This window comes from Coregonus lavaretus (genome assembly GCF_964263955.1).
Source record: "Coregonus lavaretus genome assembly, chromosome: 25".
NCBI classification, from domain to species: domain Eukaryota; kingdom Metazoa; phylum Chordata; class Actinopteri; order Salmoniformes; family Salmonidae; genus Coregonus; species Coregonus lavaretus.
The window spans coordinates 31,445,510-31,589,688 of NC_140012.1; the positions used below are offsets into that span (position 1 = coordinate 31,445,510).

Below are 144,179 nucleotides of genomic sequence, written 5' to 3' on the forward strand. Positions count from 1 at the left end.
TATCGGTATCGGCCAATAATTCCACCGATAAACGATATTCAATAAATGTCATTATTGTCACAATGTAAGAAATCAACATTTGAAGCATATTTCTTCGACAATTGGTCATTTGGATGGCAATTGATGAGAATTCAGTGTGGAACATTTTGACTTTTTCATTTCCCCGCTGTAAAACAGTATATTGGCAGATATATCGATATCCGTAAGTTTTGTCCCCAAAAAAAATCAGAAACGGTATCAGACCAAAAGAAACATATAGGCCAGGCTCTAATTGTCAAAATTATCATGTTCTTCTAATCTAGCTCAACCATCTCTACTTGTCTTCTAGTAACCCCAGTTACATTGCATTGCGGTTGCCCTGTAGAAATCCGTGTGTAATTGTCTGATCATAACTGTTTTAATGTGCAACGATAACCTTTGAATGGCTGCAGCCAGATACACGTGCCACTGTGGCATTTGAACTAAAGTAACCTCTGGTGTGTTTCTGGCTCCAGCCAAGTGTCCACATTATGTTTTATTTATTGTCCCTCACCTGATTCGGCTCAGATAGCACTCCCATTGGGCAGGGATCATATGGTGGGTGGAGTCAGCCAATAGAAGTTGAGAGACTGGGGTACTGACTCCATGCCAATATTGAGAATGTGAATACTAAAGACTCAAACATGTGCCTTGATAGCTTAGAAACCCAGATAGAGCCATTAGATGGAACCTTGGTTCAGATGTACCCTTGACAGATGGATTTTTACTAGGTCAGAATTCAATTCTGGCCCGGGTCACACTGAGTTTATATGTTTTTACCAGCACTACTGATTGACTCTTTGTAATAAATGTCATACACGTCATGTGTCAAGGTCATCACCTAACTGAATCTGTGTCAGCTGGACCCTGAGCTCAGCATCCATAACAGCTTTCTGTTATACCAGGTTACATTGTTTGACAGTCATCTTGCATGGTATCCTTACAGGGTTTTAACACTATACAATTGTGTGAAAACCATGTAGGATGAACCCAAAACAATGATAACATTGTCCCCTCTGTCTTGTCTAAAGAAACTGGACCAGTACAAGAGGAACGTGTCCAAGTCTTGGAACTGGAGACCTAACTTAATAGACTCATCAGCTCTCTCAGCCAATGAGAACATCAGAACAGAATGTTCTAGAGCTTAGACAGACTTCACCCTCTACTTCAGCCATGGCAGACACCTGTACAGTCATTTAATATACCCAGAGAAATGCTCTGATTACAATATACTATAGAACTTACTATACAATGCATGTTTCATATCAATTGTATTGGAAAAATACATAGATTTTCCTATTCACACACACAGCACAACTGTTGTATTGTAAGTATTTTCATTAGAAACATTTATTTTGAAAAATAAATTTACTTGACATTTTTACAAAAAGAAAGCAAAAATAATGTTAATTCTTTTAATAAGGAGATCCCAACAGATCCCATCATACTGGCATGTCACTTTCTGCAAGCGTAGAAAACACAGATATCCAACAGTATACCTTATTTCTAAAGTAAAAACAGTATATAACTATTCCCTATTTGTGTTTATTACTTTAATTTAGACAGTTTGAAGACAGATGGAAGGGGATGAACTGCATAGAAAGTGGTGGACCAAGGAATGGACCCCCCGCCGTTGGGAAATATACACTCATTGGCCAGTTTATTAGGTATGTCCGTCTAGTACCGGATTGGACACCCCTTTTGCCTCCGGAACAGCCTGAATTCTTCGGGGCATGGAAACGTTGCTCAATTGGTATCAAGGGGCTTAACGTTTGCCAGGAAAACTTTCCCCACACCATTACACTACCATTGACACCAGGCAGGATGGGGCCATGGACTCATGCTGCTTAATCCAAATCCTGACTCTGCCATCAGTATGACGCAACAGGAACCAGGATTCGTCAGACCAGGCAATGTTTTTCCACTCATTGTTCCAGTGTTAGTGATCGCGTGCCCACAGGAGCCGCTTCTTCTTGTTTTTAGCTGATAGGAGTGGAACCTGGTGTGGTCGTTTGCTGCAATAGCGCATCCGTGACAAGGACCGACAAGTTGTGCATTCCGAGATACCGTTCTGCACACCAATGTTGTACTGCGCCGTTATTTGCCTGTTTGTGGCCCACCTGTTAGTTTGCACGATTCTTGCCATTCTCCTTCGACCTCTCATCAATGAGCTGTTTTTGCCCACAGGACTGCCGCTGATTGGATGTTTTTGTTTGTCACACCATTCTCGCTAAACCCTAGACACTGTCATGCGTGAAAAGCCCAGGAAGCCGGCCGTTTCTGAGATATGGAACCAAGCTCAAAGTTACTTAGGTCACTTGTTTTGCCCATTCTAATGTTCAATCGAACAGTAACTGAATGCCTCAATGCCTGTCTGCCTGCTTTATATAGCAAGCCACGGCCACGTGACTCACTTTCTGTAAGAGCAAACCATTTTCGTGAACGGGGTGATGTACCTAATAAACTGGCCACTGAGTGTATGTGGTGTTTATAGTACCACTAGACCAAACTCCAGCAATCCCACACCCCTTTCTGTCTCCATGTTGGTGTCAGTGTCTGTTTCAGTGTTGGACGAGGCGGTCTCTGATCTTGTAGCTGATGACTCCCAGCAGCACCAGGGCAGGCAGGAAGGAGTAGAGCAGGAGGAAGTCCAGGGTGTAGCGGTCCAGGGCTCCTGGGTAACCCTGGTCTATGATGTCATCTCCATCTGTCATCAAACAGGCGCCTGGAAGAGGTATACTGCCTGTACCTGCATAGAACGTAGACAGAAGTAATCAACCCCAGACTCATTGTAACGATTAGGTGATATACAGTATGCATGAGTCTTAACATTGGCTTTTTAGGGCAACCTGATAGGGATGTACTGTACCATACTGTTACAGTGCACTCATCACATAATTTCCTGATTCATTTGGGCACTGGTATCACTAGCTGTGTTAACTGGAGAAATATTTTGTATGAGTCTTACTGCAGGTGAAGTTGAGGCCATGGAACTCCGTGACAATGAGCAGCTCACATCCGTACTTCTGGAAGGTTAGGTAGCTGAGCCACTGGAATACCACAGGCATCTGCTGGTTACTCCTATGGAGGGAGAAGAACAGAACAGGGCCATCAGTTCAATTATGGTCCGTAGTTTACATCTTTGAGAGTGGTTATGGGAGCCAATGAACACACACATAAAACTTCACCAGTACCACTAATTTCCTGAATTAATTGTTCTTCTCCCTCCATAGGAGTGTTTCAGTGAAAGGTAAGTGAGGGAGGCCCCGCTCTTTCGCTTCCCCAGATGTTTACTTAATTTTATTCCGATCTCTTTTGCATTATTGTAGCCTTTTCTGTAGCCTGTCAACTATGTGTCTGTCTATCCCTGTTCTCTCCTCTCTGCACAGGTCATACAAATGCTTCACACCGCGTGGCTGCTACCACTCTAATCTGGTGGTCCCTGCGCGCACGACCCACGTGGAGTTCCAGGTCTCCGGCAGCCTCTGGAACTGCCGTTCTATGGCCAACAAGGCAGAATCTCAGCCTATGCTACTCTCCAGTCCCTCGACTTCTTGGCGCTGACGGAAACATGGATTACCACAGAGAACATTGAAACTCCTACTGCTCTTTCCTCGTCTGATCATGTGTTCTCGCATACCCGAGAGCATCTGGTCAGCGCGGCGGTGGCACAGGAATCCTCATCTCTCCCAAGTGGCCATTCTCTCTTTTCCCCCTGACCCATCTGTCTATCTCCTAATTTGAATTACATGCTGTCACAGTCACTAGCCCATTCAAGCTTAACATCCTTATCATTTATCGCCCTCCAGGTTCCCTTGTAGAGTTCATCAATGAGCTTGACGCCTTGATAAGTTCCTTTCCTGAGGATGGCTCACCCCTCACAGTTCTGGGTGACTGCCTTTGACTCATTTCTCTCTGCCTCCTTTCCACTCCTTTCCTCTTTTGACCTCACCCTCACACCGTCCCCCCCTACTCACAAGGTAGGCAATACGCTTGACCTCATCTTTACTAGATGCTGATCTTCTACTAATCTCACTGCAACTCCCCTCCAAGTCTCCGACCACTACTTTGTATCCTTTTCTCTCTCGCTCTCCTCCAACACTACTCACTCTGCCCCTACTCAGATGGTAATGTGAGTCCCTGCTGAATCCTCCTCCTCCTGCCCCTCCCTCCTCCCTCTCTGTGGATGACTTCGTCAACCATTTTGATCCGATCCTCATTTATTACGTCAAATGACACCGCTGGTCCTGCTCACACTGCCCTACCCTATGCTTTGACTTCTTTCTCCCGATTAAATCTTGCGACTTGTGACGGCCGGCCGCCCAACAACCTGCCCGCTTGACCCTATCCCCTCCTCTCTTCTCCAGACCATTTCCGGAGACCTTCTCCCTTACCTCACCTCGCTCATCAACTCATCCTTGACCGCTGGCTATGTCCCTTTCGTCTTCAAGAGAGCGAGAGTTGCACCCCTCCTCAAAAAACCTACACTCGATCCCTCCGATGTCAACAACTACAGACCAGTATCCCTTCTTTCTTTTCTCTCCAAAACTCTTGAGCGTGCTGTCTCTAGCCAACTCTCCTGCTATCTCTCTCAGAATGACCTTCTTGATCCAAACCAGTCAGGTTTCAAGACTGGTCATTCAACTGAGACTGCTCTTCTCTGTGTCACGGAGGCTCTCCGCACTGCTAAAGCTAACTCTCTCTCCTCTGCTCTTATCCTTCTAGACCTATCTGCTGCCTTTGATACTGTGAACCATCAGATCCTCCTCTCCACCCTCTCCGAGTTGGGCATCTCCGGCGCTGCTCACTCTTGGATTGCGTCCTACCTGACAGGACGCTCCTACCAGGTGGCGTGGCAAGAATCTGTCTCCGCACCACGTGCTCTCACCACTGGTGTCCCCCAGGGCTCAGTTCTAGGCCCTCTCCTATTCTCTCTATACACCGTCACTTGGCTCTGTCATATCCTCACATGGCCTCTCCTATCATTGCTACGCTGACGATACACAACTAATCTTCTCCTTTCCCCCTTCTGATAACCAGGTGGCGAATCGCATCTCTGCATGTCTGGCAGACATATCAGTGTGGATGTCGGATCACCACCTCAAGATGAACCTCGGCAAGACGGAGCTGCTCTTCCTCCCGGGGAAAGACTGCCCGCTCCATGATCTCGCCATCACGGTTGACAACTCCATTGTGTCCTCCTCCCAGAGTGCAAATAACCTTGGCGTGACCCTGGACAACACCCTGCGGTGACCCGATCCTGCAGGTTCATGCTCTACAACATTCACAGAGTACGACCCTACCTTACACAGAAAGCGGCACAGGTCCTAATCCAGGCACTTGTCATCTCCTGTCTGGATTACTGCAACTCGCTGTTGGCTGGGCTCCCTGCCTGTGCCATTAAACCCCTACAACTTATCCAGAACGCTGCAGCCCGTCTGGTGTTCAACCTTCCCAAGTTCTCTCATGTCACCCCACTCCTCCGCACACTCCACTGGCTTCCAGTTGAAGCTTGCATTTACTACAAAACCATGGTGCTTGCCTACGGAGCTGTGAGGGGAACGGCACCTCCTTACCTTCAGGCTCTGATCAGACCCTACACCCAAACGAGGGCACTACGTTCATCCACCTCTGGCCTGCTAGCCCCCCTACCTCTACGGAAGCACAGTTCCCGCTCAGCCCAGTCAAAGCTATTCGCTGCTCTGGCACCCCAATGGTGAAACAAGCTCCCCCACGATGCCAGGACAGCAGAGTCACTGACCACCTTCCGGGGACACTTGAAACCCTACCTCTTTAAGGAATACCTGGAATGGTATAACAGTAATCCTTCTACCTCCCCCACCACCCATTTAAAAAAAAGAAGGGTGGTTGTCCCACTGGCTATCCTAAGTTGAATGCACCAATTTGTAAGTCGCTCTGGATAAGAGCGTCTGCTAAATGACTCAAATGTAAATGTTAAAGGGAATTGTTAAAGGGTATGTAAAATAATAGCATGACAATTAGACAATTCCATATTTCCTAGTAGTGGTCTGACCTGAGGAATCCGGAGCCCACCATGATGCCAGCTACGTTGAGCAGGGCCACTCCCGTGTTGACCATGTTGGGGTCCTGCACCACTCCCATCAGCACCAGGGTCAGCAGCTCACCCACCACATGGGGCACCAGGATCACAGCCGAGAAACACAGGAACCTCCACATCTCTGGGTTCATCCCCAACGTCCTGAGAGAGAGTGAGACACACATGCATGGACACACAGTCAGGTGTGAGGGACTATGAATGCAAATCTACATGTTGAACACACGCACTCACACTTACACACGTGCACATACTTAGACACGTGCACACACACAAGTTATCTTCTTCTATCCTCATGGGGACCTAAAATTAATTTCCATTCAAAATCCTATTTTCCCTAACCCTTACCATAACCCTAACCTTAACCTGTAACTCTAACCACTAACCCCTTACCCTAATTGTAACCCTAAACCTAACACCTAAGCTTAAAATAGCCTTTGTCCTCATGGGGATGTGGGAAATGTCCCCACGAAAATATTTGGCATGGGTCCTCAGATCCTCAAAAAGTTCTACAGCTGCACCATCGAGAGCATCCTGACTGGTTGCATCACTGCCTGGTATGGCAACTGCTAGGCCTCCGACCGCAAGGCACTACAGAGGGTAGTGCGTACAGCCCAGTACATCATTCGGGCCAAGCTTCCTGCCATTCAGGACCTCTATACCAGGCGGTGTCAGAGGAAGGCCCTAAAAATTGTCAAAGTCTCCAGCCACCCTAGTCATAGACTATTCTCTCTGCTACCGCACGGCAAGCGGTACCGGAGCGCCAAGTCTAGGTCTAAAAGGCTTCTTAACAGCTTCTACCCCCAAGCCATAAGACTCCTGAACAGCTAATCATGGCTACCTGGACGCTGCTGCTACTCTCTGTTTATTATCTATGCATAGTCACTTTAACTCTACCCACATGTACATATTACCTAAATTACCTCGACTAACCTGTGCCTCCGCACATTGACTCTGTACCGGTACCCCCTGCATATAGCCTCCCTACTGTTATTTTATTTTACTGCTGCTCTTTAATTATTGTTATTTTTTACTTATCTATTTTTTACTTAACACTTATTTTTCTTAAAACAATGTTAAGGGCTTATAAGTAAGCATTTCACTGTAAAGTCTACACCTGTTGTATTCGGCGCATGTGGCAAATAAAATTGGATTTTATTTTATTTTTCCTTGTTTTACTTTAGGTCCCCACAAGGATAGAAGAACCAACACACACACACAGACACCCACCAGTACAGGAAGGAGGAGAAGATGAGCACGCTGATGATGCTGAAGGGGAGGATGTGGAAGATGTAGGCCAAGAACATTTGCCACTTTTGGTACAGGCCATCCTTACTCTCCTGGTCAGCCATGGCCCTCAGAGCAGGAACTAGAGAGCACAGCATCATTAGGGCAGTAGTGATTATGATATGAACACAACCCCTGCTATTGCATCCAGGTAAATATTCCAAGGATAACTTTAATTGTTTTACCATTATACTTTTACACTGATTGTATTAGTTTCTCTTGTATAATGTAATTTCAGCACAGAGATTTGTGTGCTAAAAGTAGCTTTGCCTATGGGCTACTAAATATCCCTAAGTTCAAGACCAATAAACATTATAAACCCACTGCCGCTATCTACAGCTGTTTGGATGCTTATTGATTCGTGGTTACCCTTAAGTCGCTTGGCCTAGTCCCTTATCTCCTTCCATATCCCTTATCGCTACTCCGTGAGACGGGGTAAAATAGGAGGGTTCATTAAACTGTCCATAGAGATCTGGAGAAAAGTCCCTGGTCAGGGTCCTCTCACCAAATAAGGTCCACGTGATCAGAACATAGGCAGTTCATATTACGCAGGCATGGTTTAACAACATTGGACCATTTTGATATTATTGTAACTCAATATGTTTCCCCACAGATGTACAATAGTAGCCTGTAAATCAGCCTGATCTGACTTGCAGAAACAACAAGCTAACTCACACAGAGCTACAGCGTTCAGCATGCCAGTGTAAGGCGACGCCCCCATAGCTTGGTAGATAATGCCAATCCGGTCCTGTACCGCTCCCTTGGTGATGTCATCGTCCAGCTTCATGACAAAGAAGGCCACAAACAGGCCATAGATGAGGTTCTGGGACAGACGCATCAGGACACCCATCCTGTCTCGAGACAGGTTCCTCACAGTCCTCCTACAGAAAGAGAGAAAGGTTAGACCATTGTCTTTCCGTCAGGTGGCGTCGTTCTAACGCGACACGCGTTGCCAGAAGCCAGATCAGTGCAGACGGCACTGGAGATGATGGAGGTTAGACAGGACTGAGTCAGACAGTAACTCAGAGGTAGCGCCATCACACTACCACATCAGAGGCTACTATACCCTCAGACAATAACCTTATTTTTATTTTCCCTTCACAATCAAAAGCAGCACAGTAGTTTGACCTCTGACCTGAGAAGCACACCCAGTTTGGCCAGGCCGCTGGGTGACTCTTTGTGCTTGAAGGGGATGCTGGTTTTGTCTGTTCGCTGGCAGCTCTGCTCAATCTGTCTCAGCATGCTCTGGTAGATCTCTGAGTCCTGATAGTACGAGGTGATCTCGTGCATGCGGCTGTAGGTGGTGGCCTCTCTCTCACTGCAGCGTGTGTCCACTGACGTCAGATCCACTGTTAGTCAATCCATAGGACAGACCAGGAGGGAGGGTCATTAGAGAGATAAGGGTGGTACATGAATACATTGTGTGAAGTGAATATATTACTGTACCATAGAAATCAAAGGGGTTGCAGTATTCTGGACACTTGTAGCCACATGTGCTGAAAAAGTTCACCATCTCTCCAGGCTGGCCACAGAACACCAGCTCTCCTTTACTCATTATGGCTATTCTACTGAAGACCTGGGGAACACACAGGGCTGGAGTTAGTCTCCATCAATCAACATAACAGAGAGTATAATGCATCAACTGACAAATTGACATAATCACTGAACATAAGGAAATAACACAAAGCAGCTTCATTCTCTTTCCCTCACCGTGAAGAGTTCAGAGCGTGGCTGGTGGATGGTCACTATGACAATGCGGTCCCTTCTGGCCAGCTCAGCCAGTAAAACAACAATCTGATTGGCCGTCATGCTGTCAAGGCCCGTGGTTGGCTCGTCCAGAAGGATGACCTCTGAAACAACATCACATGTCCCAAAGTAACACATCAGGGAATGTTTAACACAGAAAAAAACTTCCACATGAATTGTTTTATCTTTTAAAAACAGAGTTGAACTTTTAAAATGGCACAGTCCCCCTCTAAGGAGCAACTCTTTGAGATAAGTGTGTTCTTTTCTGTTAATTTATCCAATTAGCACAATTAAAAGATTGCCTCTTTAAAAAGGATGAGTGGAATTAACAGATGCATTAATTGTGTGATGATTAATTCATTTCCTGGTTGATTGGCGAGGCAGCAGATGGGAACCCTTCATTAATGTGGCCTAGTGTTTGGGTGGAGAGTGCTCCGTCTAATCCGAATGAGGACTGAGACCCCCTCACCCCCTGTGGGTCCTCAGGCCCTGATAAACTCCACCTGGGACACCTCACAGGATTCACTCAGCTTAATACTGAGTGTGTAATAACCCTGCCTTTCATTACCCCCCCACTCCATCTCTCATCACCTCTCTGTCCATCTCTCTTTGTTTCTAGTCTATTATTAGACACAGGTCTCTTTGTTAGCCACTCGGAAGTGGTTGAACTTTGTGATGATCAACTTTTTCCTTCGCTCAAGGTGACATACTCTTATTCTAACAAGGCACAGTATAATCCATGATATTGAAAATGCGTTTTCTTGGTTTTGTAGAATAGCCTGTATTTTTCTACACATATTTTAGTAATGTATGGTATAGTTATGTGTTTGTTTAAGGGGTATTTACATGCTTGTCTCCTGAAATTCTCCACAGGCAATGACCAAAGACAGCTTCATGTGTACTCACTAGGGTCCTGAAGCAACTGCATGGCAATGGACACCCTCCTCCTCTCTCCCCCAGAGATTCCTGGGAAGACGCGTCCACCGATCACACTGTGGGCCACGTGACCTAGACTCAGCTCCGCCATCACCGCCGACACCTGCAGGCCAAGAAGTCAGGGGTCAACAACTTATCACAGTTGATGCCAGAATCGCTTGAGAAATCAAAGATATCTTCATGTGTATCTATTGTAGGCCAGCCCTGGTCTAGAGGTTATCTATAGTCTGTACGATTCACACCTTCTTGTGGATGACGTCTGCTGAGTGTCGTCTCAGGGCCAACTGGGCTGTGTATGTCAGAGTCTCCTCCACTGTCAGGTAACTCAGCAGGTTGTCACTCTACAGATGGAAGACAGAAAGCCAGGGATAAAGACAGATCGAAGGCAGGGATCAAAATATTAGTAGTCCATGTATTGTGTATGTACTGTAAAGTGAACTCTACGTTTTCTACAATCCCACAGAGATTGTACTGTTACCTACCTCTGCACAGACGTAGGGGACTGTCTGTTACCTAAGTGCTCCATGTTAAAGGTGAGGAGAACTGTGAGAGTTTTGTGTGGATGTATGGCAGCTGTATAATGTTGTCTTTCTCTTTCTGTTTATTGTGTGCCCCATACATGGATTTAACGGGCTGAGCTTTAATGATTGACTGACAGCAGAGCCGTACTGGATTTTGGAACTTTGATGTGCTCATGCAGAATGTGTATGAGCGTGGATGCATGCGTGAGTGAACTCTCCTGCTCCTATTCTTAATTACTGTGCGATTTAATATCACCATCTCATCCAAGGCTTAGGAGGGAAATTTAATGACTGGATTAGTTTATGGCCCCGGTGAGCAGGGCGGATTTTATCTGCAGTAAAAGGAGAGATTATTTCAAAGGACTGGGTTCTAAACTCAGTGATTTAATATAGCTGTGGATACACATGAACATCCCCGAGAAAGATTACTGTATGTAGAAGCTATCTGTAACCCCAGTTAATTCCACCCTGGCTGGCCACCCATCCCCTAATTGAAGTGAGAAGAGTTTATGGAGTGAGTGTCTTTGTGGACTATTTACCCCATGCCACGCATTTCACCCACTCTCTCTCACTTTCTCATGCAGCAGGTCACAGACAAAGCTCAATGTAATGTCAGCCAGCTTGAACACATCCACGTTTATACTGCTAGCAAATATGATAAGCTAAGCACAATATTTATGGCGTTGGGTAAATAGTGGGTGAGAGATTAGACTATGTTACTGTGTGTGTGTATTTACCTGTAGCACATAGGAGAAACAATCCTGATACTGCTCTCTTTTTAGCTTCCTCCCATTGACAGACACATCTCCCAGAAGAGTGCCTGAGTTCCCAATCCTCCCAGAGATAGCATCCAGGAGAGTGGTCTTCCCTGAGCCTGGCACACACAGAAAGCCAAGGGCAGCACAGGATGAGACAAATATGATTGTACAGCAGTAGAATTACAGTATTTTACATAGATTGCATGGAAAGATGAGCATTGCACTATATAATGTACTGTAGGCCTACAGAATGTCAGGTATGATTTGTATATTTATGTTCAACTGTGGTAAATATTTTATGTTACTGATTATGTTAGTAGTCTCGGCACCCAGAAACAAATTACTCTGACAGCCTGGTCTTAGAGCAAAACTTATTATATGTTACTAAAATCTGTGCTACTCCATTTAGTATAATATATGTTACGTTACATTATTTGACACGTTTATTATGCTATACTGAACAAAAATATAAATGCAACATGAAACGTGTTGGTCCCATGTTTCATGAGCTGATATAAAAGATCCCAGTAATTTTCCATATGCACAAAACGCGTATTTCTGAATGGCTGGGCCTGGCTCCCAAGTGGGTGGGTGGGCGGGCCTATGCTCTCCCAGGCCCACCCATGGCTGCGGCCCTGCCCAGTCATGTGAAATCCATAGATTAGGGCCTAATGAATATATTTCAATTGACAGATTTCCTTATATGAACTGTAACTCAGTAAAATCTTTAAGTTTTGCTTGTTGCATTTATATTTTTGTTCAGTATATATTACGTTTGATAAGACAGTAGGTTAAGGAAAAATGAAAGCAGGGTGGTTGCGGGGTGAATGGGTAGGTGTATAACGCGAACGTCTAGTAACCCAAAGGTTGTGTCTTCAAATCTCATCACGGACAACTTTAGCATTTTAGCACGAATTGCAAATCGTAACATATACTATATGTCTTATAATTCGTATTATATTGCACAACCGCTATTGGTATACCAATGTAATGTAACCTAACATATCATACTAAATGGAGTGGCATGGATGTTAGTAACATGTTATACGTTTTGCTCTGAGACCAGGTTGACTGAGTATTTTGTTCTTCATTGCCTGTAAGTTGTACTGGTGTGTTTGTGTTGCTCACCTGAGTTCCCCAGTATGCCCATGATCTGCCCACTGTTCACATGGAAGGAGACGCCATTGAGAATCTGTCTGGTCCGTTTCTTTTTGAAGGCGGCGAGGTCCCACCAATGCCCCACACGCTCACTGACAAGCACGCACGCACACACACACACACACGTGCACACACACACAGTTTCATGAATCTGTATTATGAGTATAATTGGGTCGTTCCACGAAATGTGTCCCTTTTGCGTCCCTTTAAAATGTTAAGTACAAATTGTGCATCAATATTGAATTTTAAAATATCCTTTTAATATAGACCACATGGAAAATTTTAGAAATACGATTTTTATATGAATAAAGGTGATTTATGGTTGATTTAAGATGAAATCATCAACCCTGATACGGTCAACCCTGCTACTTTATTTGGCACTTAATAGGCACTTACTATAGTCATTTGAAATGGGAAAACATGTTTTTTATTAAGTTGAACATGTGCTCTTCATGACAGAATGTAGAAATTAGGTGAAATCGACCCCAAAAATCAAGTTACACCACCCATTTCGTGGAACGACCCAATTCATGTAATGATCTGCACAGTAGATACAAAGATAAGACATGCAGTGCTGCTCTGCTTTAGATGAGCAGATACAATGTTTCCATTTTTACCTTACTGTTACTGTACCAGAATAGTACGTAGAGGTACAAAATCGTGCCGCTTGATGCGACTGTTTACTGGTATAACAATCCATATCTTATGACCTAAATGTAATATTTAAAGGCACAATCCATACGATTTTCTGCTTTTTAACAGTTCATTCACAGTTCCAAACCAAGTGACAGTGATATCACGCATCACATTCATAACACATCTTTCTATCTTGTAAATAGCATTAGCTTACCTGACGCTGTAGGAGACTTGGCTAACACTCAGGCAGCAGGAGGGCTGCGGTTGGTCAGAGGGTCCTGGTCCAGACCTCTTCACCACACTCTTCTCCGACACAAACTTAAAAGATTCCTTAGACCTGCTCTCTGTCCGCTCTGGTGTTACCTCCATAGAGTAGGACCCATTCATCATGGTTTCACAGCTCCACTCATCCAAGCCACAAATATCTGTTATGTCTCTATGTGCGTCTTCTTTCTGTAGTCAGCTCTTTGTAGCCATTCAGCGTTACGTTGTGACAGTGGCGCCGGCACCATAAACACAGGGCTCTTATCAGTGGAACTTTGCTCTTGGGCTGTATTAAGAGAAAGGTAACAATAAGTCACAGGTCTCCCCTGTGCTGTGCAGTCAGTCTTCGTCAGCCTGGGAGAGGAGAGGGAAGACCAGGGAGACATACTGACTCAGAACCAACCAGGCACATGGGGCACTGACCCCTATTTCAGAACTTCCACCACCGCCTACAACTCCACAAGCAATGGATACTGGAGAGACGGACAACAGGCCAGATCCAGAGACGGGGATCATTACCGGTGGCCCCCCACAGATGGTGAGTCAATGACCATCTACAGACCATCTCTGACCTTCGACACGGGTACAGTGACATGGGACAGGACACACAGGGACCGAGAAACAGACTGGGAAAAGATTAGTTCTTAGGTTCATTCACTTGTTTTTTTGCTATATGTTTAGGTTTAGTTTCTATCATTTCTGTCATTGACTCAATGAGCTGTATAAGGCCATAAGCAAACAAGAAAATCCTCATCCAGAAGCGGCGTTCTAGTGGCCGTTGACTTTAATGCAGGAAAACATAAATTAGTTTTACCTAATTTCTACCAGCATGTCATGTGCAACCTGAGCAAAAAAACTCTAGACCACCTTTACTCCACACACAGAGACGCGTACAAAGCTCTCCCTCGCCCTCCATTTTGCAAATCTAACCATAATTCTATCCCCTGATTCCTGCTTACAAGCAAAACAATTAAGCCGGAAGAACCAGTGACTTGCTCAATACTGATGCTAAACTACAGGACTGTTTTACTAGCAGAGACTGGAATATGTTCCGGGATTCATCCGATGGCATTGAGGAGTATACCACCTCAGTCACAGGCTTCATGGGGGCGGCAGGTAGCTTAGTGGTTAAGAGCGTTGTGCCAGTAACCGAAAGGTCGCTGGTTCTAATCCCCGAGCCCACTAGGTGAAAAATCTGTCGATGTGCCCTTGAGCAAGGCACTTAACCCTAATTGCTCCTGTAAGTCGCTCTGGATAAGAGCGTCTGCTAAATGACCTATTATTATTATTATCAATAAGTGCATCGATGACGTTGTCCCCACAGTGACCGTACGTACATTTCCCAATCAGAAGCCATGGAGTACAGGCAACATCCGCACCGAGCTAAAGGCTAGAGCTGCCGATTTCAAGGATCGGGACACTAATCCGGACGCTTATAAGAAATCCCGCTATGCCCTCAGACGAACCACCAAACATGCAAAGCGTCAATACAAGACTAAGATTGAATCCTACTACACCGGCTCTGACGCTCGTTAGATGTGGCAAGGCTTGCAAACTATTATGGACTACAAAGTGAAACGCAGCTGCGAGCTGCCCAGTGACGCGAGCCTACCAGACAGGCTAAATGCCTTTTATGCTTGCTTTGAGGCAAGCAACACTGAAGCATGCATGAGAGCAACAGCTATTCCTGACGCCTGTGTGATCACACTCTCCGTAGCCGATGTGAGTAAGACCTTTAAACAGGACAACATTCACAAGGCTGCAGGGCCAGACGGATTACCAGGATGTGTACTCAGAGCATGCGCGGACCAACTGGCAAATGTCTTTACTGACATTTTCAACCTCTCCCTGACCAAGTCTGTAATACCTACATGTTTCAAGCAGACCACCATAGTCCCTGTGCACAAGTATGCCAAGGTAACCTGCCTACATGACTTCCGCCCCATAGCACTCATGTCTGTAGCCATGAAGTGCTTTGAAAGGCTGGTCATGGCTCACATCAACACCATCATCCTGGAAACCCTAAACCCACTCCAATTCGCATACCGCCCCAACAGATCCACAGATTACTCAATCTCTATTGCACTCCACACTGCCCTTTCCCACCTGGACAAAAGGAACACCTACGTGAGAATGCTGTTCATTGTATACAGCTCAGCGTTCAACACCATAGAGCCCACAAAGCTCATCACTAAGCTAAGGACCCTGGGACTAAACACCTCCCTCTGCAACTGGATCCTGGACTTCCTGACGGACCACCCTCAGGTGGTAAGGGTAGGCAACAACACATCTGCCACACTGATCCTCAAAACGGGGGCCCTTCAGGGGTGCGTGCTTAGTCCTCTCCTGTACTCCCTGTTCACACACGACTGCGTGGCCAGGCACGACTCCAACACCATCATTAAGTTTGCTGACGACACAACAAATCAAAATCAAATCAAATGTTATTTGTCACATGCGCCGAATACAACAGGTGTAGACCTTACAGTGAAATGCTTACTTACAAGCCCTTAACCAACAATGCAGTTTTAAGAAAGAATACAACAAAAAAACACACAAAAATACAATATAAAATAATACAAAATTAAAGTAACAAAAATTAAAGAGCAGCAGTAAAAATAACAATAGCGAGGCTATATACAGGGGGTACCGGTACCGAGTCAATGTGCGGGGGCACCGGTTAGTCGAGGTAATATGTACAGTGGGGAAAAAAAGTATTTAGTCAGCCACCAATTGTGCATGTTCTCCCACTTAAAAAGATGAGAGAGGCCTGTAATTTTCATCATAGGTACACATCAACTATGACAGACAAAATGAGAAAACATTTTCCAGAAAATCACATTGTAGGATTTTTAATGAATTTATTTGCAAATTATGGTGGAAAATAAGTATTTGGTCAATAACAAAAGTTTCTCAATACTTTGTTATATACCCTTTGTTGGCAATGACACAGGTCAAACGTTTTCTGTAAGTCTTCACAAGGTTTTCACACACTGTTGCTGGTATTTTGGCCCATTCCTCCATGCAGATCTCCTCTAGAGCAGTGATGTTTTGGGGCTGTCGCTGGGCAACACGGACTTTCAACTCCCTCCAAAGATTTTCTATGGGGTTGAGATCTGGAGACTGGCTAGGCCACTCCAGGACCTTGAAATGCTTCTTACGAAGCCACTCCTTCGTTGCCCGGGCGGTGTGTTTGGGATCATTGTCATGCTGAAAGACCCAGCCACGTTTCATCTTCAATGCCCTTGCTGATGGAAGGAGGTTTTCACTCAAAATCTCACGATACATGGCCCCATTCATTCTTTCCTTTACACGGATCAGTCGTCCTGGTCCCTTTGCAGAAAAACAGCCCCAAAGCATGATGTTTCCACCCCCATGCTTCACAGTAGGTATGGTGTTCTTTGGATGCAACTCAGCATTCTTTGTCCTCCAAACACGACGAGTTGAGTTTTTACCAAAAAGTTATATTTTGGTTTCATCTGACCATATGACATTCTCCCAATCCTCTTCTGGATCATCCAAATGCACTCTAGCAAACTTCAGACGGGCCTGGACATGTACTGGCTTAAGCAGGGGGACACGTCTGGCACTGCAGGATTTGAGTCCCTGGCGGCGTAGTGTGTTACTGATGGTAGGCTTTGTTACTTTGGTCCCAGCTCTCTGCAGGTCATTCACTAGGTCCCCCGTGTGGTTCTGGGATTTTTGCTCACCGTTCTTCTGATCATTTTGACCCCACGGGGTGAGATCTTGCGTGGAGCCCCAGATCGAGGGAGATTATCATTGGTCTTGTATGTCTTCCATTTCCTAATAATTGCTCCCACAGTTGATTTCTTCAAACCAAGCTGCTTACCTATTGCAGATTCAGTCTTCCCAGCCTGGTGCAGGTCTACAATTTTGTTTCTGGTGTCCTTTGACAGCTCTTTGGTCTTGGCCATAGTGGAGTTTGGAGTGTGACTGTTTGAGGTTGTGGACAGGTGTCTTTTATACTGATAACAAGTTCAAACAGGTGCCATTAATACAGGTAACGAGTGGAGGACAGAGGAGCCTCTTAAAGAAGAAGTTACAGGTCTGTGAGAGCCAGAAATATTGCTTGTTTGTAGGTGACCAAATACTTATTTTCCACCATAATTTGCAAATAAATTCATTAAAAATTCTACAATGTGATTATCTGGACAATTTGTCTGTCATAGTTGACGTGTACCTATGATGAAAATTACAGGCCTCTCTTATATTTTTAAGTGGGAGAACTTGCACAATTGGTGGCTGACTAAATACTTTTTTTCCCCACTGTACATGTAGGTAGAGTTATTAAAGTGACTATGCGTAGATAATAAACAGAGAGTAGCAGCAGCGTAAATGGGGGGTGGGGGGCAATGCAAATAGTCTGGGTAGCCATTTGATTAGATGTTCAGGAGTCTTATGGCTTGGGGGAAGAAGCTGTTTAGAAGCCTCTTGGACCTAGACTTAGTAGTGGAGCAGGCTGAGAGCTTCAAGTTCCTTGGTGTCCACATCACCAACAAACTATCATGGTCCAAGCACACCAAGACAGTCGTGAAGAGGGCACGACAAAACCTATTCCCCCTTAGGAGACTGAAAAGATTTGGCATGGGTCCTCAGATCCTCAAAAGGTTCTACAGCTGCACCATCGAGAGCATCCTGACTGGTTGCATCACTGCCTGGTATGGCAATTGCTCGGCCTCCGACCGCAAAGCGCTACAGAGGGTAGTGCGTACGGCCCAGTACATCACTGGGGCCAAGCTTTCTGCCATCCAGGACATCTATACTAGGCAGTGTCAGAGGAAGGCCCCAAAAATTGTCAAAGACTCCAGCCACCCAAGTCATAGACTGTTCTCTCTGCTACCGCACGGCAAGCGGTACCGCAGCGCCAAGTCTAGGTCCAAAAGGCTCCTTAACAGCTTCTACCCCCAAGCCATAAGACAGCTGAACAATTAATCAAATGGCTACCCGGACTATTTGCATTGAGCCCCACACACTGCTGCTACTCGCTGTTTATTATCACTTTACCCCTACCTAAATGTACATATTACCTCAATTACCTCGACTAACCTGTACCCCCGCACATTGACTCGGTACCGGTACCCCCCTGTATATAGCCTCGTTATTGTTATTTTATTGTGCTACTTTTTTTTACTTTAGTTTATTTAGTAAATATTTTCTTAACTCTTTCTTAAAATGGCATTGTTGTATTCGGCGCATGTGACAAATAACATTTTATTTGAATATTCATGCTACTCTAGAGAGGTGGCAAGCATCTGCCTATCTATCTCTAGGCTTTTTAAAATTACATCATGGTGACATGTAGCTCTGTTTGAGTGGACCCTGGACAGGCTGGAGGTCTCCTACACTGTTTACCAGCTGTATAACCTTTCATCACACACCGCTCAGTTTAGGATCCGTTTATCTGGAATCATACCTAATCACTTTTATACAGGAGTCATCAGAACTGTCCGATAAAGTGGTAATAAAATCCATCGTACGATGCATTGATGGCCAAAAAATGAAGCCCCTAAAGATACACCAGTGTTCTTAGATTTGCTGAGACAAATGTCTGGCAGAATATACTAAGAGAAATACAAGGGTTTATTACCATAGTAAATCAGGTAAATGGATGCCAGTGAAAGTATAGTTACAATATGTGAATGGTCCTCGAATAAGTGAATGGTATGTGTACACAATACAAAACTGAGTAACTTCTTGACCACTTCCTCACTCAGTAACCTATAGTAACCTCTACTCCTTCCTTAGAGAGGAGACACTGAGCTGTTCTCCTCTTCTGAAGAGGACAGTAGCCTGTACTTCACCTACAGTGGAGGTCGCAATGAGATAGAGGTCAGCAACCTGCACTATGAGGTAACAACACCTTTCTCCCACTCTATTCTTTCTCTCGACTCTTCCCAATTTTCCTATGCTCCTTATCACTGACTGTATCAGTCTCATTTTTGCCTGCCTTTTACATTCTGTCAGTATTGTAATAAAGCTCGCTAGACCACCTGAGAGGTGGGGCAAGTACTGGATTGAGTAGAGTAGCTGTGAAGCTGCCACCCCCTTTGTTTGACCGGTATGGTACGTCGTCAGAGGATAAGACACAACAAAACTCAACACAGATATAGCAAACAATTATCTTTATTAAATACACAATTTCATATTTTTCATGAAATGCTAGGCTACCTGCTAAATTCCTGCAGTCTCTGTAACCCAATCAGGATTGCTGCAATGACCCGAATAAGGTGTAAGGCACACAGGCTATTAAGTGCGATAACGTGCTACAAATTGACAATACACACACTAGTGAGATATACGGTTAAGGAGAACTGAACATCCAAGGTTCTACTACTACTTCACTGCAAACCGGGCAGAGCCTAATGAAACGCAGTTGTACAAACACGCAAATTCACAGCACACAGGAGCGTAATAGCCTACAGTCGTGGTCAAAAGTTTTGAGAATGACACAAATACTAATTTTCACAAAGTCTGCTGCCTCAGTTTTGATGATGGCAATTTGCATATACTCCAGAATGTCATGAAGAGTGATCAGATGAATTGCAATTAATTGCAAAGTCCCGCTTTGCCATGAAAATGAACGTAATCCCCAAAAAACGTTTCCACTGCATTTCAGCCCTGCCACAAAAGGACCAGCTGCCATCATGTCAGTGATTCTCTCGTTAACACAGATGAGTGTTGACGAGGACAAGGCTGGAGATCACTCTGTCATGCTGATTGAGTTAGAATAACAGACTGGAAGCTTTAAAAGGAGGGTGGTGCTTGAAATCATTGTTCTTCCTCTGTTAACCATGGTTTCCTGCAAGGAAACACGTGCCGTCATCATTGCTTTACACAAAAAGGGATTCACAGGCAAGGATATTGCTGCTAGTAAGATTGCACCTAAATCAATCATTTATCGGATCATCAAGAACTTCAAGGAGGTTCAATTGTTGTGAAGAAGGCGTCAGGGCGCCCAAGAAAGTCCAGCAAGCGCCAGGACCGTCTCCTAAAGTTGATTCAGCTGCAGGATCGGGGCACCACCAGTGCAGAGCTTGCTCAGGAATGGCAGCAGGCAGGTGTGAGTGCATCTGCACGCACAGTGAGGTGAAGACTTTTGGAGGATGGCCTGGTGTCAAGAAGGGCAGCAAAGAAGCCACTTACCTCCAGGAAAAACATCAGGGACAGACTGATATTCTGCAAAAGGTACAGGGATTGGACTGCTGAGGACTGGGGTAAAGTCATTTTCTCGGATGAATCCCCTTTCCGATTGTTTGGGGCATCCGGAAAACACGCTACCATCAGTCCTGTGTCATGCCAACAGTAAAGCATCCTGAGACCATTCATGTGTGGGGTTGCTTCTCAGCCATGAGAGTGGGCTCACTCACAATTTTGCCTAAGAACCCAGGCATGAATAAAGAATGGCACCAACACATCCTTCGAGAGCAACTTCTCCCAACCATCCAAGAACAGTTTGGTGACGACCAATGCCTTTTCCAGCATGATGGAGCACCTTGCCATAAGGCAAAAGTGATAACTAAGTGGCTTGGGGAACAAAACATTGAAATGTTGGGTCCATGGCCAGGAAACTCCCCAGACATTAATCCCATTGAGAACTTGTGGTCGATCCTCAAGAGGCGGGTGGACAAACAAAACCCCCCAAATTATGACAAACTCCAAGCATTGATTATGCAAAAATGGGCTGCCATCAGTCAGGATGTGGCCCAGAGGTTAATTGACAGCATGCCAGGGCGGATTGCAGAGGTCTTGAAAAAGAAGGGTCAACACTGCCAATATTGACTCTTTGCATAAACTTAATGTAATTGTCAATAAAAGCCTTTGACACTTATGGAATGCTTGTAATTATACTTCAGTATACCATAGTAACATCTGACAAAAATATCTCATAACACTGAAGCAGTGAACTTTGTGAAGACCAATACTTTTGTCATTCTCAAAACTTTTGACCACGACATAGTCATACAGTCCAGAGACCCACATGTGATAATATAGAACCCCCCACTTTCAGCTACATGGTCTGCAATCGCCTTCTGTTCGACCCTCATAACCCACCCTGTATTCTAAAAACTATACATTCTAAAAACATTTAAAAAGACTAGGCCAACGAAAGAGAACATAGACAGAACATTTAAATGTAACACTTAAAAACACTTAGAAATGTGTATTTAATGTTCAAGCATTCTTATTGGTTGGTTCAACTCTGATGACAATAAGGCGTGTTGTGATTGGCCCCGCTTGCAGCTAGGGGGAGATCGTGAACGTCAGGTCTTCCCAGTATGAAAATGTGATGCAAGGGGTAGGTCATGTTCTGAATACTGTTTTATATTTTACAATGTGTACAAGGTTGCTGTACGTTACTGATTCATACATGTGTGGGTATATGGTACCTGTTAGGGATTGAGGGGCTTTCTGGGATGTGCTTTGGCATATGATTGCTGTAGATAAGTGTGTTAGCTAGCATCCACCGACGTAATGGTCACATGAGCCATCTGCTAACACAGTTGCCTTCATGTTACAGATTTTGCCATCGACAGCCATCAATATCGTTAAGCTCTGCACAACTAACGTGCTGTTTCCCATTTAACAACATAAATAAATGATGCTCAACTGGGACCACTGGCTGATGTGATTTATTAAGAGAAAACAACGCAAGGAGAGTACGATATACATCTGTTACACTGGTGTCGTGACTCGTCTTCTTGTCTTCGCCGGACGTCACGTGGAGGGATCCGAGACCCGGCTTCAAGAAGTACTGTGGTTGCTGATGCACGCCAGAGGCCTAGGTTTTGCTTTCTGCACAAGTGGAATTCTCAGGGAGTTCCTGGTGCATGAGTGAGTGGGGGAAATATTAATGTACAGTTTTTTACTTGTATGTGGTGATGCTATGATTATTTAGTGATGTAATTGTGCTGTTATGCTAGTAACCTTCCGAAGCCAATTAACGTGAGGGCAACGCCATTTTCTACCACACGGTGGCGACAACAATTTATTAAGGCGTTTCTTGTTACTTTTCTGTGTTGATTCTTGGTCTTGTTAGACAACTACTACTGAACTTTTATTTTGAGCGCATTATGTTGAAGCTGATTTTATAGAAGTGTTCATATTGATTGTGTAAAAAAAAAAAAAAAGAACGTTTTTGGAGAGGTAGGGGAGTTTTCATGTTTAACCCTTCACCGCCAGTGGGTAGGGGGGGCAACTATTTCTCCAGTTACTTCCACACCTCTGGCCAGGCCAACTGCACAGGCAAGTGTGCGCTTTCCACATGATTTAGAGCTACCTCAACTCGGTGCATTCGAGCCAGTTTCACCTAGTCCTAGGATGGAGGATGTGTCTATGGATTTCCTGGTGGGCATTGTTAAGCAGATAGGTTACTCCATAGGTGAAAATATTGCCTCTTGTTTGGAATCAAAGGCTATGTGAGATGGGGTGTGACAGAAGGTTGATAATGTTGGTGGTTCCAAGGCTGGGGCCAGCTCTAGTCTAAATGTAGTGGTGAAAAATGATGTCAGGGAACCAGTCTGTTTCAGGGGGGATGGTTCAGAGGAATGCACAGTGCATGAGTGGGAGGAGACCATGTTAGTGTACATGCAGAAGAAGGGCTATGGTGGGCAGGAGAGGTCAGATGAAGTTTTGGGTAAGCTGTCAGGGCGGGCACGTGACGTGGTAAGAGTAAGCCTACGCAGTAACTCCGTTGACTTAAGCCAGGGCCCTAGACCAGTTTTTGACATTCTGAAGCATCACTTTAGCGACACAATCAACTCTGACATGCCCCTAGCTGATGTTTATTCTACGTTGCCAATGGAAGGGGAGACTCCATTTGATTACTGGATCAGACTGAACAGGGCCATAGAGGTGGCAGAGGACTGTTTGAAGAGGTAGAACAAGGAGCTAGACAATCCATCAAGTGTTCTGACTGTCATGTTCATCAAGCACTGTCCGAACCCAGAGCTGTCATTGATATTCATGTGCAAACCATTGCATGAGTGGACGGCTGCGGAGGTCCATGGCAGGCTGGAGGAGTACCAGAGGAAGTGCAAGGCTCCACGTCCCTTGCGGCTGGCCCCACTGGTCTCCACACCACGAGTTAGGGCTAGGTGACATTGACATTGAGTCCACTCAGTTGTCGCAACAGTGTAAGGCCAGGCTAGTTCAGCTTATAGCCCGCTACGAGTCTATCTTCTCCCGGCACAAACTAGATTGCGGGAAGGCTACTGGATATGTCCATCGCATCAGACTCAGTGACACTAAGCCTTTTAGGCTACCTTACCGTAGGCTCTCCCCTAACCATTATGACAAGCTCAGGCAGGCCTTGGATGAGATGGAAGAGCGAGAGATAATCAGGAAATCCAGCAGTGAGTATGCCTCCCCGCTCGTGCTGGTCTGGAAGAAGTCTGGTGATCTGAGACTGTGTACACACTTCCGATGGCTCAATGCACGCACCGTAAAGCTGATTTTATAGAAGTGTTCATATTGATTGTGTTAAAAATAAAAAATATTAAGTCCATTTTTTTTATTTTTAACACAATCAATATGAACACTTCTATAAAATCAGCTTCAACATAATGCGCTCAAAATAAAAGTTCAGTAGTAGTTGTCTAACAAGACCAAGAATCAACACAGAAAAGTAACAAGAAACGCCTTAATAAATTGTTGTCGCCACCGTGTGGTAGAAAATGGCGTTGCCCTCACGTTAATTGGCTTCGGAAGGTTACCAGCATAACAGCACAATTACATCACTAAATAATCATAGCATCACCACATACAAGTAAAAAACAGTACATTAATATTTCCCCCACTCACTCATGCTACCAGGAGCTCCCTGAGAATTCCAGTTGTGCAGAAAGCGAAACCTAGGCCTCTGGCGTGCATCAGCAACCACTGTACTTCTTGAGTTTTCTCTTAATAAATCACATCAGCCAGTGGTCCCAGTTGAGCATCATTTATTTATGTTGTTAAATGGGAAACAGCACGTTAGTTGTGCAAAGCTTAACGATATTGATGGCTGTCGATGGCAAAATCTGTAACATGAAGGCAACTGTGTTAGCAGTGGGCTCATGTGACCATTACGTCGGTGTATGCTAGCTAACACACTTATCTACAGCAATCATATGCCAAAGCACATCCCAGAAAGCCCCTCAATCCCTAACAGGTACCATATACCCACACATGTATGAATCAGTAACGTACAGCAACCTTGTACACATTGTAAAATATAAAACAGTATTCAGAACATGACCTACCCCTTGCATCACATTTTCAAACTGGGAAGACCTGAAGTTCACGATCTAGCTGCAAGCGGGGCCAATCACAACACGCCTTATTGTCATCAGAGTTGAACCAACCAATGAGAATGCTTGAACATTAAATACACATTTCTTTAGAGGCAAGTGGAAACATAACCAACCCTGTTACATTTGCATGTCCAAGAACATGCTACAACGCGAAGCGTGGTCTGTTCTCAAAAGCAGGAGAGATGTCTCGCACTCCTACCAACCCCACTACCTTAGCTGGTTCCCCAAATACCCCCTCACTACCTTTCTTCGTCACCGGCTGCCCTACCCAGCAGCGAATGACAACTTCTCCCCGAGTGCAATGCGTTATCAGGACAGATAAACCACACACATGCTCATATGGTGCACTCCAAATGAAAGACAATGGAACAATTTACAAAACTCCTAAATGATGGTTATGAAGTTAACCAAAACGTGTAGGTTGCAGGTTGTGAACTCCGAGAATGAGAACAGTAAATGACTATAATACATGCATTAACAGAAATGTATGTAACCAAATGACGGGGATAAATGGTACATTTACTAGGCCTACTGGTAACATATGTAATAAGGAATTGATAAAACGAATCAATCAAAGGGCAAACAATACACACAATGAAACAATGAATGTGCAAGAATTGGCGGGAGACAGCGGAGCACATTCTGGAGAGCTGAGTACATGCAATCTGGAGAGAGACGACCATATCTTCGCCACACATCCCACCCCTTCTTCTTGTCTCAACATTTTGAATTATATTCACACATGAGATGCTTTTCACTGACAGCCGCAACTCAATAATCAGCTAGGCCTATTGCCACGCGCGAATAGGCATAGGCCTATGCACAGCTATTTTTTAAAAAGAAGCTAATGATCCTAGCTATGTGGCTAAATCAAGCTCTCTGGTAAAGAATTTTAATTATTTTATTTTGACAGGAGTAATTATATAATTTTGGCAAAACATCAATTTACTTTAGGGGAAGCCAGCATCCGAACAGTGCCCTGTGCACCAACCAATTTACCTTTCTAATTCGCAAGTGGCTGAAACCAGAGATCAGTATATAATGACGAGATGCTCATGTCTCCGCCCTAACAATGCGAGTCGTTATCCCAAAGGCGGGAATGCAGGCGACAAGTTTAGGTCTGCATATTATACCCATAGAAACGCATTGGGTTTACTCAGTACCGATTTTGGCGAGAGTGAGCCCTCTCGCTTCGCCGCTTCCTCTTTGCTGAAACTGGCGAGCGAAACAGCGCCCCTTTGTCTCACTATATGTAGCCCATATTTCTGATGCAGTCTGGCCAGAAAAAGTACGACATGCTATACTCCTTCTGTCCAGACAGCATCAGATACAGGGTGGCTTTATCTGTACGGAGACAGAGGGGCGCTGTTTCACTCGCTCGGATGCTTTATCTGAGATTGATGCGTCTTTCTGTCGGCGTGCGTCTTGGTCAAATAAATTATCAATATTTTATTTGGACAGCCAAGGAGGTACGGTAGGGCGGTCCAGGCCCCGCCCTTAATGCCGGCCCTGCTCTGCCTTATATCAGAGTCCCAGGCAGAGACTTGCAACCAGGCACAGTTGTGAGCAATTTAACGGACGCTCTTATCCAGAGCGACTTACAGTAGTTCATGATTTAGTGACGTCCTCCCTTACAAGCTGTCCCACAGCTTCACCACAGTATCAAAAGCCTAATGTGTGTGTGTGCCTGTGTGTGTGTGTGTGCCTGTGTGTGTGTGTGCCTGTGTGTGTGTGTGCCTGTGTGTGTGTGTGTGTGTGTGCCTGTGTGTGTGTGTGCCTGTGTGTGTGTGTGTGTGTGTGCCTGTGTGTGTGTCAGGTGGACACGGCTGCTCAGATCCCGTGGTATGAGAAGCTCTCAGAGTTTAAGATGCCCTGGGAGATGAAGGGAGACAAGCAGACAGCCATAAACAAACTCAACCTGCGAGTCCGCAGTGGCCAGATGCTGGCCATCATCGGCAGCTCAGGTACATACTGAGCTACTAGCATTTTAGGTAAGGGGTTAATTGTTACAAATAGTACAATTTGCCCCCACTACAAATCTGAGTCTTGTGAGAAAATACAACAATAATTATTGTCATCAACTATACCAATCAAAATACCTCTTCTTACTGATACAAATTATATATTATTAGATATATTGTGAATGTTCCACAGGTCAATAATCAAAAAAGAGAGGCGGCAAGAATATTTAGAATTCGGCCTGGAAAGCAAAAAAACATATTTATGGATTTAAGCAAAACTTGTAGATACACTAACCAAGCATTAGCACATTGAATAACAGCTTTCTAAGTGGTTTCTAATGTGAACTATTGTGCACCGTGTTACTTTGTGCCCAGTCTCACCTAGTTACAGTATGTTCCAATATCCAAACTAGCATACCACTTAGAATGCATTCCCAATACATTGCTTTTTTCTAGATGTGGGTGTGCTAGTGTGGATATTCCCCCAAAAGTTATGGTCTGATGAGGACTATGCAAAGATCTGCCCTATAACCTCTTTCATATCCTGTCTGTCCACAGGTTGTGGAAAGACCTCCTTGCTGGACATCATAACGTGTCGTGGTGAGGGTGGCTCCATGACGTCTGGCCAGGTGCTAATCAACGGGCAACCTAGCAACCCCAAGCTGGTGAGGAAGAACATAGCCCACGTCCGCCAGGATGACCGCCTGCTGCCTCACCTTACTGTGAGGGAAACGCTAGCCTTTGTGGCTAAGCTACGGCTACCCACAAACTTCAGCCAGAAACAGAGGGACCAAAGGGTAAGCATTGGTAAAGAACCAGGGTCATGTCACCTGGGAAGTTATAGCAGTGTTCTTCCCAATCCCAGGGACTCAGAGGGTGTGCAGGCTTTTGTTCCAGCCCAGGACTAACAGACCTGATGTTCTGAAGTGCTGGGCCAGAACAAAAGCCTGCACACAATGAGTACCATCAACATTATCCAACAATGTACACTGAACAAAATTTAACGCAACATAGATTGCATGGTAAGAGGAGGCATTGCACTATATAATGTACTGTAGGCCTGCAGAATGTCAGGTATGATTTGTATATTTATGTTCAACTGTGGTAAATCTTTTATGTTACTGAGTATGTTAGTAGTCTCTGCACCCAGAAACAAATGACTCTCACAGCCTGGTCTCAGAGCAAAACGTATTATATGTAGCTAAAATCTGTGCCACTCCATTTAGTATAATATATGTTACGTTACATTATTTGACACGTTTAATATGCTATACTGAACAAAAATATAAACGCAACATGAAACGTGTTGGTCCCATGTTTCATGAGCTGAAATAAAAGATCCCAGTAATTTTCCATATGCACAAAAAGCTTATTTCTCTGAAATGTTGTGCACAAATTTGTTTACATCCCTGTTAGTGAGTATTTCTCCTTTGCCAAGATAATCCATCCACCTGACAGTTGTGGCATATCAAGAAGCTGATTAAACAGCATGATCATTACACAGGTGCACCTTGTGCTGGGTACAATAAAAGGCCACTCTAAAATGTTCTGTTTTATCACATAACACAATGCCACAGATGTCTCAAGTTTTGAGGGAGCGTGCAGTTGGCATGCTGATTGCAGGAATGTCCACCAGAGCTGTTGCCAGATAATTTAATGTTCATTTTTCTACCATAAACCGCGTCCCACATTGTTTTAGAGAATTTGGCAGTATGTCCAACCGGGCTCACAACCTCAGACCACGTGTAACCACGCCAGCCCAGGACCTCCACACCCAGCTTCTTCACCTGCGGGATCGTCTGAGACCAGCCACCCGGACAGCTGATGAAACTGTGGGTTTGCACAACCGAAGAATTTCTACACAAACTGTCAGAAACCGTCTCAGGGAAGCTTATCTGCATTCTCGTCGTCCTCACCAGGGTCTTGACCTGACTGCAGTTCGGCATTGTAACCGACTTCAGTGGGCAAATGCTCACCTTCGATGTCCACTGGCACGCTGGAGAAGTGTTCTCTTTACGGATGAATCCTGGTTTCAACTGTACCGGGCAGATGGCAGACAGAGTGTATGGTGTCATGTGGGCGAGTGGTTTGCTGATGTCAACGTTGTGAACAGAGTGCCTCATGGTGGGGTTATGGTATGGGCAGGCATAAGCTGCGGACAACGAACACAATCGCATTTTATCGATGGCAATTTGAATGCACAGAGATACCGTGGCGAGATCCTGAGGCCCATTGTCCTGCCATTCATCCGCCGCCATCACCTCATGCTTCAGCATGATAATGTACACAATTCCTGGAAGCTGAAAATGCCCCAGTTCTTCGATGGCCTGCATACTCACCAGACATGTCAACAATTTAACATGTTAGTGATGCTCTGGGTTGACTTGTACGACAGCGCTTTCCAGTTCCCGCCAATATCCAGCAACTTCGCACTGCCATTGAAGAGGAGTGGGACAACATTCCACAGGCCACAATGAAACGCCTGATCAACTCTATGTGAAGGAGATGTGTTGTGCTGCATTAGACAAATGGTGGTCACACCAGATACTGACTGGTTTTCTGATCCACGCCTCTACTTTAAAAAAAAAGTTATCTGCGACATATCTGTATTCCCAGTCATGTGAAATCCATAGATTAGGGCCTAATTAATTTATTTCAATTGACTGATTTCCTTATATGAACTGTAACTCAGTAAAATCTTTGAAATTGTTGCATGTTGAGTTTATATTTTTGTTCAGTGTAGAACTCAAGTGAAATCAGATAAACAAGCTCCAAACACTCAAATGGTTATTTGGCTGTTCCCACAGCATAACCTTTTTTGGTTCCAGGTAGAACAATTTTTGGTTTCAGGTAGAACCATTTTTGGTTTCAGGTAGAACCATGTTTGGTTTCAGGTAGAACCAGTATTGGTTTCAGATAGAACCATTTTTCGTTTCAGGTAGAACCCTTTTGGGTTCCATGTAGAACCCACTGTGGAAAGGGTTCTACATGGAACCCAAAAGGGTTCTACCTGGAACCAAAATAGGGTTATTCAAAGGGTTCTCCTATGGGGAGAGCCGACGAACCCTTTTAAATTCTAGAGTGTAGGAATTATGATCATAACACTTCAGCTGTTTGTGATGTGACTGTGGCTGCTCTGCCTGTATAGGTGGATGACGTCATTGCGGAGCTGCGTCTGCGGCAGTGTGCCCACACCCGGGTGGGCAATGACTTGGTGAGAGGGGTGTCTGGAGGAGAGAGGAGGAGGGTCAGCATCGCTGTGCAGCTGCTCTGGAACCCTGGTGAGATCTAGAATGAGGGAGGGCAAGTAATGAAGAATGCACCAATATGACTAATTTTGATATGCGTTGATATAATCCAGATGGAGACGTTTGCTCCCCTCAGTACTGTAATTAACATAGGGACATTTTCCTTTATGCAATGTTACTGTACCTGTACTTTTAACTACTTCAGATTGTTATTGTACCCAGAAACCCTCTATTGAGCATAGTAAAAGGCACTAATCTTATCACATTCTCTGTGTGCAGGTATCCTGATCCTAGACGAGCCCACGTCGGGGCTAGACAGCTTCACGGCCCATAACCTGGTGATCACTCTGTCCCGGTTGGCCCGAGGGAACCGCCTGGTACTGCTGTCCGTCCACCAGCCACGCTCAGACATCTTCCAGCTCTTTGACCTGGTGGTCCTGCTCTCCTCTGGCTCAGCCGTCTACTGTGGGCCTGCTAAAGACATGGTGCCATACTTCACAGCCCTGGGATACCCCTGCCCCCGCTACTGCAACCCCTCCGACTTCTATGGTAGGTTAAGGGAAGGGAAATACTGTATGTTGGGTATTCTGTATCAACGGGGCTGCCGTGGAGATGGTCAAATATGTCAAGTTCCTCAGCGTACACATCTCCAAGGAGCTGAAATGGTCAAACCACACTGACACCATGGTGAAGAAGGCTTGACAGCGACTCTTTAACCTCAGGAGGCTGAAGAAATTCGGCCTGTCCCCGAGGGCTCTCACAGTGTTGTACAGGAGCACCATCAAAAGCATACTGTCGGGATGCATCACAGCCTGGTATGGCAACTCCACCGCTGACCGCAAGGCACAACAGAGGGTGGTATGCTCAGCCGAACGCACCATTGGGTGCACACTGCCTGCCCTCCAGGACACCTACAACACCAGGTGTCACAGGAAGGCTAAGAAGATCATCAAGGCCAAGAACATCATCAAGGACCTCAGCCACCCGAGCCACAGCCTGTTCTCTCTGCTTCCATCACTCAGTATAGGAGCATCATGGAAAACATTAACAGACTGGCCAATAGCTTCTATCCCCAGACCATCAGGCTGCTGAATAGCCATCACTAGTCAGCTACCTGCTCCCCATGTTACTCCCCCTTTGGACGCCCCCACCCAATGGACATTTATCATGCTGAATAGCCACCACTACTCCCTTCTAATCTAGAAAGGGGAAACTGTGAAGTCAGTGGAGTGTATCTGAATGTGTGTGTGTGTATCTCTGATCATGCGTGTGTCTATCCCCTCAGTGGATCTGATCAGTATAGACCGGCGCAGCCCAGAGAAAGAGGCTGAGTGTCTGGAGAGAGCCAGGTTGCTGTCAGCCCAGTTTGTGGAGAAGGTGAGAGGGACAGACGACTTCATGTGGAAGCCAGAGGAGCCAAGCACAACCCTGGAGACCACCACGAGGTGAGTCTCCCTTATGAAACCTTCTGAGACCTTCTCAGAGACCTTTTCAATGTGCTCTTTTTAATGCATTGCATCAAACATCTTCTTTTGCCTTTACATAATTGTAACAACCAAGTGATTCTGTTTGTCTGTCCCCCATACAGCACTCAGTCCGCACCTCAGGAGGAAGTGATCACTATATCCAAACAAAAGGACCGCCTGCCAGGCCGACTACACCAGTTCACCATCCTCATCAGGTAGGATGATGATGCACTTGGGACATTCTGTCTCAGTTTTCGGAGAATCGTCCATTCACATGAATGCATGATTTACGCAAATGGCCGAGTTAAGTGCATACATCTTAAGTTAGGATTCATCCCAGTGATCTGAGAGGATAAAGTGCAGTAATGGTGAAAGTGCCTGTCTTCCTCCTCCCCAGGCGGCAGGTGCACAATGACTTCCGAGACCTGGTCACTCTGCTGGTGCACGGCTTCGAGGCTCTGCTCATGTCTCTGCTGATTGGCTTCCTGTACTTCGGGGCGGGGGAGGAGCGTCTGTCAATCCAGGACACTGTAGCCCTGCTCTACATGATCGGAGCTCTCACCCCATTCGCTGTGGTGCTGGACGTCATAGCAAAGTGTGAGTGGCAGCCACAGTGACCAATCCGAGTGCTCAGTTGAGAGTGATGGATCCATCATGAGCGAATGAGTGTTGTTCCTTGTTTAATTTTGGACATCCGCAGGTCACACAGAGAGAGCCATGTTGTACCATGAACTGGAGGACGGCATGTATAATGTCACATCCTACTTCTTTGCCAAGGTAACAGTTCACACTGCTACCTCTTCACACTGTCAGGGTTCCCCAATAGGCAGCCTGTGGCCAATATTATTAGGCCCCACAAGTTCTCTGAGCAAAATATAATAAAATAAAAATAAAAATATAAATATAGATAGATAATTTTCATTGTTGTAAAATCACCAGGAACTCAGCTCAAAGTGTTTTTAATTTAGGAAATCTGTTCCCAAGTATTTCCACGCCATATGTGATCATATCCCAATATAATCAAGGTTTGAGTCATGATTCGGTTTTTGTCAAATAATATATCTGTTTGGGCTTCTTGTGGTCAATTTGTAGTTTACAAATGATTTATGTTCTGGCCCCCCGACCAATAATCGGCCCGTGGCTGTCCTGGTCCTCCTGTAGCTCAGTTGGTAGAGCATGTTGCTTGCAACGCCAGGATAATGGGTTAGATTCCCGCAACCACCAATATGTAAAAGATGTATGCACTCATGAATGTAGGTCGCTTTGGAAAAAAGCGTCTGCTAAATGCCAAAGAAAGAAAGAAGATGAATTTAGTGGTTCTCAAAATGTTGGTTTACACATGAACCACTAGGGGTCAGTATAGCTCCATGCTTACCTGACCTCAGTGAGGATTTCATACTGTTGTGTAAAAACCCTGCAAAGAGGACACACATTTTTCACAGTGACAAAAGCAATGTAGCCACAGTATTTACATGCTATGTAAACTGTGGTCCAGTGTAAGCAGGTGTTAGTGAGTATATCAGTTAATGTGATGCAGAAACGTAATTGTGTGCGTATGTCTCACCCAGGTCCTGGGGGAGCTTCCGGAGCACTGTGTGTTCACGCTGGTCTACGGCTTACCCATCTACTGGCTGGCTGGCCTGAACCAGGCCCCGGACCGCTTCCTGCTCAACTTCCTGCTGGTGTGGCTCATGGTGTACTGCAGCCGCAGCATGGCTCTGTTTGTGGCTGCAGCCCTGCCCACCCTACAGACATCAGCCTTCATGGGCAATGCTATGTTCACTGTGTTCTACCTCACTGGAGGCTTCGTCATCAGCCTGGAGAACATGTGGCTAGGTGAGGAGGACACAAGTCTCTGCTGTGGTCCTCGTACATTTTCCGCGTTCTAGGCCTTTTATGGCTGAAGATTCAGTGGTGCGACATGCAATACTAGCAATCCCAATCCCTTAGAAACATATGAGAGTTTACATGATCTTGACAATATGGGACCTTTCATCTTGTGTGTAACGTGTCTACTCTGCAACATCTGTGACCTCTGACCTGTGTGTCTCTCCTCAGTGGCGTCCTGGTTCTCCCATGCCTCCTTCATGCGCTGGGGCTTTGAGGGCATGCTACAGGTCCAGTTCAGGGGACTCAAGTACCCCGTCTCCATCGGCAACTTCACCCTCAACATCGATGGCATACATGTGAGTCATTAGATACATAGCTCTCCAGTGTGAGACGACTACACTTCAACCGTGACTGTAGGGACACACATGTACTGTAAATATATAATATTTGCCATTTAGCAGACGCTTTTATCCAAAGCGAATAACAGTCATGTGTACATACACTTATGTATGAGTGGTCCCGGGAATCGAACCCAATATCCTGGAGTTGCAACAACATGCTCTACCACCTGAGCTACAGAGGACCAACCATATAGTATAATGATGATATATCTTACCTTTGTTTCTGTCCAGGTGGTGGAAGCGATGGATATGAACCAGTACCCTCTCTACTCCTGCTACCTGGTTCTCATCGCTGTCATAGTGGGCTTCATGCTGCTCTACTACCTGTCACTCAAATTCATCAAGCAGAAGTCCAGCCAGGACTGGTGAAAGCATGGATACAGAAACCAGTCTCGTCTCATCCTAAACGGACTGTAAAACAAACCAATGCTCTTGTTGCAGTACCACCCTCTGCCGTTCGATGGCAGCAAAGTACTGCATTCTGTGTAAATGAGTTTCAATTAGGGAGTTTTATTTTATTTTATCTTGGCAAATGATTAGAGCGCCACTCAAGCTTTTGCTTGTTCCATTTTCAATCTCTTTTCTTATTTTTGTTTTTACAGCGCTTAATCTTTTTTGTATATGTAAGGTTATTAAGCTTAACAATATGTGTGCCAGTAGAGGGTCTAGTAAAAGCTAGTGAGAGGTTTGGGAAAGTCACACTGAAAAGGGGTTGGCGTTGTAGATTGGGAGATTATGTACATTTTGCAGTGGTGCAAAAGCCTGATAAATGTACAGCGGCCATGTTTTGGATTAAAGGATTAAATCAACTGAAGTACATCCGCTTGAGGTATGTTCACATTGTGCCCCTTACGATTCCATACATGTAATCATATCCCGTCTAATACTGCCATAGAATAAACCTGTCTTCCTTACATACATGTATGCAATTTAGGGGTCAAGAGTTGAGAGATCTGAGGGATATTAAAACTTGGCTTAAGAAAAACGAATATTCTTAATGCAAGTTCAGAGGTCAGTGTCTTAGACTAGTCATAACTGTGTGTAAGCTTTGCACATCTGGATTTGGGGATGTTCTCCCATTCTCCTTGCAGATTTTCTCAAGCTCTGTTAAATTAGATGGGGAGTGGCAGTAAACTGCAATCAAGTCTTTCCACAGATTTTCAATGGGATTCAAGTCTAGGCTTTGGCTGGGCCACTTAATGACTTTCACATTCTGAAGCCATTCCAGCGTTGCTTTGGCTGTATGCTTGGGGTTATTGTCATGTTGGAACGTAAATCTTCGCCCCCCAGTCTGTTGTTTGCACTCTGAAGCAGGTTCTCAAGGATTTGCCTGTATTTGGCTCTATCCTTACCAGTCTCCCAGTCCCTGCCACTGAAAAGCATCTCCATAGCACGATGCTGCCACCACCATGCTATACGGTAGGGATGGTATTTGACGGGTGTTGAGCTGTGCCTGGTTCTCCAGACATTGCGCTTTGCATTCAGGCCAAATAGTAAATGTCTCATCAGACCACAATCTTTTGCCTTATGCTTCAAAATCTTTTGCCTTATGCTCAGTCTTTCACTTGCCTTTTTGCAAACTCCAGGCATGCTGTCATGTCTTTTTCTCAGGAGTGGCTTCCGTCTGGCCACTCTCCCATAAAGCCCAGATTGGTGAAGTGCTGTAGAGTCTTGCCCTTCTGGCAGGTTCTCCCATCTCATCCAAGGAACTCTGTCAGTCTCTACAGCACATCCCCAAGAGTGGTCATTGGGTTCTTGGTCACCTCTTTGACCAAGGTCCTTCTTGCCCGGTTGCTCAGTTTGTTCGGACGGCCAGCTCTAAGCAGAGTCTGGGTAGTTCCATCTATTTTCAATGATGGAGACCACTGTGGAAACTTTCAACACTCTAGAAATTGTTTTATGCCCTATAGTTCCTGCTCTTACATGCACTTTCAAAAATGTGGGACCTTATAAAGACACGTGTTTCTTTCTAAATCATGTCCAAACTATTTAATTGGCCACATGTGGACTTTAATCAAGTTGTAGTGACATCAGTGATGATCAAAGGAAATTGAATGCACCTGAGCTCAATTTGGAGTGTCATAGCAAAGGGGTGTGAATACTTATATAAATTAGATATTTCTATATTTAATTTTCTATATATTAGCAAACATTCCTAAAAACATGTTTTCAGTTTGTAGAGCATGGCGCTTGCAACGCCAGGGTTGTGGGTTCGTTTCCCACGGGGGGCCAGTATGAAAATTGTATGCACTCACTAAGTCGCTCTGGATAAGAGCGTCTGCTAAATGATTAAAATGTAAAAAATGTCATTATGGGGTATTGTGTGTAGATGGGTGAGATAAAAAAAATAATTTATAATATTTTGAATTCAGGCTGTAACAAAAGGTACTGTACATAGATACCTACATGTACACAGTCTCCCTTTGTAAAGTGTCTCCATAAAAATAAAAATAAAGAGTCACAGTCTAGTTCCTAACATTTATTGCATAAATACTTCTGTACATCAATTTTTATCATCATAAATCAACAGGGTGGGCAGAGTTTAACATCCAATAACACAGTAATACTGGAAAGTATTCCACAAGATCTGTTTCCACAGCTTATTTAAAAAAAAAACTACAACAAAACAAAAAGGACAGAATGAAGAAGAGTAGCAATAGTCTTATTCCTCTACTGCGGCGCTCGGCTGCGATCCCTTGGACTTCTCTTTCAGCTTTTCTGCATAAAACTTAAACGTCTCCTGGAAAGCGGGGGTCAAAAAATAAAAGTTAACCGATAGTAATCTAATAATATGGTAATTTAGCAGACGCAGTTCATAGTAACAGATATTCAGTATATGATAGGGAACAACCAAAACCAAAGTCTGTACAATCTACAAATTAACACAGTGTGGGTGTGGACTGTATTAGTGTATTTGTTTGTGTGTGTGTGTGTGTGTGTATCGCAAATCATAGCCAGGGCTCACTCCCCCTTCAACAAGTCCACCGCACCCCTGGGTCTAACTAATAGACTTCTCCATCCAATCACGGGCTCTTGTTTCATCTCCAAATCCTGATTAATACACAAATAAGGGATTTACACTTTTCCTCCCCTCCCTCTAGTCCGCCTAATTAAGTCCTGCTTTCAGGCTGAAAAAAAAGTGGGGCTTTTTTGGGAAGGTGAGTGCTTTCAGGAGATTAACGTTGCTGTAACATTGTATATTCCCCTATTAACCGTGTAATTAAAGTAGATAAATAGCCGTGTTGGCGAGAGGGCCTGACGCGGGCCGCGCCTCAAATCTCCCCTTATCTGCTCTCTCAGGAGACCGCTTTGTACTCCAGCTAGAACAGCAGTCTGAAAACAGGAGGGTGGAAGAGGGTGTAGGGAAGGGGGGCACTACCTGAGATTGGTTTGTTGAAACTTTAAAGGTGATTTGAGAGCTCTGAAGACTGTTCTCAGAAGGATAAGGGGGTGGGGGGGTTATGTTTGACCCCCCCACTCTACTGTGGTAGTTTTGCAACGTGGCTGTACCTTTCCGGCAGATAGTGAATAATGCAGTGAGCCTGTGATGCGAGTTCTCTCTGCATCTCTGTGGGTGAGGGGGTGGGGCTTCAGGGTGACTCTACACCCCCCTAGGGGACATGGCATTGACAGATTCTGCTCTGCAGGGGTGTGTGTGTGTGTGTGTGCAGGGCAATGTAAACAACTCAAGTGGTTGACCTAGTTAGTGAGAACTCCTGGAGTGCAGTGTGAATACTTTGGCTGATTGCCAATTTGCCGGTGTTGTGTTAATGTACCTTAATGTCCTATGATTCAAGTGCTGTACCTGATAACTCCCTACCTCTCTTACCAGCTCATTACAACCTCATAGTGCACAACTCACTGACATCATTCTGTGCCAAACAACCAAAGACTTGCACCAACAAAAAAAAAAAGAATACCACCGCAATCAAAACAGATATAATAATATTAATAATAATAATAATAATATTATTATTAAAAACAGATATCACTGTATAGTCTCCTGAGTGGCGCAGTGGTCTAAGGCACTGCATCGCAGTGCTAACTGTGCCACTAGAGATGGCACAGTTAGCATCCAGGCTCTGTCGCAGCCGGCCGCGACCGGGAGACTCATGGGCGGCGCACAATTGGCCCAGCGTCGTCCAAGCAAAGGGAGGGAATGGGCGGCAGGGATGTAGCTCAGTTGATAGAGCATGGCGTTTGCAACGCCAGGGTTGTGGGTTTGATTCCCACGGGGGGCCAGTATAAAAAAATATGTATTCACTAACTATAAGTCGCTCTGGATAAGCGCGTCTGCTAAATGACTAAAATGTAAATGTAAAAATGTAATACATAGTAATGTGTAGGTTACGACTGCAGGCATAATCCAATGCAAGCCACAAAACCCCAGATAAAAGCACAAACATGTAGAGAATGGAGCAGAGGCCTTCTGAATTGAGGCTCTCGGAGCAGGCAGACTGTTGGCTCTGATTACGCCCAGTGATCCCACCAAGACACACACACCCTGGCAGACATTAGGTCACCAGTGGAAAAGATGCCAACCCCAGTTAGGGCTGGGGTTTGTGCGGCCGGGTATACTGCATGTGTGTGTTTTTGTGAGAGTATATGTAAGAGTGTGATTTGTTGTTCTGTAGCCCAGTAGACAATACAAGACCTCAGCACTAGGACAGTCTTGTGGGTATGACATTGCAGTCAGGTTTGGATCTTCTTTCCAACAACCAAATGATATTCCTAGTTTAACGCTCATGACATAGACACTATTATGGCATTGAGGTGGCAAGCAGAGCACAGTGTGTCTATGTATGTGCACTCACAGGGGGCTCAGTAAAGGGGACGGTCTCTCCTGCGTTCCTGTACAGCACGGCAAGTCTCTTCAGACACAGCTCATCAGCCTCCACTCCCTCCGTCTGCATCTGCTGGTACAGGGTCTTAGCTGACGGCAGGTCGTTGTCCACACCTGGGTTTGTGTGTGTGTGTGGATGCATTTCCAAGAGTGAGAAAGTTGATGCGTGAGGTCAAAAAGTGTTGAAGGAAAGAGAAAAACAGAAAAATGTGTTGACTAAAAGCAGAAGACAAAGAGAAGTGTTAATTGTACCACTTTGTTACCTCTGACCACTTCTTGACCACCAGGAGAACTAGCGCTAATAAAATAGTCATGCTCCCTGTGAGGAACAGAAGGCCTGAAGTAGTTCAGCGTGTCGCGTTTAGCACGCCACACTGGCTGAAGCAGAACCAGTCATTAGTGAACATGTGTTCCTGTTCTCCAAAAACACCTCTCAGGTTCCAGCAGACGCTGTCTGCTCCCTCTTGCCTCATGCATATTTGATCTGCTAGCTAATGACGACTTAGCTACAGGCCAGCAAGCCGAACGACGCACCCTGTTTAAGTTCCCCCACTATAGCTTAGACAGGCCAGGGAGCCGAGCACCGAACTGATGTACCAAAGCTTATTATCCTGTCCTCTTCAAACAATGTGTGGCGTCCTCTACCCAACATCACTAAATTGAGTGTGATTTGACTGCATCGTGCAAAATTACAGTATAATACATAAGTTGACCATTTATATTGAGTATTTCCTATGTATGAGTGCATTATGTCAAATGGTAAATGATCTAGTCAAGGGTTCCCCAACCTACGGCCTGCGATCCGAATTTGGCTCGTGGGTGATTTTATTTGCCCCCTCCCAAAAAATATGTTTAATTTTTTGTTATGTTTTGGGGACATAAAAAACCAAGCGAATTAGCTCCAAGTGATTTACATTTGGGAAACCTGTTCCAAAGTATTCCCACACATAATAGAGAGATTTATGTGATCGTATACAAATGAAAGCAAGGTTTGAAATGATTATGTTTTAGTCAAATATTATCAGTTTGGGCTTCTTGCGGTGACTTTGCAGTCTACAAACTATTTGTAATTATGTTCCAGCCCCCTGACCACCCGCTCAAGAAAAAAAATCGTCCCTCGGCTGAATCTAGTTGACGATCCCTACTCTAGTCTGAGCGTGGCTTTACACAACGTTTTACCATAGCACTTCATCAGGTAGGGATACAATGTCTCCTTCTCTGTGAAGTCTGGGATGAGAGTCATCAGGGTCTTGATCTTGCCCACCTATAACAGATAGACAGAGTTAGATAGATGCCACAAAGTCATAACACTCCTTATATGATAATACTATAGGGAGGCAGGTAACCTAGCGGTTAAGAGTGTTGGGCCTGTAACCGAAAGGTCGCTGGTTAGAATCCCTGAGCAGACTAGGTGAAAAATCTGTCGATGTGCCTTTGAGCAAGGCACTTAATCCTAGTTGCTCCTGTAAGTCACTCTGGATAAGAGCATCTGCTAAATGACTCAAATGTAAAATATAATGATGATGCATTTCTCCAGGCACTTTAAATGAAGGAAAATAATAAATAACCCATTGGTTCAGATATGATCTAGTCTGGTTAGAGGAGCTGGTTGTACCTGGCCTGGTTTCTGGGCCAGCCTGGACATGTAAGAGACCAGAATCTCCTTCTGTTCAGCCACAGCATTACAGCGCTATGGAAAGAGAAGAGAGACAGGTGAGAACAGAGTCATGAATACAACAATGACTAACCAGGCTTCCGTCCAACCTTTTTATGTGAGTAAAGTACATGTTGGATAAAAACAATGTCAGGACAGGAGTGATGGAAAAATATAATTTGTCGGTTAACTTTCCATAGGTGGACAAAACCGAATATGCTAGACAAGATGGGATCTTTTTGTGTCTGTAAAATTAATTATGCGAGAAATGGCAGTAGATATAATTGATATAATAACCATCATATCGAAGTAAACTTCAGGTCATGCGATATGGTGTGTGGTCCTCCCACTACTTGGGAAACCATGCAGTTTATTAGGCTCCATATAAAAACCAAGTTATGATGACCTTCACAGGGTGGTGAAAGTGCACGGTGATAAGCTTGATGCTCCTTTCCAATTAATATCAAGGGTCTTATTCTGGTGACATGATGATCGATGCTTGGCTGCCGTTTGACAAATAAAAATTATCTGGCTCTTATCCATAATCTCATCACGTAGGTAGCCTACCTGCCCTGTGTCTGCAATATGTTGGCTAGAGCACAAGTGCCAAGACCAGTGAGCACATTCGCTATAATGCAACATTTTTAGTGACAAAACCATCAGTAGAGTTGAAAATGCGATGTAAAAAAAAACGTGGATTTTAACCGCAAAAGTTATTTTGATGTGCACTACGCCGTCACGCACAGCCTTTCATCCACAACAAGTACATTTGATGGAAACATCTCTGGTGGGAAAATGCGGGATTTGAGAATATTTGCCAATTAGATGGAAACCTAGCTAACGACCGTGTAGAAACAAATGCAGACATACACACGTGCATACAACCACACAAAGACACAGCAATTCAGGGACATGTAAACAAGTGTACATGTAATGTAGGAGTGCATCTCTGCTTGTGAACAGGTTTCTATTTGAGGTGCCGTGCGTTTTGTGCTCTTAAGTGTTTTTGAATTGCTTTAGCCCTTTCATTATATCTCCCTGCACTCCATACAACGGTCTGCAGTTATAGGTTAATTACACCGTTAATAGGGTGTCAGCCAGATAACTACTGATTTCTTTATAAAATTTTAATGTACAGTGCCTGTTCACTTTAAAGTATAATTATCTACACTTAGCAACATAAAGGGGCTGATTGGAATCTGTACTACGCCGTAGCATTCTAGTGGGTAATTTACTTCACCACCTTTACTTTCTGTCATTAGCCAATTACCAGAGGCAGGAAGTGAGGTTGGGGAAGTAGCTCTCATAACAAGGAGAATGAGAGAAACAACCAGGGTTCAAACCTACGGAAGAATGTATGGAAACAGGCTCTTTATTTGAAAATAAATAAATCACAAAGCATTCAAAGCAGCCATTTTAAATGCAGGGTGATGATTTAGAAATACTTTTTATATAAAACAATTGAGAGATTTGCTTTGGGCTGAAGATGTAACCTTAAAAAATAGGTAAGAAGTAAAGACTATGAAAAGTGTGTGTGTCTCTCCGAGTGCTGCATTAAACCTTGCCGTGCTCCGAGTCTTCTCTGGGTTCAGTGGCAATGAGGTCACATTACAAGCCATTCGTGAACGGCATGTGTTTCTTTCCTTGGGTGGAATTAAAAGCAGAGGCCTCGGAGGCTTTTAACCGCAGCGCAGCGTAGCAGCGTATTAAACAGAGGGCCAGAGTCACTCAGCGGCAGAATGGCTTTAGTACAATCAGGCAATTAGAACAACACTATTCCACTTCACTTACACTCCCCCACTCTCTTCTCTCCAGTCGCTCTCTCTCTCTCTCTCCGCTAGGACCTGTTTTATCCAAAAGCCAGACTGGCCGTGACGCAACCTCCCTGTATCCCTGATCCCGGACGAGCATACTCCCTCACGACTGCTTAAAAGCTCTGGATAAGCTGGGAATGTCAGAATATCTCTACCCCCAACCCCCACCTCCCAGAGTAGGTCTGGGAGGACCCTGCCTCACTGACTTCTGGTCCGATTCACTTCTTAATGATTTCAATCAACACACTTGTCATCTGCCTCGTTAAAAGCTTTTCAGAGTTTAGTTAACAGTTTCTTCTAAAATAGAATCGTTCCCCTGTTACCTTACAATAAACCTTGAAGAGGAGGAGGCAGTAGGCCTGCAGAAATGCCAGCAAAGTTGCTACATATGCTCAAGTAGATGCATATTACACGAAACACAGATTATTTTAATTTGGCTTTAATTTCTTATAAACTTAGATTAGTATCTGTGTTCATTTTCATGTCTCTGTTGGAATCAACCATCTTGTTAATCATTGAGCAGCAGTATAATTACATGTGAATTCAAGGGGAACATGATCTGGAGGAGTGTGGCACCAGACGGTCTCGTTTGACGTTCATGTGGCTCGAGCAACATTTAAATTACATATAACTGAGCAACCGATCCATCTTGCATATTTTCAAAGTAAATTATACTCATCGACCTTTATGTGACGTGAATGTGATCTATATATCCTTTGGGTGGTGGACCATCCTTGATACACACGGGGAAACTGTTGAGCGTGAAAAACCCAGCAGTGTTGCAGTTCTTGACACACTCAAACCGGTGCTCCTGGCACCTACTACCATACCCTGTTCAAAGGCACTTAAATATTTTGTCTTGCCCATTCAATTGTCACAAGGCTTACAAATCCTTCTTTAACCTGTCTCCTCCCATTCATCTACACTGATTGAAGTGGATTTAACAAGTGCCATCAATAAAGCCGGGTGTACACTACACAACTTCCAAATCCTAAAATCACTGAACCTCTCACATTAAACAACCATCTTTCCTGTAGTTTTCTTCGTCTTGCCAAGGTAGTGTTGCTCACACTAAACGATATGGCAGATGGGGGGGGGGGGGGGGGAGTCACACACTACAAGATTCTTCACTTGGTCGTGAGGACTCTCGATACCACACTGTCTCGTGAAAACAATGTGATGTGATAAAATTGAACGTAGCTACAACGAGATTTGGCTCAAAGCATCCGCAAACGTTTTCAGTCAGACATTCACGCTTTCCATAAAGAGTTGAAATATCTAGCCAACATTTTGAATCGAATAACATTGCTTGTGAACGTTTTGACACTTTGGCAAGAACAAACACATACTAGTAGTAGTCCTAGTAGTAGTCCTAGTAGTAGTCCTAGTAGTAGTCCTAGTAGTAGTCCTAGTAGTAGTCCTAGTCATCACTCCTGCTCAAGAGTCTACACATTCTGGGTGATGAAAAACAACTTCATCATCTCACTGGTTTCTTCTCCGGCGAGCTCTCATTGGCCATTGCTGATCATCGTTCTCAAAACTTGTCGTTGCACATCTCACACTACAAGAGCATTGCAGATTTTGTGCCGATAAAATCAAACATGTTTGAAAATATCAGGATGTCTGGGACTGCTCAAAGACGAGATTGGTAGCCCTCAGATTGTGACCCGCTCACATTAAACGAGCATCGGTGACAGTCGCGCGTCCCGAGTAGGCAACGACATGGGGATTTAGTCTCCGATCTCAAAAACTTGTCTGGGACTGCTAAATCGGGCTCAAAATCGTGTTTGCGCACACATGAACACACACACAGACAAACAGCCAGCCACGAGAGCTACACCCACAGACTTAAGGGATCATAGCATTCACCTGGTCAGTCTATGTCATGGAAAGACCAGGTGTTCCTAATGTTTGCGCACACATGATCACACACAGACAAACAGACAGCCAGCCATGAGCGCTACACCCACAGACTAATAGTTGAAACTGGCTGATGTCACTGGGTGAGTGGGATACTTACGGCCAGCATGAACTTGGCGTCCTCTACCATGTTAGCCTCCAGCAGCTGTAGGAAGAGGTCTGACGCAGCTCTGTACGATGAAAAGTGATTGGCCAGCCTCTCTGCCATGGCACTCACTACACAGAGACACAGACAGGGTCACAATCAACATAGATCTCACTCAGCAAGGTTAATGAGAAGATTGATCTTATAGGGTATACAGGTTGGTACGCTGCTTGCGGATGGGCTGTTCCAAGAGTATCAACTACTGCAGTAAATTATATATGAAAGTGGGGACAGTGTTGGACATTAAAGACACATTGTTTTACTGCATTGTGTGTAGGTGGGCGGTTGAGGTTATACGGGTGTCGGTGTTCCTTACATTTATCCAGAGCAGCGCCGTTGTTCTCCTCCAGCACCTTCCTGAAGACGAAGGCCATGCTGGCAGCCGGACCCTGAGGCCCATCACCCTGTGTGTAGACAGCCTCCAAGCCCTCCACTGCAGAGTGCAAGTCTCCACTGAGAGAGCGACAGAGAGAGAGACAGAAAAGATAGGCATTTAGCTAGGTCAAAAACAGAAAGAAACCGACTCCAGTCTCTTCACTGATTCACTGAGACCTCAATGTATCTGCTGGGGGAAGTAGCAGCAACAGAACTTTCTGGGAAAGAAATAACCAGTAAAACACCACAGTGACAGAGATAGAGGTCGATGAGGGCATACAGGGAGGTATGATTAAATATTCTCTAAATATGCGAGTAGCAGAGAACCTCCTCACTCCTCCTCCTCATTTGTCCAAACAGAGAGAAAGAGAAAAACAAAGTGCATCAAACTTTTATCGGCCGCATTAGCATTCTTGCCGCTAACGGTGGCATGGGGGTGTCATCCCCGCCTAGCTCCCAGAGCTGAGAGGCAGGATGATAGGACAGCGGAAGTGAAAAGGCACTCATGCCCGATTGGGCAGCGCTCCCTGCTCTCGCCCGCCTGGGCCTGTCAGGATGAACTCTGACCCCCCCCAACCCTATCGGCCTAAGCTGCTGTGACACGTGTGGGATGGCACGACTTGAGCCGAGCTGACTGGTTAAGAGGGAAGGGTCCAGAAAGCAGCGCCACATTTAGAGATGGACCTCTGTAAATTATTCAGACTCAGTCACAGCGATCACAATGAATTCAGGCCCAGATTAAATCTTAATGTGGGCTGGTGGAGAAGGAGAGGGAGGGAGGTAGAGGGAGGGAAGGAGGGCAGAAAAGGACAGGGAGGGAGGGGGAGGGAGGGATGGATGTGGGAGAAGGAGAGGAAGGGAGGGTGGAGAAGGGTTAAGTGTTATTAGCTTGTTGGGGTGCCAGGTTAGGTTGTTCAGATTTGGTGAGTTTAGCCTATTTGGTTGTGGCAACCTCTTCATAAACATTCCTCTGCGTGAGCACATCAATGTTAACCGGGCCATTGTGTGTGCTGTATTCCCCTAGGGTATTGTTAACCCTCTGGGTCAGGGATCATCAACTGGATTCAGCCGCAGGCCAATTTTTCTTGAGCAGATGGTCGTGTGGCCGGAACATAATAAAAAAACATTTTTAGACTGCAAATTGACAACAAGAAGGCCAAACAGATATCATATTTGACTAAAACAATCATTTCAAACCTTAATTACATTTGGGGACATTGCCCTGCGTAGGGTGCAGTCTTTCGGATGGGACGTTAAAACGGCTGTCCTGACTCTTTAAAAAAAATATTCTCATCAATCTACACACAATACCCCATAATGATAAACAAAAACAGGTTTTTATAAATGTTTGCACATTTATAAAAAATATACAAACTGGAATATTACATTTACATAAGTATTCAGATCCTTTACTCAGTACCTTGTTGAAGCACCTTTGGCAGCGATTACAGCCTCGAGTCTTCTTTGGTATGACACTACAAGCTTGGCACACCTATATTTGGTGGAGTTTCTCCCATTCTGGTAGAGTGGCCAGACGGAAGCCACTCCTCAGTAAAAGGCACATGACAGCCCGCTTGGAGTTTTCCAAAAGGCCCCTAAACACACTCAGACCGTGAGAAACAAGATTCTCTGGTCTGATGAAACCAAGATTGAACTCTTTGGTCTGAATGCCAAGTGTCACGTCTGGAGTAAACCTGGCACCATCCCTACAGTGAAGCATGGTGGTGGCAGCATCATGCTGTGGGGATGTTTTTTAGCGGCAAGGACAGGGAGACTAGTCAGGATCGAGGGAAAGACAAACGGCGCAAAGTACAGAGAGATCCTTGATGAAAACCTGCTCCAGAGCGCTTAGGACCTCAGACTGGGGCGAAGGTTCACCTTCCAACAGGACAACGACCCTAAGCACACAGCCAAGACAACGCAGGAGTGGCTTCGGGACAAGTCTCTGGATGTCCTTGAGTGGCCCAGCCAGAGCCCGGACTTGAACCCGATTGAACATCTCTGGAGAGACCTGAAAATAGCTGTGCAGCGACACTCCCCATACAACCTGACAGAGCTTGAGAGGATCTGCAGAGAAGAATGGGAGAAACTCCCCAAATACAGGTGTGCCAAGCTTGTAGCGTCATACCGAAGAAGACTCGAGGCTGTAATCGCTGCCAAAGGTGCTTCAACAAAGTACTGAGTAAAGGGTCTGAATACTTATGTAAATGTGATATCAGTTTTTTGTTTTTTATGAATTTGCTAAAATGTCTAAAAACCTGTTTTTGCTTTGTCATTATGGAGTATTGTGTGTAGATTGATGAGGGGAAAAAAACGATGTAATAAATTTTAGAATAATGCTGTAACGTAACAAAATGTGGAAAAAGTCAAGGGGTCTGAATACTTTCCGAATGCACTAAGCGCTTGGAGTACCTCAGTAGGTAGAAAAGTGCTATATAAATCCAATCAATTATTATTTGTATACGATCACATCTCTCTATTATGCATGGGAATACTTTGGAACACACTTCCAAAATTAAAATCATTTGGAGCTGATTTCCTGGTGTTTTTATAGTCTTTTATGTACAACAATAGAAAAAATTGCTCAGAAAACTTGGGGGCCAAATAAATTGGGTGCAAAATTCGGCCCACGGGCCACCAGTTGGGGAACCCTGCTGTATATTGGAGGCCAGGGTATTTTTAACCCTGCAACCAAGTGTTAACAGAGAGAATAAAGAAACAGGTTTACTGCAATGCTACTGAAGCCCATGAAAACGGCATGACAATACCCCTTCATAAAGCTGGGAGCGATTGAGTGCTAAGTAGGTGAGTTAGATGAACCTTACTTTTTGATGTGTGCCAGGGCAGTGTTGTTGACAAAGACCATGCTGGAGAGGTTGAGGGGTGTGCCCAACCCCTTCATCAGAACCTCCACTTCCTGGATGCCCTGGACATCCCCATGGCTCCCGAGGGATTGCACCAATCGTGTGACGGACAGTTTTGAGGGCACCTGGTCTCCCTGCAGCATGGACTTGAGCGTGGACAGGCCATCTAGGGGTGAGAGGAAGGCAACAGAATGTGTGCAACAAAGAAACTCAGTGTGTGTGTGTTTGTGTGTGTGTGTGTGACGCAAAAACCCACCTTTGGCTAGCCCTCTCTTGACCTGTGTGATGATGAGGAGGCTGTTAGCTATGTCATTCAGCTTGAACCCTGGAACACGGCCTAAGGCACTGAGGAACAGAGAGACAGAAGAACAGACATCAGTCAACAATCTTCAACCTTACAGCAGAGGTGAACGACCCTCCACTCCACTGAAATGGGCATAGAGAGAAGTGGAAAATCAGACTGAAACAGAGGGACAGAGTGAAAGTGAGTCCAATTGCCAAATCAAGTCTGGCTATAGAAGTATTACAAAATGTAATGTAAAACATGGAACAGGGTGTTCAGACTTCTCCCTCTGAGGTGTCCTCTCCAGCTGTGTCTCTCCTCTGGGGCTGGGCAGGGAGAGAACAGTTGCTGCAGTGCAGAGACCCTAGGTAATGTCCCTTTCCCTCCATCCCTTCGTCGATCCCCTTGTCCTTTCAGACCTATTTTTTTTCATTTGAGAGCCACTAATACCTCAATCAATCTCTCTTTTATTATTACAGTCTCCGACCGGATTAATCTGGCTGCTCAATTGAGCGTTGGCCTCATGCTCCTTATCGCCGTGCCGACCGGCCGCCAGCCCTCCGCTCACTCGGGACAGATTGCTGCAGAAACCTCGGGGTCAGAGTGATTCTTATCAATCCCAAGGAAAGAAAATCCCTCCTGTCCCTGCCCTCTGGCCACCCCATCCATCTCTTTTCACCCTCTCTCTGGGGTCTCCCTCCTCTACCCAACTTCTGCTCTGACCCCCTCCCTAATTTATCTCCATCCCAATCCCCTTAATCTCTGCTAAGCGCCCAACTGCTCAGTTATGATGCAGCCCCTCCTCCTTCTCCTCTCTCCAACCCAGCCTTGGGCCCCATCTGGCTCCAGCCGTGTCTAAGTCATCCACACGCAAGAGACTAGGCTTTATACACACACTAGGGGAATTATTACTGTACTGGCGTCTTGATCATCTTCCCACATGATTAAACCAACCCCCCTCCCTCCCTTCTCTGATAAATCCAAGGTCTCTCACAGGACCAAAAAACCTGGGTTAACTCATACCCTATAGTGGCCTGACGTAGGGGTACCTAAAGTTCTGGAGAAGGGGGACAGGTGGGGATGAGATGTGATGTGTGTAATGTGGAAGGTATGCGTTGAGTCCTTGTGGTAATTATGCTAACTGTTCATAAACACACAGACAGACACACATAGGGAAGTTCAACAGCCACCCCAGGGCAGTGAGCGAGGGAAGAGGAGGAGGAGAGGATTACACAAAGACTCTCCTGCTCCAAGGGGACAGATCATGTGTTATGAGCGATGAGAACCTAATTCCACTCTCGTTTTTTAAAAGGATAACTCCTGCTACTAAGATCCCAGGACAACCCCCCCCCCCCAAAAAAACACACACGATACATGACTAAATCAGCAGAAGATTGTCATTTTTTGCGCAGTCATCCACTTCCCAGAAAACCTAATTAATCTGTGGCGATACGAAGGGGCTCAAGCGCTAACGAGGCTTAGCAGAACACTGCTGTTCACATCCAGCAGGGTTAAGGGTCAATTCACAATCACTTTGTAATCTCAAACCTAATTCAAGAACCCTGGCTGCCATGTATACTGTAGGCTTAACCTGTGACAAACCAGACTTTGGCTCTGAGTGTGGAAGTAGCCCACTGTAAAAGTGTGTGGAGTCACGGTTGGTTTCTTTGTCAGATCGACTGGCAGATAGAGAGGGGGAGTGAGGGAGAGGACACAGGACGGACTGACTGACGGACACGCACACAGGACAGACAGACTCACATCTCTTTGACCACCATGGCGTCCTCCATACTACCTTCGGCCAGCAGAGCCCGGATCAGACTGTCGTAGGGGGCCGGGCCCAGGGTCACACCCTTCCTATCAACATCCTTCAGCATACCATAGGCCTCTGGACAGACCGACAGAGGAAGAGAGAAAGAGAAATGGAGCAGGAGAGAGGGATTGATATCAGAGATCACCATCCCATGTCTCAGTTGTCATGGGACTGTCTGTAGAATAGATTACCCTGTATTAGGAGAAGCTCAGGAAATCCCCAATATTACCAATGGAGGTCTGGTAGCAATATCAACTCCCCAGGGCTGCGTACCTTTAGCCTTGCCCTTCTTGCAGAGGGTGAGAAGTCTGAACTGGTAGTCAGCAGGGCTGTTCTCTGCAGTAGCAGCTTGGGTGCTGGCTGACTTGGTGGCTTTGCCCTTTGACCCTACAGGCTTGGTATCTGCCTGTGCCTCTGTGTCTGCAGCCTGCTCATACCACACCTATGGAAAGGTAGAATACAACACACTGAATTACAACTATCAAAACAGCCACTAACATATGGGTCAATATTCACACGATACAAAAACACAATGGTCCCTATGATACACAAACGATAGCAACGCAAGAGCAGACATATCCATGCTTATCCCATAGAAAAAGTGTGTGTGTGTGTGTGTGCAAGTGAACGTGTGTGTTTCATAATTCTACAATGAAGTATAGAAACAGTCGCAAATTGCATATCACAACCCATTCATAACATATCTGGGGGATTGGTGCATGTCTGTGTCGAGTTCAATGTAAAACAGATTTTAGTACTTCCACAGTACTTCCATTCATTTCACTATTTTTCATTGTCATGGGAATTCTGAATCATGAAAACACAAAATCAACCAAAGGAAAGTCGGCAGAATGTTTGAATTTAGAATGCTTGGTTGTTAAGAGCCACAGCATTGATTTGCAACTCAGTTTTGGTTTCAACAACCCCAAGACTAGACGACTTGCTTCTGCCATCTAAGATTTTCAATTTTCTAAAATGAACTTCTACACCCAGCGATTTCATCAGTCCGGACCATGGATGGCACTGGCACATCAATATCTCCTTGCAAGACCATCAAATATCATCGACAATGGTAAGAATGAAATAGTGTATTCTCACTAGGATTTGGTTCACTTCCCTTTTATGTGTATTTCTCAACATTCCATGTTTAGAATGCATTAAGGTACATCTAGAACTGGTTGAACATGTGGCTTTAGGTTGGGTCCTCCTGGGTTTCTCAGAGATCTGGGATTGTGAGCGGTACTGGAAGTCCCGGTCCCTAAACATGGCCAGCTTCTGCTACCACAACCAACAACTGCCTAAGCAGGAGAAACGCAGACTGTTCCACAAACACATGGAAATGAAGCGCAAGGTGGAGTTTCACAGGAGAGTGAGGAGGGAGGTTTATGAGCAGCGTATGAGCTCAGGCAACCAGTGGCTTTATACTGATGGAGAGAGAGAAACTGGAAGCCATTTTGAGTTGGCTGCAGAGAAGGGCTTCTTGTGAATCTCTGATGTATTTAGTGGAAGTAGTACTAAGATAAGATAGGATTGGTAGGTATAATACTTATGGTCCATTTAAAATTTCACCTTAGCTCTGCCACTGTATATAGTCATGAACCTATAAAAGTTTATGCCATTATGGGGGGGGGGGGGGGGGGGTTCTACTAAGCTAACATATGGAATTGTTTTAAGATGGTCATACCATGGATCATTTATCTATTTGATTTAGAATTTTAGGACCCCTTTAGGTATCCCGAAAAAATATTTAAATTATTTTATATAATATTGAATTTGGCCTTTACTACTATCTCCCATAGAAACGTATTGAATAACACATTCAGAAATGGCAAAAAGACAGTCCAAAAGTAAATAATTAGGAATAAGGTTTTGATGTATCTGTCCTATATCTAAAGATATAAGAAAGGTCAGGAAATATGTTTTTTTTGTTTTACACATATTTAACCCCTTATTTTTGTAGGGACAGAACTACTTCCATTAATTTGTATGGGTTAACTTCAGATGAGTCCCGTGACACTTGTGGGGGTTGTAGAGCAAAATGGAGAACACTATCGTGAGTCTCCCCTTTCCACAGTGGGGTTAGTTTGTCGCCCACACGGTTCGGATGCTACAGACAGAAGCTGGCATATCAGCGTTACGACTTGTGGGGGTCGTATAGCAAAACGGAGAACACCGTGTTCGTGGTAGTCCTCATCTTTCCATATTAGTTTGTAGGCCAAACCGTTCGGACGCTACACACGTTTTCATGAGAAGACCGATTTTCGGGATGTCTCAGTCTGACAAACACCGCTGTAGCTCGGCAACCTTCCACCGCAGATGCAGAAGGCAGACAAAGGCGGATGTGGTGGATTGAGACGCAGCCCATGCAAATATCTCTAGCTTAAACTGACGGATTTTGATAGTGATTTTTTTTTATTATGTTACTTAGGATTGACGCACGGGTCAATAGACTGAAGGATGAAGTATATTAACAACATTACGTTGTATCATAACCATCAAAAATCTCCTCACCACAAGCTAGAACAAGTGCATTTTCATTTCACTGGTAGAATCAGGAAGTATCGACTTCCCGTGTATTTGTCTGCTCATAGTGTACCACAAGGTCCGGCATATAGCGAATGCACGCTGCACGATGGGGCCAGAGCAGGAAACACCACCCTACACCGAGCTGTAGTCTTTCAGAGGCTGGAAAAAAACTTGTAACTTTGTATTTCTAGCAATGAATCTTCCGATAGGAACATCGCTGAAAGAAGTCCAAAGGCTCTATCGAACAAAGACAACCACAACTAAATGCACACATATGTAGTGTGTGATCGGTATAACAGAGGCTTCGCGAAATGCCACAAAGCAGGACTACATTCATTTACAGATCTCGTCCACCCCGTCAATACACTGGATGTGGCAAAACCCAGCCCCGCCTTCTTTGTGGCCAATTATGTGTAAAACATCTCACTGTCCTAGAAGTGCCTCGGACAACATAAAAACAAACACAGAGTCTTAATGTGACATTTCACAGAATGGTTTACCAAGAAAAACGTCCAAAAGGACTAATTTGAGGTAAAAAGGAATTGGAGCACTCTACAAAAAAAGTCAGAGATTGATTTCTTATTGCTCACTTTAATCCATTGTACAGGATGTGAACAGGTGAAGGACGTTTCAACGTCAAGCTGACATCTTCCTCAAAGTGACCTGACCATCGCACATATAGTAGCTTTAGTTATAGCCTAGTGTCCATTGAGACCCAATGTAAACTAATTATGATATGTTTCAAGGTAAATGGCAAATTATAGCACAAAATAATAACTTAAATAGTGTGTCTCAATCAATAGGCCATGTCAAAATATACATAGGTGATATTTGGGTGTCTGTGAATCCGGAGACAGAGACTCCTTAAACCTGGAGTCTGTGGGAACAACAGAAAGGACTTACTTAAAAATCAAGGCAACAACATTATAGAAACGAGGACAGTGAAAAATCATAATTTAGCCCCTTTGGTTCCACAGTGTCTAAGGAGCACTGCCAGAATGCCTCTCTGTTTTAGTTTACGTTCAATATCACCTCCTCTTGGTGAAATTTGGACGTGTTCTATGGCTACAAAGAGCAGGGAGGAAGGTGAGCCATGGTTGGCTTCGATGCAGTGGCGTGCGCCATAGCATAGTCGTTTTTTTTCTTTCTAATAGCAGCCTTATGTTCTGCGATGCCAAGTTTCAATGCTCGTTTAGTTTGACCAATATAAACAGCAGCACAGATGCATTAAGCATGTATATGACATTTGTGGTGCTACAATTAATGAAGCTTTGGATTTTGTATTCTTTACCTTTTCTCCGGGTGGTCAAAAATGTTAGTATTGGTCGAATTGTCACAATGTACACAGTGGCCACACTTGTAATTGCCATTGGGCGGGCCTGGGAGCCAAATGTCACGCTTCTTGGGTAGCTGCATGCTGTGCGTAACGGAATTGGCTAGATTGCGCGCAAGGCGAAAACAAATGCGACAGGGCAATGTTGTGAACTCTCGTAGATTTGGATAACTATTGAGGATGTTCCAGTGTTTCAATACAATGGATTTGACGCGGCCGGCACATAGCCTGTACTCCGTGGAAAAACACAAACGTGGGGGTGTTTTGTCCTGGTTTCTATTCGTGCCAGCGAGTAGGCTTTGACGTTCAGTCTCTCTAGCATGGGTATAGGCCTATTCAATGACACTCTAATCATACCCGCGTTGCAGGAACCTGTTGCGCATATCATGCGAAATTTCCCGTTAAGTATAAGAATTGCGATGCGTCTTTTTTGAGTGAGATGTGTGTGTGTTTAGTAGACTGGGTAGGGCCCCTCGATCTTCAGTCACCCGTTCAGCGACCGGGGGAGGGGGTTAAGCTATGCTGGCCAGGGGTAAATTAGGCTAGGCATCCAGGCCAGGGAGGCTAAAAGGGGGTGTGGGGGTTGACAACTCCAGGGCGCCTCAGGTCACAAGGGTCATCGCCAAGGGCTAATGCCATCACTTTGAGTCTCATCTCGCTCCAGGCCTCCCCAACAAGCAAACAAACATGGACACAACTGGAAGGAAGCTGGAAAATTATGTATTCCAATGGAGAAATAATGTATTTTGAATCAACAGAGGAAACCGGTGCAGTCAGGCGGACAGAATGCTGGGTAATTTGGTCACATCTTTCCAGTAGCCTCTGCCAGAGTCCTCTAGCGACTTGTGCTAAAGTCCACTAAGCAGCAGACATGGTGGTATTTAGCAGTGGCTGAATTAGTTGGGCATTAGGGGCTAGTATTAATTCCTGTCCCAATGTCAGATTTTCCCAACGATCATCCCAAATTCCAATTTCCCCTAGATGTAGCTAAAATACAAGGATTTGCAGTTTCAGACTGACTGTGGCCAGATGTGCGGAGAATCAGACTAGTTCAGGGATTTCAACCAACCAGGAGTCAACCAGGACAGAGGGGGCACCATGGCAAGCCAATGATAATGACGGCTATAACACACTGAGGTACTAAAAGGTAGCGTCCTGCCCGCTATTCTCTGTGCAACAAACGGAACATTATCAGAGGATGAGCTTTAATGAAGCAAACACTGATTTGTGGAATTACTGATTTGATAGAATAAAAATATAAGGAGAGCTGTGCTTACTAGCGGTGGCAGAGCGGTAGGTGATTTCAGAAGGCTTTTTACCTCAGGCACCTCGAAGGGCACCTCCTGTCCATTACTCTTGAGGATGTCGGCCAGCATGCGCAGAGTCCTCTCTCTTGGTATCACGTTCTCCTCCTGCATCTTGGTCCAGGTGGCCTCCGCCTTGCGCCAGTCGTTTGTGTCCTCTGAAGGTGTGAAAGAGCATGATCATATGTACACACACACCAGGTCCGTCTTGAAAAATGTTATTCTCAACGAGACTACCTGGATAAATAAAGGTTACATTTTTTTTTACAAATTACACGCACAAACGTGTATACACGCACACACAAAGATTCCTTGTTGACACATCCTGCTTAATGCTGAGAGAGCAATCAAGGCAGAAAAGGCCTAATCTGCTAAATATTCTTCAGTCAGACACTTAACTCTGGGCTGATTTGATTTGATTTGTATTCGAGCAGGCTTTATCTGACCCAGGCTGAATTGGGCAAACAGTTCCAAAAATCTTCCAATCACGAGATGTAATCTAATCATTCACTATCTGTGGACACTGGGATTCTGACCCCATTCTCTCGCACACAAAATGGCCCCGGGGTTACACCACTGATCACGCCACATTGCTGCCAGGGATTTGGGGGGCAAAGGTTAAAAGGTCATATGAGAAGAGGAGATGGAGGTAAGTAGTAGTGGCTTTAGGGATAGTTGACAGGGGCTTAATATAACCAGTCAGGGGTAAAGTGAGGTTCATCAATTTCCCCTGTTGGAGAATGTGGATTAACAATATCTGTCATCTAGTCAGTCCATCCATATAGGAAAGATCATAGAATTATGAATTAGAATCAGGGTTGGGCTCAATTTGAATTGAAGGCAGTCAATTCAGGAAGTGATTAGAATTTTTTATCCAAACATTTAAAAACTTTTGACAAATATCAGATCCTTTTCAGTTCATTGAGAAGTCATTAAAAATAGATGCCCTTTTTCAATAATTTAATTGGAATTTCAGTTTACTTCCTGAATTGACTGCCTTCGATTAGAATTGAGCCCAACCCAGATTAGAATACTAATAGAATAGTAACTTAATAGGATCTCTACGGGGAAGACAGACAGTCAGAAGAGTACGGTTGGAGGCTGAGGGGGACTTACTGCAGAGCCGCAGCATGTAGTGATACATCTCATCTCGATCACATTCAAACAGCTTGGCTGTCATCTCCACCATGCTCTCCAAAGACTCCATCTACACAGGGACACAATACTTTAGACATGTGGTGTGTGCGCGTGCGTGCTTGTGTGCGTGTTGTCTCCCTCTCACCTGGTTGCCGTTAATGCATTTCTCAGCATACCACTGAAGGCGTCCTGGTCTAGCCCTTAAACCTGGAGTCTGTGGGAACAACAGAAAGGACTTACTTAAACAAATACAGAGTGGTTTATGTTGAATCAACTAGTGCCTGATAAACCTTTCTGTACAGAGTACATCAAAAATGCAACAAGCTGAAACATACTGGAACCTCCATCTCATACGATTGAGTATTTGGTTTAATACACATTAAACCCATAAATTCCTGTAATTTCCCAGAACTGAATATCTCAACTCAAGTATTTAATATCCAACAGGATCAGAATGAGCAGAAACAGAATCCCATGGAAAAGACAGAAGATGAAGGGTGTATATGGATAATACCAGAGACATATAATAATGGTTCTGGATAATACTATAGTTTGATGCCCTTTGGACACGCACACTGGGAGGGTGGCATAAGCACACTATTTCTGGAGTGATACGTGTTCATATGGGCTAGGGAGGGGTGGGGTGGAAGGGGTTAGAGATGGGATAACAGTGATCAGGATTTCATCAGTGCTCCAGTCAATCAGAATGAGATAGTCCCTCGGTTCTTCTACTCTGCCCTGACATGTTAATCTGTCTATGACCAAGATCTCTCAATCCCCCTGTCTGACGGGCCCTGTGCTGCAGGACCACATCATACCACGGCTACTTGATCAAAAAAAGACCACGCATTATGGTCTTATACAACCAGCCAAAGGACAAATTACAATTTGTTCTGTTCTCCGCCGCCGCGTCTAATCTGCTTAGTAAATAAGGCAGAGTGCAAGTGGTACATTTGTTTTCTACTCCGAACAGGAAATCCCCCCCCCAGCCCCGCTAGCTACCCCCTCCAGCCAGGGATCTAAGCCCCCTGAGGGCAAATCTTCCTGGGCATAAAATCCATGGTGATAAGTCCCTCTTCCTCCTGCTCCTGCTTCACACACACACTCACTCTCTACTTTTCACTTCCAGCACATATCCCAATCCCCAAAAGGACATCTAGGTCAGATTATTAAGACAATCTCCTGCCTGCTGCTTTGTGGCTTATGAAACTCAGCCCCTTTGAATACGCTGTCTGGACTAGAGTGCCACAACAAGCTCACATCACACACACAGCAAAGACAATGCAGTAGTGACTGTTGCACAAACTCACATAGCCTTTCTATACCTATCCTCACGTAAAGTCATACCACCCTCTCACAAATTACGCTCAACAATCTCAATTCCTTGTATTTGACACTTATAATTAATACTCCCCACTTATACACCTTATCCGACACACACACACACCCCTAATGGTACCCACCCCTTAACAAAACCACCTAACCTTAACCATAACCAAAAAGTGGCACCCATTTCTATTGTATTTCATTTAATTATCTGCAATTAATCACCTCGCAATTATACAAAACAGAGTCAGCGGCTAGCCCCTCTGTTCTGACACTTGAATCTCCACTCTGAAGAGGAAAGGTCTCTGTGATAGATCTCTGTCATCCATCTGACCTCCCAGATATCACTCATTTTAATTAGTGGGCAGAGTTAGGGGGCAGAGTTCACATGGAGAGGATATCTGGCTGGGGGAACGAGAGCCTTTTCTGTTTCTGACCCACCGGTCCTACATGAGGAGACCACTTCGCTGCTATTTATAGACAGACCAGGTAGAGAGTTCTCTTCTACATTTAGCCTCAATACAAAGCTCTGCTCAACATGGAGACATTAACCATCCCACAGTACACAACTACATGTAGTGAGTCACAAGTTGACAATATACCAGACAGAGGACCCCCTTCAGGCCTAAATCCAACTGCCCACATTTGAAAAAGATTATCACAAACATCCAAAACCAGCAGAACGTCAATAGGACTGAAGAAGGGCATTTCAGGTCAAAACAAAAACCCAAAAGAAGAGATTGAAGTTGAAATGTATAATACTAAATATTTTGTGTTGGTCTGGTATCATCTGAAGCTTGTCCAAACCTCCCCCTCTAAGATGACATGGGACAGGGACTGTGCGTGCCATTCTTACAGGGGTATTAGTACACAATAATAGCATGTCAATATTTAAGAGGGTTTGGTAATCATAGTTCATTTCCTAATTCCTCCTTATAGAAACGCAGAGGGGACAAGCAGCTTTTGGCTAGCCCTGTCCCAGGGCCAGGAGACCAGGATACATAGATGATCTGGTAAAGTTGAGAGAGTGAGTGAGAGAGTGAGGAGCGAGAGAGAGAGAGTGAGTGAGATAGTGAGGAGCGAGAGAGAGAGAGTGAGTGAGATAGTGAGGAGAGCGCGAGAGAGTGGAGCGAGAGCGAGCGAGAGAGCGAGCGAGCCACGCAGATCCAGCAGACAGCATTATTCTCATCCTGAGGAATCAGGATATTAAAAGGCGTTCAGGGCCAAATAACTAAATCGCCTGCTCCCCTCCCTATCAAGTGACCGTCCCTCTGCTGTAGATCCATCCTCAGACATCATTTTCATCTTATCCCCCCAGGACCAAAGCCTCCTCATCTGATGAGTTTTTAATAACCAGGAAGAGGCTTAGGATCTGAGGATCGGCCCTGCCTGCCAGCCAGACTGCTGCAGCCCAGAACAACAATAACAAGCACTACAACTATCTAACTTGAATAAGGATTGTATGAGGGCACAGATCTGGAAATGGTAAGGGTGTAATCCTAAACAAGATGGATTGTGTCTTTGGTCAAATTAATTTCTGCATTAAGACATATGGTTATAGCATCTGCATTCCAGCTTCGGCCCCACATATAACACACAGACACACACCTCATGACAAAACAAAAATACAAACAGACACACACCTCATGACACTAATCCGCACTAACTGGTATCCATCCAGTCATGCAAGTGGACAGAGTAGACAGGGGAATTGAGCTGGGAGATTAGAATGGTTGGATAATTAAACATCTGAATGGTTTTGTCTGAATAATGTTCAGTGAGGAAGAATACACTCCTGAGCTGCACATGTTTGAAGTGTGTGTCGGGGGAACGGCCTGAAAGCAGAGACGGCAGACGGACTGATACGAACAAAAGACACAGAAAACGAATCAAGCGCCTCAGAAACAGAACTTGTACGGAGCTCTTCTTCCCTAGGTACCTTCAACTAATAGAAGCTCCTCTCCACTCCAGCCGCAAAACACATCTTCAACGTGCAGCTCTGCTGAACCCCCCCCGAATGATGTTCCCCCTTAACCCTACCCCCTTAAACCTAACCAGAAACCACCTCACACAACAACCCAATCAGCATCCCTCTCCTGAAACTATGTTCGCTGGCCATCTCAGAATGGCTATATCATATTAATCTGGTTCCTGAGACATTAAACATCTCCCCAGAGTTGAAGGCATTAACCTACCAGATAACACCACAGCTACATACAGCAATGTGTTCAGGAATGTGCCTGTCTTCTCTAGCCAGTTAATATGCAAATACAAACGCAGTCAATCCTTCAATCAGAACTGTAGCTTAACCCCTGACCTGTGAGCTCCCAGGAAATTCACAGAGATAGGATTGGCTCCAATCTCTTAATAGAAACAGATAATAAGTGACTGCTTTTCATATAAACCATTGGCCACATCCAGCACGGAACACGCTCAAACACACTCCTCTGCCTCCACCACTCTCCCATCCCACCCTCCCGGCTGGCCTATTGTGTTGGTGGGAAATGGCATTAGTTCAGATTTAGACCCAATTTAATTTAAAAAGAGGGAACTTATTACTGCCATCTAATTAAGTATTTTTTAAATAGCTGTGTGCTGTGTGCAAACACAATGGTGGTGGTGTGGCGGCGGCGTGGCGGTCCCACCTCAATGATTTTGCGGGCCTCCCGGTGGCGGCTGGTCTGCATGAAGGCGAAAAAGAGGTCGTACAGCATTGTCATCTCACCTCGCTCCTGGCTCACAAAGTCCATCGCTGTGGGAAGAGGAGAGGGAGAGAGCGAGGAGAGAGCAGGGGAGAGAGAGGTGTGAGGCTAAACAAAAAACACACACACACGGGCCGAAGGACAGACCAGCACACACACACACACACACACACACACACCGCATTCTTCCAGTCCCTTTAGAATGGCTATAAGCTGCTTGGCTTTCAGAGCTGAAACTTCTCAAAGAGCTGCTCTCAGCAGTCTGCTCTCAATCCAATCTCCCTCTATCAGGCACTGGCCAGGTGGAAATGTGGGGGCTCATCTGCATACACACACCAGCACGCACACACAGTCTATCCATAGAGACTATCAAAACGAATACCAATGCAAACCTCACACTCTTTAACAATCTGTACATTTGAAAAGGGACAAACCCACAGAATCCTGTTTCCATCCATTCATAAGTTTGCTGAGGGATAGAAATGAAGTTAATGTTTGATAACTGACACCCTATGTGGTTGCCAGGCAGGGTAAGAGGACAGAGCAGCCTAGGAGAGTGTGTTTAAGGGGAGCCCTGTCTGACCCTGGGCAGGGGCAGTGCCACTCACAGGGTGAGAGAGGAGGGCATAAGGCCAGGGGGTGTAGAGTAGTGCTCAAAGGGGGGGGGGGGGGGGGGGTCCTCACCCCCCTGGCACTCAAACCCACTCACCTACAGCACACAAAGGACTTAACCCCTTCACCACCCTTTTGTCAAGAGGAGGAGCCATTCAAATCATGATCGCCAGCATCCTCCACAGTGACCTGGGGCCTGTTGTCAATAGTGAGCTCTTAGAACAGACACTACACACAGTGACTAAGGGCTGGCCAGGTAAAGTGTACATGTTACATCATTCAACTCTCTCACACACCATCTACTCTAATTGTTGCACTCCACTACATGGTCATGAATGTGAGGGAGGAGGGATGGATGAAGGGATGGAGACAGCCCAGTACATCACTGGGGACGAGCTCCCTGCCATCCAGGACCTCTATATCAGAGGAAGGCCTGAAAAATTGGCAAAGACTCCAGCCATCCAAGCCATTGAATGTTCACTCTGCTACCGTCTGGCAAACGGTACCAGAGCATTGACTGTCGGACCACAGGCTCCGAGACAGGTTCTACCCCCAAGCCATAAGACTGCTATTTAGCCAGACTGCTAAATAGTCAATTAATGGTACCCAAACTATCTGCACTGACCTAGACTTTCACTAGACTATATGTACACATTCACTAGACATACACACATACATATACACACACACAGTACTAGTCAAAAGTTTGGACACACCTACTCATTCAAGGGTTTTTCTTTATTTTTACTATTTCCTACATTGTAGAATAATAGTGAAGACAACAAAACTATGAAATAACACATATGGAATCATGTAGTAACCAAAACAGTGTTAAACAAATCAAAATATATTTTATATTTGAGTTTCTTCAAAGTAGACACCCTTTGCCTTGATGACAGCTTTGCACACTCTTGGCATTCTCTCAACCACCTTCATGAGGAAGTCACCTGGAATGCATTTAAATTAACAGGTGTGCCTTGTTAAAAGTTAATTTGAGGAATTTCTTTCCTTCTTACATTTTAGTCATTTAGCAGACGCTCTTATCCAGAGCGACTTACATGAGCAATTAGGGTTAAGTGCCTTGCTCAAGGGCACATCGACAGATTTCTCACCTAGTCCGCTCAGGGATTAGAACCAGCAACCTTTCGGTTACTGGCACAACGCTCTTAACCACTAAGCTACCTGCCGCCCCTTAATGCGTTTGAGCCAATCAGTTGTGTTGTGACAAAGTAGGGGAGGTATACAGAAGATAGCCCTATTTGGTAAAAGACCAAGGTCATATTATGTCAAGAACAGCTCAGCTAAGCAAAGAGAAACAACAGTCCATCATTACTTTAAGACATGAAAGTCAGTCAATACTGAACATTTCAAGAACTTTGAAAGTTTCTTCAAGTGCAGTCGCAAAAACCAAGCGCAATGATGAAACCGGCTCTCATGAGGACTGGCACAGGAAAGGAAGACCCAGAGTTACCTCTGCATCAGAGGCTAAGTTCACTAGAGTTACCAGCCTCAGAAATTGCAGCCCAAATAAATGCTTCACAGAGTTCAAGTAACAGACACATCTCAACATCAACTATTCAGAGGAGACTGCGTGAATCAGGCCTTCATGGTCGAATTGCTGCAAAGAAACCACTACTAAAGGACACCAATAATAAGAAGAGACTTGCTTGGGCCAAGAAACACGAGCAATGGATATTAGACTGGTGGAAATCTGTCCTTTGGTCTGAGTCCAAATTGGTGATTTTTGGTTCCAACCGCCGTGGCTTTGTGAGATGCAGTGTAGGTGAACGGATGATCTCAGCATGTGTAGTTCCCACCGTGAAGCATGGAGGTGGTGGTGTGATGGTGCTTTGCTGGTGACACTGTCTGATTTATTTAGAATTCAAGGCACACTTAACCAGCATGGCTACCACAGCATTCTGCAGCGATACGCCATCCCATCTGGTTTGGGCTTAGTGGGACTATCATTTGTTTTTCAACAGGACAATGACCCAACACACCTCCAGGCTGTGTAAGGGCTATTTGACTAAGAAGGAGAGTGATGGAGTGTTGCATCAGATGACCTGGCCTCCACAATCACCGACCTCTAACCAATTGAGATGGTTTGGTATTTTATTAGGATCCCCATTAGCTGTTGCAAAAGCAGCAGCTACTCTTCCTGGGGTCCACACAAAACATAACATTATACAGAACATTAATACAGCTCAAGGACAGAACTAAAAAAAAAAAAATTAAAGGCACACGTAGCCTACATATCAATACATACACAAACTATCTAGGTCAAATAGGGGAGAGGCGTTGTGCCGTGAGATGTTGCTTTATCTGTTTTTTGAAACCAGGTTTGCTGTTTATTTGAGCAATATGAGATGGAACGGAGTTCCATGCAAGAACGGAGTTCCATGCAATAATGGCTCTATATAATACTGTACGCTTTCTTGAATTTGTTCTGGATTTGGAGACTGTGAAAAGACCCCTGTTGGCATGTCCGGTGGGGTAAGTGTGTGTCAGAGCTGTGTCAGAGCTGTGTGTAAGTTGACTATGCAAACAATGTGATTTTCAACACAATGTTTCTTATAAAAAGAAGAAGTGATGCAGTTAGTCTCTCCTCAACTCTTAGCCAAGAGAGACTGGCATGCATAGTATTTATATCAGCCCTCTGATTACAATGAAGAGCAAGACGTGCAGCTCTGTTCTGGGCCATCTGCAGCTTAACTATGTCTTTCATTGCAGCACTGGACCACACGACTGGACAATAATCAAGATTAGACAAAACTAGAACCTGCAGAACCTGCTTTTTGGAGTGTGGTGTCAAAAAAGCAGAGCATCTCTTTATTACGGACAGACCTCTCCCCATCTTTACAACCATTGAATCTATATGTTTTGACCGTGATAGATTGTAAACTAAGGTAACGCCAAGTAATTTATCCTCCTCAACTTGTTCAACAGCCACACCATTCATTACCAGATTCAGCTGAGGTCTAGAACTTAGGGAATGATTAGTACCAAATACAATGCTCTTAGTTTTAGAGATGTTCAGGACCAGTTTATTAGTGGCCACCCATTCCAAAACAGACTGCAACTCTTTGTAATTAGCTGTGGTTACTGATGCGTATATGGTTGAATCATCAGCATACATGGACACATGCTTTGTTTAATGCCAGTGGCAAGTCATTGGTAAAAATAGAGAAGAGTAGAGGGCCTAGAGAGCTGCCCTGTGGTACACCACACTTTACATGTTAAACATTAGAGAAGCTTCCATTAAAGAAAACCCTTTGAGTTCTATTAGATAGATAGCTCTGAATCCACGATACGGCAGAGTTTGAAAAGCCATAACACATACGTTTATGGTCAATAATATCAAAGGCTGCAATGAAATCTAACAATACAGCTCCCACAATCTTCTTATTATCAATTTATTTCAAACAATCATCAGTCATTTGTGTCAGTGCAGTACATGTTGAGTGCCCTTCCCTATAAGCAGTCTGAAAGTCTGTTGTTAATTTGTTTACAGAGAAATAGCATCGTATTTCGTCAAACATAATTTTTTCCAACAGTTTGCTAAGAGCTGGCAGCAAGCTTATAGGTCTGCTGTTAGAACCAGTAAAGGCCACTTTACCATTCTTGGGTAGCGGAATTACTTTGGCTTCCCTCCAGGCCTGAGGACAAAGACTTTCCTCTAGGCTCAGATTAAAGATATGACATATAGGAGTGGCTATAGAGTCAGCTACCATCCTCAGTAGCTTTCCAAAGTAGCTTTCCAATGCCAGGAGGTTTGTCATTATTGATCGACAACAATAATTTTTCCACCTCTCCCACACTAACTTTACAAAATTAAAACTTGCAATGCTTTTCTTTCATTATTTGTTTTTTTATGCATGAATACGATGGCTCACTGTTCATTGTTGGCATTTCCTGCCTAAGTTTGCCCACTTTGCAAATGAAAAAATCATTAAAATAATTGGCAACATCAAATGGTTGTGTGTTGAATTTGTCTTTCTGCCCATAATTGCATTTAAAATACTCCAAAGTTTTTTTCCATCATTCTTTATATCATTGATCTTGGCTTCATAATACAGTTTCTTCTTCTTTTTGTTGAGTTTAGTCACATCATTTCTCAATCTGCAGTAAGTCAACCAGTCAGATGTGTAGCCAGACTTATTAGCCACTCCTTTTGCCCCATCTCTTTCAACCATACAGTTGTTCAATTCCTCATCAAGCCATGGAACCTTAACAGTTAGTTTCCTAACAGGTGCATGTTTATCAATAATTGGAAGAAGCAATTTCATAAATTCATCAAGTGCAGCGTCTGGATGCTCCTTATTAATCACATCAGACCAACAAATATTTTTTACATCATCCACAGAAATATTTTGTATGATCTCTTATGCACCACTTTAGGCCCAGCTGTTGGAACTTTGGCTTTCCTGGATTTAGCCAATATATTATGATCACTGCATCAAATGGGTACGGATACAGCTTTAGAACAAAGTTCTACAGTATTAGTAGAAATGTGATCGATACATGTGGATGATCTTGTTCCTGTAGTGCTTGTAAACACCCTGGTAGGTTGATTAATAACCTGAACCAGATTACAGGCACTGGTTACAGTGAGAAGCTTCCTCTTGAGCGGACAGCTTGATGAAAACCAGTCAATATTCAGGTCCCCAAGAAAGTAGACCTCTGTTTACATCACATACAGTCGTGGTCAAAAGTTGAGAATGACACAAGTATTGGTCTTCACAAAGTTTGCAGCTTCAGTGTTTTTAGATATTTTTGTCAGATGTTACTATGGTATACTGAAGTATAATTACAAGCATTCCATAAGTGTCAAAGGCTTTTATTGACAATGACATTAAGCTTATGCAAAGAGTCAATATTTGCAATGTTGACCATTCTTTTTCAAAACCTCTGCAATCCGCCCTGGCATGCTGTCAATTAACTTCTGGGCCACATCCTGACTGATGGCAGCCCATTCTTGCATAATCAATGCTTGGAGTTTGTCAGAATTTGTGGGTTTTTGTTTGTCTACCCCGCCTCTTGAGGATTGACTACAAGTTCTCAATGGGATTAAGGTATGGGGAGTTTCCTGGCCATGGACCCAAAAGTTCGATGTTTTGTTCCCCGAGCCACTTAGTTATCACTTTTGCCTTATGGCAAGGTTCTCCATCATGCTGGAAAAGGCATTGTTCGTCACCAAACTGTTCTTGGATGGTTGGGAGAAGTTGCTCTCGGAGGATGTGTTGGTACCATTCTTTATTCATGGCTGTGTTCTTAGGCAGTGAGCCCACTCCCTTGGCTGAGAAGCAACCCCACACATGAATGGTCTCAGGATGCTTTACTGTTGGCATGACACAGGACTGATGGTAGCGCTCACCTTGTCTTCTCCGGACAAGGTGTTTTCCGGATGCCCCAAACAATCGGAAAGGGGATTCATCAGAGAAAATGACTTTACCCCAGTCCTCAGCAGTCCAATCCCTGTACCTTTTGCAGAATATCAGTCTGTCCCTGATGTTTTTCCTGGAGAGAAGTGGCTTCCTCGCTGCCCTTCTTGACACCAGGCCATCCTCCAAAAGTCTTCGCCTCACTGTGCGTGCAGATGCACTCACACCTGCCTGCTGCCATTCCTGAGCAAGCTCTGCACTGGTGGTGCCCCAATCCTGCAGCTGAATCAACTTTAGGAGACGGTCCTGGCGCTTGCTGGACTTTCTTGGGCCCCTGAAGCCTTCTTCACAACAATTGAACCTCTCTCCTTTAAGTTCTTGACGATCCGATAAATGGTTGATTTAGGTGCAATCTTACTAGCAGCAATATCCTTGCCTGTGAAGCCCTTTTTGTGCAAAGGAATGATGACGACATGTGTTTCCTTGCAGGTAACCATGGTTAACAGAGGAAGAACAATGATTTCAAGCACCACCCTCCTTTTAAAGCTTCCAGTCTGTTATTCTAACTCAATCAGCATGACAGAGTGATCTCCAGCCTTGTCCTCGTCAACACTGTCACCTGTGTTAACGAGAGAATCACTGACATGTCAGCTGGTCCTTTTGTGGCAGGGCTGAAATGCAGTGGAAATGTTTTTTGGGGATTAAGTTCATTTTCATGGCAAAGAGGGACTTTGCAATTAATTGCAATTCATCTGATCACTCTTCATAACATTCTGGAGTATATGCAAATTGCCATCATAAAAACTGAGGCAGCAGACTTTGTGAAAATAAAAATGTGTGTCATTCTCAAAACTTTTGACCACGACTGTACACTATCAAGCATTTCACACATACTATTTAGATACTGACTGTTCGCACTTGGTGGCCTATAGCAACACCCCAAAAGAAAAGGCTTTAGATGTGGCAAGTGAACCTGCAACCACAACACTTAAATAACACTTGACATAAGACCTTCTCTAAGAATTACAGGGATAAGGCTCTGAATATATACAGCAACGCCTCCCCCATAAGCGTTTCTGTTTCTTCTATAGATGTTATATTCTTGTATTGCTACTGCTGTATCATCAAATGAATTATCTAAGTGAGTCTCAGAAATGGCTAATATATGAATGTTATCTGATGTTATATGATGTTAGCAAGTTATTGATTTCATTAACCTTATTTCTAAGGCTACATATATTAATGTGCGCTATTTTCAGCCCTTTCCTGGGTAGCTTATCAGAGATAGACATAATACTGAAAAGAGCAAACAAAGCAAGAGAAAAAAATATACATTCAGCAGTCCATTAATCAATTGGTGTGTGTGCGCTGCGGGGTTGAAGCTACGAAGCCATAGGCTTGGCTCTCTCATCCCTTCCAGGAGGGAGGGTGGACAATGAGCCTGTCATAGCGGATGTAAGCAATGTCCCCACACGCTCTGGCAGCTTTCATGGCTGGGATAAGTTCTTTCCTCTTCTGGCGCACAACTTCAGGAGTCCTTGTTGAGAAAAATATACATTCCTCTCAAGTTCTTGGCTCTTTCCAGAACAGCTACCTTGTCCTTGAACCTCAGGAACTTGACCACTTTCGGCCTGGGCCTTTCACCTGGGCCGGTGGTGGGTTTTCCAGTCCTGTGGGCGCGCTCCACCTCAATCTTCCTGTGGTCCATCTCCAATTTCTCCGAGATAATTTCCCTCACTTTGTCCTCAGACTCCGTCCAGGTCTCATGTGGAGATTCTGCAATTCCGTCCACAACCATGTTGTTACGCCTTGATTATCCCTCGAGAGTCTGATTTATCCGTAATTGTTATCATGGATTCACACACAGAACTGATGTCCTCTCAATGATTTACAGATTGCTGTAATCTTGCCGTTCTCCTGTTTCAACTCATCGAGCTAACCCTGGGAGAACTGCAAACTGTTCTTTAGTGTCCTGGACCTCTCTGGTCAGGTCGTCCATTCTTTTATTAGTCGAATCCACCAGTATTTGGACAAAGCACTTGAAGCTATTTTCTTGTTGTTGTAACCACTGCTTGTAGAACTCTTTTTGATAGTTTAAAAGATCCTTCACGTGTGATAGACACACCACTGTCCTTGACAACGGTACTCCCGCCGGCTTTGGTCTTTGTCATGGTAGAAGCTAGCAACGTAGGTTACGCTGTTACTCCTCGCAGTTCCAGACAGGGCAGGTCATAGGGAAGATTGAAAACAACGAACAGCAGGGATCTAGACAGCCACAAACCTGGGACAATCCGCGGTCCCAGCCACAATGGCTAACCACATCGCGGGCTGTGTTCAAGCCCTCAAGAAAACCGCGCTAGCTTAATATGCTGCTAGCTAACAGCTAGGCTAGCTGCAACGCCAAATAAGCTCTTCAGACCCGTCCTTGGTCGGCAGGATCACTGGACAGAGACTAGCAATCCCAGCAACTGATGCCAACTGTGTCGCAGGATCCAAACTAAAAAGTTAGCTAGCTACTAAGAACTTCCCAATACACTTTCAAAACAACAAACTTTTGGGATGAGTTCGACCTCTGAGTGAAGGAAAAGAAGCCAACAAGTGCTCAGCATATGTGAGAACTCCTTCAAGACTGTTGGAAAAGCATTCCAGGTGAAGCTGGTTGAGAGAATGCCAAGAGTGTGCAAAGCTGTCATCAAGGCAAAGGGTGGCTACTTTGAAGAATCTAACATATACAATATCTTTTTTTTTGGTTTCTACATGATTCCATATGTGTTATTCCATAGTTGATGTCTTCACTATTATTCTACAAGGTAGAAAATAGTAAAAATAAAGAAAAACCCTTGAATGAATAGGTGTCCAAACTTTTGACTGGTACTGTATATACACATACAGTTGAAGACAGAAGTTTACATACACTTAGGTTGGAGTCATTTAAACTAGTTTTTCAACCATTCCACAAATTTCTTGTTAACAAACTATAGTTTTGGCAAGTCGGTTAGGACATCTACTTTGTGCATGACACAAGTAATTTGTCCAACAGTTGTTTACAGACAGATTATTTCACTTATAATTCACTGTATCACAATTCCAGTGGGTCAGAAGTTTACATACACTAAGTTGACTGTGCCTTTAAACAGCTTGGAAAATTCCAGAAAATAATGTAATGGCTTTAGAAGCTTCTGATAGGCTAATTGACATCATTTGAGTCAATTTGAGGTGTACCTGTGGATGTATTTCAAGGCCTACCTTCAAACTCAGTGCCTCTTTGCTTGACATCATGGGAAAATCAAAAGAAATCAGCCAAGACCTCAGAAAAAAAATTGTAGACCTCCACAAGTCTGGTTCATTCTTGGGAGCAATTTCCAAACGCCTGAAGGTACCACATTCATCTGTACAAACAATAGTACGCAAGTATAAACACCATGAGACCACGCAGCTGTCATACCGCTCAGGAAGGAGACGCATTCTGTCTCCTAGAGATTAACATATCTTGGTGCGAAAAGTGCAAATCAATCCCAGAACAACAGCAAAGGACCTGAAGATGCTGGAGGGAACAGGTACAAAAGTATCTATATCCACAGTAAAACGAGTCCTATATCGACATAACCTGAGAGGCCGCTCAGCAAGGAAGAAGCCACTTCTCAAAAACCGCCAAAAAAAAAGCCAGACTACGGTTTGAAACTGCACATGGGGACAAAGATCTTACTTTTTGGAGAAATGTCCTCTAGTTTGATGAAACAAATATAGAACTGTTTGGCCATAATGACCATCGTTATGTTTGGAGGAAAAAGGGGGACGCTTGCAAGCCGAAGAACACCATCCCAACCGTGAAGCACAGGCTGTAGGGGTGCTTTGCTGCAGGAGGGACTGGTGCACTTCACAAAATAGATGGCATCATGAGGAAGGAAAATTGTGGATATATTGAAGCAACATCTCAAGAGATCAGTCAGGAAGTTAAAGCTTGGTCGCAAATGGGTCTTCCAAATGGACAATGACCCCAAGCATACTTCCAAAGTTGTGGCAAAATGGCTTAAGGACAACAAAGTCAAGGTATTGGAGTGGCCATTGCAAAGCCCTGACCTCAATCCTATAGAAAATGTGTGGGCAGAACTGAAAAAGCGTGTGCTAGCAAGGAGGCCTACAAACCTGACACAGTTACACCAGCTCTGTCAGGAGGAATGGGCCAAAATGTACCCAACTTATTGTGGGAAGCTTGTGGAAGGCTACCCGAAACGTTTGACCCAAGTTAAACAATTTAAAGGCAATGCTACCAAATACTAATTGAGTGTATGTAAACTTCTGACCCACTGCGAATGTGATGAAATAAATAAAGCTGAAATTATTCTGACATTTCACATTCTTAAAATAAAGTGGTGATCCTAACTGACCTAAGACAGGGAATTTTTACTAGGATTAAATGTCAGGAATTGTGAAAAACTGAGTTTAAATGTATTTGGCTAAGGTGTATGTAAACTTCCGACTTCAACTGTACATGCACACACGCTACACTGTCACTCCCACACAAAACCCTCACACATTCACATCACACACACACAACAAACAAACACACACGCTCACTCACACACTTTTACACTCATCATATGCTGCTGTTACTCTGTTCTTTATTTTACTCGTATTATTATTTATCCTAATGCCTAGTCACTTTATCCTGCCTTCATCTACATATTTACCTCTAATACCTCATACCCCTGCACATTGATCTGGTACTCTCCGCATATATCTCCATTCTTGTGTATTTTATTCCTTGTGTTAGTTACTATTACATTTTTTATTATTATTTTTAAACTGCCTCGTTGGGAAAGGTTCGTAAGCAAGCATTTCACTGTAAAGTCTACACAAGTTGTGTATGTGATGAATAAAATGTGATTTGATTTGTGGTGGTGGTGGCGTTCACCTTTCTGTAGGAGCTCTGTGTCTCCCTTCTCCACCAGGCCACAGATGACGTCGTGGATACGTGGGAGTTGGCCATACTGCTTCTGACACTCCATAGCTGCGTCCAGCGCCCCACCAAGGTCCTTACTGGTGAGACACACACAGACACAGTGAGAGAAAGAGAGCATTAATTTACAATCAAATCTATATGGCTGAGAGAAAACAAGACTATTCCAGGCCTATGACCTCCGTCACAAACGACTGACGATGGTGCCCTTTTCAGCCCTGACAGGTCAACCAGGAGATGAGGCAATTGGCCACGTTCCTTTGACAACTCTCTCTGGTAGAACAAATGAATAAAAATATAGGGCTTTTCCAGGGTGAATGGATGAATAGACGGGAAACAACCTCTTTTGTGATCTTTAGCCTTCTCTCCTGTGTTCCAACGCTGTCAGCATCCCTCACCCCCCTCACCTCACCCCCAGCTGCGCAATTTAGAGGAATATGGCAACAAAATTAGAGCGCTCCCCGTGCCATCTCCACCCTCCTCCCGCTCCTCCCCCTGAACAAAGAGCCTGGGAGTTGGGCTGACAGAGGGCTGATGGAGAAATAAAGACAGAAAAACACCACTCCAATCCCTTCTATTGTGACTGCGCTGCCATCAATCTGTTGATTGGGTAATTACCATGCCAATCACACAGAGGTCACAGCAGATAGGGCACCGTTGGGAGGGGGTCAGGTGTGGTGGTACAGCGAGCCAGAGAGAGAGGGGGGAGGGAAGGAGTAACAGGTATAATTTCTGTAGTGTTTTCTACTCTTGTAGATTATACAGCCACCGGACAAGGAAATGTGCCTCCCTCCCAAAAAAAGTCTGACCTTGGTATGGGCAGAATCGAGAGGAGAGGGGGGGCGGATACGGACAAAACACAGGATGTGATTGAGCTTAGAACACAAACTGGGCTCTCAGGCAATCGGTTTTAATTGAAATGAAGAGCGACAACATTATTCATCAAGCAGGAGTCAAGAGGCAATTCAACCACTCGCTTCCTGATTGAACAGCCACTCTCCAGAGAATGAGAGCAGCAGAGAGAGAGGGAGAGAGAAGAGGTGTAATTTATTCAAAAAAAGTCAGGGACAAACTTTTGCTGGACAGGAATATAGTGACCTGTGGTCTACCTGCCAGGCGTATGTATATGTGTGTGTATAAACCCTTTAAACTGGAGTTAAGTTCCAGCCATACATGCACTCAGTCAGTGTTCCCTCGTTCCAAAGGTATTCTGTGAAATTCTACAGAATCATTTAATTCCAAGACGGTCGATCATAGATATTTACACCCCCCTCCCACCATTCGACGACACCTCCATTCCGCCCACCCAAATACCCCAAACCCCTTCTTACAGGAAAAAACGTCTTTAGAAACTCCCGACAGTTCTGGCAAAAGCGACCAGCATCGCAATTACAGCGCCCTCTCCTCCCATCTCCCAACCAAAAAGAGAATTAACCATGTTGAAGGCTTCATAATTTCCCTAGGTACAATTTAGCTGTCACTTGCGCTCCGATTTACTCAAACACGTTCCCCCGTTAATGTCACAAACTTTGCATGTCAAGCACTTTCCAGCCAATTAAGTCCTGAAAAAAGATGGTGGTGGCGGCGAGTGCTTTACGCACAGAACCTGAAGGATTAGACAAGAAAGCTCATTTCTTTCCATCCTTTCATTATTTCTTTGCACCCCTCTCCTTCCTCCCCCTCTTTTGTTACACAGAGATTGGCATTCCCGTTATCACACCACTGTCCCCTGGAAGGGAGGGAGGGCCGCGCAGCAGAGGGTGTGTGTGTGTGTAGGGGAGCGAGTGTGTGTGTGGTGTTTGATCGTGACACCTCTAGCCTGCTGTTATGAGTGTCAAGGTGCCATTAAGACACAGCTGCTAAGCCATAACATACAGTATATTCTGTACACACAGTGACAGACATATTGATTAATCTGTGGTCAAGTCCAAGTTAATGGCTAGTCTGTGTCTCTGTTCCCTATTTCTGCTGTACAGCTGCACTTACATACTCCACTCCCAATTTGTCCCTCACCCCCTCACACACACACACTAGGAGTGAATCCAGTTCTCCATCTCAAGCCGCAGCCGTCTGACAGCTCTCCTGTCTGATCTCCAACTCTAATAACCCCCCCACCCCCTCTCCCCTCCAAGACTCGTCTCTCCCACCTCCCATTGTTAGGCTCATTAGCATTGCAGGGGTGCTAATCAGGGATATGGATCCAGTAAGGCAGTTAGCTAGCGGTTAGCGTCTCTGAGAGAGAGAGACAGTGTGTTGGAGCGGTGCTCGGCGCTACGCGGCGGCTAACTGGCTAGGCTGACGGGCTGTCAGCTTTAATCTGGGGGAGAAGTGTTCATTAAGTCATTACTGCTGACACTGTGATGAGACAGCGTCGCCAGAATGACACGTAGCGCTTTGTCCTCCGCCGCCCTGACTGACGGCACGAACAGAGAGATGGGAAAGAGGAGGGGATGAGATGGAGAGCGAAAAGGAGGGATGAATAGTGGAGGAGATGGGAAGGGATAAATATGGAGAAGAAAGGGGAAAGATGGAGATGAAAAGAGATAGATGTAGAAAAGATAAAGGGAGGAGACGTGAAGAGAACGGGAAACCTTCTTCTGGGTATGAAAAAAACGAGACAAGGACTAAAATCCTTAACTTTCAACTCTAAACTTTGTGCCAAGATGAGGTCTAGGCTATACTATGCCACAGAGAGGTTCTTTAGAGGTCTATAAATCCCTCTATAAAGCATTCCTCGCCCTAACTCCCAAACCCCAGTGTATTGGGGTGTATTGTATTGTGAGCCCAGTGAACCTGTCGTTCAGTGCTGAAAGTGGCTCTGCTCTGTGCAGGGAGAAGAGAGATCCCTTGTTTTCACTGCTGCTAATGAACCTGGGGGAAATTACCAAGCTAATCTCAGAGCAGGCAGCAATTAAGGCATGAACCTCCACAGTGTGTTTGTGTTGAACACTGACTGACAGCAAACAAACAGCCCCAGGGGGGCGCCTGCACCACGCTGCTGTGTGTGTGTGTGTGTGTCAAACGTCCATGTGTGTGAAGGTACACCCTTGGTACACCCTCTCCCAGAGCATGTTAGGGGAAAAGGGTGTGTGTGTGTGTATTGAGGTGGGGGCGAAGGGGGGTTGCTTCGAACAGCGCGCCGCATGGCTGTGGCAAATCCAGCAATTAGTGCTCTGTACATAATTAACATGCAAATGAGTTGATCTACTTAAAAGCTGTTCTCACAAATAGACCTGAACAGGGACTGAGGGGTGGGGCCATGGGGCCTCGGAACCCAGAAACACAGCTTTTTCCCCAGACTGATTTGCATATTGCATTTTTAGCGAGAAGGCATCGATACCCATCTCAGAGAAGCGGAGCGTGAGTCAGAGTTATGTAAATAGGGGTGAGGAGGGGGAGGATACGGTGGTTAGGGGTACAGCAGCTGGCCGATCCCCACCTCTGTTAGAAAGACAAACACACACAGCCCAGACCCAGATCCAAACCATCTCTCTGACTGAACCAGTTACCCAGAATGCTCCTTCAAGCATGATCAGGACTCTGGCTCACATGATCCACCACAGCCAATGAGGAACAACAAAGCAGAGTGAGACACAGGAAGTCCTTTTCCCAGAGGAAGTGTTCAGGTACCCTGTTGGATGACATCATCTGGGCTCTGTTCCATTCCACCACTTAGAATGAAGCATTACTGTTGGGAATGCATTCTAGTGGTATGCTAGTCAGACCTGGGTTCAAATACTATTTAAAATACCTTAATTACTTTCAAATACATTTCAAAGTAAATATTGAGATATACTCAAATACAAATAAATACTCCCATGCATTTGAACCCAGGTGCTAGTATTTAAAATACCGTAAAACTTAGAATAAACAGTCCCAAATAGCCGCCTGTCCCTGTTAATAGCCGGGCAACGGCACACATTTCAGCAAATAAAAGTCTGTTTCAAATAAAAGCCGTGTCTAAATGAATTGTTTACGAGGTTTAATGTTTGATTTGATACATTCAATAATTCAGTAATGACTCGAAAAAATGATGGCAATGATCCATTTTTATCGGCAGTAAGAAACTACTACCCATTGGCTGCTAACAGTGGAGAGCTGCTAGCTAACTGACAAGCACACAAACAGTTATTTTTTTAATAGAGGCATACTAAGACAAAATAAATGTGACAGTGTGTAAATAACAGTGCATGAAATGAAGAAATTGATTAAAATGCTGGAAGTGAAAGCTTGAATCAAACAATTAACTATGCAAATGTGCAAAAGCTGTGTGCATTATGGAAATAGACACCTGGCTCAAATCGAAGCCTGTCTCTAATAACCGCCTGTTGTATTCAGTGATTTAAGCAAATAAACGCCTGGGCTATTCATTGAAGTTTTAAGGTAGTAGGTTATTTATAGAAGTTATCTGAAAATGGTCACATTATTTGAAAATACAAAAATACACATGTATTTGAACCCAGGTCTGATGCTAGTACATAGTCTGGACACTGGAGCCTATCCCATGAGTCCTATAGAGTACCTGACAGCTGTTAGGATTGGAGGAGGGAATAATACTCACGTCTCCAGGTGGGCTGAGACCAGGGGAGAGCAGAGGTTGGCGGTGGGCTTGGCCAGGCCCAGGGTGAAGATGGTGTCTTGGAGCCTGCGGACAGCCGCCACATCCCCCTTCATGGCCACAGCGTTGAGGACGTGGAAGAGCAGGGTCACTGTGGTGTCCCTCACAGCCACCTCCTTCTCCTTCATTTCCTTCAGCATGTCCACCGCCTCTGATGGGGGGGGGATAGATGGAGGGGGAGAAGAGAGAGGGAGAAGAGAGAAGGAGGGGGGAGAAGAGAGAGGGAGGGAGGGGGGAGAGAGATGGAGGGAGGGGGGAGAGAGATGGAGGGAGGAGAGAAGAGAGAGAGGCGGGGAGAGAGAAAGTCAACATGGGAACTGGCCAAAGGCATGCTGATAAAACGATAAGCGAATGCCAACAAGTGTCAGCTAGTCTTACGGTCAGCTACTTCTGCCTTAACTGCCTTGTCCTAGAGAGACTTAGGGGGCCAGGATCTACAATGGGGTGGTTCAAATAAGTAGTCAGAGCCCAATCTCACTTGATGGGGAGACTCCAAATGAAAGAGAGGGAGAGAATGAAAGCGAGAGGGGGAGAGAGAGAGAGGGAAGAAGGAGAGAGAATGAAAGCGAGAGGGGGAGAGAGAGAGGGAAGAAGGAGAGAGAATGAAAGCGAGAGGGGGAGAGAGAGAGAGGGAAGAAGCAGAGAGAATGAAAGCGAGAGAGAGAGAGATGGGAAGGCGATAAAAGGCCCCTTAGATAATTTCATGTGGGGAAAACAAACCGCTATTAAAACAGCATTTTACACCCAGCAGGAATGCAAATCGGTCCGTATAATGCCAATTTCCTGCTAATTGCTACTTGCATTTCTAAACGAGACTACAATTACCGGGCCGTTTTTTCCCGTCCCTGTGCCGAAAGCGCTGGGCCTAAATTATAGGTGTGCGTCGAGTGCCCGGCGTGCCCTGGCCCGGGGTCCTACAGAGGCCCGGCACTCAGCGGCCACCGTAATAATGGAGGCTTTTCAGCAGGCCGGGCTCCCATCTGGCTGACCGGGCCGTGCGGAGTGAGGATGCTCTCCTCTTCTCGTCTCTCTCCCCCGGCAGCAGTCAGCTGCTCTGTGGCAGGGCAAGATAATTAAGATGTGTTTACACTGTGTTTAGAGGCGTGCTAATGTGCTGATACCGATAGGGTCTGTTTGCACCGGTGATACTAATCATCACAGCCTGGTCAGGGAGAAAAAGAAAACATCTAGCTCGCCAGTACCCACCCCATGTAGACACACACACACAAACAAACATTCATTGGCTTTGGCCCTCAACTGCCACGCATATGTGAGATCTGGCCTAATTTGGCCTCAAACCCCAATTGCTCCTCACAGTGTGAGTGCTGTGGCTAGCAGACGCAACAAAAGCCACAGAATAGAAAGGACCCTGTGTTGAACACTCCAGGTGTGTGCATTTGGATCAAACCATCCCTCCAGTTCTGGCAGTCTAGTTCTCTGGCTAGCTATTATACCTCTTCAACCAGAGTGTTCTCTTAGGGCTGAACACTCCAGTGACACGACAGCGCACACACACGTACGAGGCACACTGGTGCGCGCTTTGGCATCCAAATTCCAGTCTGCCTCTCAATCTCTCCGTCCCCACTCATTTTCACGCGTTGTTATGCAAATGAGGCACCGTCTGTGACTGTCACAGATTTAATGAAGCAAAAAGGGAAATTGGAAAGGGGAAGAGGGGTGGGGGTTGAGGGGCGAGGGTTCATGTGGGTCACACTGGGTTTCTAAGAGGCAGCTTTTGTTTTGTGTCTGGGGCTCATTCTGTTCTCTCCCCGGGGTGTCATGATAGGGATGGGGTGGATATGGATCTGAACAGGGCCCAGTTGGGTCATGTCCCTCTAGAGGGGACCCTACATGTACCTGTGGACATCCCCTTCACTGGGTCTCTGAATAGATTTTTCTAGGGATGATATAGCAGGCAGCACCAGTGCTAAGCTACAGGACTGTTTTGCTAGCACAGACTGGAATATGTTCCGGGATTCTTCCGATGGCATTGAGGAGTATACCACATCAGTCACTGGCTTAATCAATAAATGCATCGATGACGTCGTCCCCAAAGTGACTGTACGTACAGTTGAAGTCGGAATTTTACATACACTTAGGTTGGAGTCATTAAAACTTGTTTTTCAACCACTCCACAAATTGCTTGTTAACAAACTATAGTTTTGGCAAGTTGGTTAGGACATCTACTTTGTGCATGACACAAGTAATTTTTCCAACAATTGTTTACAGACAGATTATTTCACTTATAATTCACTGTATCACAAATCCAGTGGGTCAGAAGTTTACACACACTAAGTTGACTGTGCCTTTAAACAGCTTGGAAAATTCCAGAAAATGATGGCAGGGCATTAGAAGCTTCTGATAGGCTAATTGACATCATTTGAGTGAATTGGAGGTGTACCTGTGGATGTATTTCAAGGCCTACCTACAAACTCAGTGCCTCTTTGCTTGACATCATGGGAAAATCAAAAGAAATCAGCCAAGACCTCAAAAAAGAAATTGTAGACCTCCACAAGTCTGGTTCATTCTTGGGAGCAATTTCCAAACGCCTGAAGGTACCACGTTCATCTGTACAAACAATAGTATGCAAGTATAAACACCATGGGACCACGCAGCCGTCATACCGCTCAGGAAGGAGACGCGTTCTGTCTCCTAGAGATGAACGTACTTTGGTGCGAAAAGTGCAAATCAATCCCAGAACAACAGCAAAGGACCTTGTGAAGATGCTGGAGGAAACAGGTACAAAAGTATCTATATCCACAGTAAAACGAGTCCTATATCGACATAACCTGAAAGGCAGCTCAGCAAGGAAGAAGCCACTGCTCCAAATCCGCCATAAAAAAGCCAGACTACGGTTTGCAACTGCTCATGGGGACAAAGATCGTACTTTTTTGAGAAATGTCCTCTGGTCTGATGAAACAAAAATAGAACTGTTTGGCCATAATGACCATCGTTATGTTTGGAGGAAAAGGGGAGTAGCTTGCAAGCCGAAGAACACCATCCCAACCGTGAAGCACGGGGGTGGCAGCATCAAGCTGTGGTGGTGCTTTGCTGCAGGAGGGACTGGTGCACTTCACAAAATAGATGGTATCATGAGGAAGGAAAATTATGTGGATATATTGAAGCAACATCTCAAGACATCAGTCAGGAAGTTAAAGCTTGGTCGCAAATGGGTCTTCTAAATGGACAATGACCCCAAGCATATTTCCAAAGTTGTGACAAAATGGCTTAAGGACAACAAAGTCCTTAAAACTGAGTTTAAATGTATTTGGCTAAGGTGTATGTAAACTTCCGACTTCAACTGTACATACTCCAACCAGAAGCCATGGATTACAGGCAACATCCGCACTGAGCTAAAGGGTAGAGCTGCCGCTTTCAAGGAGCGGGACTCTAACCCGGACGCTTATAAGAAATCCCACTATGCCCTCAGGCGAACCATCAAATAGGCAAAGCGTCAATACAGGACTAAGATCGAATCGTACTACACCGGCTCCGACGCTTGTCGGATGTGGCAGGGCTTGCAAACTATTACAGACTACAAAGGGAAGCACAGCCGCGAGCTGCCCAGTGACACGAGCCTACCAGACGAGCTAAATTACTTCTACGCTCGCTTCGAGACAAGTAACACTGAAACATGCATTAGAGCATCAGCTGTTCCGGACGACTGTGTGATCACGCTCTCCGTGCCGATGTGAGTAAGACCTTTAAACAGGTCAACATTCACAAGGCCGCAGAGCCAGACGGATTACCAGAATGTGTACTACAAGCATGCGCTAACCAACTGGCAAGTGTCTTCACTGACATTTTCAACCTCTCCCTGTCTGAGTCTGTAATACCAACATGTTTCAAGCAGACCACCATAGTCCCTGTGCCCAAGAACACTAAGGTAACCTGCCTAAATGACTACCGACCCGTAGCACTCACGTCTGTAGCCATAAAGTGCTTTGGAAGGCTGGTCATGGCTCACATCAACACCATTATCCCAGAAACACTAGACTCACTCCAATTTGCATACCACCAACAGATCCACAGATGATGCAATCTCTATTGCGCTCCACACTGCCCTTTCACATCTGGACAAAAGGAACACCTATGTGAGAATGCTATTCATTGACTACAGCTCAGCGTTCAACACCATAGTGCCCTCAAAGCTCATCACTAAGCTAAGGACCCTGGGACTAAACACCTCCCTCTGCAACTGGATCCTGGACTTCCTGACGGGCCGCCCACAGGTGGGTAAGGGTAGTTAACAACACATCCGCCACGCTGATCAACACAGGGGCCCCTCAGGGGTGCGTGCACAGTCCCCTCCTGTACTCCCTGGTCACTCATGACTGCATGGCCAGGCACGACTCCAACACCATCATTAAGTTTGCTGATGACACAACAGTGGTAGGCCTGATCACCGACAACGATGAGACAGCCTATAGGGAGGAGGTCAGAGACCTGGCCGTGTGGTGCCAGGACAACAACCGCTCCCTCAACGTGATCAAGACAAAGGAGATGATTGTGGACTACAGAAAAAAGAAGAGGACTGAGCACGCCCCCATTCTCATCGACGGGGCTGTAGTGGAACAGGTTGAGCGCTTCAAGTTCCTTGGTGTCCACAACACCAACAAACTAACATGGTCCAAGCACACCAAGACAGTGGTGAAGAGGGCACGGCAAAACCTAAGGAGACTGAAAAGATTTGGCATGGGTCCTCAGATCCTCAAAAGGTTCTACAGCTGCACCATCGAGAGCATCCTGACTGGTTGCATCACTGCCTGGTATGGCAACTGCTCGGCCTCCGACCGCAAGGCACTACAGATGGTAGTGCGTACGGCCCAGTACATCACTGGGGCCAAGCTTCCTGCCATTCAGGACCTCTATACCAGGCGGTGTATCGGAGCGCCAAGTCTAGATCCAAGAGGCTTCTAAACAGGTAGAAAGAGGAGAAAGGGAAGCGCTACTAAGGTACACATTAGTAAATGTTGGTAGACAGAAGGTGCTCTTTGGTCAAAGGGGTGAATTGGTCATCAAAAAGAAAGGAAGACCAAGGCACTCTTCATATAATTAATTAAAATGCCTATATTAGTATGGCATGTTCAATAGATTTTTAAAAAATCAGACGCGTTTCGGCTGCATGGCCTTCGTCAGGGAGGCTTCTAAACAGCTTCTACCCCCAAGCCATAAGACTCCTGATCATCTAATCAAATGGCTACCCAGACTATTTGCATCCCCCCCCCCCCCCCCCATTTTACGCTGCTGCTACTCTGTTAATTATTTATGCATAGTCACTTTAATAACTACACCTACATGTACATATTACCTCAATTACCTCAACTAACCTGTACCTCCGCACATTGACTCGGTACCGGTACCCACTGTATATAGCCTCCCTATTGTTATTTTTACTGCTGCTCTTAAATTATTTCTTACTTTTATTTCGTATTATTTTATATTTTTTTGTGTGTTTTTTTTGGTATTCTTTCTTAAAACTGCATTGTTGGTTTAGGGCTTGTAAGTAAGCATTTCACTGTAAAGGTCTACACCTGTTGTATTCGGCGCATGTGACAAATAAAATGTGATTTGATACTGTGGAGAGGAATCAGAGCCTTGACTAATGACAAAGAAAGCCTAGGATGCTGTCCCCCAGAAATTTTCGGTTTGCTGCCTGTAGGCTAGGGCCTCATTGTGATTGAATGGTATTGGATGAAAACCTGCAGACAACTGACTTAGAAAACATGGAAAACCAGCAGCTGTGTGGTTCTATGAAAACGATTGATAAATCAAGTACCAAGTATCAAGGGGTAGGACACCAGCAAACACTGCAGCCCTTGAGAACTGGACTAGGAGGGTAGAGTTGAAATCCTTAGCTGTAGGTGTGAACTCACTGGGCCAGGGATAGAGGAAATCTGACCTTAGGATCAAATCCAAGTTAACGAGAGTGGGGGGGTTAGGGGGGAAAAGTTACCCACTCACTGACTACCCATGACTGTCCATCAGCACGTTACACACACCAGCGGAGAGTCGTACTGGGGGAAGGAACATGTTAGCTAGCCTATGAGGGAATGAGCGCGCATCAGAAGAGAGACAGCTCATCCCTTCTCTCCTTCCTGACGGCACCACTAATCACCACGACCAGTGGCTCGGCGCTAACGTGACCAAATGGAGGCTAGGCGGCCAAGCAGACGGAGTGGTATGTATATCAGCCAAGCCAGCCAGCCAGGGATCTGAAACTCATCCAGCCACACACTGCCACGGCCAGGTAAACAAATATCACACAGGCCATTAATCCCTCTAATTTCCCTGCCTTGCGTTCCACTAGGCCCCTGCACACCCAAGGCTGTGTTTACCGGAGGACCGCACAGAGGCTTTAGCTATCGCTATGCAGGGGGGGTGGAGGGACGAAGGGAAAGGTGGAGAGGTGAAGGTGGAGGTAAAGGAAGGAAGGAAAACAACAAAGCCATTAAAAGCGGGGCGCCAGTGAGCGGTCCTGCCACAAGTCATGATCTTCAGCACGGACCTGGCTGTCTGTAGCGCGGCCCGATAGGCCAGGGCAACGAGGTGTGCTAATGTGGATGACAAGCCGCACTCACTGGGGCTAATGGCCAGCTAACCCCCCCCCCCCCCCTCCCCCCTTCACAGCACCTCTGCTTGAATTCACATGCAAATTTGTGTGTGTGAAATGTTCAAGCACTTTCCCGGACATGATATGCCATTAGTATCAGGACGGATTTCTGTAATTCTGTTAAAGTAGCGCGAGTCCTGTAATTTTCTCTCTCCCTCTCTGTGACGGGGGAGAGACGAGGCGAACAGAAAGGGGGGGGGGGGGGGGGGGGGGGGGTGAGAGTGACACGCATCTTGAAGGAAAGAGCGAGAGAGGTAGCGTGAGAGAGACGGGGCACACATTTACGCTGTCACTGTGTGCACAAAGCAAAGAAGAAACACTTTTATTGTAATTGGGTCTTACATGGGCAGGCAGAAACCCACCGTGGCATTCAGATAATGGCTGGTTAATGTGGGCGTCCTGAGAGAGAGAAAGAGGCGGCTCCTGCCTGCTCCTCGCCACATGCATACAGCATGCTCTCTGAGAAACTCATTACTCCTTCAGCAGACATTTAACTGTATCAAACACTTCCTTCACTCAGGAGTTGAACTTTGCTGTGTCTTTCATACGGCTTATGGATATAGGTATTTTGCAAAGAAAGATATATAGGTTTAACCAAACCACACATTTAAATCGCTAAAATGTGACAGAGTCTATTGTTAACCTGCTGAGCTAAAGCCTAGGCATTAGCTCGGGGAGCTAACGCAAGTCTTCAGGTCTCAAGCAAGGTGACTTTTCAGGCAAGGTTTCTCAGCAGTCTGGACAAGGAACCCTGAAAGCCTATCTTTAACAGAAAGCAACTTCCCTCGACTATGTTGCCCTGGCGGTGGCTATTGCCCACTCACCTTCCAGTCTGCCCTGCTTGGTCAGGACCTTGACCAGAGCCACGTACTTGCTGGAATCCAGAGACACAGAGGAATCCTTACGGCTCCTAGACAGGGGTGTGGGGAGAGGGAGAGAGGGAAAGATACTTTTAAAAAAATCTGTATGTGAAAGATCTCGAACGTGGCCGATGAAGTTCATGTCACAATTGCAACTCCCATCTCCCTACAATTTAGATTCCTCTACCCCCCACCTTCTCAATCCCCCCTCCTCCACCTCCTCTTTGATGAAGCGGTGCATGGCAAAGAAGACAGATTGGAGCTGAAGGTGAGTGCAGCACTGAGGCCTTTCTGTTTCTGAGGCGTGACAGACGCAGGGTGTGGGGCGAGGAGATGAGAGACGGGGGTACGTACGCACCGGATTCAGTGCATTAACGTCTCTCCTAATCCAGCTCATGTTCAACTTTAATGCTTGGCTGGACCGAGTATAGGGGAATGTGTGTTTGTGTGTTTCCCAATCCACTTACAGCTCTCTTTTCAAGTTCAGCGCCTCTTCCACATTGTCATTGCGACAGCAGAGGTGGATGAGGGCAGCATAGCCCCCGGCAACCATGTCTGCCTCATGTTGGCTCTTCAGCTCCAGAGCCCTGTCCAGTTTCTGTCAGACAGAGAAGAGGTCTTTAAAAATCAACCTTCATCTAGATCGCTTAATCATAAGGCTGAACTCATAGCTCACAGCTGCAGAGCCACAATAGTCCACCGGCCCATTAGGACATATTAACAACCCTAATTTAATTGTCTTACTGTCGAGCAGCAGACTATCACTCTGCAACTGAACCAGGTTTTAAGCTTAACAAACATTACCCAAAAGAAAGAGGGCATGTGTGCTGAGACTGTACCTCCTCAGCACACAGAGTGAGGATGAGTTGTTTCAGGGTAGCTCCTACTGGTTTACTGTCAGCCTTCAGCTCAGCTAGCCTGTTCTCCAGCGCCGACACCTTGCCATCCAGACTCTGAAAGGTAAGCAGGAAAACGTTACATGCACTCTCCCTAAAATGACCATCACCTACATCTCTAAAACCCAATGAATACACTCACAATGACTCTGTTGTCTGAGAAGTTCAGAGGTTCTTTGCTGTCCACCAGGGCGATAACATCCTAAAAGAAACCAAAAGAACCATGTAAGAAAGAAACCAAAGCGACACCATTAAAAATACCTTCACATACAGTAGCTGTGAACTGGTCTTCTAGGTGGTCAGTGATTTAGGCTTTAGATACCTTGATGAGCTCAGGCACGTGATAAGAGTCTAGCAGGTTCCTGATCCCTCTGTAGATGTTCCCTGGGATGACGATACCCTGCAGGTCAAACACGGGAGACCAGGATTAAAATAACATCTCTTTCACCTGGGGTTGTCCATTTTAGGAGGGGGCAGATTGCTAATCTGAAATTTAGGACATGGGTATTCTGAATCTCATTATCCGCATAGACACAACTCTTAATCTGAGATCAACGTGTGTAAGCCTGTCAGAAGGGTTGTATTTATGAATGGGATAAGTCAAATATCTGTGTGCGTGTCTGTGTGTACCATGCTCTTCAGCTGGTTGAAGTACTGCCTGAGCTTGTCCTCCTGAGCCTGCACCTCTGCCTCAGACATGCCGTCAATCAGGTTATAGAGAAAGTAGGACACAGCCTCTGTAGAGATGGGAAGAGAGGAGGGATGTTACACGTGCACACACACACACACACGGATACAAGGACATAGAATGTGGTCCCAGGATAATGGCTGTGTGTGTGTGTGCCAGTGTGTGTAGAGCTGACGGTACTCTGAGTGAAGTGAACAGTAATGCGTGTCGGGCGGGTGGCAGTGGATGACAGCCTCGCACTCTGGGGCGGCCGTGCGGAGGAGACAACGGGAAGTGACACGGATAACTGTCTCCATCTCTCCCACCAGCACTGCAGCCCGGTCAGAACACACACACTGACACAGAGAGACACAGCCACGCCACACACACTGACCGAAAGATACACATTCCTGACACAAACTACACTGAGACGCTGGCTGTTTGTTCAGCGCTGTGTCAGCAGCCTAGGTCCATTTTCCCTGACAAACAGGCTGTCCCTCTGGCCAGGTCTCACACATACACCCTATATCTAGGGCAGGACATGAACATGCAAACACAGTGTTCATAACGCAGAGTGAGCGCGTCAGCAGACTCCTGCCACTGAGACTGCAGATATATACACAGTAAACGCAGAGACAGACACCGATAAAGTGCCTTCAGAAAGTATTCACACCCCTTGACTCCCCCCATTTTGTTGTGTTACAGCCTGAATTAAAATGGATATAATTGAGATGTTGTGCCACTGATCTACACACAATAACCCAAAAGTGGAATTTTGTTATAGAATTAATAAAAAATTAAAAGCTGAAATGTCTTGAGTCAATAACTATTCAACCCTTTCGTTATGGCAAGCCTAAATAGATTCAGGAGTAAACATTTGCTTAACAAGTCCCATAATAAATTGCATGTACTCACTGTGTGCAATAATAGTGGTTAACATGATTTTTTTATGAGTACTCAATCTCTGTACCCCACACATACAATTATCTGTACGGTCCCTCAGTCGAGCAGTGAATTTCAAGCACAGATTCAACCACAACGACCAGGGAGGTTTTCCAATGTCTCGCAAAGAAGGGCACCTAAAAGCAGACACTCAATATCCCTTTGAGCATGGTGAAGTTATTAATTACGCTTTGGATGGTGCATCAATACACCCAGTCACTACAAAGATACAGGTGTCCTTCCTAACTCAGTTGCCGGAGAGGTAGGAAACCACTCAGGGATTTCACCATGAGGCCAAAGGTGATTTTAAAACAGTTAGAGTTTAATGGCTGTGAGAGGAGGACAGGATGGATCAACAACATTGTAATTACTCCACAATACTAACCTAAAATGACAGTGAAAAGAAGGAAGTCTGTACAGAATAAAAAAATATTCAAAAACATGGCGCAGTGGTCTAAGGCACTGCATCGCAGTGCTAGCTGTGCCACTAGAGATCCTGGTTCGAATCCAGGCTCTGTCGTAGCCGGCCACGACCGGGAAACCCATGGGGCGGCGCACAATTGGCCCAGCGTCGTCTAGGGTAGGGGAGGGAATGGCCGGCAGGGGATGTAGCTCAGTTTGTAGAGCATGGAGTTTGCAACGCCAGGGTTGTGGGTTCGATTCCCACGGGGGGTATGAAAAAAATTAATAAAGTGATGTATGCACTAACTGTAAGTCGCTCTGGATAAGAGCGTCTGCTAAATGACTTAAATGTAAATGTAATCCTGTTTGCAATAAGGCACTAAAGTAATACTGCAAAAAAAAAAAAAAAGCATAGCATTATGTTTGGGACAAATCCAACACAACATCACTGAGTACTGCACTTCATATGTTCAAGCATGGTGGTGGCTGCATCATGTTATGGATATTCCCGTCATTGGTCAGGACTAGTTTTTTGGGGGGGGTAAAAATAAATGGAATAGAGATATGCACAGGCAAAATCCTAGAGGAAAACCTGGTTCAGTCTGCTTTCCAACAGACACTGGGAGACAAATTCACCTTTCAGCAGGACAACAAACAAAAACTCAAGGCCAAATCTACACTGGAGTTATTTACCAAGAGGACATTGAATGGTCCTGAGTGGCCTAGTTACAGTTGACTTAAATAGGGCTGAAAATCTATGGCAAGACTTGAAAATAGCTGTCAAAGCAATGATCAACAACCAACTTGACAGAGCTTGAAGAGTTTAAAAAAGAATAAATGGGCAAATATTGTACAATCCAGGTGTGCAAAGCTCTTAGAGACGTACCCAAAAAGATTCACAGCTGTAAATCGCTGCCAAAAGGTGATTCCAACATTTATTAACTCGGGGGGTTGAATATCTAATCAAGATTTTAGTGTATTATTTTTCATTCATCTTTAAAAAATGGAAAACATTTTCTTCCACTTTGACTGAGAATTTTGTGTAGATCGTTGAAAAACAATTCAATCCCAATTTGTAACAACAAAATGTGGAAAAAAGTCAAGGGGTGAATACTTTCTGAAGGCACTGTACATACAGACAGACATACATACAGTTGAAGTCGGAAGTTTACATACACTTAGGTTGGAGTCATTAAAACTCGTTTTTCAACCACTCCACAAATTTCTTGTTAACAAACTATAGTTTTGGCAAGTCGTTTAGGACATCTACTTTGTGCATGACACAAGTCATTTTTCCAACAATTTACAGACAGATTATTTCACTTATAATTCACTGTATCACAATTCCACTGGGTCAGAAGTTTACATGTACTAAATTGACTGTGCCTTTAAACAGCTTGGAAAATTCCAGAAAATGATGTCATGGCTTTAGAAGCTTCTGATAGGCTAATTGACATCATTTGAGTCAATTTGAGGTGTACCTGTGGATGTATTTCAAGGCCTACCTTCAAACTCAGTGCCTCTTTGCTTGACATCATGGGAAAATCAAAAGAAATCAGCCAAGACATCAAAAAAACATTGTAGACCTCCACTAGTCTGGTTTATCCTTGGGAGCAATTTCCAAACGTCTGAAGGTACCACGTTCATCTGTACAAACAATAGTATGCAAGTATAAACACCATGGGACCACACAGCTGTCATACCGCTCAGGAAGGAGACGCGTTCTGTCTCCTAGAGATTAACGTACTTTGGTGCGAAAAGTGCAAATCAAACCCAGAATAACAGCAAAGGACCTTGTGAAGATGCTGGAGGAAACCGGTACAAAAGTATCTATATCCACAGTAAAACGAGTCCTATATCGACATAACCTGAAAGGCCACTCAGCAAGGAAGAAGCCACTGCTCCAAAACCGCCATAAAAAAGCCAGACTACGGTTTGCAACTGCACATGGGGACAAAGATCGTACTTTTTTGAGAAATGTCCTCTGGTCTGTTGAAACAAAAATAGAACTGTTTGGCCATAATGACCATCGTTATGTTTGGAGGATAAAGTGGGACAATTGCAAGACGAAGAACACCATCCCAACCGTGAAGCACGGGGGTGGCAGCATCATGCTGTGGGGGTGCTTTGCTGCAGGAGGGACTGGTGCACTTCACAAAATAGATGGCATCATGAGGAAGGAAAATTATGTGGATATATTTAAGCTCAAGACATCAGTCAGGAAGTTAAAGCTTGGTCGCAAATGGGTCTTCCAAATGGACAATGACCCCAAGCATACTTCCAAAGTTGTGGCAAAATGGCTTAAGGACAACCAAGTCAAGGTATTGGAGTGGCCATCACAAAACCTGACCTCAATCCTATAGAAGATTTGTGGGCAGAAATGAAAAAGTAGGAAGCCTACAAACCTGACTCAGTTACACCAGCTCTGTCAGGCGGAATGGGCCAAAATTCACCCAACTTATTGTGGGAAGCTTGTGGAAGACTACCCGAAACGTTTGACCCAAGTTAAACAATTTAAAGGCAATGCTACCAAATACTAATTGAGTGTATGTAAACTTCTGACCCACTGGGAATGTGATGAAATAAATAAAAGATTAAAATATATAATTCTCACTACAATTATTCTGACAGTATGAAAATGTATGCGCTCACTACTGGATAAGAGTGTATGCTAAATGACTAAAATTTAACAAAAATAAAATAGATAGCGTTGTTATGGTCAGATTTTCATCCATTCACAAATGATCTTACCAGCAGATCCTGTAGCTCCCTGAGAGAAACGCTCATCTTTGTACAGCAGCTCAGTGATCTGAAAACAAGCATAACCTTAGACATGCATCTCATACACATACACACCTACATACAAATTGCAGGGTCAAGCATCACACCTGAATAGTGAAAACTCATGCCCCAGAATTATATAGCAGTCATATTGTTGCCTTTTAAATGCCTGTATCACTGTATCAGTGCAATGCAATCAAGAGGGGAAGGGTTAGAAAAACTATTTGCAGAAATAAATATAATCTATAAAAGTGGTAAGTCTATATGTCATATCGAAATTACAATCAAGCTTTTACATGTCATACATTTCTATCTGCAACATTCTGAACCTTCCACCCTCTTCAATAAACCCCTGCCAGTTTCTCCACATGCGATTATGAACAGAGCTGAAACCAAGCAGCGCTGTGCATCGTCTTACTTTAGACATGCTCTCCACATCATCAGACCTGTAGGGGGTAGCAGAGGACAAGACATCAGGATACAGACATACAGACAGGAATCAGTACACAGAATCAGGATACTTAGGCTGAATTCACACAGGCAGCCCAATTCTGATATTTTTTTCACTAATTATCTAAAAAAAGATCTGATGTGATTGGTTGAAAGACCAGTGTAAACGCAGCCACATACATACTCACAGGAAATCAGCACAGAGACATAAAGCAAGCTTCTATGAGAACAATATTACAGTAGATTACTGACATACGAGTCCCTATGAACACGACACAACCGGACACAATTCTATTAATGTCACACGGCAAAACGCCAGTAAAACGCAGGGATGATAAGAACCTGGGCATTCTGATGGAGCAAATGATACATTCTGAATGGTCTAACTGATACCATGATCCCCGAAAATGATGCACCAGGGAAATATATACACAGGACAGAGAAGAGGACTGCCACTTTGCCTTGACAAATCATCTGAGGATGAGAGGAAATTGACTTAAGGGAAGAAAACAGGCATCCTACACATTATCCTACACACACTGAATAGTCACTCGAAAACCATGTCAGACACACACACACACAAAACCATTCCTAAATTATGATGACACGGCCGTCGTGCGTATGTGGCGTTGTCAGCTGGTTTGAGAGGCACAGAGACAAGATGAGAGGAGGGTGGAGGGAGCGGGGGGGTCTTTAATGATTAAATTATCCCCTGACCTTGCTCTGACAGGAGCAGGTTGCGGAGTGTAGTGACATGGTTCTGACACAGCCCCCCCTCCCCAGTGACACACCCCTCTTCTTTGGCGTCAACCCCAATTATGGGCGTGACAGGCTGCCTGGCAACGACAGCACCGCACGGCTCACAGATGAGTCTATAGCAGACAACCATGCTACCAGGAACATCGTCCAGAGAGAAAAGAGTACAGATGTAGTCTAAATCATTCACGACATACATCTAGAAACGTATCAATCTTACTCCTGAGAAGAAGGTGATTATGTTTCTGACATCTGCAATATCAGCCCAAAAACCACAGGAAAGTCTCTCTTCAACTAGGCCGCAATCTCTCCATTTCACTTTAATTATTATTTCATAACCATAACTAATGACTGTGTGTGTGTATATTGGTGTGAGGGGAGGACAGGACAGAAGCGACACAAACACCAGTAAGTATGCCAGGACCTCTGGGCTCCCTGGGAGGGTCAAGACAGTTGAGGGCGGGAGGGAGAAAGAGAGGGAGGAGTGGGTGTAAATATTTACATCATTGCCCTCCTGCCTGTAGCCAGCCTACAGACCTCAGGCTGGGTAGGGTGAGGGCAGAGCCTTAGGGGCGGGGCTCAGAGTAGACTCATTAACATATCTCCCAGGGTGCTCCTGGGCCAGGGCTGCAGGTCAGGACCACTGACTGACTGTGTCCATAAGCATGAGGCAGTCAGGGCCCGGAACTGGGTGGCCCGCTGCAGGGAGAACACCGCAGTCTCTAACTCACTCCCTCACTCACTCACTGACAGGGGAGGGGGACACAAGTAACATATGTAGTTATTCACAAGTCATAAACCCCATGTTGCCAGGGGCTTTCATAAGCCTGTTTAGAAACATGGGCGAGAAGGCAAACACATTTGCACATACACACTTGTAAAGAGAAACAGAGCACTCTTACTCTAAAAACAGTTACGACGTAAGACAACTCACCTTCTGAAGCCCTGGATGAGACTTCCTCTGAAGGTACTCAGGTCCAGGGCAGGGAAGGAAGGAGCAGACACTGGAGAGGGAGAGAGAAACAGACACATTCTGAGGAGAACACTAAGGATGTTTGGTTTCCCAAAGCCTTCATAGATATAAGTGGCATGTCAATGTGGTGTGAAAGACCAAGAAGACTCAAGACAAATATCCAAGCAACCAGAAGGACAAAAAAAGAGATGGTGTGTGACAGATTAAGAGAACGAGAGAAAACGGGTAGAGGGGCTAAAACGAGATGAGCGAACGAGCATCCATTATTAAACACCCCTCCATCTCACCCCCCCAATCGCTCTTCACCTCCACCAGTTTAGGCGAGTCGCTCCCTCGATCCCCCGCTCCTCCTAACATATTCACACACACTAATCACTTAAAAGCCCTGATGAGCGGGGAGTGTGTGGGGAGCAGAGAGACAGCGAAAGAGAGCAAGAGAAGAGGGGGCGAGAGACAGCGCTCTGATGGGGGCAATAAGACTCCAGGAGAAACAGAAGCCAGATGCTGATGACGAGTCGGTCCTCCCTCAAAAAGCTAACCCTGGGCCCAGAGAGTTACGCTAGGTAGGTAGTTCACATAGACATCAGAGGCACTATGAGTGACTTGGAATGGGGCCATCATGAATGTATGTTGGTGTACATAAGTGAACAAAGAAGGTGCATTAGACATGATTATCGGCATAATTACCTGTAATAGATGTGTTTTTTGACATGTTGAATGACCAGAGGAAGCCATTAAGATAGAGTTGAAATACAGGTAGATACTCACTGGTAACCAACAGTCCTGCCAGGTTCCCACTGCTAGCCTCAGAGCGCACCTCAGAGGACAAGAAACCCTCAGACTCCAAGGAGCAGCCCATCTCCTACGACAAATACACACCATTCACATGAACACATGGCAACACAACACAAAAAAAAAATATTTATAAAATGCAACCGTGCACACGCTTCACACACCTGCTCATACAGACGCCAAGATAACCAAGACTATCAGAAACTAGCAACGCACGCACACATCTCGTGCGTTGGGGGGGTTGGGTTAGCGCTTCAGGCGCTGGTGCCACTTCATGTGGATGTGGAGGCCACCCACCCTACACACACACACACACACGGTACCTTGAATGCGTCCCGGGCAGCATCTACGTTTGGGAAAGCAGGCAGGACGTAGATGGACATTGTCTCTACATCAGCTGGTACATCCACTTCCTGCATGCCCTTCAACACCTCCATGATACCTGGAGGAACATCAACACTCAGATGGGGATACCCAGCCCTGCTACAGCACAGTACAACAGTGGACATCGGGGTTGGGGTCAAACCCATTTCCAATTCCAGTCAATTCAGGAAGCACACTGAAATTCCAAAACCAATTCCAATTCTCTTCAATGCTTTTGAGTGAGGAAAATGTGGAATTGGGGTTACTTTCTGAGTTGAAATGGAATTGACCCAACCCTGCAGCAACCAGAGGTTGAGGGGACGGGCCTAGGGTGGACTCCAAACCCATTACCACTACTCTGCTCTCCTCTCCAGCAGAACCCTTGGCCCCTGCCCCAGGCACACCCTCCCCGGGAGCGGCCACATGAATATGGAACAGGCACATTGCTGCCTAGGCCTGGATGGACATATGAGATGGGCCAAGAGTGGAATGAACCAGTGTGACTGTGTGTGCGTTTCTCAGGGTTAGAAATACCTATCTATGTGTTCATGCATGTTTCCATGCAGACTTCAGCAAGAGGGCAGGCTAAGTGTTTCGGTGCTGTATGTGAGAGCACATACACCCTGGCTCCATCTCTCTCGTTCTCTGTGTGTGTGTTTGTGGTGTTTACACTCCACTCAGGCCCACACAGCGCTCTGTATCTCAGTCCTCTAGGGAGGGTCTCTGTTCACCTGGTAATACCCTCCACTGCCCCAACACACCTGAATAAAAGATAAGGATCTGCTTTTATCCACCATTAAAACCTAACTTAGGAGCTCCAGCCGGGGGTGGAGGTAGAGAAGGAGAGGGGTAGCATTAACCAGGTAGGGCACCTGGACCACTCAGGCCACTCCATCATTCTATATATTCCCTTCATTCATCCCCCTCTCTCACAGCTCACTACCCTCTCTGCTTTCAAGAAAAAGTAAAAAGCCGATCTGATGCTTTCTTCTCAATGGAGCCCGGGAGTCCTCTCATCCTTTCTTCATTTTTTTTTATGAAAGGAGAAGAGCACCTGTTTTCCTGTTTAATAATCCATGATCCATTTCTGGGAAACCAGACTGATAGAAAACATGTCAATGGAGCTGGTAAATGTATACTGTACAAAAATATAAACGCAACATGTAAAGTGTTGGTCCCATGTTTCATGAGCTAAAATAAAAAGAGCCAGAAATGTCCCTATGCGCAAAAAGCTTATTTCTCTCAAATGATTTGCACAAATTTGTTTACATCCCTGTTAGTATTTATCTTTTGCCAAGATCCACCTGACAGGTGTTGCATTCCAAGAAGCTAATTAAACTGTAATGATCATTACACAGGTGCACCTTGTGCTGGGGACAATAAAAGGCCACTCTAAAATGTGCAGTTTTGTCACACAGCACAATGCCACAGATGTCTCAAGTTGAGGGAGCGCGCAATTGGCATACTGACTACAGGAATATCTACCAGAGCTTCTGCCAGAGAATTGAATGTTAATTTCTCTACCATAAACCAACGTCATTTTAAAGAATTTGGCAGTACGTCCAACAGGCCTCACAACCGCAGACCACATGTAACCAAGCCAGCCCAGGACCTCCACATCCGGCTTCCTCACCTTCGGGATCATCTGAGACCAGAAACCCGGACAGCTGATGAAACTGAAGAGTATTTCTGTCTGTAATAAAGCCCTTTTGTAGGGAAAAACGCATTCTGATTGGCTGGGCCTGGCTCCCCAGTAGGCGGGCCAGTCATGCAAAATCCATAGATTAGGGCCCAATTAATGTATTTAAATTGACTGATTTCCTTATATGAACTGTAACTCAGTAAAATCATTGTTGCGTTTATATTTTTGTTCAGTATATACTGTATGTGACCTGGTTCTCACATGGGCTTCTAGAATCAGCACTTTTCACTGATTCACGCCGTGCAAGTGTGCGAGGGAGTGAGAAGCTTTTAAAAGCAGCAGGGTAGGCGCTGATTCAGTGGTTATTCGGTGAACTAACGCCAAACATCGGGGTTACAAACAGGCTTCATATACTCACTGCATAGAGTATTCATATCCTTTTGATATTTAGGTAAAAGGTGTTAAGACTCTTAAGAGGGGTTAGCTAACATTTCTTTTGAGCTTTTTCAAGTGCACTTCATCTCACAATTGAGGCAGAATTCACACTGTGGGAATATCTAGCCCTCTAATATTGCACAGGTGAGACCTGAGACTGGCTGGAGCACAGCAGAGGAACTTCATTGTGACTGACTAGACTGACTCCTTGGGAATGAAGGCTTAATCCTCACCTTAGACGTTCTGGTATATGCCCAGGCCAGACTATAACTACATGTCCACTGAGGCAGAGGCGACACGATGAGATACCATCTGACAAGAGACAGACAAAGAGACTCAAAGGGAAAATGAAAGAGAACAGAGAATAGCAAGGAGAGATGAGAGGACCAGAGTGAAGTGAACTGGTTGCTATTTCCTACACTCCTCTGTCCTTGAAATGAGTACATGTACCTTCTGTGCCTCGCTCTCCCCCTCCCTCCCTCGGTCTCTCTCTCGGTTTTTGTCTCTAGGAGTACAGGTGGCTATGACGATGTCAGATGGAATCACTTCTTGTTCCATTAATTACCACACACTGACACTCACAGGGTGGACTGAGGGACGGCGGGAGAGGAAGTGGTGAGAGCTGCTTTAGAGGGAGAGGAGGGAGCATGTGTTGAAGAGGTCGAGGGAGTTGGTTGGGGGGGGGGGGGGGAATAGACTGGATGCCTCGTGGCATGGGGGCTTTAATCTGCGCCTCCCAAAACATAAAAGCCTCTTCGTAAAGCAGAGGCGAACGGAGGCAGCCCGCTGTACCACTTTCTCGCTTTCCCTCTCGCCGTTGTCACAAGCGATAAGCTCCCTGCTCAGGGATGACAAGCCGGCCGTGGCTCACGGCTGGTGGGAACAAAAGCAGAGCATATGCTTCCTCTAACTCGCCTACCCAAATCCACACCTCATCAAAATGCTAAGTTTTTCTGCCCCGCTCCTGCCCGCCAGTGACACCTGTGGACAGAAAGTGACATGGCGCTTAATATTTCATGCCGGTGCAGTGGTGCGCGTAATCCAAAGTGAATTCCCTCAGAGCGCTCGCATTTACATGAAATCAAGTCACTCTGCATCCGTCACATCACCTCCACCATGCTGCCCCCCGAACGCTTTTACACACACACACACGGACGGACACACACACACGCCCCTCCTGCAGCCATAGAGAGGCTGCATCATTCATGAGGGTTAAGGCTAACAACGCAGGGACAACCAGTGTGCAAAAGAAAGATACGTTTTTGTTTCCGCTAAGCGGTCTGACAACTAAATCTATGTCCGGTATGTTCAAGCCAGGGTGGAGTCTGCTAGCACACTGCTCTGAACCTTCTGAAGCAGCCCATCTCACCTATAACTAAGACTCCAAGGACATAAAGACAAGGATGTATCACTTCTCAAAGGCAGAACATTGTCCAAACATGGTCATTATGACATGAATTTGAACTCGCCTTGGACCATTTCAGTCTAGCCGTTTATCTTTCTGAAATACAGTAGCAACACAATTCATCGTTTTCTATATTAGTATATGAAAACACTCCCAATCACTGTTGGAAGGCTGATCTTCTCCTAAACGTTAGTTTGACCCTTAGCTGAACCCCAGTCTCCCATGACGCCCTGTAGTTTCCTCAGGGCTGAGACTGGACTATAGGAGACCAGAGGCCTCCACAGCCACTGTAGCAGAATGACCTGTGATCCCTCAGCCCCACAGCCCTCAGGAGTAGGTAGGGGGTGGGGGATTAAACCCCTCAGTCTATCCTCCCCCAATCCCCCCCCCCCAAAAGGGGGACTCCATCCTTTCCCCCTCAGGGCAGGGTAGAGGTCACATCAGACTCCTCCTCATATGAGAGAGAAGGGCATCGCTTAGATAAACCTGCCATTGTGCTAATTCACTGAGAGACGATGAAAAGGAGTGAGGTACTGCAAAAGATGGAACGCAGCCGAGCAACAAAAGAGGAAGAACGGAAAGTACAGTTTGACAGTCAGTCAACCAAAACAACGTCCAGTCCTGGGCCTGTTTTAGTCTTGGAGGAGAATAAGAACGTAGTTATCCTTCGACCTTCCTTGACCTTTAATAAGATCTATTCCAGAGAGGTCCCCTGAGAGAGAAAGAGGGGGGGGTTATCATTATCCGTTCTGCCTAGAGTGCCCGCTCTTCATCTCAGGCTCAGATCCGACCTCTTTCCCCCCCTTGCCCCCAAACCAGTGAAATCCTTCCAGGGTGGAACACTCTGGCCCATAAATATTTGACAGGCCCTGCTCTTCTAAAAGCTTCTTACGAAGGAGCGGTCTGGAGAAGTCATAACCTGGCCAGGCCTGAGTATACTGTGGGCTCCGAGAGCCTCTCTCTATCCAGAGTACTACATAAAGTCTAAATCTCTACAGCAGACAGACACACAGCAGCACGGGCCCTCAGGGCATCACGTTAGGCTCTCACATACATATGCCTTTCTACCACAGTGACTTTAAACCAATACCTCAACATGCACACATTTTAGAACAACTATTTCAAGCATCACAGCATCTAGTTCGAGGAGCGCCTTTCTCATAAAATATATTTGTGGTATTGGAGAGAGAGAGAGAGAGAGAGAGAGCGAGAAGTCTGTGGGTGTATATCATGTGAGTGACCTCTCAGACAGTGACATCAGACAGGTCCCGTCATGCCCTGTGGTGGGTTAGGGATCAGAACCGGCACCCACCAGGAAATGGCATGGAGGCGTCGCCATCCACAAGGCTGTGACGGACAGCTCCCTCACTCATTCTGAACCCTGTCACTCTCTGTGTTATCCCCGTGAAGAGCGGAGAGTGACACAGGGACACCCTGGCAAGTGAAGCTACGATGGGAGGTCAACTTGGATCTTCAATCTACTACAATGGCCAGTCCAGAGGGTGGTACTGGTTCATATCTGAATCTCCAACAACAACGCATGAATGGGCTAAACAAATGAAGTTAGAGGGTGCTATCGAGAGGACACTGGAGCTGAAACGACCCATTCAATCCCTATTTATCAGTATTTTAAAATCAAATGGTTTTGTGTTTCTGGGTTTTAATCATGTTTCCATACCTGTTGTGTTCTGGTCCTTGGCATGTTGTGTGAGGAGGGGCCAGAAGTAGTGGGGTCTGATGGGTTGTCCCTGTTCCTTCATCATCTTCATCAACTCCACCGCAGTAGCTGGAGAAAAGATTAGAGAGATGGTGAAAAACTCCCTCTGGTGTGTAGCCTCCTACTCCTCCTCTCTGTCGTCCCTGTGCATTTCTCAGGAGGATGTAGCGTACCAGTCTTCTTGGCCTCCAGGCAGCAGTACAGGGTGAACTGCAGGGGTGTAGCGTGGTAGCTGGAGTCCTGCAGCTCCTTGCAGTAGCGGGCTACCTTCTCCACTGGCTAAAAACAGAGACAGATGGACATTTATGAGCAGCTCATTTGTAGAATCAGGTGTGGTAGATAAGGGTTGGAACTAAAGTGTGCAGAAGGGTATCTCTCCAGGAGGCGAGCTTGGGCAATCCTGGTCTAGAACCAGTGTTTCCCCCATGAATGTTTTCAGCAGCAGTGGCATAGTTATCGGGGGGAGGGGGACGCGGTAGTGGCCAATGGCGCGGTTTTAGAGGCCCCTCTTGACCGCAGCGACAATTTTGCTGTTAAAGCTCATTTCCTGCAATTCTACACATTTTGCCATGGGGCAGAGAGGAAATATGTAGTTTCAAAGCTAATCAAAGCTAATTATGCCTTGTTGTTATGCAATCTGAGTGACTCAAACATTATAACAAAGGCCCCATGCCATGACATTTTTTAAATTCTCCCTGACTGTCTAGTTTTTATTTTGGTAATTGTTAGTTCTCAAAGATGATCTTATTAAAAAATATATTGATCCATTATCTTTTCTACATAATTTATCTGGTTTTAATTGTTTACGTTTACACTGAAAACGTTTTCCCATCCGGAAAATTATTTTCTAATAATTTGTTTTAAAACATTGCAGTGGAAATACTGACAACCCTGAAAGCCTTACCTTGTCCATGTTGACACAGTGTCGCAGAAAGAAGTTTCCCAGGTTGGGGGAGTCTCCGCTCTGGGTCTCTTGCTGCAGGGTGGGAAAGGTCTTCAGCACAGTGAAGGCTGTGTCCTCCTGGCCCTGGGTGATCAGGCTCAGACACAGGTTCATAGCATCTACGGGGGGGGGGAGATGTGTTCTCATCCAATTGACATTCAATTCATCAATATCATCATCTTCGTTATCTCAACAACGCATAACCAGAACGTTCAGGGGTAGTTGTAGTCCCTGCACCGTCTAAGTACAGGACCCCGCAACAATAAAGTCAAGTGTTTACCTTCACTTGCATGGCAAGTTCCTGAAAATCACTGTAAAAGTGCTTAGCCCACCCAGTCCTCTGGAGCTGATCATACCTGGTACATATCCTCTCTCGTGTCTCATACGCTCCACTATCTCTGGTACGTGCTGCTGATGGCCTGCCTTGGACAGGCTGAATACCACCTGCATCAGGTCTCTGTCCATCAGACTGGTGTCTGTGTTCTCCACAGCCTCCAGAGTCTGGGGACGGGACACACGGGAGGGTCAGTTCACACAAACACACACCAGGGTTTCTGTTGACCGGCAACATTTTAGATTTACCGGAACCATATGCATTGGGTGCATAACCTGATTAGGGCATCCACCCACGGTGCTCAGAATGACAGAAATCACATTTTGAATATGGTAATTCATATTAACAGAACATGCAAGTCGAGGATGCAACGATGTGCGGTCCTTCTTACCAAATTCTGATGTGCACTTTGAACATGATAGACTGTCCACATTTACTTTTCCTCAGCCAACAAGACGAATAATGAACAGCAAGATCACTAGCCTATGTCAATCTACTATAGGAGAAAAGTTTAGGCTAATTATTCTATTGGTCAGCTTGTCGAGAAAGAAATAGCCTATTCCAAACAGATTCTGGGACAGTTTTGGGATGGTATATCCCAAATGCATACAACCAGTAGGCCTAGGCAACAAAAACAATTGTTTTTACTTAAAAAGCAATGAGTCTGACGCAACAGATCGAAACATTTCGCTTAAAATGTTGATAAACTTATTTATTCACATTATAATATAATAATAATATAATATGCCATTTAGCAGACGCTTTTATCCAAAGCGACTTACAGTCATGCGTGCATACATTTTTTGTGTATGGGTGGTCCCGGGGATCGAACCCACTACCTTGGCGTTACAAGCGCCGTGCTCTACCAGCTGAGCTACAGAGGACACATAAGTGCAGCAGTGCGCATAAGGCAGCAGACTACGCGCAAAAGTTAATTCAATAATGCAATTAACGGAAAAACACTTGTCAAAAGGGCACTGCACATGCGAGCGGTTTCATGTGACAGATGAAATTATCCATTAGAAATTTAGAAAGAGAGGCACTCTAATAGGTTACTTTGAAGCAAGATATGCCTCATAATATATATTCAAACGTTCAGGTTTCAAACAATTAAGTATATACGTTTTCAAAATGCATAGCCTACTGCCTACAGCTCACTGCAAAGTGGTCTGTGACACGCTGATGAAGCCTGCCTTCCATTGCCGTTTGATGCCGCGTTCAAAACAACTGGGAACTCGGAAATCTCCGACTTCCGACTTCAGTGTGTTCAAGACAAGTGGGGGGGAAAAAACGAGCTCCGACTGGGAAAAACCTTTTTGAACGGTCATCCAACTCGGAATTCCAACTCGAGAACTCAGGCCTCTTTCTAGAGGTCCGACTTTCCAACCTGAAGATCACTGATGTCATGATTTGACCTTGTATTTTTCAGAGTTCCCAGTTGTCTTGAAAGCACCACAAGATGCTGCAGCAGCAGCTCTTGCGCTGTCAGACAGATTTTCCACTCAAAGGCTCTGTATCTGTATGCTGTAGGCTGTAGGCGTGTGATAGATAAGATAGTGCATTCGGAAAGTATTCAGACCCCTTGATTTTATCCACGTTACGTTACAGCCTTATTCTAAAATGGATTAAATCATTTTTTCCCCCTTCAATCAAAACACAATACCCCATAATGACAAAGCAAAAAGAGGTTTCGAAATTTTTGCAAATATCACATTAACATAAGTATTCAGACCCTTTACTCAGTACTTTGTTGAAGCACCTTACAGCCTCGAGTCTTCTTGGGTATATGACGCTACAAGCTTGTGGAGTTTCTCCCATTCTTCTCTGCAGATCCTCTCAAGCTCTGTCAGGTTGGACGGGGAGCGTTGCTGCACAGCTATGGATCAGATTTTCATCAAGGATCTCTCTGTACTTTGCTACGTACATCTTTCCCTCGATCCTGACTAGTCTCCCAGTCCCTACCACTGAAAAACATCCCCACAGCATGATGCTGCCACCACCATGCTTCACTGTAGGGGTGGTGCCAGGTTTCCTCCAAAGGCCAATGAGTTCAATCTTGGTTTCATCAGACCAGAGAATCTTGTTTCTCATGGTCTGAGAGTTCTTTAGGTGCCTCCAAGCGGGCTGTCATGTGCCTTTTACTGAGGAGTGGCTTCCGTCTGGCCACTCTCCCATAAAGGCTTGATTGGTGGAGTGCTGCAGAGATGGTTGTACTTCGGGAAGGTTCTCCCATCTCCACAGAGGAACTCTGGAGCTCTGTCAGAGTGACCATGGGGTTCTTGGTCACCTCCCTGACCAAGACCCTTCTCCACCGATTGCTCAGTTTGGCCGGGCGGCCAGCTCTAGGAAGAGTCTTGGTGGTTCCAAACTTCTTCCATTTAAGAATGACGGAAGCCACTGTGCTCCTGGGGACCTTCAATGCTTCAGACATTTTTTGGTACCCTTCCCCAGATCTGTGCCTCGACACGATCCTGTCTCGGAACTCTACGTACAATTCCTTCGACCTAATGGCTTGGTTTCTGCTCTGACATGCTCTGTCAACTGTGGGACCTTATAAAGAGAGGTGTGTACCTTTCAAAATCATGTTGAATCAATTGAATTTACCACAGGTGGACTCCAATCATGTTGTAGAAACATCTCAAGGATGATCAATGGAAACAGGATGCACCTGAGCTCAATTTCGAGTCTGAATACTTATGTAAATATAGTATATGCTATTTATTTTTAATACATTTGCAAAAAAATCTAAAAACCTGGTTTTGCTTTGTCATAATGGGGTATTGTGTGTAGATTGATGAGACATTTTTTTATTTTATCCATTTTAGAACAAAGCTGTAACGTAACAAAATGTGGAAAAAGTCAAATGGTCTTAATACTTTCCGAATGCACAGTACATAACGAAAATACTCTACACGCGCCAATTTAATTCCACTAAATTATGTAAATCAACCTATAGACCGATAAGCATGACCAGTCAAATCTATTTCCATCGACTGGTATTTCCATCAATGAATAGGCTAAAAAGCATTATTTCGCAATGCAATTTTTTCTTCTTCTCCCGGATAATTTGCAGGCTGCAATTTTCTTTATTGGATAAAAAAAAATATATATGTTTACAAAACGTCGGCTATTAACGGCTAACGGAAACCCTGACGTACACACTACAAGGTGTCATAGTGAATTTACGTACTAGATTGTGTCCACTCACACAAACCCAATGGTCCACTCACCTGTTTGATCTTGTTCATATCTCCTTTCTCTGCATAGGCGTTGAGCAGTGCCACATATGTGTCTGGTCCCGGCTCGATGCCCGCTCCCTTCATGACTGGAATGATGCTCTCTGAACTTTCCATGTCACTGTATGGGCACGAGAGACTCACAACTCAACACAATAAGACCAAAACACATTAAGAATTAGGCAGTAGGGCCACATTTCTACTTATCATTGACATGCATTATAAATACATAACCTACAACACAAACGAGGATTCAAATGTGACACTCACCCTGCACGCGCATGACCTGTCACTAAGGAATTGAAAACAGCCTCTGTGATTGGCAGGTCCTTGCTCTTCATGAAACCCAGGATTGTACTGAAAGGGAGTGTGACAAGGACACAAACAGTCATTCACTTCACATTGCGCCGATATCAAGTCTCTGTCTTAATAAACTGGTAAAAGTCTGTCTTACCTGGCACCCTCAATGTCCCCATCATGGCAGTAGGCTGCAATCAGTCTCTGGAAGGTCACCTAAACAGAGGAGAGCTGTCATCTCAAGCTTTCATCTATATCGAAGACCTTCATTTTATCATGACGTAAGTGCTCAATTACAATATACAAAGACAGAAATTTAAAAAAGAAAAGAAACAAAGTTCCAGTTCTTAATTTTTTTCTGTAAAAGTCTTCAACATCAAAGAATATAAAGATAATAGATAAGAGGCAGTGAGTCTACTCACTCTGTTGGGCTGCACGCCGGCTGCCTCCATCTTGGCCAGGAACTCTGTGGGGGAGAACTTGAACTCGTTCTGCAGGTATACCTTGAGCAGTGCGTTGTAATGACTGGCATCGTATGAGGCACCTTGACAGTAAAAAGGAACATTTACTAATTACCAATATGACCACAAACCAGTAAGCAAATTATTATAGTTATCTCATGCTAATCAATTCCATTGAGAAAATGCCCTCTTTTGCTCCCTACTGCACTTAGTTTCAGTTGGACCTCCATCCACATTGTCCTCTGACCCTCCTACATCCACTGACAATCTCTTCCCAGTGCCCTGTCCCACTAATGCCCTCTGGGTTTGGGTTCTATGCCCACGGCCTCATACCCAGCTCCTGTAGCTTGTCCCAGATGCGGTGTGCCAGCTCAGTGCGTTCCACCAGGGGCATCTCAGGCAGTAGAGAGCCACAGCTCCGCAGGAGGAGCAGGGCCTGATTCCCACTGGGATAGCCTTGAGACAGAGAGAAAAAACATAGAAGTACAGGCCATGGGTTAGTTGGAGGGGAAGCATGTCTAGACGTAGAAAAAAATACGAAACAAAAAAGGAGTGAGGTGCTAGTCTTTGAGGTTCTTAAATTAAGGAGAGGTGGTCAAGATGCTTAACTATTTACCTGTTCGGCAGATGTCGTGGAAGATGCGCAGCAGCAGGGTCTTGGTGACGCGTCCTGTCCTCCTCACTGAACTGTCAAGCTTTGCCAGGGCCCAGTCAAACTGCTGGGCCTGCTTAGAGCGCACACCCAAACTGGAGTCATCCGTGGGTAGCCCCCTCTGCTCTGTGACGATGGCGTAGTGACGTACCCCTGCATAGGGCCACACACACCTTGCAGAGGGATGACAGGGGCAATGGGTTATATATGGTTTACGGCAAAGATCAAGATTTGGTTCTCCCATTAGAGGCCACAATGATGACCTTGACCTGAGCACCCCTGCTTCCTTGCCTGATCCGAAAGGCACACAACACCCTATACAGGACTGTGGCACATGTGAAGGCCTAAGTGTAGTTAGCAAATCCTTCCAACCTTGCCAATAACTTAATCGATCCCCTCCCGAGTTAGCTAATATTTTATTTTAATGGGAGCAGAAGATGGCGTCATGCCCTCAGATCATAGCCAGCAGTTCTCTGTATATTCATTTGTGCAGAATCAGGGTTACTTGTTTAAATACAATTAGTTAATAGTCATCCCATAGAACAGATAGCTAGCTAACGTTACATTATTGTGTTATAATTAGCTGTGAATTGAACGTCATTAGGACTTATGCAAGGAGGCCATCTTTTTAATACATGCTAGTTTGTTGATTAAATAATACAGGCTAATACCAGTATAATATATATATACACATCAATACATACGCTCTCATGATAACGGGTCATATTAATGTTTAGGTGCATAACTATGACTGTCATTGAGGCTCAATGACAACCGTAGGATGCCAATCCAGCATGGACCGGCTAGCCAGCATCACGCTACCTGTGTACACTGTAGGGGCCTGGGACGATTTGTCTTGAACAGACTCCGGAGCCTTTACCACCGATCGCACCACTGTACAGTCGACTGAGCGGCGGTCCATTTCTGCTCGTCCCTGTTGTTTGAAGAAAGCCCGAAGGCGAACATTTCAGAAGCCGTACTGATCTCAAAAGTGCAGCCATGTTTAACCTAAAGAGCGAGGAATGGAAGAGCATCCGCACCACGTGATGGGGTCAAAGGATAATGGTCGAGAACAAGAGAGCAGTAGAGGGGTGTTTTGATTATTGTCGAGTTATATCATTCCCCCATTTTTAACCAATCTGAGAAGTGTTATCATTTTTACATGATACACATATTTCAATGTATATATTATGACCATTATTTGTCCATTCTATATCTTACATTGCATTGTCTGGATTTATTGTACGGCTACACCCCCAACGAAACAGTTATTATATTGATCCACCCCCGTTTCATTACATGAGGACAAGTATGAAGCGTTTTAGTGTAGTCATGCATGTATACTGAACAAAAATATAAATGCAACAACAATTTAAAATATTTTACTGAGTTACAGTTAATATAAGTTAATTAGTCAATTGAATTTAAATTCATTAGGCCCTAATCTATGGATTTCGCATGATTGGGAATACAGATATCTGTTAGTCACAGATAGTAATTTTTTTAAGTAGGTGCATGGATCATTAAACCAGTCAGTCTCTGGTGTGACCACCATTTTGTCTCATGCAGCAAGACACATCTTCGCACAGAGTTGATCAGGCTGTTGATTGTGGCCTGTGGAATGTTGTCCCACTCCTCTTCAATGGCTGTGAGAAGTTGCTGGATATTGACGGGAACTGGAACACACTGTCGTACACGTCGATCCAGAGCATTCCAAACATGCTCAATGGGTGACATGTCTGATGAGTATGCAGGCCATGGAAGAACTGGGACAATTTCAGCTTCCAGGAATTGTGTACAGATCCTTACAACATGGGGCTGTGCATTATCATGCTGAAACATGAGGTAATGGCGGCGGATGAATGGCACGACAATGGGCCTCAGGATCTCGTCACGGTATCTCTGTGCATTCAAATTGCCATTGATAAAATGCAATTGTGTTTATTGTCCGTAGCTTATGCCTGCCTATACCATAACCCCACCGCCACCTTGGGGCACTCTGTTCACAACGTTGACATCAGCAAACCGCTCGCCCACACGACACCATAAACGTGACCTGCGGTTGTGAGGCCGGTTAGACGTACTACCAAATTCTCTAAAACGACATTGGAGGCAGCTTATGGTAGAGAAATGAAAATTATATTTTCTGGCAACAGCTCTGGAGGACATTCCTGCAGTCAGCATGCCAATTGCACGCTCCCTCAAAACTTGAGAGATCTGTGGCATTGTGTTGTGTGACAAAACTGCACATTTTAGAGTGGCCTTTTTTTGTCCCCAGCACAAGGTACACCTGTGTAATGATCATGCTGTTTAATCAGCTTCTTGATATGCCACACCTATCAGGTGGATGGATTATCTTGGCAAAGGAGAAATGCTCACTAACTGGGATATTAACAAATTTGTGCACAAAATTGGAGAGAAATAAGCTTTTTGTGCATATGGAAAATGTATTTTATTTTATTTCAGCTCATGAAACATGGGACCAACACTTTACATGTTGCGTTTATATTTTTGTTTAGTGTACTTTGCGTGCTGTGCTGTGCTTCACACAGATCATCATCATAGTGAACGAAGGGAGTGTTAACTCAAGTTAACGCCAACTTTAATGGAAGAAACTCGCAAATGACTGACAGCAATAAATTATAGCTTCCTTTGAATTAAATGTGATGGCGCAATTACATGTCATTTAAGTTTAAACACCAATATAATGTGAATGCTTTCACATATGAGCCTATTAACAGAGTTTGATTGCACAACTGTTGTACGGGGTTGCAGATGTAATTTCACTGTACCCTGTAATTACATCTCCAACCTCATACATGTGACTGTTAAACTCTAATCTAATCTGTTGTCATCATTTGTATTTATTGGGATACCCAATTAGCTGATGCCAAGGCAGTGGCTACTCTTCCTGGGGTACAAACAGGAAACAACAACAACAACAAAAATACATAATATACATAAATATACTGTACATAGCACTACATTTACATTTCAATTCAGCCATTGCTCCCATCCAGAGTGACCCACAGCTAGTGTATTCATCTTAAAATAGACAGGCAAGACAACCACATATCACAGTCGTATCCCAACCACGTATCACATACATAATACAGTACATAATACCATGCAAAATACAATACAATATGCATAATGTGTCTCTTCACAGCCCCTGTCAAGCCGTAAGGTGTTCTTTTATCTTTTTTTAAAAAATTAGTTTTTAATGCTAGTTTGAGTTAACTGCCCAATCAAAAACAATGTATATTTTAATATATAATAATAATAATAATAATAATATGCCATTTAGCAGACGCTTTTATCCAAAGCGACTTACAGTCATGCGTGCATACATTTTTTGTGTATGGGTGGTCCCGGGGATCGAACCCACTACCTTGGCGTTACAAGCGCCGTGCTCTACCAGCTGAGTATACAAGTATACTGTATTACACAGTCTTTAAGTATACTATATGTTCGCTATCATTAAACTTAAACACACTCATTTAAACTGTACTTCAATTTCAAACGCTTTAATTGTAATTTAGTAGATTCATTCAAAATACACTTGGAGTGTCACGGATTCAGCCGAGGCTGCCCCTCCTCCTTGCTCGGGCAGGCTTCGGCGTTCGTCGTCACCGGAGTACTAGCTGCTACCGATCCATGTATCTATGTTCGACTTGTTTTGTCTTCATTGGTCACACCTGTTTCCCATCATGTAGATATGTCTTCCCTATTTAACACTCTGTCTCACACTGTGTGTTGTGCGTGTTTGTTCATGTTTTTGTTGTTAGTGTGCGGGTTTATTCCCTCCCTGCGTGGAGGTTTTGTTCATATTTTTACCTACGAGTAAAGTACGTTTTTTGATTAGCTCTGTGTCCTGCGCCTGACTTCGCCTACCGCATTACACTGACGCCTTGACATGGAGTTGTTTTTAAATTGAAGCATTGCTTGTTTTATGAAACTGGTTGTGAGTGATCAAGTACAATATAAGTATACAGTGCCTTGCAAAAGTATTCATACCCCTTGGATTTCTTCACATTTTATTTTGGAATTTAAATTGATTTAATTGTCATTTGTTGTCAACAATGAACTCAAAATATTCTGTAATGTCAAAGTGGAATAAAAAAATAAGATTAATAAAAATTAGATAACTAAAATATAGTCATTGCATAAGTATTTAGCCTGTTTAGGCAAGCCTAAATTAGTTCAGGAGTAAAATGTGGCTTAACAAATCACATAATATTTTACATGGACTCTGTGTGAAATAATAGGGGTTGACATTATTTTTTTATGACTAACCCTTTCTCTGTCCCCCATACATACAACATACTGAATGGGTCCCTCAGTCAAATATTGAATTTCAAGCACAGATTCAACTACAAAGACCAGGGAGCCTTTCGAAAGCCTCATAAAAGGGCAGTGATTGGTAACAATATCAAATCAGACATTGATTATCTCTTTAAGCATGTTAAGTTAATAATTATGCTGTGGATTATGTATTAAACCATCAAGATATATCAAAGATACAGTCGTCCTTCTGAACTGAGCTGCAGGACAGGAATGAAACTGCTCAGGGTAGTTACCATGAGGCCATTGGTGATTGTAAAACAGTTACAGAGTTCAATGGGTGTGATGGAAAAAAACTGAGGCTGGATCAACAACATTTTAGTGACTGCACAATAATGATTTAAATGACAGAGTGAAAATAATCATACTAATATACAGAATAAAAATATTCCAAAAGATACAGTGAGGGAAAAAAGTATGCCCACTGACAAAGAAATGATCAGTCTATCATTTTAATGGTAGGTTTATTTGAACAGTGAGAGACAGAATAACAAATAAAAAAATCCAGAAAAAATAAAATAAAAAAATGTTATAAATTGATTTGCATTTTAATGAGGGAAATAAGTATTTGACCCCCTCTCAATCAGAAAGATTTCTGCCTCCCAGGTGTCTTTTATACAGGTAACGAGCTGAGATTAGGAGCACACTCTTAAAGGGAGTGCTCCTAATCTCAGCTTGTTACCTGTATAAAAGACACCTGTCCACAGAAGCAATCAATCAGATTCCAAACTCTCCACCATGGCCAAGACCAAAGAGCTCTCCAAGGATGTCAGGGACAAGATTGTAGACCTACACAAGGCTGGAATGGGCTACAAGACCATCGCCAAGCAGCTTGGTGAGAAGGTGACAACAGTTGGTGCGATTATTCGCAAATGGAAGAAACACAAAATAACTGTCAATCTCCCTCGGCCTGGGGCTCCATGTAAGATCTCACCTCGTGGAGTTGCAATGATCATGAGAACGGTGAGGAATCAGCCCAGAACTACATGGGAGGATCTTGTCAATGATACCATAGTCAGCTGGGACCATAGTCACCAAGAAAACAATTGGTAACAAACTACGCCGTGAAGGACTGAAATCCTGCAGCGCCCGCAAGGTCCCCCTGCTCAAGAAAGCACACATACATGCCCGTCTGAAGTTTGCCAATGAACATCTGAATGATTCAGAGGAGAACTGGGTGAAAGTGTTGTGGTCAGATGAGACCAAAATGGAGCTCTTTGGCATCAACTCAACTCGCCGTGTATGGAGGAGGAGGAATGCTGCCTATGACCCCAAGAACACCATCCCCACTGTCAAACATGGAGGTGGAAACATTATGCTTTGGGGGTGTTTTTCTGCTAAGGGGACAGGACAACTTCACCGCATCAAAGGGACGATGGACGGGGCCATGTACCGTCAAATCTTGGGTGAGAACCTCCTTCCCTCAGCCAGGGCATTGAAAATGGGTTGTGGATGGGTATTCCAGCATGACAATGACCCAAAACACACGGCCAAGGCAACAAAGGAGTGGCTCAAGAAGAAGCACATTAAGGTCCTGGAGTGGCCTAGCCAGTCTCCAGACCTTAATCCCATAGAAAATCTGTGGAGGGAGCTGAAGGTTCGAGTTGCCAAACGTCAGCCTCGAAACCGTAATGACTTGGAGAAGATCTGCAAAGAGGAGTGGGACAAAATCCCTCCTGAGATGTGTACAACCCTGGTGGCCAACTACAAGAAACGTCTGACCTCTGTGATTGCCGACAAGGGTTTTGCCACCAAGTACTAAGTCATGTTTTGCAGAGGGGTCAAATACTTATTTCCCTCATTAAAATGCAAATCAATTTATAACATTTTTGACATGCGTTTTTCTGGATGTTTTAGTTGTTATTCTGTCTCTCACTGTTCAAATAAACCTACCAGTAAAATTATAGACTGATCATTTCTTTGTCAGTGGGCAAACGTAAAAAATCAGCAGGGGATCAAATACTTTTTTCCCTCACTGTATGTCATGCAATAAAATGCAAATTAATTACTTAAAAATCATACAATGTGATTTTCTGGATTTTTGTTTTAGATTCCGTCTCTCACAGTTGAAGTGTACCTATGATAAAAATTACAGACCTCTACATGCTTTGTAAGTAGGAAAACCTGCAAAATCGGCAGTGTATCAAATACTTGTTCTCCCCACTGTATTTCCCTCATTAAAATGCAAATCAATTTATAACATTTTTGACATGCGTTTTGCTGGATTTTTTTGTTGTTATTCTGTCTCTCACTGTTCAAATAAACCTACCATTAAAATTATAGACTGATAATTTCTTTGTCAGTGGGCAAACGTACAAAATCAGCAGGGGATCAAATACTTTTTTCCCTCACTGTACATATTGTATGCAACAAAGCAGTAAAGTAATACAGCAAAAAAAAAATGTTTTGGCCTAAATGAAAAGCCTTATGTTTGGGGCAAATCCCACACAACACATCACTGAGTAACTGCCGCCTTATTTTCAAGCATGGTGGTGGCTGCATCATGTTATGGATATGCTTGACATCGGCAAATACTAGGGAGTTTTTCCGGATAAAAAGAAACAGGGTGGAGCTAAGCAAAGGCAAAATCCTAGAGGAAAACCTGCTTCAGTCTGCTTTACAACAGAGACTGGGAGAGGAATTCACCTTTTAGCAGGACAATAACCTACAACACAAGGCCAAATCTACACTGGAGTTGCTTACCAAGAAGACAGTGAATGTTCCTGAGTGGCCAAGTTACAGTTTTGACTTAAATCTGCTTGAAAATCAATGGCAAGATTTGAAAATTGCTGTGTAGCCATGAGCACCAGCATCTTAACAGAGCTTGAAGAATTATGTAAAGAATAAAGGGCTAATATTGCACAATCCAGGTGTGTAACGCTCTTCGAGACTTACCCAAGAAGACTCACTGCTGTAATCGCTGCCAACAGTGTTTCTAACATGTATTGACTCAGGGAGCTGAATACTTATGCAACTACTATATTGTAGTTATTTAATTTCTATCAATCTTTTCAAAAAATAGAAATCTTCCACTTTGACAGATAATTTTATTTAGATTGTTGACAAAAAATTACAATAAAATCCATTTTAATCTCACTTTGTAACAACAAAATGTGAATAAATCCAAGGGGTATGAATACTTTTGCAAGGCACTGTAGTTTCAGTGCCAACAATGAGTACTTTCTGAATTCCTGTTCAGAAGAGTGCAGAGAAAGTTGACAATGATAACGATTCTTTATTGCACAGCTGAGGAACATGCTTCCTGAGAGTATACCTTTTCAAATCTCAAGAAAATATACTTTAGTATACTTTCAAAAAAGTATATTTACCTTAAATGTCCACAAACTATATTTAATGTATACTTTCAAAAACACGTGCACAAACATTTGCATATTCCCCATCATCCTTTTCTGCAGCTGAGGTTTTGATGTATAATATATTGATCCTCATATTTAGCTTATTCAAATGTTATGATGTTTAATTTTCAAACTGAATAATGTTGTACTTTTAATTACAAATTACATATTACACATTTTATTGAAATGTTAATTTATTACTGTAATGTGAACAACTGAAGTGTGAAATGCCAATGGTGCACAGTTCTCAAAAGTCTTGTAAATTGCTGCTACAACTGCTTTGTAAATAGCATGTTAACATTGGCTGAGAAGATGCCTTGGTCAATCAAGGTAACCTTTACATGGCTAATTACAATAGCTAATGTATTTAATGAGCAGAAGTGTATTTGTAAATGTATACTTGACTAATAAAAAGCATGAGCTTGCATACACACACAGAAAATTATTTAGTGTAGAGGTGCTGACTAACGGCGATTAACGGCAAAATCACAGTTAATGCCGAAACGTTGGTGTTTTACCCAATAAATTTCTCTTTGTTTTTATAGCTAAAAGTATACTTGAAACACATTATAAATACACTTTTTTTGTAAAGAAAATACAGGAATTCTAATTCAAATACCATTTTAGTATACAGTATTTCTAATTCATGAGAAATATACATAAAATGTACTTAAGGTGTATTCAAAGTATATTTGTTTTGCTCTTTATTTAATATACAGTACCAGTCAAAAGTTTGGACACACCTACTCAAATGAAATCAAATTGTATTTGTCACATGCGCAATACAACAGGTGTAGACCTTACAGTGAAACGCTTACAAGCCCTTAACCAACAATGCAGTTTTAAGAAAAATACGTTTTAAGTAAAAAATATATAAAAAAAATTAATATATATATAATAATAATAATTAAAGAGCAGCAGTAAAATAACAGTAGCGAGGCTATATACAGGGGGTCAATGTGCGTTTTTTTCTTTATTTTTATTATTTTCTACATTTCTTTATTTGTACTATTTTCTACATTGTAGAATAATAGTGAAGACATCCTAAATTGAATGCACTGGATAAGAGTGTCTGCTAAATGACTTAAATGTAAATGTAAATCAAAACTATGAAACACATATGGAATCATGTAGTAACCAAAAAGGTGTTAAACAAATCGAAATAGATGTTATATTTTAGATTCTTCAAAGTAGCCACCCTTTGCCTTGATGACAGCTTTGAACACTCTTGGCATTCTCTCAACCAGCTTCATGAGGTAGTCACCTGGAATGCATTTCAATTAACAGGTGTGCCTTTTTTAAAAGTTAATTTGTGGAATTTCTTTCCTTCTTAATGCGTTTGAGCCAATCAGTTTAGTCTCTTCAACTTCCTCAATAGCCACATTATTCAATAATAGATCCAGATGAGGTTTAGAGTTGAGCGAGTGATTTGTTCCAAAAATGATGCTTTTCGTTTTTGAGATATTTAGCACCAGCCTATTGCTAGTTTCCCATTCTAAAACTGACTGGAGCTCTATGTTAAGGGTGTCAGTTATTTATTTTACTGCTACACACAGGCTTTATTCAAGGTCAGTGGAAGGTCATTAGTAAACACAGAAAACATGGTCCAAGCCGGCTGCCCTGCGGGACACCACACTCAACTGAATTTGCATCAGAGAGGCTTCCATTAAACCCTCTGTGTTCTGTTTGAAAGGGAACTGTACATCCATGAGGATGTTAATCCATAAGACCTAATATCAAAGGGTTTTGTTATGAATGAGCCATCAGCCTCAATGAAGGATGCAGCTGAGTTAGCTTTTCTGCCTAGAATTTCATTTAAGGTACTCCAGAGCTTTTTACTATAATTCTTTATATCATTTTATCTTTGTTCCATAGTATAGTTTCTTCTTCTTCTTTTTGTTTAGTTTAGATCCATGATTTCTCAATTTACTGTATGTTTGCCAATCTACTGTGTTGACAGACTTATTTGTCATTCCCTTAGCTGCATCCCTCTCAGACATACAGTTTTTCAATTCATCATCTATCCATGGGGATTTGGAAGTTTTAACAGTCAGTTTCTTTATGGGCGCATCGCATGCCTGTCAGTAACAGGAAGAAGCAATTTCATAAATGCTTCAAGTGCAGCGTCAGGATGTTCCTCATTACAGACATCAGACCAACAAATATTTGTCTTATTTTCAACATAGGAATCATTTTTATTTTAATTTTTTTCCTGTGAAGCACATTGCGTTGCATTCCATTTTGAAAATGTGCTGTATAAATAGAGCTTGATTTGATTTGATTTTTAAACCTCTTGTATGATCGCTTATACACTATTTTAGGTCCAGTCTTTGGAACTTTAATTTTCCTAGACATGGCTATTACATTATGATCACTACATCCGATGGGTGTGGATACTGCTTTAGAGCAGATTTCTGCAGCATTAGTAAAGATGTGGTCAATACAAGTGGATGATTTAGTTCCTGTTCTGTTTGTAAGTACCCTGGTAGGTTGACTGATAACCTGAACCATGTTGCAGGCACTGGTTACAGTTTGAAGCTTTTTCTTGAGTGGATAGCTTGATGAATATAACCTATTGTCGCATTTCCAGGGAAATCCAGGTGGGGACGCTCTTGCCCCATAGAATTGGGTGAGGTGAGTGACAAGACAGAGGCCCTGCAGACCAAACTACAAGGTAAGCAGATAACAATGACAAGTTACAATTCCTAAATTACAATTGTGAACAAAAATGATTGTTCCTCGTGTAAAAATAGCCTAAAATAATCATATTTATTAAAGTAATAAATGTTGAAAATCTTGCTCTTCAACCCCCCCCTAGTTTTATTTATGTTATTTAACCTTTATATAGCCAGGGAGTCATGTGGAAACCACAGTCTCTTTTGCAGATGAGCCCTGCATGAACATATCAATAAACAATAATTACACTATACATATCTAAACAAAATGAATTTGCAATGACTAGTTTGAAAAAACATGTCACTGAGCTGGTGAATAAGTTGAAGTTCAAGGTTGGTTTATTTTACAGAAACAAAGCATGTCTGACTTTTGTTAATAGGAAGGAAATTGTCCAGGCCACTTTTAGGTCTATTTTAGATTCTGGGGATATTATCTATATGCATGCAGCAGCATCTACACTTAAACCAGTAGATGCTGTTTTCCATTGTGCCCTTAGGTTTATTACTGGTGATGGTTATAGAACTCACCATTGTGTTTTGTATCAAAAAGTGGGTTGGGCCTCTTTGTATGTAAGGAGAGAGCAGCATTCTCTTATGCTTATTTACAAAGCACTCATGCAGAAACTTCCTATGTATCTATCATCATTAATTAAATGTAGACTTACAAATGACCAAACCCAGTCACAGGCTTGGATAACACTGGAGGCCCTTTCGGTCTCCATTACACTGAACAAAAATATAAACGCAACATGTAAAGTGTTGGTCCCATGTTTCATGAGCTGAAATTAAAGAGGCCAGAAATTTTCATATGCACAAAAAGCTTATTTCTCTAAAATGTTGTGCACACATTTGTTTACATCCCTGTTAGTGAGCATTTCTCATTTGCCAAGATAATCCATCCACCTGACAAGTGTGACATATGAAGAAGCTGATTAAAGAGCATGATCATTACACAGGTGCACCTTGTGCTCGGGACAAGAAAAGGCCACTCTAAAATATGCAGTTTTGTCACACAACACAATGCACAGATGTCTCATGTTGTGAGGGAGCGTGCTGTTGGCATGCTGACTGCAGGAATGTCCAGCAGAGCTGTTGCCATAGAATGCAATTTTAACTTCTCTACCATAAGCCACCTCCAACATCAGTTGGCAGTATGTCCAACCGGCCTCACAACCGCAGACCACGTGTATGGCGTTGTGTGGGCGAGTGGTTTGCTGATGTCAACGTTGAAAACAGTGTGCCCCATGGTGGCGGTGGGGTTATGGTATGGGCAGGCAAAAGCTACGGACAATGAACACAATTGCATTTTATCAATGCCTAGAGACACCGTGATGAGATCCTGAGGCCCACTGTCATGCCATTCATCTGCCGCCATCACCTCATGTTTCGGCATGAGATCACCTCATGTTTCTGAATGATAATGCACGGCCCCATGTCGCAACTATCTGTACACAATTCCTGGAAGCTGAAAATGTCCCAGTTCTTCCATGGCATGCATACTCACCAGACATGTCACCCATTGAGCATGTTTGGGATGCTCTGGATCGACGTGTACAACGTGTTCCAGTTCCCACCAATATCCAGCAACTTCGCACAGCCATTGAAGAGGAGTGGGACAACATTCCCACAGACCACAATCAACTTTATGCGAAGGAGATGTGTCGTGCTGCATGAGGCAAATGGTGGTCACACCAAATACTGACTGGTTTTCTGATCCACGCCCATACTTATTTTTTAAGGTATCTGTAACCAACAGATGCATATCTGTATTCCCAGTCTTGTGAAATCCATAGATTAGGGCCTAATGAATTTATTTCAACTGACTGATTTCCTTATATGAACTGTAACTCAGTAAAATATTTTTGTTCAGTATAGTTGGATAAAGCTGTTTTTAGTTTTTTTGCACCCTTTATGTGGAAGATCTCACATAGATCTCTGAAATGAGATGTTCTGGTCCCCCTTGGTCAATTCAGAGAAATTATCAGAGACCTCTATGTTTAGAAATGTGTCTGTTTTTCTTAACATGTTTTGTAATTTTGTATATTGTATATATGTTTGATGTATTTATGCAGGGCTCATCTGAAAAAGAGACCCTAGTCTCAGTATGACTTCCCTGTCAAAATAAAGGTTTAACAATACACATCAATTACACAATACATGAAAAGCAAAAGACTATCATATGAAACAAACACATTCATTAGTAAAAAGGTATCTGCCTGAATTGCCCTAAAGGCACCAACTCCACCATTTTTAAAGGGTTTTGGAGATCGTTCCACATGAGAGGCGCAAAAAAAACTAAAAGCAGATTTACCTAACTCGGTGGACATTAAAGGGATCTCCAGGATTAGCCATCCCTGAGTCAGGGTCTGGTAACTTATACGTCTGAAGGTTAACAATGAGGTAAGGTATGGCGAAAGTTTATGCAAGAGGCCTTTATAGACAAAAAGAGCGCAATGCATCGATCTACGAGACTTCAAAGAGGGCCCGCCTACTTTCTGATACAAAATGCCATGAAATGTACTGAACCTATCGCCCGAAATAAAGCGCAATGCGCTTTGATAAACTGCGTCCAATGGCTTCAATACAGCTGCATTCATATAGACGATATCAACGCATCACCTGGGGCACACTGCCTGCCCTCCAGGACACCTACAGCACCCAATGTCACAGGAAGGCCAAAAAGATCATCAAGGACATTAACCACCCATGCCACGGCCTGTTCACCCCGCTATCATCCAGAAGGCGAGGTCAGTAGAGGTGCAACAAAGCTGGGACCGAGAGAATGAAAAACTGCTTCTATCTCAAGGCCATCAGACTGTTAAATAGCCATCACTAGCCGGCCTCCACCCAGTACCCTGCCCTGAACTTAGTCACTAGCCAGCTACCAACCCTGCACCTTAGAGGCTGCTGCCTTATGTGCATAGACATGGAATCACTGGTCACTTTAATAATGTTTACATACTGTTTTACTCATTTCACATGTGCATACTGTATTCTACTGTATTCTAGCCAATGCTACTCCAACATTGCTCGTCCTAATATTTATATATTTCTTAATTCCATCCTTTTACTTTGAGATTGGTGTGTATTGTTGTGAATTGTTAAATACTAACGCACAGTTGGAGCTAGGAACACCAGCATTTTGCTACACCTGCAATAACATCTGCTAAATATGTGTATGTGACCAATAAAATTTGATTTGATCACCGTAGTCAATAACCAGAATCAATGTTGACTGAATTATTTGTTTTCTGCTATTTAACGAAAGACATGACCTGTTCCTATAGAAGAAGCATATTTGAATTCTTAATTTCTTAACTAACTCATCAACATGCTTTTGAAAGATAGCTTTTCGTCAATCCAGATCACAGGAGGTTGGTGGCACCTTAATTGGAGAGGACGGGCTCATGGTAATGGCTGGAGAGGAATGAGTGGAATGGTATCAAATACAGTGGGGGAAAAAAGTATTTAGTCAGCCACCAATTGTGCAAGTTCTCCCACTTAAAAAGATGAGAGAGGCCTGTAATTTTCATCATAGGTACACGTCAACTATGACAGACAAAATGAGAAAAAAAAATCATGAAAATCACATTGTAGGATTTTTAATTAATTGATTTGCAAATTATGGTGGAAAATAAGTATTTGGTCAATAACAAAAGTTTCTCAATACTTTGTTATATACCCTTTGTTGGCAATGACACAGGTCAAACGTTTTCTGTAAGTCTTCACAAGGTTTTCACACACTGTTGCTGGTATTTTGGCCCATTCCTCCATGCAGATCTCCTCTAGAGCAGTGATGTTTTGGGGCTGTCGCTGGGCAACACAGACTTTCAACTCCCTCCAAAGATTTTCTATGGGGTTGAGATCTGGAGACTGGCTAGGCCACTCCAGGACCTTGAAATGCTTCTTACGAAGCCACTCCTTCGTTGCCCGGGCGGTGTGTTTGGGATCATTGTCATGCTGAAAGACCCAGCCACATTTCATCTTCAATACCCTTGCTGATAGAAGGAGGTTTTCACTCAAAATCTCACAATACATGGCCCCATTCATTCTTTCCTTTACACGGATCAGTCGTCCTGGTCCCTTTGCAGAAAAACAGCCCCAAAGCATGATGTTTCCACCCCCATGCTTCACAGTAGGTATGGTGTTCTTTGGATGCAACTCAGCATTCTTTGTCCTCCAAACACGACGAGTTGAGTTTTTACCAAAAAGTTCTATTTTGGTTTCATCTGACCATATGACATTCTCCCAATCCTCTTCTGGATAATCCAAATGTACTCTAGCAAACTTCAGATGGGCCTGGACATGTACTGGCTTAAGCAGGGGGACACGTCTGGCACTGCAGGATTTGAGTCCCTGGCGGCGTAGTGTGTTACTGATGGTAGGCTTTGTTACTTTGGTCCCAGCTCTCTGCAGGTCATTCACTAGGTCCCCCCGTGTGGTTCTGGGATTTTTTCTCACCGTTCTTGTGATCATTTTGACCCCACGGGGTGAGATCTTGCGTGGAGCCCCAGATCGAGGGAGATTATCAGTGGTCTTGTATGTCTTCCATTTCCTAATAATTGCTCCCACAGTTGATTTCTTCAAACCAAGCTGCTTACCTATTGCAGATTCAGTCTTCCCAGCCTGGTGCAGGTCTACAATTTTGTTTCTGGTGTCCTTTGACAGCTCTTTGGTCTTGGCCATAGTGGAGTTTGGAGTGTGACTGTTTGAGGTTGTGGACAGGTGTCTTTTATACTGATAACAAGTTCAAACAGGTGCCATTAATACAGGTAACAAGTGGAGGACAGAGGAGCCTCTTAAAGAAGAAGTTACAGGTCTGTGAGAGCCAGAAATCTTGCTTGTTTGTAGGTGACCAAATACTTATTTTCCACCATAATTTGCAAATAAATTCATAAAAAATGTGATTTTCTGGAAAAAAAATTCTCAATTTGTCTGTCATAGTTGACGTGTACCTATGATGAAAATTACAGGCCTCTCTCATCTTTTTAAGTGGGAGAACTTGCACAATTGGTGGCTGACTAAATACTTTTTTTCCCCACTGTACATCAAACACATGGTTTCCATGGTTTCCATGTGTTTGATGCCATTCCATTCCTTATTATGAGCCGTCCTCCCCTCAGCAGCCTCCTGTGATCCAGATATTTGTAAGCGGGGACACGGTCAATGAGGCTAAGCATTGGAGCCCTCTACATAGAAAATATGTGTCAACAGCATAGAGCATTCTCAAGTCAGACTGTCATTACCAATACGATTTACCACAATACCCCCTCAGTGGTAAATGCTCAACCTGTCAGACGAGTGCCGCAAGCTGCTGCTGTTTGTTTTTAAAGAGGCGTGTTTACCATGGGGATGTGGGGAGAGGCTGATTGGCTCCTACTAGGGGTCAAGTTGGGTAAAGGTCACCCAGGTGGGGTGTTGGCAGGCATGGGCCGACGCCCAGTGGGTTGCTGTGGAGCATCAGAGCCGGTGGAGGTCCGGTGAGGTTGACGTGTGCCATGCCTTCCCCGGCTCACCAGGGTGACATTTGCCCCCGTAGTCACAGCCCCCATCTCCCCCACCCCATGCTGTATGGCACGCCACCTCGCGTGGTGTTACCCAACTGACAGGTGACAGTAAACAGGCCCTGCCTGCCAGGCACGTCCACCCCTGCTGGAGCTGTCCTCTGCCTGTCTGAGCCACTGCCCATCTAGACCCGCCTGTCTGCCCACCCAGAGAGGGCCAGGGGGAAGAGGGGGAGGGCGCTTTGGCAAGGCATGGTGAGGTAGCTCAACCTGATGGCACAAATACCAACCAACACACTACACATCCTTAGTCACCATGCCTTATCTTGAGAGAGATGAAACCAGAGTCACACCATGGCCAGTTCTAGTAGCAGAGGGAAATTTAACTCTTTCGAATGATGAATGTGTTTCCTAATGGCCCAGTGAGTGTATGTGATGCTGGTGTGTGCCATGTGGGGACATGAGCACATTAGAAACATTTGAGCTGCCTGTATTTCCCCTCCAGCAACTAGAGCACATCTTTCCCCCAGGATAAGTGCAGCTCTTATTCTTCAGTTTGTTTATGCTCACTGTATTATGCCGTATTCCCTGTGTATCCCCTATCAGTGCTGGGCTGTGAGATAACAGAGAACAGCCTCAAACATACACCACTGGCTTCCTTGTCTCTCCTATATCACACCGCCTCACTCTTTTATAATTTAGCCAAAGAAAATACTCCTCCTGATCATGCATTAAAGATACACTGGTTTCTAACTGGTGAGAGAGAACAGCTTGTGCAAGGGAGCTTTTTTCTCTCTCGTCTCTTGAAACTGTCTTCCTGTCTGATTGCAGTAAGCATGATAGGCAGCTACCACAGACAGGTGGATGGAAAGATTTAGGCAGAACCTTGATAAATGATGGTATTAATGTTGGTTCACCAGTAAGGTGCTACAGATGTAGGATCTTAATTTGATCACCCTGTTGCAGGATAACTTTCCTGCAATGCAGGAAATGTAAAACTTGTAGTGTATTTGAGGTTTAAAAAGGCTTCTGAAGATTGTAATTTCCACTTTAACATTTCAGACTTGATTTTCCCTTACACAAATATATCCATGAATTATAATCCACATAATAATTCAAATTTCCTGTTGCTGAAGTATTGTTTTCCTGCTGTAGCAAACTGGCTCAAATTAAGATCATACATCTGTAACTGTGGGACTGAAGTAGTAGCTTCCCAATTCTGTCCTGTAGGAGTATGTCTCTCTATTTACTTGTATTTTTACTGGCCTGCTTAAGAATTGATTGCTGCCACCACCAGCCCCTGCCCTTCTCCTGCTTCAGCACGATGAGTGAGCGTGTGTGATGGCTCCGAAGTGAACATGCCAGGCAGGCTACAGGGTCCAAAGGGCCATGTGAGCTAAAAGTATAATGCAGAGAGGGAGAGGAAGGATATCTCAAGGTCACTGAATAATGAAGGAGGGAGGGTGCACCACCGAGCAAAGCCCCCACTCCACTCTCCTCCTTCTCTCTCTCTTTTTTAGCTGAATGAATGCATTTGTGTAAGTGATCTATAATTCATCACTATTATCCATTATTTACTGATTATTTTCCCTTCTTTACTAAAAGATTTTTGCCCTTAGTCTTACTTTCCCCCGCCGTCCCCTAATTGATAACCTGGGCCAGTCGATTCATATAAACAAACCCCTTTCCCTCATGCCCAGGACTGTAGGTTTTCCCATCTGTGTAGTGCAGCGTGAACTGTGCTAAAACACAGGTAGATGGAGCACTACCCTCTAAGTGACCTAAAGTATGTGTTGACAGGCTCTCCTGTCTAGGTGAGGTCCCAGCACTCTGGTGCTTGTCGTTTATATAGAGAAGGATTCAGCGCTCCTGTTTCTGTCCTGTGCTAACGCCAGCACTTTCCTGCCTGATGGCAGCAGGTGTCTTAGAGTATCCAGCCACCATCACACAATCCCCTCAAGACCAAACCTTGACACCACTATATCACATGACTCAATGCCACCCCCGCACCCCCCCCCCGCACCCCCCCCCCCCCCCACCCCCAAGAGAGGGGGAGTGAGATATGGAGAGAGGGAAGGAAGGAGGGAGAGAGAGAGAGACATGGAGCCCACACAGAGATAGAAAGAGAGAAGTGTGTCTCCCTAAGGAGTGGTTGCTGTCCATCTGTATCAGGAAGTGTGAATGTGAAGGCAGCAGGAGAACTTTCCCCAGTGAGGACAGTTGTTATCCTCTAACCCCAGTGAGCTCAAGTGTCAGATATGTGAAGGTCACAGGTTGAGCTGGTGGCAAATCAGACAGTGTGTGTGTGTGCATGTGTGTGCGTGCATGAGCACATTTATGTGTCCTATGAGACATTATTTGGAGTACAGTCAGTATTCTAGTCTCTCTATGGTGATTGTGGAAATACAGATCGTAAAAAGTGCTGTGGGTGTGATGTCTTTGTGACGAGCATCAGGGCTGCAGGTTTAAGGCTAGGCATTTGTACAGTAACTCCCCCTTAGCCCAAGGCCCAGCCAAGCCATACTGATGGACCATGCTCCTAAGAGAAAGAGAGAAAGACAGAAATAAACTTTTCAATTCCTCTATTATATAAATATACGGTATATTGTACATTGAGACAGGCACATCTATCTCACTGTCTCTCCTGTTTCCCTCTGGCACATGCAATCTTTTCCTCTCTCAAGTACATTTTCTTTACACACACATTCTAAAGCATATACAATGTCTCTTTCTCTTTATATTCAGCCTGTGGATTTCTCCTTTCTTTCTCTCTCATCTCCCTCTGTGTGCTCCTATGTGAGGAGTGACTCACATCTCTGTCTCGGTGGAGTGGAGGTGGAGATGACCATCCTCCACTGATCCCAAAACACAGTGACATTCAGCCACATGCAAGGATCATTAGCGCCATCATTATATCAATATTAGCACAGTGGAGCAGTTCACGCTCCAACACCTAGCACCCTCACCGCGTGGCATCCGCGCTGTCTATGTCTCCAATCATCAGGGTCCTCAGAGAGACTGCACTCCTCTCTCGCCTTGCGGAGTGTGATGGATGGATGGCAGAGGGGAGATATGTTTTACCCACACCATAGCCATGCCAGCCCTGTGCCATCTTGGGGATCGCGTGACAGATAATCCTAGGTCCCTCTCCTTATTAACTCAGCAGAAGAGGTGGTTAAGTCGGCCTTGAGTGAGGGAGAGGGAATCGAGGGGGGCTGGAGGGGGCAGTGTATACCCATTCTAATGATGCCCCAGGGCCCAGGCCTGGCTATAATCACTTGAGGATTAAATATGCCTCCTTGGTCAGTGGCTCTCACTCGTCTCTCTCCCAGTGCTATAACCATCTCACTTCTGATATGCTGTGAGGCAGTCCAGCATTAAGAACTTCCTGCACACACACTTCCACGCGATATCGCCTTAGTCTCTCTCTGTGTGTGCAGCTGTTGTGAACAAAGACAGTTCATGGTTGTTACACTAATGGAGAAGTGAGTTGTAATGGTGTTAAGCACGTGTCAAACTCATTCCACGGAGGGCCGAGTGTCTGAGGGTTTTCGCTCCACCCTTGTACTTGATTGATGAATTAAGGTTGCCAATTAGTAAAGAAAAGGAAAAACTAAAAACTGCAGACACTCGGCCCTCCGTGGAATGAGTTTCACACCCCTGGTGTTAAGGATTAACAAAAATTCAGGAGAGAAGACCAAATCAAATCAAATTCAAAAACAGGTGCAGACATTACAGTGAAATGCTTACAGTGAGGGAAAAAAGTATTTGATCCCCTGCTGATTTTGTACGTTTGCCCACTGACAAAGAAATTATCAGTCTATAATTTTAATGGTAGGTTTATTTGAACAGTGAGAGACAGAATAACAACAAAAAATCCAGAAAAACGTATTTTAAAAATGTTATAAATTGATTTGCATTTTAATTAGGGAAATAAGTATTTGACCCCCTCTCAATCAGAAAGATTTCTGGCTCCCAGGTGCCTTTTATACAGGTAACGAGCTGAGATTAGGAGCACACTCTTAAAGGGAGTGCTCCTAATCTCAGTTTGTTACCTGTATAAAAGACACATGTCCACAGAACCAATCAATCAGTCAGATTCCAAACTCTCCACCATGGCCAAATCCAAAGAGCTCTCCAAGGATGTCAGGGACAAGATTGTAGACCTACACAAGGCTGGAATGGGCTACAAGACCATCGCCAAGCAGCTTGGTGAGAAGGTGACAACAGTTGGTGCGATTATTCGCAAATGGAAGAAACACAAAAGCACTGTCAATCTCCCTCGGCCTGGGGTTCCATGCAAGATCTCACCTCGTGGAGTTGCAATGATCATGAGAACGGTGAGGAATCAGCCCATTCAAGATCCCGGGAGGATCTTGTCATTGATTTCAAGGCAGCTGGGACCATAGTCACCAAGAAAACAATTGGTAACACACTACACCGTGAAGGACTGAAATCCTGCAGCGCCCGCAAGGTCCCCCTGCTCAAGAAAGCATATATACATGCCCGTCTGAAGTTTGCCAATGAACATCTGAATGATTCAGAGGAGAAGTGGGTGAAAGTGTTGTGGTCAGATGAGACCAAAATTGAGCTTTTTGGCGTCAACTCAACTCGCCGTGTTTGGAGGAGGAGGAATGCTGCCTATGACCCCAAGAACACCATCCCCACCGTCAAACATGGAGGTGGAAACATTATGCTTTGGGGGTGTTTTTCTGCTAAGGGGACAGGACAACTTCACCGCATCAAAGGGACGATGGACAGGGCCATGTACCGTCAAATCTTGGGTGAGAACCTCCTTCCCTCAGCCAGGGCATTGAAAATGGGTCGTGGATGGGTATTCCAGCATGACAATGACCCAAAACACACGGCCAAGGCAACATAGGAGTGGCTCAAGAAGAAGCACATTAAGGTCCTGGAGTGGCCTAGCCAGTCTCCAGACCTTAATCCCATAGAAAATCTGTGGAGGGAGCTGAAGGTTTGAGTTGCCAAACGTCAGCCTCGAAACCTTAATGACTTGGAGAAGATCTGCAAAGAGGAGTGGGACAAAATCCCTCCTGAGATGTGTGCAAACCTGGTGGCCAACTACAAGAAACGTCTGACCTCTGTGATTGCCAACAAGGGTTTTGCTACTAAGTCATGTTTTGCAGAGGGGTCAAATACTTATTTCCCTCATTAAAATGCAAATCAATTTATAACATTTCTGACATGAGTTTTTCTGGATTTTTTTGTTGTTATTCTGTCTCTCACTGTTCAAATAAACCTACCATTAAAATGATAGACTGATCATTTCTTTGTCAGTGGGCAAACGTACAAAATCAGCAGGGGATCAAAAACTTTTTTCCCTCACTGTACTTACAGCCCTTAACCAACAGTGCATTTATTTTTAATAAAAAAGTAGAATAAAACAACAAAAAAAGTGTTAAGAAAAAAAGAGCAGAAGTAAAATAAAATAACAGTAGGGAGGGTATATATACAGGGGGGTACCGGTGCAGAGTCAAGTGCGGGGGCACCGGCTAGTTGAGGTAGTTGAAGTAATATGTACATGTGGTAGAATTAAAGTGGCTATGCATAAATAATTAACAGAGTAGCAGCAGCGTAAAAAGATGGGGTGGGGGGCAGTGCAAATAGTCCGGGTAGCCATGATTAGCTGTTCAGGAGTCATGGCTTGGGGGTAGAAGCTGTTGAGAAGTTTTTTGGACCTAGACTTGTCACTCCGGTCCCGCTTGCCGTGCGGTAGCAGAGAGAACAGTCTATGACTAGGGTGGCTGGAGTCTTTGACAATTTTGAGGGCCTTCCTCTGACACCGTCTGGTATAGAGGTCCTGGATGGCAGGAAGCTTGGCCCAAGTGATGTACTGGGCCGTACGCACTACCCTCTGTAGTGCCTTGCGGTCGGAGGCCAAGCAGTTGCCATACCAGGCGGTGATGCAACCAGTCAGGATGCTCTCGATGGTGCAGCTGTATATCTGAGGACCCATGCCAAATCTTTTCAGTCTCCTGAGGGGGAATAGGCATTGTCGTGCCCTCTTCACGACTGTCTTGGTGTGTTTGGACCATGATAGTTCGTTGGTGATTGGGACGCCAAGGAACTTGAAGCTCTCAACCTGTTCCACTACAGCCCCGTCGATGAGAATGGGGGCGTGCTCAGTCCTCTTTTTTTTCCTGTAGTCCACAATCATCTCCTTTGTCTTGGTCACGTTGAGGGAGAGGTTGTTATCCTGGCACCACACGGCCAGGTCTCTGACCTCCTCCCTATAGGCTGTCTCATCGTTGTCGGTGATCAGGCCTACCACTGTTGTGTCGTCGGCAAACTTAATGATGGTGTTGGAGTCGTGCCTGGCCATGCAGTCATGGGTGAACAGGGAGTACAGGAGGGGACTGAGCACGCACCCCTGAGGGGCCCCCGTGTTGAGGATCAGTGTGGCAGATGTGTTGTTACCTACTCTTACCACCTGGGGGCGGCCCGTCAGGAAGTCCAGGATCCAGTTGCAGAGGAAGGTGTTTAGTCCCAGGATCCTTAGCTTAGTGATGAGCTTTGAGGGCACTATGGTGTTGAATGCTGAGCTGTAGTCAATGAATAGCATTCTCACGTAGGTGTTCCTCTTGTCCAGGTGGGAAAGGGCAGTGTGGAGTGCAATAGAGATTGCATCATCTGTGGATCTGTTGGGGTGGTATGCAAATTGGAGTGGGTCTAGGGTTTCTGGGATAATGGTGTTGATGTGAGCCATGACCAGCCTTTCAAAGCACTTCATGGCTACAGACGGCAGTGCTACGGGTCGGTAGTCATTTAGGCAGGTTATCTTAGAGTCCTTGGGCACGGGGACTATGGTGGTCTGCTTGAAACATGTTGGTATTACAGACTCAGTCAGGGACATGTTGAAAATGTCAGTGAAGACACTTGCCAGTTGGTCAGCACATGCTCTGAGTACACGTCCTGGTAATCCGTTTGGCCCTGCGGCCTTGTGAATGTTGACCTGATTAACAAAAATTCAGGAGAGAAGACCAGACTTTAATGTAACACTTAACTAGTTGCCTTGAACGCAGCTCCCTAGCAACTCAACAAGCACCAGCTGCTAACCATTGCCAATCAGCCCCCACTACTGTTTACAACGCTTAACTAGTTTCCTTGAACGTAGCTCCTCAAACAAACTACAGCTGCTACTTACTGCTAATCAGCCTACACACCTGTTCTCACTCTCCTTAAATCACCACTACCACCCTATTTAAACCTGACCAAACAGTCATTCCTCCTCTCTGTTTTGTGTCGGATGCAAGACACTGTGTGTGACAAGTCTCGATTTATCAAAAGCGCTACTCAAAGTTGACATAGTTTACAATGGATCTCGCAGCCTTGGATTCCGAGCTGTGTTTCAGACCAAGTTGCGCACTCTCCATTATCAGGGATACACCACCTCTAACCAGACTGCTGTGGTCCATTGTCTCAGTACTCATTAAACTTGCTTGCCGTGGAGCCTGTCTTGCCAACGCCGACGACATCTCTACCTTCAAGGTGCTGCCCCTCCATCCCGACACCTAGCATCTCTTCGGAGTATTCTGGGAGGGGCGGTACTACTTCTCTGTCCGCCTGACTTTTGCATGCAAGAACAGCCCTTGACTATTCAACACCTTAGCCGAGGCCCTCTGTTGGATCTTGCTAAATGTTAACAAGCTTCTTTATGTTCTCCACCTCTTCAACAATTTCTGTACTATTGTTTATTTTGGTGTTTTTGGGATTGAGTTTACATCCATCTGCTACAGTATCTACAACCCTTCTAGTCATCCCAGCGTGTCAGACATCACCATCCTCGACAAAGATACCATCAAACACAGCAAATCCGATCAGTTTTGCAGAACCACACCAGTCTACCTGTTCCGGCTACAATGTACCCTCAGCCCTTACGAACCACTCACCTACTTCCTGCAGCTTAGGCTATCTCAACATGCCTCTCCATCCGATCCACTATTCATCACCAATTTTTGTTCCATCACTTCTCGCCAATGGTTCCATTCCCATCTGAGACGAATACTATCCCTATCCTGCTGACCAATTCTCCGGACACTCCTTCCACCTTGGAACCGCCTCCATGGCATCCCGACACTGCATCCCAGACCACACCGTACAGCTCCTCGGCCGCTGGCCCTCAAGCCTATCATTCCTACATCCGCTCTGACAACATCAGGACAGCCCATAACATGCTTATCTCTCAGAACCTGCATTAACTCTCTGCCTCATTCACGGACACCCATCTACCTCACACACCGTATCCTACCCAACCAGCCAAAAGAGGATTGGATCCTCCTTCATGGGAGTTTCTTTCCTTGCCACCGTTGCTTCTGCTTTCTCTCCTGGGGTCTAAGGTTGGTTCACTCCATGGGCATCTCATCCGTATGCCTGTGCTACCTCAACTATATCGCCAAGCATTCAGCACCTGCAGTCCAGAACAGCTCACTTCCTCTCCAGGATCTGACTAACTTGGCGTTCTTTTTTGGGGGATTGCCTTCACCACAGCAGCCTAACTACCAAGGCCTGACAGTGCTGTCTACCTGAGACGCCAAACCCTACAGCATGCCAAACTCATTCCACAGAGGGCCGAGTGTCTGCAGATTTTTGCTCCTCCCTTGTACTTGATTGATGAATTAAGGTCACTATTTACACTGAACAAAAATGTTAACGCAACATTCAACCATTTCAAAGATTTTACTGAGTTACAGTTCCTATAAGGACATCAGTCAATTGAAATAAATTAATTAGGCCCAATCTATGGATTTCACATGACTGGAAATATATATGCATCTGGTCATAGATGCCTTTAAAAAAGAAAGGTAGGGGCGTGGATCAGAAAACCAGTCAGTATCTGGTGTGACCACCATTTGCCTCATGCAGTGTGACCCTCCTTCGCAGAGAGTTGATCAGGCTGTTGATTGTGGAATGGCTGTGCAAAGTTTTTGTATTGTATTTACTTTGGATCCCCATTAGCTGCTGCTAAGGCAGCAGCTACTCTTTCTGGGGTCCAGCAAAATTACGGCAGTTATACAATTTTATACAGTTATTACAATACATTCACAACAGATTTCACAACACATTTAGTGTGTGCCCTCAGGCCCCTACTCTACTAAAACATATCTACAACCAAAATTCATGTGTATAGTGCGTATGTTATCATGTGCCTGTACCTATGTTTGTGTTGCTTCACAGTCCCCGGTGTATTTTTATCTGTATTTTTAAAAAATCTAATTTTACTGCTTGCATGAGTTACTTCATGTGGAATACAGTTCCTTGTAGTCATGGCTCTATGTAGTACTGTGTGCCTTCCATAGTCTGTTCTGGACTGTGAAGAGACCTCTGGTGGCATGTCTTGTGGGGTATGCATGGGTGTCCGAGCTGTGTGCCAGTAGTTCAAACAGACAGCTCTGTGTATTTAACACAGGGGTGTCATACGTCCGGCCCGCGGGCCGGATCAGGCCCGCAAACGGGTTTAATCCGGCCCGCGAGATGATTTTGTAAAGTATAAAAATGCGCTGCAACTTTTCAATAAAATAAACTGCTGTTCCAATTGCGTCCACTGGATGGCGCAATAGCAATTGTGTTAAGCAAGCAAACTGTTTATACCGGGGAAGAGCAAGTAGGTCAAGCAAGTGCAGCCAGTCCGGATGAGCTACTTTGTTTTGCCCGCGATATTTATTACGGCTTCTACTTTTAACATTATGTGCTTTGGCACCCTCATTGCCCCAATATGTCTCTGTCAAAAAAGAGAAAAGTGGACGCAAAGTGCAGAGTGTTCCAAGAAAAATGGTCATCCTCCTATTTATTCACGGAATTGAATGGGAAAGCTGTATGTTTGGTGTGTTCACAGCATGTTGCAGTGCTGAAAGAATATAACCTTCGTCGCCACTATGTGAGTCTTCATGCCGACAAATATGACAACTTTCAAGGACAGCGGAGAAGAGAGAAGGTGAATGAACTGTTGGCGGGTCTGAAGAAACAGCAGAGACATCCGTGACGCTGCAGTGAAAGCTAGCTACCTCATTGCTAATGAAATCGCAGTGGCTTCAAAACCATTTAGTGAGGGTGAATTTGTAAAAACATGCATGATGAAGGCAGCGGAGATTGTGTGCCCTGAAAAGCGCCAGGCTTTTGCAAAATATCAGCCTGACAAGAAACACAGTTGCAGACAGGATTTCCGATCTTTCAGTGGATTTGGACAGCCAGTTGAAGCAAAAAGTAAAGTCATTTATTGTGTTTTCGGTTGCAATTGATGAAAGCACGGACATTACAGATGTTGCACAACTGGCCATTTCCATCTGCGGAGTTGATGACACATTGACCGTCACCGAGGAGTTTGTGGAGTTGGTGCCGATGACAGATAAAACGACAACAGCTGATATTTTCACCGCACTCGTCGGCGCGCTGGACAGGGTCGGAGTGGACTGGTCCCGCGCTGTCAGCCTGGCTACAGATGGTGCGCCCTCAATGATTGGGAAGAAAGCAGGCGTTGTGACAACGTTCAGAGAGAAAGTGCAATCTGCAAATGGAGGACGTGATTTTTTGACTTTTCACTGTATTTTGCACCAGGAGGCTTTGTGTTGCAAGTCATTAAAAATGGATAACGTCATGAAGGTGGTCATCCAAACTGTTAATTTCATCCTATCCAGAAGCCTGAATCACCGTCAGTTTGACAGTCTTCTCAGAGAGAAAGACCACATCTATGGCCTGCCATACCACACTGAGGTAAGATGGTTAAGCCGAGGTGCTGTGCTGAGGCGTTTCTTTAATTTACGAGAAGAAATTGAACAGTTCATGGAAGAAAAGGGCAAACCAGTGTTAGAATTTCATTCCGCAGAATGGATGCAGGACCTTGCATTTAAGGTGGATGTTACAGAGCACCTGAATAACTTGAACAAACAGCTGCAAGGGCGCAACAAAGTTGTCACACAGTATTATGACAGCATACGTTCTTTCAAGTTGAAGCTGTCATTGTAGGAGACGCAACCCCCGGTGGTGATGCAGCTCACTTCCCCTGTCTGAAAAATGTGTGCGCGACCCAACATGTGGCAGACATGAAGCGGTTCAAAGATAAAATAACGGGACTGTTACGGGAGTGTTTTGGTGAACTGGAGAAAGACTTCAAAGTTTTTTGCTCGCCATTCACCGTGAATCCCTCTGATCTGCCCATCAGCATCCAACTTGAAATAATAGACTTGCAGTGTGACTCGGATTTGAAGGGCAAATTTGCCGCAGCTGGCTTGGACACATTTTATCAGAATCTCTTGCCAGGTTACCCCAACTTGACAGCCCTCGCTGCAAAACTGTTGTGCATGTTTGGAACCACATATCTTTGTGAGCAAGTTTTCTCTGTAATGAGGATAAATAAAACAAAGCTGCGCTCAAGGCTCACGCACAAGCACTTGAATCACATCCTGAAGTTGGCTGCCACTCAGGATGTGACGCCTGATATTGATGCGCTGGTGAAAGCTAAAAGATGCCAGGTATCAGGAGTCAAATAAACTATGCAACCCCACTTAAAGTGCTGCATGAGACACCCTGATATAGTTCTGTGATCTGTGATATACTTATGTGAATCACTGAGGCATTGTGTGTTTGTGAGTTCTTTATCCTCAAAATTTTCTAATAACTTGAGGTGTTTTATGATTAATAGTGATGTTGTGCTTTTGGACACACTGTCCTCAGGCTCCAGCTTTATGTTTACAGTGGGGAAAAAAGTATTTAGTCAGCCACCAATTGTGCAAGTTCTCCCACTTAAAAAGATGAGAGAGGCCTGTAATTTTCATCATAGGTACACATCAACTATGACAGACAAATTGAGGAAAAAAAAATCCAGAAAATCACATTGTAGGATTTTTAATTTATTTATTTGCAAATTATGGTGGAAAATAAGTATTTGGTCACCTACAAACAAGCAAGATTTCTGGCTCTCACAGACCTGTAACTTCTTCTTTAAGAGGCTCCTCTGTCCTCCACTCGTTACCTGTATTAATGGCACCTGTTTGAACTTATCAGTATAAAAGACACCTGTCCACAACCTCAAACAGTCACACTCCAAACTCCACTATGGCCAAGACCAAAGAGCTGTCAAAGGACACCAGAAACAAAATTGTAGACCTGCACCAGGCTGGGAAGACTGAATCTGCAAAAGGTAAGCAGCTTGGTTTGAAGAAATCAACTGTGGGAGCAATTATTAGGAAATGGAAGACATACAAGACCACTGATAATCTCCCTCGATCTGGGGCTCCACGCAAGATCTCACCCCGTGGGGTCAAAATGATCACAAGAACGGTGAGCAAAAATCCCAGAACCACACGGGGGGACCTAGGAAATGACCTGCAGAGAGCTGGGACCAAAGTAACAAAGCCTACCATCAGTAACACACTACGCCGCCAGGGACTCAAATCCTGCAGTGCCAGACGTGTTCCCCTGCTTAAGCCAGTACATGTCCAGGCCCATCTGAAGTTTGCTAGAGTGCATTTGGATGATCCAGAAGAGGATTGGGAGAATGTCATATGGTCAGATGAAACCAAAATATAACTTTTTGGTAAAAACTCAACTCGTCGTGTTTGGAGGACAAAGAATGCTGAGTTGCATCCAAAGAACACCATACCTACTGTGAAGCATGGGGGTGGAAACATCATGCTTAGGGGCTGTTTTTCTGCAAAGGGACCAGGACGACTGATCTGTGTAAAGGAAAGAATGAATGGGGCCATGTATCGTGAGATTTTGAGTGAAAACATCCTTCCATCAGCAAGGGCATTGAAGATGAAACGTGGCTGGGTCTTTCAGCATGACAATGATCCCAAACACACCGCCCGGGCAACGAAGGAGTGGCTTCGTAAGAAGCATTTCAAGGTCCTGGAGTGGCCTAGCCATTCTCCAGATCTCAACTCCATAGAAAATCTTTGGAGGGAGTTGAAAGTCCATGTTGCCCAGCGACAGCCCCAAAACGTCACTGCTCTAGAGGAGATCTGCATGGAGGAATGGGCCGAAATACCAGCAACAGTGTGTGAAAACCTTGTGAAGACTTATAGAAAACGTTTGACCTGTGTCATTGCCAACAAAGGGTATATAACAAAGTATTGAGAAACTTTTGTTATTGACCAAATACTTATTTTCCACCATCATTTGCAAATAAATTCATAAAAAATCCTACAATGTGATTTTCTGTTTTATGTTTTCTCATTTTGTCTGTCATAGTTGACGTGTACCTATGATGAAAATTACAGGCCTCTCTCATCTTTTGAAGTGGGAGAACTTGCACAATTGGTGGCTGACTAAATACTTTTTTCCCCCACTGTATATGTTTTTATGTTGATGTGCTAATATTTTTAATTGATTTTATTTTATTTGTATATTTAACCTATTCTTGACTCTGTGGTTCTTGCACTTGTTTGGGGAACAGGATTTCATTCTTTTTATCTACATTTCTGCCTGAGAAATGACACCCTGATATAGTTCTGTGATCTGTGAAACAGTTCTGTGAATCACTGAAGCATTGTGTGTTTGTGTGTTCTTTTTCTTTAGAATTTTCAAATAAACTTGAGGTGTTTTATGATTAATAGTGATGTTGTGCTTGTACTATTTTGGACACACTGTCCTCAGGCTCCAGCTTTATGTTTTATGTTGATCGTATTAAAACAAAGAAAACAATCTGAAGTTGTTGTTTTTAAGTTATATATACCATGATTTTACGGGTCCGGCCCACTTGGGAATAGATTTTCCTCCATGTGGCCCCTGAGGTAAAATGACTTTGACACCCCTGATTTAACATGTCAATACCTCTCACAAATACAAGTAGTGATGAAGTCAATCTCTCCTCCACTTTGTTAGCTTTCTGTGTACATCCAAAGGCCAGCCGTGCTGCCCTGTTCTGAGCCAATTGCAATATTCATAAGTCCCTCTTTGTGGCACCTGACCACAGGACTGATCAGTAGTCCAGGTGCGGCAAAACTAGGGCCTGTAGGACCTGCCTTGTTGATAGTGCTGTGAAAGCAGAGAAGCGCTTTATTAGGGACAGACTTCTCCCCATCTTAGCTACTGTTGTATCAATATGTTTTGACAATGACAGTTTACAATCCAGGGTTAGTCCAAGCAGTTTAGTCAACTCAACTTGCTCAATTTCCACATTATTCATTACAAGATTAAGTTGAGGTTTAGGGTTTAATTAATGATTTGTCCCAAATACAATGCTTTTTGTTTTTGAAATATTTAGGACTAACTTATTCCTTGGTAACAGCAGTGGCGATTTTAGCATGTAAATCTTGGTGGGGCAAAAATACAAAAATGTGGGATGCATGCCAGCAAAGCCACTACACAACACAACATTAAACAATACATTAATTGCACTATAACGGTGCCAAACGGTGCCCACAAACTGTTAGGGCCTACATAAAGCTGTCCCAACAGCAGAGTCCCAACAGCAGTCCCACACCTTACCACTGCTACACCTGGCTATCAGTGGAGCCTTGTCTGGAAGCGAAACAGTTAATTCCGCCTCATTTACTGCCTTTTAAAAAAACATAGCTGATATGGCTGACTTGCTTAAACAAATGTGGTTTCTACTGACAATTGAGAATGTACAAACTATGGCACAAGGGGACGACAAGCGGATTAGAGGCAATCCGTAATTTCGATTAAGACATTAATGAGTGAGCTAGGACGGACGTTGTCATAACTATTTCAGCACTTTTGAAATGTACAGCGACAGAATTCAGAACATGGGCCGTTCTTAGTGTTCTCCCTATACACCAAGTCAGAACCGTAAGATAAATAAAGGGGGCATATAAGCAGACAATGAAAGCTCTTACAATATTCAGTGATTACATTTCTCAAAAACAGGTTATAGGCTACATGTGCACAACCAAGTAAGAACAGTAGGCGAAATTAAGAGGTGAAAATAGACCAAATTATTAGGATGAGGCACATGGGCTACTAACAGCTGACTACACAACATACACTTAGTATTACTTTCTTAGCTACAGTATACATATCTCCCTGGCATATTACAGCATTGATGCAGCAGCATACAAGACATTTTTGGACTCACCTTGTTGTGCTGTGCTCACTTGAACAGGAAGGTGGTGCGTCGTTCCTTCGTGGGCAAATTTTGTCATCAAACTTTGTCGTCAAAGTCTGGCATTCTCTGGATTTATGGTGCTTTCAAGACAACTGGGAACTCGAAAAAGAAAAAGGTTGAATCATGATGACGTTAGTGATCTTCAGGTCATAGCTCTAGAACAGGGCTGTCCAACCCTCTTCCTGGAGATCTACTGTCCTGTGGGTTTTCAGTCCAACCCTAATTTAACACACCTAATTCTACTTGTTAGCTGCTCAACAAGACCTTAACTAGCTAAATTTGGGTTGGACTGACAACCTACAGGACAGTAGATCTCCAGGAAGAGGGTTGGGCAGCCCTGCTCTAGAAAGAGACCTGAGTTCCGAATTTACAATTCCGAGTTGGATGAAAGTTCAAAACGTATTTGCCCAGTTGTATCTCGTTTTCCCAGTTGTCGTGAACTCACTAAAGTCAGATTTTGCAGTTCTGAGATAACCCTTGTTTTGAGCGTGGCACAAATAATGCTTCATTGACAGCATGGCCAATGTTGAATGTTTTTAATTTTAAACTAGGAAAAGAGTCCCTTAATCTTAGACTTGGGACCACAAAGCCACTCCACTGAATAGCAGGCTAATAATTGCTTTGCAATGCTTGCAGTAAGCCACTGTTCCTTCCAAACCACTCATTGTTGCGATTTCCAACTTGTTGTGTAATGTTTATGTCCAATGGCCGATGAGCACCGATACATTTTATCTATAATTTCTCTTCATTATTTCTCTTCAAATGACAAGGAGTAAAAAGGATTTGCCAGTAGATTGTCGACTTGATTCACGACTTGATTCATGATGATGACTGCTAGCTACAGTGCCTTGCAAAAGTATTCATCCCCCTTGGCATTTTTCCTATTTTGTTGCATTACAACCTGTAATTTAAATGGATTTTTATTTGGATTTCATGTAATGGACATACACAAAATAGTCCAAATTGGTGAAGTGAAATGAAAAAAATAACTTGTTTCAAAACAATAAATAACGTAAAAGTGGTGCGTGCATATGTATTCCCTTTGCTATGAAGTCCCTAAATAAGATCTGGTGCAACCAATTACCTTCAGAAGTCACATAATTAGTTAAATAAAGTCCACCTGTGTGCAATCTAAGTGTCACATGATCTCTGTATATATACACCTGTTCTGAAAAGTCCCAGAGTCTGCAACACCACTAAGCAAGGGGCACCACCAAGCAAGCGGCACCATGAAGACCAAGGAGCTCTCCAAACAGGTCAGGGACAAAGTTGTGGAGAAGTACAGATCAGGGTTGGGTTCTAAAAAAAATATCCCACGGAGCACCATTCAATCCATTATTAAAAAATTGAAAGAATATGGCACCACAACAAACCTGCCAAGAGAGGGCCGCCCACCAAAACTCACGGACCAGGCAAGGAGGGCATTAATCAGAGAGGCAACAAAGAGATCAAAGATAACCCTGAAGGAGCTGCAAAGCTCCACAGCGGAGATTGGAGTATCTGTCCATAGGACCACTTTATGCCGTACACTCCACAGAGCTGGGCTTTATGGAAGAGTGGCCAGAAAAAAGCTATTGCTTAAAGAAAAAAATAAGCAAACACGTTTGGTGTTCGCTAAAAGGCATGTGGGAGACTCCCCAAACATATGGAAGAAGGTACTCTGGTCAGATTAAACTAAATTTGAGCTTTTTGGCCATCAAGGAAAACACTATGTCTGGCGCAAACCCAACACCTCTCATCCCCCCGAGAACACCATCCCCACAGTGAAGCATGGTGGTGGCAGCATCATGCTGTGGGAATGTTTTTCATCGGCAGGGACTGGGAAACTGGTCAGAATTGAAGGAATGATGGATGGAGCTAAATACAGGGAAATTGTTGAGGGAAATCTGTTTTAGTCTTCCAGAGATTTGAGACTGGGACGGAGGTTCACCTTCCAGCAGGACAATGATCCTAAGCATACTGCTAAAGCAACACTTGAGTGGTTTAAGGGGAAACATTTAAATGTCTTGGAATGGCCTAGTCAAAGCCCAGACCTCAATCCAATCGAGAATCTGTGGTATGACTTAAAGATTGCTGTACACCAGCGGAACCCATCCAACTTGAAGGAGCTGGAGCAGTTTTGCCTTGAAGAATGGGCAAAAGTCCCAGTGGCTAGATGTGCCAAGCTTATAGAGACATACCCCAAGAGACTTGCAGCTGTAATTGCTGCAAAAGGTGGCTTTACAAAGTATTGACTTTGGGGGGGGGTGAATAGTTATGCACGCTCAAGTTTTCTGTTTTTTTGTCTTATTTCTATCTTCAAAGTGGTAGGCATGTTGTGTAAATCAAATGATACAAACCCCCCAAAAATCCATTTTAATTCCAGGTTGTAAGGCAACAAAATAGGAAAAATGCCAAGGGGGGTGAATACTTTTGCAAGCCATTGTAAGATTTTGAAAGTATGATGTTGACATGATCAGTCCAATCAAAGCTACTGTAGATATAATATGATTTTACATCATTTTTATCTGTGGCCATTGACCTTGAGCCTTCTTGGATGTGCACTTCTAATGTAACTCTATGGCAGCACCCAAGGGGCTTGAATTTTCTAGCTCCCCCATGAGTGACAGAACACTGAGCCAATCACGGTGCAACGCTCCGTATTTTCTGCTGGCTTGCTCCACCACCACAGAAAGCACTGAGCTAGGCTTAAATACCTGCCTTTTGGAGCTGCCTTACTCAAGAAAACAAAAAAGAAACCATGTTTGTATGCGGCTTTATTAACACTGATATATATATTTTTTTACATTGTTGGTAAACTGATATGTGACACGTATTAATGCCAAAATAACATGCAAAACAGGAAAGCCCCCCCAAAAAAAATTTACATTTATTTTCTTTATTTTGCTAAAAATGTGGGGCTCAAAACAGATGGGGCTCTGCCCCACCTGCCCTGAATGATGGGTCGCCACTGAGTAACAGGCTGATTGGTCGGCCATTTGAACCAGTAAAGGGGGCTTTACTATTCTTAGGTAGAGGAATTACTTTTGCTTCCCTCCAGGCCTGAGGGCACACACTTTCTAGTAGGCTTAAATTGAAGATATGGTAAATAGGAGTGGCAATATCGTCCACTATTATCCTCAGTAATTTCCCATCCAAGTTGTGACATTTTCTGGTGGCTTGTCATTGTTGATAGACCAAACTTTGAACGTTTCTTCAAGTGCAGTCGCAAAAACCATCAAGCAATATGATGAAACCGGCTCTCATGAGGACCGCCACAGGAATGGAAGACCCAGAGTTACCTCTGCTGCAGAGGTTAAGTTCATTAGAGTTACCAGCCTCAGATATTGCAGCCCAAATAAATGCTTCACAGAGTTCAAGTAACAGACACATCTCAACATCAACTGTTCAGAGGAGACTGGGTGAATCAGGCCTTCATGGTCGAATTGCTGCAAAGAAACCACTACTAAAGGACACCAATAATAAGAAGAGACTTGCTTGGGCCAAGAAACACGAGCAATGGACATTAGACCGGTGGAAATGTGTCCTTTGGTCTGGAGTCCAAATTGAAGATTTTTGGTTCCAACCGCCTGTCAGACTGGTGTAGGTGGATGATAGGAATCAGGCGCAGGAAACCAGGAGGACGTCAACAGAACTTTACTAAGTCCAAACACCAGTATAAGTCGCCAACCCAACCGGGTGGCGCGAACAATTACGCACGAAATACACAGTGCGAAAAAACAAGGAAAAGCGCACACAGTGCGAGCTCTCGTAATTACAACACAACGAGAGAACAAACTCGAAGAGGCAGGCTGACAAAAACAATCACGCATAACACCTGACCCAAACAAACAAACTAAATAAGGGGAACAATCAAGACACAAATAAGGGACAGGTGTTATGAACAGACAAAACCAAAAGAACAAGAAACATCGAACGGTGGCAGCTAGTACTCCGGAGACGACGACCGCCGAAGTCCGCCCGAACAAGGAAGAGGAGCAGCCTCGGCCGAAACCGTGACAGTACCCCCCCCTTGACGCGCGGCTCCAGCCGTGCGCCGACCCGGAGCTCGAGGACGACCCGGACGACGCGGAGCAGGGCGCGCAGGATGACCCCGATGGAAATCGGTCAGTAGGGACTGGTCTAACACGTCCCTCCTTGGCACCCAGCACCGCTCCTCCGGACCGTACCCCTCCCACTCCACGAGATATTGAAGACCCCCCATCCGGCGTCTAGAATCCAGGATGGACCTCACGGTGTACGCCGGAGCCCCCTCGATGTCCAACGGGGGCGGAGGAGTCTCCTCAATCTCAAAGTCCTGGAGTGGACCAGCTACCACCGGCCTGAGGAGAGACACATGGAACGAGGGGTTAATATTTTTGTAGTCAACAGGTAGTTCTAACCTATAACTCACCTCGTTCAATCTCCTCAGGACTTTAAACGGCCCCACAAACCGCCGACCCAGCTTCCGGCAGGGCAGGCGGAGGGGCAGGTTTCTGGTTGAGAGCCAGACTCGATCTCCAGGTGCGTACACTGGCCCCTCACTGCGGTGTAGGTCGGCGCTCGTCTTCTGTCGACGTATGGCACGCTGCAGATGGACGTGTGCAGCGTCCCACGTCTCCTCCGAGCGCCTTACCCACTCATCCACAGCGGGGGCCTCGATCTGGCTCTCATGCCATGGTGCCAGCACCGGCTGGTACCCCAACACACACTGAAACGGGGTTAGTTGGGTGGAGGAGTGGCGAAGAGAGTTCTGTGCCATCTCGGCCCAGGGCACATATCTCGCCCACTCCTCCGGCCGGCCCTGACAGTATGACCTCAGAAACCTACCCACATCCTGGTTGACACGTTCAACCTGCCCATTACTCTCCGGGTGGTAACCCGAGGTAAGGCTTACCGACACCCCCAACCGTTCCATAAATGCCCTCCACACTCTAGAGGTGAACTGGGGGCCTCGGTCAGACACTATATCCTCGGGTACCCCGTAATGCCGGAAGACATGGGTGAACAGAGCCTCAGCGGTCTGTAGGGCAGTGGGTAGACCCGGCATGGGAAGGAGACGACAGGCCTTCGAGAACCTATCCACAACGACCAGGATGGTAGTATTCCCCTGTGAGGGGGGAAGGTCGGTAACAAAATCCACCGAGAGGTGGGACCAGGGTCGTTGTGGAATAGGCAGGGGTTGTAACTTACCCCTGGGCAAATGTCTGGGCGCCTTACACTGGGCACACACCGAACAGGAGGAGACATAAATCCTCACATCCCTAGCTAACGTTGGCCACCAGTACTTCGTGCTAAGGCAGTGCACTGTCCGGCCGATACCCGGATGGCCAGAGGAGGGGGACGTATGAGCCCAACAAATGAGGCGATCGCGTATCTCGAGCGGAACGTACGTCCGACCCACAGGACACTGAGGAGGACTCGGGTCGGTGCGTAACGCCCGCTCGATCTCACCATCAACCTCCCACACCACCGGAGCAACCAGACAAGACTCCGGTAGTATGGGCGTGGACTCAACTGACCTCTCCTCTGCGTCATACCGCCGGGACAGAGCATCTGCCTTCCCGTTCTGGGACCCCGGGATGTATGTGATCTTAAACACAAACCGGGCCAGGAACATAGTCCAACGAGCCTGGCGAGGATTCAGTCTCCTAGCTGCCCGGATGTACTCCAGGTTACGATGGTCAGTTTGAATGAGGAAAGGGTGTTGAGCCCCCTCGAGCCAATGCCGCCACACCTTTAGGGCCTGTACCACGGCTAACAGCTCCCTGTCTCCTACGTCATAATTCCGCTCCGCCGGACTGAGCTTCTTAGAGTAGAACGCACAGGGACGGAGTTTAGGTGGAGTACCAGAACGCTGGGAAAGAACGGCCCCTATCCCGGCCTCTGACGCGTCCACCTCTACTTGGAACGGTAAAGAGGGATCCGGATGCGCCAACACCGGCGCCGAGGTAAACAGGTCCTTCAGTCTCCCAAATGCCCTGTCCGCCTCAGCTGACCACCGCAAGCGCACCGGACCCCCCTTTAACAGAGACGTTATGGGAGCTGCCACCTGTCCAAAACCCCGGATAAACCTCCGGTAGTAATTCGCAAAACCCAAGAACCGTTGCACCTCCTTCACAGTGGTTGGGGTCTGCCAATTACGCACAGCTGACACCCGGTCTACCTCCATCTTCACCCCTGACGCAGATAACTGGTAACCCAGAAAGGAGACCGACTTCTGAAAAAACAGACATTTCTCTGCCTTGACATATAGGTCATGCTCCAACAGCCTCCGCAATACTCGGCGCACCAGGGCTACATGCTCAGCACGGGTAGGACTATACACCAGAATGTCGTCGATGTACACAACCACTCCCTGTCCCTGCATGTCCCGGAAAATCTCATCAACGAAGGATTGGAAGACTGAGGGAGCATTCATCAACCCATATGGCATGACTAGATACTCGTAGTGCCCGGAAGTCGTGCTAAACGCTGTCTTCCATTCATCGCCCTTTCGGATGCGCACCAAGTTATATGCGCTCCTAAGATCCAATTTTGTAAAGAACTGCGCACCGTGCAGTGACTCCGTCATAGTCGCAATCAGAGGAAGTGGATAGCTGTACTTCACTGTGATCTGATTGAGACCGCGGTAATCAATACACGGCCGCAGACCTCCATCCTTCTTCTTCACAAAAAAGAAACTTGAGGAAACGGGTGAAACGGAGGGCCGTATGTATCCCTGTCTAAGAGACTCAGAGATGTATGTCTCCATAGATTTCTTCTCCTCTTGAGACAAGGGATACACATGGCTCCGCGGGAGAGCTGCGCCTGACTGGAGATCTATCGCACAATCCCCCCGTCTATGAGGCGGCAGCTGCGCAGCCCTAGTCTTACTGAACGCCAATGCCAAATCCTCATACTCGGGAGGAATCTGCAGTGCTGGCATTAGATTCGGACTCTCCACCGAGGTCGCCCCTATGGAAACACCCAGACACCGCCCCTCACATTGAGCAGACCACCCTTTAAGAGCTTTCTCTCGCCACCCAATAATAGGGTCATGAGTCATCAACCAGGGAAGACCCAGCACCACCGGATACGCAGGAGGGTCAATCAGATAAAGCTGAATTCTCTCCTCATGACCCTCCTGCGCCATCATCTGAAGTGGTGCTGTGACCTCCCTAATCAACCCAGACCCTAACGGACGGCTATCTAGGGCATGGACGGGGAAAGGCTTATCCACTGGAAGAAGGGGAATCCCTAACTCTAAACAGAACTGGCGATCTATAAAATTCCCAGCTGCGCCTGAATCTACCAGCGCCTTATGCTGGGAACGAGGTGCAACCTGTGGGAAACAAACAGGCAAGGTTAGGTGCACGACAGAAAGCTCTGGGTAAGCAGGGCGCCTACTCACCTGGGGGGACCCCCCAATGCTAGACCTGCCATCTCCTCCCCTGGAGGACCCGCCCCAGCACCTAGCCGCAGTGTGCCCTCCACGACCACAGTTGGTGCAAGGGCCGGGTCCCCGTGGGCTCCTCCTCCTCCTTTCCCTAGCGCCAGCACCCCCGAGCTCCATAGGACTCGGCTCGGAGGCGCTGGAGAGTGGAATGGACGAACCCCCCCCTCCGGGACGCCCACGGGTGGCGAGCAGGGTATCCAGCCGGATGGCCATGTCGACCAGTTGGTCGAAAGTTAACGACGTGTCCCTGCACGCCAACTCTCGCTGGACGTCCTCTCGGAGGCTGCAGCGGAAATGGTCAATATGGGCCCGCTCATTCCACCCTGCATCAGCCGCTAGGGTCCGGAACTCTAAGGCAAAGTCCTGTGCGCTCCTCATCCCCTGTCGGAGGTAGAACAGACGTTCCCCCGCCGCCTTCCCTTCTGGTGGATGGTCGAATACAGCACGGAAGCGGCGGGAGAACTCCGCATAGTTCGTGGTTGCGGCGTCCATTCTCCTCCACTCGGCGTTGGCCCACTCCAACGCCTTGCCGGTGAGACAGGAGATGAGGGCTGAGACGCTCTCGTGTCCCGAGGGCGCCGGGTGTACGGTGGCGAGGTAGAGCTCCACCTGCAGCAGGAACCCTTGACACCCGGCGGTGGAGCCGTCGTACGCCCTCGGGAGCGAGAGCCGAATCCCACTGGGTTCCGGAGATGAAACCGGAGGGCTGACCGCTGGAGCTGGGTCGGTGGTTGGAGGTGTGGGCACCCCGCTGGTCTCCCATCGGTGTAGAGTGTTCATCACCCTCTCCAGGGCGTGACAGACCTGGTTCATTCGGTCCTCCTGACCACGAAGACGTTCGTCCATATCGGCGGTCGGCGCGGTCGCTCCTGCTGATTCCATTGTGATGCGTGATTCTGTCAGACTGGTGTAGGTGGATGATAGGAATCAGGCGCAGGAAACCAGGAGGACGTCAACAGAACTTTACTAAGTCCAAACACCAGTATAAGTCGCCAACCCAACCGGGTGGCGCGAACAATTACGCACGAAATACACAGTGCGAAAAAACAAGGAAAAGCGCACACAGTGCGAGCTCTCGTAATTACAACACAACGAGAGAACAAACTCGAAGAGGCAGGCTGACAAAAACAATCACGCATAACACCTGACCCAAACAAACAAACTAAATAAGGGGAACAATCAAGACACAAATAAGGGACAGGTGTTATGAACAGACAAAACCAAAAGAACAAGAAACATCGAACGGTGGCAGCTAGTACTCCGGAGACGACGACCGCCGAAGTCCGCCCGAACAAGGAAGAGGAGCAGCCTCGGCCGAAACCGTGACACCGCCATGGCTTTGTGAGACGTGGGGTGGGTGAACAGATGATCTCCGCATGTGTATTTACCACCGTAAAGCATGGAGGAGGAGGAGGTATTATGGTGTGTGGGTGCTTTGCTGGTGACAGTGTCTGTGATTTATTTAGAATTCAAGGCACACTTAACCAGCGTGGCTACCACAGAATTCTGCAGTGATACGCCATCCCATCTGATTTGGGCTTTTCTTTCAACAGGACAATGACCCAACACACCTCCAGGTTGTGTAAGGGCTATTTTACCAAGAAGGAGAGTGATGGAGTGCTGCATCTGATGACCTGGCCTCCACAATCCCCCGACCTCAACCAAATTGAGATTGTTTGGGATGAGTCGGACCACAGAGTGAAGGAAAAGCAGCCAACAAGTGCTCAGCATATGTGGGAACTCCTTCAAGACTGTTGGAAAAGCATTCCAGGTGAAGCTGGTTGAGAGAATGCCAAGAGTGTGCAAAGCTGTCATCAAGGCAAAGGGTAGCTATTTGAAGAATCTCAAATATAAAATATATTTTGACACTTTTTTGGTTACTACATGATTCCATATGTGTTATTTCATAGTTTTGATGTCTTCACTATTATTCTACAATGTAGAAAATAGTCAAAATAAAGACAAACCCTTGAATGAGTAGGTGTTCTAAAACTTTTGACCGGTAGTGTACTTGTGTAGTGTCAGCGTTTGTCTAAGTTAGCTAAATTTGCCAATAAAAAAATCATAGTAGTTGGCAATATCAGTGGGTTTTGTGATGAATGAGCCATCTGATTCAATGAATGATGGAGCAGAGTGCCTTTTTTCCCAAAATTTCATTTAAGTTGCTCCAAAGCTTTTTACTATCATTCTTTGTCAATTATCTGTCACGGTTCTCTAAGACCGAACCCAGAAGCAGACCAGGACAAGGTGAGTTGAACGAATGTGAGTGTTTATTTACAGATACAAAAGATGCAGAATAGTCCAGGAGACGGAGCGGGTGGCGGAGATGAGTAGGTGGTGGTGAAGTGGCAGATGAACTGATGGCATGGCAGGGGTTTGGTGAAGGTTCCGGGAGAATGACTGTAGACAGAAAAAACGGAGGTAAGGACAAGGCAGGTCAACAAGGTGCAAAAAACAACAAAACTAACGCTAGTACTCAGAGGCTGATACGCTGGCAAAACATACTGTTAATGGCTAACGATCCGGCAGGGAATGGATGTCAGGTCAGAGCTTATGAAGGGGTGATGATCAGGACCAGGTGTGCCGAAGCTGATGAGAAGCAGGTGCGGGTAATCGAGAGATCACCCGCCTAGCAACGTCGCCCGGCAACCGGACAGGGTGCGTTCAGGCACCTTCGGGAAACAGGAGATTCAGAGCAGAAAAACGGCAACACAGGCAGGAACAGACTCAGGACGCAGGGTTCATGACAGTACCCCCCCTCCGACGAACGCCACCGGGCGGACTACCTGGAGCGCCAGGATGGAGGCGGTAGAAGTCACGAAGGAGGTCAGCATCAAGGATCTGACGCCGAGGAATCCAACTCCTCTCCACAGGACCATACCCCTCCCAGTCCACGAGATACTGGAAACCCCGGCCCCGCCGTCTGGAATCCATGATGCGGCGCACCGTGTAG

The 144,179-nt window shown here is 44.9% G+C and overlaps 3 protein-coding genes across 3 annotated transcripts; 1 reads left to right on the forward strand and 2 right to left on the reverse strand.

Annotated features, from left to right (window-relative positions):
* Window positions 1-1,344: 1,344 nt before the first annotated feature.
* Window positions 1,345-13,645, reverse strand: abcg5 (ATP-binding cassette, sub-family G (WHITE), member 5). The gene is made up of 13 exons (XM_084141636.1): window positions 13,351-13,645; window positions 12,471-12,592; window positions 11,322-11,458; window positions 10,306-10,404; window positions 10,034-10,166; window positions 9,092-9,231; window positions 8,828-8,957; window positions 8,517-8,730; window positions 8,057-8,262; window positions 7,325-7,463; window positions 6,053-6,238; window positions 2,987-3,099; window positions 1,345-2,767 (listed from the first exon to the last, which is right to left on the reverse strand). Exons 1-13 carry the CDS (start codon window positions 13,524-13,526, stop codon window positions 2,580-2,582), a joined length of 1,983 nt encoding a protein of 660 aa, XP_083997762.1. The 5' UTR covers window positions 13,527-13,645; the 3' UTR covers window positions 1,345-2,579.
* A 100-nt stretch (window positions 13,646-13,745) lies between these two features.
* Window positions 13,746-34,427, forward strand: abcg8 (ATP-binding cassette, sub-family G (WHITE), member 8). The gene is made up of 13 exons (XM_084141635.1): window positions 13,746-13,938; window positions 19,167-19,271; window positions 26,529-26,676; window positions 27,232-27,470; window positions 29,822-29,954; window positions 30,201-30,470; window positions 31,207-31,366; window positions 31,510-31,602; window positions 31,785-31,984; window positions 32,088-32,164; window positions 32,956-33,223; window positions 33,446-33,573; window positions 33,850-34,427. The coding sequence occupies exons 1-13, from the start codon at window positions 13,867-13,869 to the stop codon at window positions 33,985-33,987; spliced, it is 2,031 nt and encodes a 676-aa protein (XP_083997761.1). The 5' UTR covers window positions 13,746-13,866; the 3' UTR covers window positions 33,988-34,427.
* A 1,655-nt stretch (window positions 34,428-36,082) lies between these two features.
* lrpprc (leucine-rich pentatricopeptide repeat containing) lies at window positions 36,083-103,865 on the reverse strand. The gene is made up of 38 exons (XM_084141634.1): window positions 103,668-103,865; window positions 102,810-103,018; window positions 102,527-102,649; window positions 102,155-102,276; window positions 101,890-101,948; window positions 101,706-101,792; window positions 101,430-101,556; window positions 98,222-98,366; window positions 97,827-97,984; window positions 97,096-97,201; window positions 96,884-96,991; window positions 91,684-91,802; window positions 91,337-91,430; window positions 90,530-90,599; window positions 88,808-88,835; window positions 88,360-88,417; window positions 84,228-84,334; window positions 83,920-83,997; window positions 83,740-83,799; window positions 83,541-83,654; window positions 83,169-83,299; window positions 82,666-82,751; window positions 75,172-75,379; window positions 70,566-70,690; window positions 59,601-59,707; window positions 55,775-55,843; window positions 55,609-55,699; window positions 54,508-54,650; window positions 49,603-49,771; window positions 49,278-49,404; window positions 47,490-47,578; window positions 47,195-47,399; window positions 44,311-44,447; window positions 43,950-44,065; window positions 40,077-40,151; window positions 39,641-39,725; window positions 38,433-38,575; window positions 36,083-36,358 (listed from the first exon to the last, which is right to left on the reverse strand). Exons 1-38 carry the CDS (start codon window positions 103,844-103,846, stop codon window positions 36,281-36,283), a joined length of 4,335 nt encoding a protein of 1,444 aa, XP_083997760.1. The 5' UTR covers window positions 103,847-103,865; the 3' UTR covers window positions 36,083-36,280.
* Window positions 103,866-144,179: the final 40,314 nt, after the last annotated feature.

Coding starts and splice junctions, on each gene's coding strand:
- abcg8 (XM_084141635.1), top strand. CDS start 13,867: ATGGATACTGGAGAGACGGACAACAGGCCAGATCCAGAGACGGGGATC. Junction 19,272..26,528: donor TCAGCAACCTGCACTATGAG/GTAACAACACCT, acceptor TGTGTGTGTCAG/GTGGACACGGCTGCTCAGAT. Junction 32,165..32,955: donor CATCCTACTTCTTTGCCAAG/GTAACAGTTCAC, acceptor TGTCTCACCCAG/GTCCTGGGGGAGCTTCCGGA.
- lrpprc (XM_084141634.1), bottom strand. CDS start 103,846: ATGGCTGCACTTTTGAGATCAGTACGGCTTCTGAAATGTTCGCCTTCG. Junction 88,836..90,529: donor CTCATCCAGGGCTTCAGAAG/GTGAGTTGTCTT, acceptor TACCCCCTACAG/GTCTGATGATGTGGAGAGCA. Junction 54,651..55,608: donor CTACATGCTGCGGCTCTGCA/GTAAGTCCCCCT, acceptor TCACACCTTCAG/AGGACACAAACGACTGGCGC.
- abcg5 (XM_084141636.1), bottom strand. CDS start 13,526: ATGATGAATGGGTCCTACTCTATGGAGGTAACACCAGAGCGGACAGAG. Junction 12,593..13,350: donor CAAGTCTCCTACAGCGTCAG/GTAAGCTAATGC, acceptor CGTGCTTGTCAG/TGAGCGTGTGGGGCATTGGT. Junction 8,731..8,827: donor CAACCCCTTTGATTTCTATG/GTACAGTAATAT, acceptor ATTGACTAACAG/TGGATCTGACGTCAGTGGAC.